The sequence below is a fragment of the Microtus pennsylvanicus genome, chromosome 8 (assembly GCF_037038515.1).
Source record: "Microtus pennsylvanicus isolate mMicPen1 chromosome 8, mMicPen1.hap1, whole genome shotgun sequence".
Lineage (NCBI taxonomy): Eukaryota > Metazoa > Chordata > Mammalia > Rodentia > Cricetidae > Microtus > Microtus pennsylvanicus.
In genome coordinates this window covers 102,807,175-102,951,353 of record NC_134586.1, presented here as the reverse complement: position 1 = coordinate 102,951,353, position 144,179 = coordinate 102,807,175, and the positions used below count along the sequence as shown (strand labels likewise).

Here is a 144,179-nt window from a genome sequence, read left to right as displayed (position 1 = left end):
GGCACAGCCATCATTGCCACAGAAGCACCACCGAGAAGGCTGGTGGATGAGAGATCTTTCTAGAAATTCAGCTGTGATGTTCAAACAAGCATATGCTAGAGCCATTTTTCCTTGAGGATGGAGAAAATACCACAGTATTTTCCAATAAGCTCAAGGAAATCCATTCCTTCCCATGTCTGGAAGTCATCCCAGGGCATGCCAGAGAGCGGTTAGGTTTTGCTCAGCAGCTCACTCTCTGGAGATACAATCTGGATCATCTCAAGATGTGGTTGTGGGTAGCCGCCATTTCAGAGGAAAAGGCTGGATGCCGCATCCAGGCTGGATAGCAGGGAAGGGCTGCCTCACATTGGGGAAGCTAGTCAGAGCCAATGGGCTACTCTGCTTCAAACCCAGCTGAGTCACAGAGAAATGAGGAACTCTCCAATCACTGGGGACAAGAGCCCTCCAAACTCCACCTGAGGCAGGCAAGGGGCTTTGGGAATCACTGTCCCTGCCTGTGAAGTCCTCCAGACCGGTTCCTTCTGAACTCCACAGGGGGCCACCTTCCTATCACAAGCCAGGAGCTCACAGGGGCTATATCATAAATCTACCTCCATGTTGTTCCTTCCTGCCTTCAGCCATCTTCTCCCACAGCAGCTTTTCCCTCTCTATGTTAGCCCATCTTGGGAGTGAGGTGGCACCTCCTTCCACAGGTGGTCTTGGCTAGGCAGCATGCTCAAGTCATCAGTAGATGAGTAGCCAATCATCAGGAAAATAACTGTGGAGGGAAAATGTCTCTTAAAGTCAGTTTCTAGTGCAGAAATCAAGAGGGAGAGCATGACTAAGTTGTACATGGACAGCCGAACTACAACAACAAACCGTTCGGGTAAACTCTAGGGGACAACATTGTTTATTGACAGTTCATGACTGTGACAGGCACAAGAAAAGCAACTGATGAAAAGGTTTCCTCATATGTTCCAGCCAGAATGCATTTTAACATCTTCCGAAATGACCTTTGTCTTGTTTTATACATGCATTAGGGTTGAGTGGGTCACTTCAATTTTTTCAGCTTTGTTACTGAATTTTATAAGAACAACTCTGAATTACGGAGTTCTAGAATACTTCCCTGGACACCACTGTTCAACAAACTCTCTTTAATTAGCTGGGGACCTGCACTGCCCCACAGACACAGCCACCTGGTGCCCGCAAGTGTCATTGGAGCACCTGGGGTGAGCTGTCCTGTTACATATGCTCTGTGGGTCTAGTTGGCAGTGATGCAAAAGGAAGGGACTCAGAGAACTCTAAGTCACTCAGGGTGATATATGACCCTGTGTAGCTCCAGGAGGGTGCTTCAAACCCACACTATGCCAGGAGAGGCCCTGTGATTCTGTTGTCTAAGTTTCCTGAGTCTGTGTGCTGGTGTCCTGCTCCTATTGTCTTGGATTCGATAATCCACAGGTTCTGTAAGAACACCTACAAACAGAGGTCCCCGTCTGTGACCCACAACTAGCCCCAGTTGGTTTCTCAAGAGCTTCCTCTAGTTCTCTTCCACAACCCCCCCTCCCTGATCCCTAGGTGCCACACCAAAGAAACCCACCATCTTCCACAGCCTTTTCCTCCGAGTGAAAACACAAGGGGGCAGGAGCAGGAAGAAGGAGGGGGAGGCAGCTACAGAGATCCTGAGAGAGGTAGCATCCTCAGTGCAGACATGGTTCTGTGGCTTCCTCCCTCCAACCTAAATGGATCTGTAAGACAATCCTTGAACTCTTCAGGGTGACAGCTGTAAGCCATGCTTTCCTTCTGACGCAATAATTGGTGTGTCCTCTGGTTGAGTGAGTATGTGGCGTTATAATAGGTGCATTCTCTGTTTAAACGAGGATGTGATTTCATGGTAGGTACCCCCTCTGTTAAAGTGAGTATGACATCATGATAGGTATCATAACATGTGGATGATACGATAGGCATATCTGCTCCCTAATGCGGTATGTGACATTATGATATGATGACAGACACACCCTCTGGTTAATGGAGTATGTGGCATTATGATAGATACACCCTCTGGTTAAGTGAGTATGCACAGTACAACACATTTTTCTCATCACTGTGGGATAAATGGGACCCCATTTCATGCCAAGGCCATATGATATAGGCTAGCAGCTCCCCAACTCATACAGGGGTCGCATAAGTCCACATGTTCTGGTTGGGCATAACATGTGCTAACACCAGAATCAGTTCCCTCCATGGGACCTGGAAGGGGTCACAGTTTCAGACATATTGCAATGGTAAAGAAAAAAATCTAAAATTTCAGGTAAAGGGATAGAAGTAAAAGAGATTATATTGAGTGGATTAACCCAGACCCAAAAAGACAAACCTAACTTTCTCATTCATGGTTCCTGCTTCACGTCTTTAGCTATGAATGCATAACCTGGAGTAACTGCAGAGACCAGGAAAGTAGAGGGGAATAGTAGTGGTGGAGAGGAGGAATTGAGAGTGGACTAGCAGGGTACAGTGATTTGAAGGAGGAAGTAGAAAATCGGGTGATTTTCTCTAATTAAGGAGGGAACAGATAAATGCAGAAAGAGGAAGGAAAATAAAATGACAGTAAAGATGTCAGAAAAGTCATAAGGAATCATATCATTATCTATAAAACTGTTTACAATACAATTATGAATTATTATTATTAGTAGTTATCATTATCATCCACATCTGGGTTGACAATTTTCCCCGCAAAGAGCCCCAGACTATGAAACACTAGGCATGAGGAGCCTGGACATGCATCTTTGGGACAATCCTTGTCTAATGCTCTGCAGGGTCACAGCTGTAAACCCTGCCTTCATTCTGGAACTGCTCAAGGTTTTTCCATAGTTAATTCATCCAACAAACAAGAACACTTTTATTGGCTAAAAAAAAAAAAAAGTGTATGGGGGAGTAAAACACAAAATTAAAACCAGCCCATGTGTCTTCAGAAAATCTAGTTTTGGCCCAGAGTGTGGCCAGCTGTTCACAGGGTCTGTGATGAGACTGTCTTGTTTCCATTCCACTGTTCCGTTCTGTTCTGACTTCTCAGTGGAAAACAGTGACTACAGCTGGAACCGCAGCAAAGAGTGTGTCTCCTGTGTGAAGAACAGGTTTGGAGGTGAAACTTTAAGAAGACAAGCTGTGGCTCTGAGGGCTGCCTTCCTGCCTCTGGGCTAGTCTGAGAGCTCTCGCCTCAGACAAATGGAAGATTTGGAAAGAGACTGGGCTTCTCAGCTTCACCGTCAGGAGCTACTCCATCAGCTTTCTTGAGACACCATCCAGGTATTGTCTCCATGCTGAGGCTCCTCCCTCCTTCAGATATAACACCCTTGTCCCAAAGCTGAGTGTCTCAGTTTGTGTGTAAGTTGACAGGGGTGTCAACTTGACATGAGCACGTAAGAGTATTCCCAACAAAAACACCCCTCTTCATACTGTCCTCCTCTGGGCCTCGATATAAAGAAGCAAATTCCAGCACAATGTCGGTGGTCCCTCATAAGGACCAGGTATGGCCAGGCAGGAAGTCTGACATTGTGGCATTAAGTCATTCAATAAAGAAGAGCCTCTGCCCAGCAGGAACAGTCAGATAGCTTCCTCGGTCCCTTGTGGCACAGCATAAGATGCTCTGCTTGCAAAGGGCTCCTTGCTTTCGACCAGCTATCTGCTCTATTCACTATTGTGTACCCATCTGGCAAAACAACAGGTACTCACTTAGGGTCTGCAAAAAGCCCAGGTCCTTTTCCCAGAATTTAGCGGCTCAGGTCCAAGGGACCAAATAGCCAACTGGAGGGAAAGGGGAACCCTGGCATCTACAATGGAACCTGTAGACATCTGGTGCTTAGTAGGGTACTGACCTGAGCCATGAACAACAATAGATAAGAAGACCTCCCATACATAACTATACACATATCCCATACATACCTATACACACATACATATACAATCTATACTTGCTTGGATTTTTTGCATGTATGTATGTCTGTGCACCATGCGCATGCCTGTTCAAAAGAGAGAGTCGGATTCCCTAGGACAGGAGTGACAGATGGTTGTGAGTCCTCATGTAAGTGCTGAGAATAGAACCTGGGACCTCAGCAAGAGCAGCCAGTGCTTTTAAGCACCAAGTCATCTAGCCAGCTCCCCAAAATGGATGCAACTGGAAACAATCATATTAAATGAATTAAGTCAGTCTCCAAAAGACAAATATTACACCTATTCTCTCATTTGTAGGCTTTAGGCTTTATAAATTCATAAAATCATATATACACAGATAATGTTAAAAAATATAGGGGATCAGAGAGAATGAGGTAGGCTGATAAAATGGGGATAGAAGAGGATCAGGTGGATTTGCTCAAAGTTCATTATATGTTTGTATGAAAATAGCCTTCTGTAACCCAGCAACATAATAAGGGAACTATTAGCAACTACGTAGGGTATGCTCGGCATCTAACATACCCTCTTCCTTGCAATGCCCTCCTACAAAGCCAAGAGCTCAGAGCCAATCACAGGGAGCCAGGCTCCTAGAAGATCACACTGGTACATCCAAGAGGAGCTCCCACGTCCCTGCTGCAGGCCACAAGCAGGCTCCAGAGGCCTTAATGCCGCGTTGAAGGCAAATTGTTTTATAAATTGGATTTGTCACAAGAAGATTCCCCTGACATGTGAGAGGGGCAGGGCTCCCCCTCTGCTTTACAGGAACTAATTTGGGGAGGCCATGCCCTCCAGGGATCCTGCCTGCAACACTAAACTAGCTTGAGATACTATGGAAACCTCAAAGGCTCACAAGAATCCAATTATATCAAAGACCACCTGTATCCAAGAGACCCTTATTTTCTTCTATCCGTAACCTTAAGAGAGGGGTACAATACTATACTAAACCCACACCAGGTGGCCTCACCCCGGTGATGTGAATGACACTCCTACCTGGCTTGTTCGTTTCTCATTTGTCTGCAAAGGAGAGACAACAGTCTGAGTCCTTGTAGGACATTGCCAGCTCCAGACTCTGACCACAGCCACCTAGTCCTACTGTGTGCTGAGCATGCCTGTGTTGGATTCTTCAGGAGTTTTGTCAAAGACACAGTGTGATCCCTGGAGGGGTTCTGAACCAATTGTGGACTTAGGTACATCAGACATACAAAAGCAAAGACATGGTTGTGTTTAACCTGGCCTCTCCAAATGCCCAGTTTATATACTTAGCTGCTTCTTAAGTCCCAGTTTCTTCAATCTGACCCTCTACTTCGTAACTCTCTTTAAAAACAAAAAACAAAACGCAAGTTCTCCCAAGTCAATCTGAGTTCCCAGTAAGTGGGATAGGATAGCCCTACCACTTCCCAAGGGACCACTCCCCGGCTTAGCCTTATTCAAACGCTATAAATCAAGAAGTCCATTTCTTTAGCCAAAATGTTTTGCAGCTCACTGGGACCCATTGAAAGACCAGTAGTCCTACAAACTCAGCTCTTCTGTTAAATGGGCCCTGGCCTGCTGCCCCAGGATCCAGATTTTTCTAAAGAGTCGTATATTCTTCTATTCCTGTTTACAAGGCTAGGCAGAACAGAATGCCTTCCGTCACAGGATGCTCAGTTCTGGTAGACTTTCTCTCACTTTTAAGAGAATGTTGGCCTACACATCAGAAATTTCATGCAGAGGACGGCTTTTGTGAGTCTTCAACTCTCCAGACACAGGAAGCATCACATTCCGGCCCAGTTTTCAGTTCAGCTTCCCTCCCAGGCCTGACTGCTGAAACACAGCTGTAAAGGATCAGGGTTTCCTCCCACTGGTAGTGAGAACATGCCAGGATCTCCTTCATCAGGGGCCAGTCTTCTGAGTCCCTTCTGCAAAGACAAAGCGTGCTAAGACAGCAGGTAGGACCCTGGGCATACTCTGCCATCTTGTGGAAGACCAAAGGCAGAGCAGGCTCCATTCCCAGTATCCAAGAAGCAGGGCTACCCTGCAGTCTGTCTGGGATGGAAAGGATCTGCCTCCCATATGACCACAGTCAAGATTTTCTCCAGCCTGGAGTCACCATGTTGTTGGATACCCTAGATCTGTATCCTGTTCCTCTCCATCCTCATTATCCTAGATAATGTGTTTGGGGCTCCTGCCTCCTGTCAAGGGCTGTCTTACTGTTTGAGCAGCAAGGGCTGGTCAGGAAAGGTCGGAACTTCTTACATCCTGATGGGAACATCATCCAAGATGCTTCCTGCTACCCTATCCTTGCTGGCACCCTTCTCAGAACATCTACAGTTTCTTTAGCTCATGGAGCTTTACCCACACAACTTCCTTCAGAACCCAGGTAGCACAGGGGTGATCCTGAGCAAGGCCAGGCCGTGCTCAGCGGTGTCCCTGGCTCTACTCTGCTGCCCTTCCACCCCTGTGTCTGCCTCACAGAACAGCCACGAGAAGAAACCATTATCGTCTTTCTGTCTCTTTCCCTGTGCTCTCTGCTTCCCTTTCCTCAGGGGTCTCTATGTGTAACCTCTGGCGCAGGTGTGGAGAACAGACGAATGCTCAGAAAGCATGGACCCTCACACTTCCAGGCCTCTTCCCACACAAAGCCTTTCCTAGGCCTTCTTCACATCCAGCGAGAAAACACTTCAATAATCTCTTAGTGACAGTCTACTACTGTCTATACATCTCTGGCTGAGCTCTATTCTTTCCTTGTCAATGTCCAAAGATATCCACTTTGGATACCACATCCCGGGGGCTGCCCTAGCACCTGGGAGAGGCCCAAGTAGCAAAGACATTGAGGAAACTGAGGCCCAGGGCACTTGCTTCTGACAAATCGCAGCCCAGGCTGAAGAAAAAATATCCTCCAAATAGATTTCCATGTTATCCAGCCTCTGTCTTTATGAGAGTTACTATCATTGCGATGAAACACGGTGGCCAAGGTGATGTGGACTGGAAAGCATTTATTCAGTTTACACTTCCATATCACAGATCATCATCAAAGGAAGTCAGGACAGGGACTCAAGCAGGAAAGGAATCTGGAGCCCAGAGCTGATGCAGAGGCCATGGAGGGTTGCTGCTTACTGGCTTGCACACCATGACTTAGTCACTCTACTTCTTATAGAACCCAGGACCACCAGCTCAGAGATGGCACAGTCCACAATAGGCTGGGCCTCTCCACATCATTCACTTACTAAGAAAGGCTTTCCTACAGCCCCATCCAAAGGAGGTACTTTCTGAATTGAGGCTTCCTCCGCTTTGATGAACTTAGGTCAACTTGTGTCCCTCTGTGGATGTGCTAGCTTCACATTCCTTGTGATCCTGTGGATTTGGGTAAACAGTAGGAAATGTTTCTGTTCTGGACCCTGGCCCTTGCTCTGCAAAGCTCCTGGTACCCTTGGCTTCAGCAGGCCTCTGGTTGTCTAGCCATGGCCACCCTACTAGTAGGAGCCCAGTGTCAACAGAACGGTGCCAGTTGGTTCAGCTTTGCAATAGCAAGTCTAGTGGAGAGAACCATGAGTCTGCCAGCCTGAGGGTTTCCATGCTTGGTGGGTGTGCTATGCCCAGCCCAAAGCTATGACTAAGAAGCTATTTAGTGTTCACTTATGGCCAGGGGAGCTTTTTTTTATGAACATAGGTTCAATAAGACACCACTGGGAACCATGTCCCAAACCTTCAGGTAAATACACACCTCACACAAGAGGTACATATTTTGACTCAATCTAAAAATGAGTTTTCAAGCATCTTCGGCTAAGCACAGAGGGGCAGCATACCTCCCAAGACCAAATCAGGAGGACATTATATCTAAATGTGATGGAAAGACAGCTCATCATGACATCTCTCCTATCTCCCAGAATCTCAACCACAGTGAGGTCTGTCGAAGAGCTGTGCTTTGGGGGCCAGGCTGAGAGGTCTCTAGTCATCAAAACATTCAGGTAATGACCATAATGATAAGCACCACAGTGAGAAACCCGTTCCTCTCAGTAAAACCAGCACAGTCTTCAAGGGTTGAAGCAGTACTCAAGCCAAGGCTGTTTGCTTCTGGTGGACCTGCACTTTGGAGTTTCTGTGTCTCTTTTGAATCTTCAAGAGACTATTTCTTAGGAAGAACCCATGCCAGGCTCTGTTGATGCAGAGACATGAAACACAGCCATCCCTCCCTGGACATAGGCCCTGCTTAGTGGGCAGATAAAGTGCCAGGGGCTCCTGCTCGAGGAGCCCTAGCTCCACCAGCAAACCAAGTGTATGGAATCCCCTGGAAAGGGAAGGCAGACTATGACATGAGTGAGGGGCTTGTTCCTGCCTCACTGTCTTCAGTGGGGAGCTAAGTGCCCCACTTAACTACACCGGCAAGTTCTTGAAGGATGCTAGGTCCTCCCAAATTAGCTGGGAGTCTCACTAATGCTCACCTCCCCATTATTGTTCAGGTGAACCATCTGGATGCTTCTGTGGGACATCTGTGACCACAGTGACCCAGCCTTCTTTGGCTCCCCTCCCTGGAAAGTACCACAGCTGAGACTTTGCCCTCTAGCCCCACATGGCTCACAGGGGCTTGGTGAGGAAAACAAGAACCTTTTGTTGGAAGGACACTTTGGGAAAGCAGGGCCTCTCTGGCTCTATTTTCTGGCTGCCCTGCCAGGCCACCCTGAGCTGCCTGGCCACACACTTCCCACGCCCCATGGCCTCTGTGGACACTGCACTGGGAAGAAGGGTGTTGAGGTTACCCCAAATCACTGAGTCATTCTCTAAAGAGGCATTTTTTGTCCAAACAGTGCTGCCCTCATTGTGTATAGGCACAGAGAGACACTCACGTACACATGCATGCACACACATATACACACAGAGACAGACACATATCATACATATACACAAATTCAAACACAAGACATCCACAGCCTATACACAGAGATGCATACATATACTTGCACACCCACATACAAACACACCACATATACACATGCACATTACTCTGCCCTTAGGTCATAAAGGCTAGGTCGCTGTGCACATGGAGTTTCTCACAGGAATGTCCATTTCGACATAATAGGAGGTTCAACTCCAAGTCTGGGTCCGAGCAAAATTCCATCTACCCAGAGATAATCTGGTCTTTTTCTGAGCCTCAGAGGCTCTAGCTCATCCCAGGATGAATCAGGGAGCCATGTGTTCTTGGGACCCATGAGTCCCTGGGAAATACACTCTCTCACTAACCTGGCTGAAGTCCCTAGAGTGTGCTTTTGTACCCAGAGTCACTGGGATTCATTCATATGGCCATCTAGACCTCCTTGTTCATACTCTAAGATACAAGTGGGGAAACTGAGAACGGCAAAGTCTAAGAGTCTGGTTTAATCCCTTCTGTGAAGACTATAAAGCCAGCTGGAGCCGGGTGTCAGCATGGAAGCCAGCTGGGTAAGAATGAAGCGAAGCCAGCAAGAGTAGTCAAGGGCATAGCTAAGTCGGGGAAGCATGGCTGAGCCATAGTGGGTGGCTGGGATGGGGAGGGTAGCTGGGACCAGAGGAAGGTTGGGCTGGTGAGCAGCTAGGCAAAGAGGTAGCTGGGCAAAACTGTCAGAACTCAGTTTAGTAAAGAACACTCCTCTCTTGTTCCAGGTGTAGGCAGCAAACTCAGCTCATGGCTGGCAGCCTCAACTCCAGCCTTGTCCATCGTTAAGGTGTGTACTGTGTCCCTAAATGTCTAAGTTGGGATCTCAGACCCAGGACCCAAGAGTGTAACTGTCCTTGTATGAGTTTTTAGATCTGGTTATGTTGAAGTGAGATCACTATGGCATCCAGGCCCCAGGAAACTGGGGTTCTAAGAGATCAGAACACAGACACGCAGAGAGGGACAACCATGTGAGAACACAGGTACAGGATGCCCTGCTCAGGACAGTGAGGGAGCCTAAGGAGACCAGAAATTTCCAACATCTTCAAAGCATCTCGGTGTCCCTTGTCTGCCCTGTACACAGAAGATAATGAGACCAGATCTGGATCTTGAATGAGGAAAAGCACAGAGGTGGACCAGAAATGAGACCCTAACAAAGGTTTACAGAGACTCAGGACACAGGGCGCTCGGGGTAAAAGGTTCAGAAGAGAACAAACTCAGACTTTCTTGTGAAAGCATCCATTCAGACGAAAATACAGACAGATCCATGGCAGCTTTCCCTTTTCTTCCTGACACAGAGTCTTCCGTCTCACAGGCAGCCTCTGCAGACTTGTGTTTCTCAGAAACAGCATAGATCTCTGCCTCAGCTCATGACAGAGGTGAGGAGCAGTGTAGGGTGGGATGATGGATGGAGATGGGTCCATTGAAATAACTCCATCTTGCAGCAAGCCACCACCTAACTGTTTTAGCTTCTGGACCGCAGAAAAGAACACACCGTCCTTCTGTGATAGCTAATCTTATCAACCTGACTACACCCAGAATCATCTAAAACCCAAGCAGTTGGACACACTTGTGAGGGGGCTTTTCTTGATTGGATCACTTGAGGTATGAAGGCCTGTCCTAAGTCTGGGCAACATGTTCTAATGGCAGGCTGTATGAAAGGGCATAGAAGGAAGCTTTTTTCCTGCTTGCCCTCACTCTTGCTGACGAGAGCATCTATCCTGCTGCTGAGGCATGCCTTCAATGGTATTAGAACCTACTTCTTTGGGACTCCAATACATACTGAAGACCAGCTGAGACATCCAGCCTCATAGACTGAACAAATATTGGATTCTTGAACTTTCTGTAGAACTTGAATTACAATCAGTTGTGAGCTGCCATGTGGGTGCTGGGAATTAAACCCAGATAATCTGGAAGAGCAACCAGTGCTCTTAACCTCTGAGCCATCTCTGCAGTCGCTTGGACTCTTGATCCTTCTATTAGGAGACAGCCAATGTTTAACTAGCCAGACCACAGCATATAAGCCATTCTAATAAATTCCCGCTTAATATATATATATATATATATATATATATATATATATATATATATATATATATAAATTAATGTTACTCTAACTATTACTAAGGAAGAGCCAGTGAGTGGCACTATGGTGGTCCAGGTGAGAGGCAGGGCCAGCTATATTCAAGCAGTAAATACCATAACTGGACCCATGTTATATATTCTGAATAATAACCTCCCAGAACTGAATGGCCTACGAATTGTAGAGGGTGGAGAGGAGCAAGGAAACAGAAGCTGGGGTTATTGGTTCTACACTCCCTGTACTCATAGACCACATTTGTGAAAGTTACTTCTGTGCACTAAGGAATATGGAAGTGATGCCATGGAGGGGACCCAGGACTCCTAGCACAGAGTGGGAGAAAGTTTCTGTGAGAACTGCTGATTGACTCAAGGAGAGAGCAGGATGACAACCCTGGAAACCACAGAGCTGATGGCAGCAGCAAGGCTTGCTGTATAACAGGGAGCGTAGCTCACTATCCTGCTGAAGATCTGATAACTGAAGAACCAACAGAGGGCTGAGATATGGGGAGGTGAGGAAGGGGCAAGGTGAGGAGGATCCAGACGGTCGTCCTGGATATAGTGAGCCTGGCATTCGAGTGGAGGTAGCATCTGGACCACAGTGGACTGGATGCTCACAGGAGGCTGAAACTGGGCTGGGAAACACTTGAAAAGGTCTCTATGCTGCTGCTGCCAGGCACAGTGATACATACTTCCTAGCTCTCTTGAGTTAGGTAAGCACAACCTGGCAGCATAGGGGCAAGAGCTCCCATCAAAGACGTCCATGTTTCCTGAGCTGCACACCACCCAGAATGGGCATGTAATGTACTGGTACATGTAATGTGTGACGTCTTGCTCATGGGTAGTGCATAGGTGGGTCTCAGTTTTCAGAGGTAGAAGTTCCTAGTGCCTTGTGGGAGAGCCATATCAACCACAACCTTACCAGGGAATGGGGGAATCCCTCTGGGTGAGAAGCAGAAGCATTTGGAGGAAATAGGCCCAAGTAGTTCCCAGGGGTTTAACTTAATTTAGGTACAAATTGCTTCCACTGCTAAGAACTCAGACTCCAGGGCATGGTAGGCCCTTTGAGAGAATAGTGGGGTGTCTCTTTTTCTCCTATGTTAATTGTACTCTTGATTGAACCCAGAACTTCACCCATGCTAAGTAAAAACACTACCACTGTGCTCCACACACTTCTAACCCTTTTTCCTACTTTTTGATTCAAGACCTGCCTAAGTTGCTCAGGATGGCCTTAAACTTGTGGTCTGTCTGCCTTATCCTCTTTTCAGTACCTGGGATGACAAGTCGAAAGCACTAGGCCCAGCTTTTATTCTTATTTGAAGGGAATTATCACCTGTCGATGCATTTAGTGCCCCTCAAACCCCATTAACCACTAGAGTCACACACACACACACCCATAGCCCATACCCAGGGTTTCTTTCTAGAGGTCAGAGTGACCTGGACCCTACAGCTCAGACAAATGCCCAGGAGGCACTACTAGTCTTGGAACCAGCCTGGGAATCCCTAGCCTAAACAGAGGCCTGTCCCAGTTACAAGTAACCATTTCTAATGGGGACAATTAGCAAAGTTTGTTGGTCAAACAATTGGGGGAAGAAAGGTCTTTTGAGGGGATGGGATTATGCCCAGATGTGCAGGGTTACCAGATGTGCAGGGTGATCTCAGAGCATTCATGTCCCAGAGCCAGGCAACATTAATCACATCAAGCCTCAAACCGTAGCTGATTCAATATGCTCCTTCCTTTCCACTTTTGGGGAGGCATTGTGAACACACACAAGAGCCAGTGGTACAAGAAACAGGCTCAGACGTTTGTTTACCAGGATCTAAACACAGCACGAGAGAAACCAGTCAGGAATACAAGCACACTGTCCTCCCACCCATCACCCTTCTGTTGACAGAGGTTTCTGTTCCACCTGGCCGCACAGCTGTTCAGTCCCAAAGAAAACACATAGAGGTCTGCACTAATCATAAACTGGTTAGCCTATTAGCTCGGGCTTCTTATTAACTCTTTCTTACATCTTAAATTAGCCCATAATTCTTGTCTGTGTCAGCCATGTGTATTGGTACCATTATCAGTGAGGCATTCTCATCTTGCTTCCTCTGTGTCTGGGTGACGGCTGCAATCTGACCTTTTGTCTTCCCAGAATTCTCCTGTTCTTGTTGCCCTGCCTCTACTTCCTGCCTGGTCATCCCTTCCTGCTTGGCTACTGGCCAATCAGCATTTTATTAAAATACATGTGACAAATCTTTACAGGGTACAAGACCATTGTCTCACAGCATCCTTTCTTCCTGATTAACCATGCATTCAAATGTTGCTCAAGAATCCTTAGCCACTGCACATAGCACAGTTCCCACTCAGGAACCTTCCATTACCAGTGGTGTATGTCCACCCATCTCTTATTTACTTCTGCCTTACTGCAGTTTGGCCATGAGACATGGACAAAAAACACAAAATCTTTCAGCAGAGATGACTATGGCACCTGAATCAGCACCTAAAGACATACTATATACCATTAGGGTTTATTGCACCACTGACCGTTCCTGTGTTAGAACCTCAGTCTCGACAACCATGTTCACCACTAATGAATGGATCAAGGTCTTTTTTAAAAGATCTATTTATTTATTATGTATACAGTGCTCTGCCTATATGCCAGAAGAGGGCACAGGATCTTATTATAGATGGTTGTGAGCCACCACGTGGTTGCTGGGAATTGAACACAAGACCTCTGGAAGAACAGCCAGTGCTCTTAACCTCTGAGCCATCTCCCCAGCCTGGATCAAGGCTTTATGGAGGAATACGTCTGCTGTTTCAAGGGATTTGTCAGACAAAGGAACTGGACTCCCTCTTGCTTTCTCATGCTCTGTCTCTTCTACCATCTGCTGAGATGGTGTAGTGAGAAGGCCCTTCCTAGCTGAAACTCTGGACTTCCTACTCTCCAGAACTATCAGAAACAAATCTCTACAAATAAAAATAGATCTTTGTAGATTTACCCAATCTCAGTCCCTCTGTTATACCTGCACTAAACAAACAGAGATTCTATGTAAACACATGGTTAAGATGATTACCTATGTTGTGTTTATGTATCTAGCCGAAGTTTCAAAATGAGTATCCTCCATGGTGCATAAGCACATCTCCTTCCAACCGTCCAATGATGGGTCTGCGTTGACCTCACAGCGCATGTCTCTACCAGACTGGGAGCAAGGGGCATCCTCAAGTACTTGACCTTGAAACTGGGCTCTGCATGAAGACTAAGACTACATTTTTGTAATAAGCTCCCCCCACCCTCCAGCATTTTTCCTCTTATATGACAGAACAGTCTGGCTACTTGATTAGCAACTACCAGGCTTCCTGGGTATCTGTTTCTCCATTGCAGCTCCCATGGAGTGAAACTCAACAGTCTCCTGGGGTGTGAAGTCTGGTCAGGAGCAATTGCCATCCTCCCAAAGTTGCCAAGGCGTGGGGCTGTGGAGGAAAATTGCAGGGTTGGAGGTAGCGAAAGCAGCTTCACCTCCACCATTTCCAGAGGCCTGGGGAGCTGTTAATCACAGCGCCACTCCAAGTAGTCGAGTAGAGGAGGAGGAAGAGTGTGCCAGGCAGAGATGGACAAGTTAATCAGAGGGCTGAGTATGGCACCCTGTTTTTGTTACCATCACAGCCCCCTCTGATGATAATGAAAGACCACAGGCAGGCAATAGAACTACTCATTGGAACATGGGCCTGAGCGTAGGAGCAGTGCAAGGGAGGGAGGTCTCAGACTGCTGCCCAGAGAGGAAGTGGTGCAATGCATACAGTTCGGTATGTGTACCGTCATAGTGGGGGAGGGACTTCTCCCAAAGCAGACTGAGGAATGCTAGGATGAAGTCCAGAGCAGCTGTGCATGGAGTTTTGTGGAAGTAGCTGCAAGTGGGGTCACCTAAGGGTCTTTTGGTCTGTCCCAGAAAGGACGAAGCTTCTCAAGGCAAAGCCATGCAGGGACAGTGGCCATGAATCCTGCCCCTAACTTCAATGAATTTCCTTAGAGGTGTCTGTGGCTAGCCTGAAGTCTCCTCCAGGTCTATGTAGCTGGATCAGTTACTTCCTTGGAAGCTAGAAGTGTTGAAAGCAGCCAACAGACAGTTTGAAGAACTACGGAGGAGTGGCCAAATGGTTGACAGCTGCCCAAGCTTCCGGAAGAGCTGTCGCTAAAGCTACTTTTGCTACCTCCAACTCAGGTAGTCCTGCAATTCCATTCACAGCCTGGCTGACTTGGGAACTTTGGGAGGACCGGCAATTGCTCCTGACCAGCATTCACATCTGAGAGTTGAGTTTCACTCCCTGGGAGCTACACTGGGGGAAGGATACACGGGCATCTGACAGCTGCTGACAGAGGAGCCAAACCACTCTGTCATAGAAGAGGAAAAACACTGAGGGGTGTTTATCGGAACTTCTTACTGTTTTCAGTGGCTTCTAAGAACTCCTGACCTCTAACTGGGTGGGTGTGTGGAGAAGCCCCCCTGACCTGCCTGGGGGTCTTGAGGTGGTTGGCTTTGTGCTGTCACCTGCTCCCACCGCTGTGGGCTGCCTTTTACTACAGGTCCAAAGCTACAGGGCAACCAAACAAACCAGAACCTCAAAAACCGGGAGCCAAAATAAACCTTGTGTCTTTGTAAGCTGAGCACCTCGAGCATTTGCTGTCGGAACAGAAAGCTGGCTCACACTCCAGTTTCCTTGTGCTTCTGTCTTCTGGTATTTGTCGCCTCCTAAGCTGCTTTTAATATTTATGCAATTCTTGGGAGAGTTTTTATGAAATCCCAGAACAAACCAACTAGCACCAACAAAGCCACAATCCTGTGGCTTATTTGGTAAAACATTTGCTGTGAGGCCCTGAGTTAGATCCTCAGATTCCACATAGAAAAGGTTGAGCCAAGTGGTATATGTCTGTGATACAAGTACTGAGGGGTAGACAGAGGCAGGAGAATTCCTGGGACATACTGGATTACCTGCCTACCCGATTTGGCAAGTTTTGGTAAAAAAATGAGAGACCCTGTCTCAAAAAAGGTAGTGGGGTGCCGAAGAAAATGACTCCCAACATGCCAACACACACCGCTCTTACATGCGCACCCATGTACACATGAACACATACACACACACACCGCTCCACACGCGCACCCATGTACACATGAACACACACGCACACACAAAATATAAGGTTATTAGGTAGTCAGTCACCTACTACACGAATGAACAAGACAGAAATGGAAAAATATGTGCCTGATAAAATAATAACATGGAAGCAAGGATTTACAAGGCCCGAGCTAAACGTCTTTTCATTAAGTCCTGAAAATGATCCTCGGCCTAGAGCTGGTTTTCATTATTCTACAGATGCACCCAGATTCACAGATATCACACAACGGCTAAGAGGCAAGTATGGTGCCCACGACTGGCTTTCCTGCCATTGGGAACCATGTGGCTGTGCAGCCTCAAGTGCCCTCCTCTTCTTGCCACCCCCAGTGTCCCTGGTGGGTTTGTCTTTCCAAATTTCCTCACAATGAGCTCACTTCCATTCCAAGGTTCTTCCCGAGGGTAATAATATTGTTGCTACTAAGAATATAAACAAAAGATTGTTTTCAAAATTAGAACCAGAACATAAGGAAGAGAGTGTACCTCTCACACCAAACTCTTGTAGACTCTAACTACATTTCAACGCCTCTGTTCTCTCCAGCCGCTGTGCTGGGGGAACCAGGATTCTCTGAAGAGGTTCTGACCTGGGCTATTGCGCCAGGTGCCCTTGATTTGATGCAAAGACTTCTTCCATCTGGTGCACATTGGGAAACTTTCATGTGCCTGGCTACACGTGCCTGGGGTCCACTAAATAATCAACCAAATCCAAAGTGCAGAACTTGGCCAAAGATGGCACTGTGACAACCTGTGGCTCCTGTACCTGCTGGCCATGCACCCATTCATCCGTTCATTTATCCATCTGTCCATCCATCCATCCATCCACTCTTCAGGCAGGGGAGCTTAACTCAAGTGAGCACTTAATTAAGATCAAGCCCAGCCTGGGCAACATAATAGTTCCAAGCCACCCTAGAATTCAAGCATGAAACATTATCTCAAAAATCAAACCATAAAAAATATGATTCCATTAATGAAGTTGCTGGCCTGTTTTCTTTTCAGCTTCCACATAGACCCGCCTCACAAAGGTCCTATCAACTCTCAGTATAACTGTGACTGAGCTACCAAAACACAGAAGTTCAAGGGAAAAAAACACATGTATCATTTACCTGCCATAGATTTTGAATCAACTTGGAATAGGGAGGCAATTGGACACCCCAAGTTCCCCTAGAACTGCACAGAGTGAAGCAATGTTCAAAACTGTTTAACAACCAGCTCTCTGGGGAAAGCTCTGGTTTCACCGTGTACCAGTGTCAAGTTCAATTATTGCAACCACAAGGAATCCATGCCATCATGATGTCCCTTATCAGAGCCCTAAAAATGTACAGGGCACCCTCTTGAGGAAAATACCAATTTAGAACCAAAACCATTAGCAGTCAAATATGATTAGAATCCAGCCGGCTTGGTAGACAAGGAATGAAGGGTCCCAGGGTGAGAAGCAGAGATCTGAGACCTCACTAAGCCAAATGAACCTGGCACAGGCTCTGAGAGCTCTATGGGCAGATTCCTTGTTGGGAAGCTGTTTCAGTTGTATAAAAATACTGAGACAATAGATTGGAAACGCTAAGCAAGGTGTCTAGCAGGTGCTAAGAGCCCAGCAGCTCTTACCACTCACCGATTTCCCCTCTTCTCGGTGTCCAGGTGGATTCCTGAGTAAAGCGTGGCTTTTCGGCTCCACAGATGGTATCTACGCACAGTGAAGCTTAATAAGCTCTGATTTCAAATGCCCACCTGAGTCTGCTAGAAGCACAATGACCAGGAGCTGATCTGAATGTTGTTCCTCTGCAAAACTACAGCTCCCAGTGTTCCGCTGGACTCCAGCGCACGCGAGCGCGGGACACATTTCCCAGAAGCCTTTCCATTCCCCGTTAAAAAGCAAAGGCGGCCACGTGTTCCCCCTTCTCTCTTCTTCCACGCCTCCCCCTTGTGTCCGCACACCTTTTACCTGCCTGTTACCCCTCCCCCATTAAAGTGCACCCACGTGGGACCGCCGCGTGTCTGTGTCTTCTTCCTTGCATAACGTCTTTACCCTCTAACCCGCAGACAAGAAAGCCAGCCAGAAATTAAGAACAACACTGAAGCCATCTCCAGGAGCAATAGGAGAGCTTTCATCCCAAGGGTGCAGGCTGAGTTCTCCCATGTCCTCGCAGTCCACTCAGGGACTTAATTATAAAAGCTAGGCCATTAGCTTAGGCTTATCTGTAGCCAGCTCTTACAACTTAAAATAACCCATGTTTATTAATCTATGACCTGCCCGTGGCTTGTTTACCTCATCTATGAACTTCCCATGTTGTTTCTTTCGAGTGTGACTCCCAACTCTTTAGACTCCGCCGTTCCATTTCATGGTACTCTTCAGCTGTGGGGTGCCATGACAGAGTTTTACCTCCTTCACACTTCACGAGGAGAGGAAATAGTGCGCGCGTGTGTGTGCACGCACGCACGCACACACACACACACACACACACACAGAGAGAGAGAGAGAGAGAGAAGAGAGAGAGAGAGAGAGAGAGAGAGAGAGAGAGAGAGAGAGAGAGAGAGAGAGAGAGAGAGAGAGAGAGATCCTACCTGACCACTCTCAGAGAGGAACAAAGCAACTCTCTCTGCCTAAAGACTCAGCTCAATCTCAGCTGAATCCCTTTCCAGGTGAAGAGAGTTCATCACATCCCCGCCCCGCCCTCAGGAGGAATTACAATTGTATCTGCTGGGCTCCCTTTCTCACATCCCCCTCACCCTCACCCTCAGGAGGAATTACAAATGCACTTGCTCAGCTCTCATCCTCACATCCCCCTCACCCCTGCCCTCAGGAGGAATTACAATTGTACCCGCTCAGCTCCCATCCTCAGCCTGTCTGTTCTTTCTCCTCCACTGAATGAAACACCAACCCTTGCCAAATGCCCGTGTGCCCTTGAAGGCAAAGCAGACTGAATAGCTGTTGGGTGTGCAATTAGACCATGGGAATTGCTAGTGTTTGGCAGTCGCTATTTTCTTCCTTCCTTTCTTCCTTCCTTCCTTCCTTCCTTCCTTCCTTCCTTCCTTCCTTCCTTCCTTCCTTTCTTTTTTTTGTTAACTATTCTATTAGTGACAAGAGGTGGGGAGCAGTAAAATCCCGTTTTGTGAAAAGCTTTACTTTCATATTTAACACTCTCCGTTTCCATGCTGCCCGGTGTAAATGTACACTGTTAACTGTAACGATTTCCTGACAAACCTCATTATTATTGAATGTCTCTCTTTAGACCCTGGAAGTAATCATTGTTGTTCAATCTATTTTATCTGGTACTAAAACAGACACTCCCACTATCTATATTCAATGTTTATCATCTTTGTTCATACATTGACATTTTTTCCAGTGTGGACCTTTAAGATGTAGGTCTGTGAAGTGGCATACAGCTGAAGGCTCTTCCTTGCCTATTCACCCAATCTTCTTTTACTTGGTGAATTTAGACCATTAATATATAATATCATCATCGCCAACTTAGTTGGGGTTTAAAAGCCATTTTATTAATTTTTTGTTCCTCTTTTCCTTAGCTTTTAAAACTGTTATTAGCATTACATTTCAAGTCATGTGTTAGCATTTTCTGTACCGGGTGGGGGTCATTTTTCAACAGTTACTCTAATGCTTACAATAGACTATGCGATATTTCGTGGTCTGCTTTGAAACAATAGGGTTCTATTCTATTCATTCTCTGTACAATGGCTCCTTGTCCCTCAATACCGTGGGTATGGATATGACTCCTACGCTCAACACAAATACAGTTCCCCAGGAGGAGAAAAGCAGTGTTTGGTGCTTGCCCAATTATTTATCCCCTATACTATGCTTTCTACAATCCTGAAGATCAGAGTCTCCACCAGCACGCTCTTCTGTCCTCAAGAATGACCTTCAATGTTGTAGCTGGGCCACCCTGCTGGTGACGGAGTCACCGCCCTTTCCTTTTCGCTTTGCTGTCGACCCAGGTGGATGTTTTTGCTGAGTTCTTGGTTGGATTCTTTTCTCTTACCACTTTAAACTGTGCTATATTCGGGGAGTGTTCTAGGGAAACGTCTAATCACTTAGGTATCCAATATGTTTTTTTCCAGCCTGTTTTCAGAGCTCCACATTGAAGGGCGACTTAAGTGCAGAACATTTCGATACTCACAAGACTCTCACGTTTCCTATTTTCAAGTTGCCCCTCCCTATCCTGCGAGAGGCAAGGCCTCCAGCTTCCGCAGCGTCCTCACCTCACAGCTGAGGACAAGGAAACCCACGGAGACTGGAACTGTTTAGAGCTCTGGCTTAGAAACTGCCTGGAGTAAATAAAAATCATATGTTCTGCTGCGAGAACGGAGCGCAGTGAGGAGTGGCAGTGACTCACCCTAATAGCTGCACGGGCCGAGCACGACCTACACAAGGGAGCAGTGGGGAGTGAACCCCTAAGACATCCCTGGAAGCAATAACACAAAGACTAAAGGAGGCTGTGTTTAAAAAGCAACTGTGGCTACAAATACCTCAACAATGCTGGCCCATGCATAGTAGTCTCGGCTCTGTAACCAAGGGAACCTTCTGCAAATGCCCAAACTTGGGACTGAGACCCTCATACCCAGGCAACTTGAACACTCGCCACCCAACAGCTCATTCCAAATAAAAACTGTCCAAAGACACTTTGGCTGTGCACGTCAAGCGACTATGTTTTGAAAGAAGTGCTTGTCCTCCGTATATTTTTTCTTTAATTTTTGAGATTTTCATATAATCACATGACTTCTCCCTTCCTTTTCCTCCCTCCAGCCCCCTCCATATAGCCCTCCTTACTGTTCTCCTTCAAATTCAAGGCCTCCTTCTCATTATTGATCCATGTATACATGAATATACGTGCATGCATATACATCCCTAACTACAACCTGTCGGACTGTATGATGTTATGTTTATGTTTGTTCTCAGGGCGAACCATTTGGATATTGGCTAACCAGTTCATGTGCTGTTCCCTAGGGAAGACAATTTCTCAACTCTAAGCATTTCTTCGTTGCTTGTAGTTCTTTTAAAAGCTGAAGACTCATGTCCTTTCATCCATTGAGTATATTTTTACATGTCAAATTTATGCCCATCTTATAACATAGGTCTTTGATAATAAGATTATTAACCTCAGGCAATTTTAATAAAATATATTTTCTGAAATATGAAAAATATTTAAGAAATATAAAAAGTATTTTTTGATTAGAGGGAATGGTAAACAAAATAAAGCAAAAGCCTTGTATGTCCCAATTATGGGTGACATCAGTTGAATGGAATTTGAACTTTGGCACAATGTGCCCAGGATTTCAGCCAAGGATTTTACCATGCCTCTCAGCTGCAATTAGTGTTGCCCTGCTGAGGACTGAGAAAAAGAAACAGGGAGGGAAAGAGAGAAACAAGGAAAGGAGGAGGAAGTAGAAGAGAGACAGATCAATTTTAGGGATTAACTCAGCATGGACAATACTATAGGTTCCCCTTGTTCTCCTGAGAGGAGGGCATGGCTGCTCGGAAAAGCACACATTTCATTTCCCAAGAAACTGCACTGCCTTCCGTAAAGGATGCTCACTCTGCAATCCCACCAGCATGAATGAGGTTCTCTTTCCTCTACAAGAGCTTTGGCATCTATGGTGTCAATAGCTTCCCTTCTGGCCACCAACTCAATTTCCCTTCCCACTGATTAGTGGAATTAACAATCTGTTGATATGCTTATTGCCTTCCTTCCAGATAACCCACCAAATGGGCCATAGGTCTGAACAAAAGATGGCTAATAAACACTTCAGAATGTAAATGACTACTTGGAGACTCCCTCTCACCCTGTTGAAGATAGCTGCCATCAAGGAATCAACGAATGTGGGCGGGGATGTAGGGAAAGAATATTTACTGAGGGTGGGAGCGCAAACTAGGGCTGCAGCTATGGAATTCAATGTGGAGATTAAAACGAGGAACTAACCAAACACCACCAAACTAGACACGGAACTACTTACAACCTACCTTTCTTAAACCCTCCTCGAGAAAGTGTCTGTTAAAACAGCCTGCCTGCTTTAAACTGGGTTGTTTCCTCCTGTTGAGTTTTAAGAGATCTCATTCTAGTTGAAGTCTCCCATTAAATGTGATTTGTAGACAGTTTCCATCCATTCTGTAGCTTGTCATTTCACTTTTTATGTAGTTTAAAAAGTAATTTTACTATTTTTTTTTTTGAGGCAGGTTCTCTTTATATAGCTCTGGCTGTCCTGGAATTCACTATGCAAACCAGGCTGGTCTTGAATTCACAGAGACGCACCTTTCTCTTGCACCCAAGTACCCCAAGTGCTGGGATTAAAGGTGTGCACTATTGTGCTTGACCCAGAAGTTTCTTAAACTCTGTTTTCTTCTAAAGTGTCTCAGTTACGTGTTCTACCTATAGATCTGTGGAGATCCATCTATGAACCTCCTGGGAGTTTATATGAACCTCCTATGTACCTGAGAATCTGGCAGCACGTCTGGTCATTGCTCTCCCCAGGTCCTGTGAGAAGACTGTGGTGTGATTCTTCCTTCTCTTGGGTCCGGACACATAATCCCTGCCCTTTCCGTTTGTTTCTTACTGTCAGACGGATGGCAAGGCTGCTGACTCAGTTCAAGCATCTAATGTACTCCCAGGAAGCTGCCCTTCTATTGCGCAAAGACTAACTGGGTTCCAAATCTTCCTCTCACTGTGCTCAACTCAGAAACAAAGACAACGCCACATCACAGGGGAAGAATAAGTCTCTGGGTAATGGGTTCCATAAGGGCTTCCCTTGGGATGTTCTAGTCAAGGTCTCCAAGATCAGGGGCAAAGGCCCTGGCCAGCTGGCTGTTTCTCCTTCCCTTTTTTCCACAGACAGAAGCTATAGCATTGACCACTCCAGAGGGACATCTTGCACAGGACCAGAAGTCAATCTGCAGGTCAAGGTAAGCCAGGAAGCATCTCCATGGATGGCCAGTTCCAAAAACTGTATGAGCCTTACCCCAAACACCCTGCCTTTCACCAGCTTGGGTATCTGCTTCCTCGCCTGATTTTGGTGCCTTCTCAGGACTCCCTGATGGTCTGTGCTCCATCTAAACACACAGACACCTGCCCCCGCTGAGGCACTCTCTGCCCCATGCCAGAGCACATTGTTAACAGTTCTGCTCCTTGCCAGAATGGTTCAGAGCGATAGCTACCGCACATCTTGTGTATATGTACATTCTCCCACAGTTTCTCTTGCTGCCGGTGTCAGCTTGCCGTCGGTGTGGCCGTAACAACCCTAAACTGAAGACTGTCAATGAGAAGCAATAGGGTGAACGATGGACACTGTCTGCTACAGACCTTTATGAGGACACGTACACCAAAAAGAACCCTAGATGCGTACATTTTATAGTAACAATGGGGAGAAGTGTTCTTGAAAAGGTCAGGTAATTAACAGGAAGAATTGGGAGCCACACAAAGAGGAGTTTCCGAGGTATCCTGGGTGATTCCACTTTGGCACTGATAGCACTGAAGGGAGGCACAGCCCTAGCAGCAACACCCCGCTTCCAAACACACTTGAAGCCTGAAGGGCACACGGCTGTAGAGTGCGTGCACCTGCCCGGCACTGTGCGCCGTGCTGCTGGGATCTTTCCAGCAAACAAACACGAGGCACCTGGAGGACTTGCAATGGCTGGCTCATCACACGGTCCTGGCAGCAGCTGGGGGGCTGCTTCCCTACTCCAGCGGTGTAGCTGTCCAGCTCAGTTATGTGTCCTTTCCCACTTCCGCTCCTCTGGTTCACACGGGTCTTCTCTCCATCCTCCCTGGGTTCCACCAGACAGCGTCATGTCATCCTGACTGCTTAGTCTTCTTGCCCTCCTGACCTACTCCCCCATCTATGGCCAGGGAGGTAGGGGAAATAAAGCACTCCAGCTGTGCATTGTAGAGGATCTAACTCCTACTTTGACATGAGGCTGCCACTGTGGGCAACACCACACTACTTTCCTAGTACCAGCTTTCTGAGGTGTCCACCAGGGAACTAGAGAATCCTCACCTAAGGATCCAACTCTAAAAAAGCCTCACCTTGCCAACCTGCGGCTTCCCTGCCTTGGTGCTCCCTTGCTTGGAATGGAGATGCCTCCTATATAGATGTATTGCTACCACAGCCCTTCCCTCTGCTCTTCACTAATGGGAAGTTCCTTGACTTCTAAGGTAAACTCCTGGGAGAGCCTGTCCCTTCCTCACCATCTTCATCCCATGGCGCCGAGAGGACAAACCAGTCCAGTCTGCAGCTAGTTCATCTGTTCTATATTCAGTCTACACATAGGCTGTTTATAGGGAACCCAGACTGGTAATCCATCTATATCCGACTGTGTGTTCCACCTCTACACACTCTATGTCCAGTGTGTCTCTATAGAGAGAAGTTAATAGCTAGTCCATAGCCTGCCTCTGTCTTTGCTGGGACATCTATTTATTCTACGTCTATTTTAGGTATACCTGCTCACATCTAGCATCTAGCATGGACCCTTGGCTATGAGTGGTTACTGTTTACTTAGTAAGCAACTAAAGAAGGGCTACCTAGGTGGCCAGTCATTCCTAACTTTGAACACCCTTTTCAGCCCATCCCCAAATGTAGGGAACTCTGCTTCCTGTTCATTTTGACAGTCCAGATCCATGAGGAGCAGTGCACTGGTCCAGGCTTTGGTTTTCTCTACACCAGAACAAGGACACCTTCATCTAGAGTTCACAAGATGTAGAATTTTTTTATCTGAAGTGCTAGATTTCTAATTAACATTACAGAGAACACCACTTGACTCTCAGAACCCCAAAAGCACAGAGGCTGAGTTCCGTCTCTTGTGAGCACTACAAGACTGTTCAACACTGGCTCTGGTAGTAAACATACCCACACTCCTTTCTTTCTCATCAGATTTACCTTGCTTAATTCAAAAGAAATCTTACAAGTTAGATAATTATAGATGGAGAAATTGAGGTTCTGATGGATTTTATAGTCTGAGCTCCAATAGCAATTAACAGAGGTGGAACTTATCCAAACCTCAAGTCTGTAGACATGACAGAAAGAGGAAAAAAAAGTCTCTGCTAAGATCAGCCCTCAAGTGAAGGCATTGAGCTTTGAAGTCCAGCGGCTGCAGTCGGTGGAGAGTCTTTTCCCTTTTTAATTCTCTCATACAATACATTCCAACTGCAGCCTCTGCTCCCTCCCCTCTTCCCCACCCTTCTCCCTGCTGCTCCTCCACTTCCCTTCAGGAAAGAGCAGGCTTCCCAGTTATATCAACTGAACATGGCATAACAAGGCGCATAACTAGGACTAGAGTTTGGGGAGACTCTAGGAGGTGTCACACAAGATGGAGGCGGTACTGGCGAAGGAGGCCAGGGCAAGTGAAAATGGCTTGGATTCAGGGTGTAGCCTCATAAGAACAGCACTGGTCTCTGTTGGACTCGGGCAATGATAAGCTGCTCTGAGTGAGACAGGGGAGAGTTTTGTTTTGTTTCATTTGGCTGACTTCAACGCCCGTTAAGTCCTCAAAGAGAACAGGGATAATCAACATTGCTCAAGATCACAGATTTGTCCTTTTCCACCTGACACATGCCCAGGAAACTCTGTAAGTCTATCCGGACTCACAGTTTGAATAGGGTGCACAATGAACCTGCCTTTCTCAAATATGGATGTGCTGTTTCTCTCAATCTGGTGGAAAGAAGAGAGGATTGGTTTCAGGCCCGCGAGGGAGGCCTGAGGCTCAGTCTGGGTACTCCTGGCTTACAGGAGAGCTCTGCCCCATAAGGCAGAAGTAGAGGAGGCAGAGTCCTATGACAGCAGCCCTGGGACTTCTGTGGAAATCTAAAGGCCAGGCTGCACAGTGCCCTTGGAGGCCACGGGCACCACATCCTATGCCCTCCTCCCCTGCTGAGCTCTGAGGCATCATTACAAGCAATGATGACTAGCAGCTTCATCTGAGATGACTCCTGATGTGGTCATTTTTAAGGAACACAAACATGATGTTTCCCAGGGATCTCTTCTGAAACAGCTGCAGGCATCTCCTCTTCAATGTGTGTATCCTGCCTGGTTTGGTTAAGCACAGACAAAACAATAGAACACTAAGAAGCAGATGGTTTAGAAGACATGGAACAATGATGTCAGAGGTTATATTTCTCGGCTGGCGAGTGGGGGGGTCTTGTAACTGTGGGTTAATAAGAATAAATAAAATTGGCTTTATGTAAAATACATTGAAAAATAAAGTTTGCTATGGTACTTGTGCTCAACATTAGAAAGAGTAATAAAATACGATTTTTGTCACTTACCCTCTCCTGACATCTACAAATAAATTTATTGTTAGTTTGAAACAGCCATAACGGGATGAAGATGCTCAAAACCCACATCTCTCCTCAGCAACACAGCCCAGTTACATAGCTGTACCTACCACTTGGCTTTCTGCAGTCAAGGGGATCACAGGGTACATTCAGAACAAAGAGGAGAAACAGCTTCATGGTCTTTATCAACTTGAAGAGACTTTTAGGACATGATGGGGAAAGACTAAAGAGAAGGTTTTGGGGTTTTAACCTCAGCTTCCTTCCTCTGCAGTCCCACTTGTCTGAATAAAGAAAGCCAGACATTACAGTAACAGAGTTGCTTTTAACAAATTCCCCAAACAGAAAACCAGCCACGACAGTACTTCTGCAAACTTCTGAATTCACTTCTGCTGCCCACCCCTGAAGTCTCTGGTCTGGGTTTAGGATGTTAAAATTTTTTAGACATATAAGATTTGGTGTCTGTGTTGAGGGGTGGCAGTGTAGGACAGAGGACTTGGGAGTCCATTCTCTCCTTCCACCACGTAGCTCCCAAGGATCAGGAATTGGGCTGTCAGGCTCGGAGGCAGATGCTTTTGTCCCTTGAGACACCGCACTAGGAGAATAACTGTGATGTGAATATAGATGATGGGATGGTTCTAGTCAAAAAGCAAAACACACTCCACACTGAAGAAGGAAAAACATAATGTTTGCTCGGGGTCCCTGTCAGTCAGCCGGGTGTTAAAGGAAAACCTGAGACTGACTGGCCGGTCACAACAGACTCTGCCGACGCTGGGTCTGGGTGGCCTTCTGAGATCTGTCTGCGTCACTTGTAGCTCATCAGTTTTGGCAGAAAGCTTAAGCAGAGGGGAGGTCTAGTTATGCTACATCTATCATTCTTTGGGGGGGGAGAAAGAGCAGCTGGGATTTTCATGGGATTCGCTGTGGCTGCAAAAGTCAGTTTTGAGCTCATGACCTCATGTGAAGAGTCTGTCAGACTGTGGTTTAGGTGCGGGAAAGCTGTCCCCCGAGGACACTGCAGCAAAGAATCCCACGCATCCTCTCCCACAGCGAGTCACATTCGTGAAGCACTCAAATTTCTCATCCAATTTCTGAAATGATCTGCCCACTTAAAAGGCTTCATGCTCAGTGTTGGGAGGTAGCTCAGAGTGCTTGCCGCGTAAGCATGAGAACTCGAGTTCGGATCCTCAGCAACTGTGAAACGCTAGGAGCAGGAGGGTCTCTGGGGCTTGCTGGCCAGTGAGTTCAGCCTAACTGGTGAGCTCCACGCTCCATGACAGAGACCCTGTCTCAAAAACTAAGGTGGGCAGTGATCAAAGAACACAGCTTTCTCTGACCTCTGAACATGCACACACATAAACATACACAAATTTTGCCTCCTTAACATCGCATCTTCGTTTGCATGAAAGTCACATGAACAGTAACGATCTTCTCCAGGCTCTGTAAAACCAGGGTCCATTTTCTGCTTCTTTCAGAGCTGAATCCTTCCCAAACCTGTCATCTAGGTCACAGTGGCCAGACTGAAGGCCACACATGAGCACAAGTCCATGGAAAAACGTTCAACATTGGTGGTACCGTGGGACTAGCATGATCTTTGTTCCCGTTCTGTGAAGAACAGAGGTTAGCTACCCACTCTGTACCCTCAGAGGGCCCAAAAGCATTTTCTGAAAAAGGAACCTACTGGTCCACATGGAAATTCAGGTGGCTTGCCCAGGGGCAGAACCCACATGACATCAGCCTGGCTGATGCGCCTTCCTTATCTCAGAAGGAAGTCTTAACCACACGCCCCTCATCCTTTTCTTTTTATGGCTCACAGCATAGCTCTGGTTTTCCGTGTAGGACAGGATCCCTTCCTCATACTTCCACACCATTCAGCAGGCACGTTCTTGTTTGCCTCCAAGTAAAAAGAACAGATTCTCCACTTGACAACGCGGCCCTTTTATTTGAACTGAAAGGGTGCCATTACAAAGTGCGAACACCTCTTTGGTAATGTATTGAATACAAGGAACATAAAATGGCATTTGGCTGTTGGCAACAGTCAGAAAAGGAAATAAATATGTACACTGCTTTGTATCTCAGAAGCCCAGTGCAGCAGCTCCTAGGGAAGGGTGTCTGGGCACTGCCCACTGCCTGGCCAGGGATGCTGTAACATCAACATGGAGATCTGGAGACATCTTGGTTTGGATGACGAAATTACTATAAATCACACCCAGTTTTCTTTACAGGATCAGAGAACAAAGACTCTTGACACATGTCTAAGCACCCCGTGCACTTGTATGCCTTGGTACAAGACACCCCAGGGCTCACGTGAAATCCCAGCTACCCAGGGTAGGCTCTCCTGCCACTTTTATCTATGCCTAAACAACTACACGGCTGTCAGATCTCACATGGCACGGTTCTGTCTCCTACTTCACGGAAGTCTATTCTGAGATCTCATCACTAAGCTCAACTTAATATTACACAAATGCCCATGCATGCTGGACCACTGGCTTCTGAATATCATTAGCAACAGGAGGGAAAGGCAACGTGGTGAATCCACGGTGAACGTGCCCATGCTGGGATGCTGTCTTTGCTCAACAGCCTTACACATGTGGTTCTGTCTATCTCTAGGAAGCTAATCATATCAGCATAAGGATCACACGTAGATTGTACCAAAACGGCCTTACTGCTCAACACAAGCCAGAGGATGTGAGGAGCTGACCATCACCCGATCCAGCCATGGTCTCCCTATAATGACACCCATTTTGTCCTTCTCAAACGGGCACTGACTAGTCTATGTCCTTGAGGTCTTCCTGCCTAGACCTTGGGCAGGTGACCCTCTTGATGTACGCGCATGGTTGGCACACAGTGCTGGGCACATCAGTGTTTGTTCAGGGGAGAGACCTCAGAACCTTGTGAGAATAGGATGGATCATTCTGTTCAATTAAAAACAAGAGACTATGAGGTATAATAGTTGCTTTCCACTGAATTAAAAAAACATCTTTTGCATAGTGGAGATAATTTTTCTAACATCTAAAATGGGAAAATTTTATAAAACATCATGCAATAAAAAAAATGAGGTATAGGGATTTTTTTTTTCCTTTAAAGCATTCATACAACGTGATCTCAGGCATTCAAGCTCTGCCTGCTTGTCACCCATGGAAAGGGGGAGAAGTGAATCAACTCTCCCTCCACTACGGTCAAGAACCATGGCAGGCGGTGGCTGTAGATCATCCCGCCGATGCAAGGGGCTGTTGGGGTCACTGGATGTGGCACGGGACCAGCGGATTTCACATTCGGTTTCCAGCAAGGCAGTATTTACACACGTTCCAAGTGGACACAAGATCATTTTTAAATGTGGCATAATAGTGTGATGCCAGTCCTGGGTCGAAGGGCTGGCACGGTCTCAAGATGCAGGATTGTATTGGTATTGTGGTCAGACGTTGAAGAGCCCTGGAGGAGGGGGTGAAGACAGCAGACAAGAGGGAGTGGCCGGAGGAAGCCCTAGAGTTCCTGTGTTCCTATTTATTAAACTACAATTGAAATGCCACTACATTTCCCCTTTTTTGCCTTAAAAAAAAGTTTCTGCTTAAATGAAGCCCGTCAAAATGTCAAAGGCCTCCTGCCTCATTTAAACAGAAGTGGCATCCTCAGACAGAAGCAATTTAGGAACCTACATGTCTTAACTGTGCGATTTAATAGTAGCACCAATTTTTTTTCATTTAAAAATATTTAAATAAAAACCTGAGAAGTCTAACATGAAGTGAGGACTGGAACCACTCCTGCACCGAACTCCTGCCTACTCAATTTCCTTCTGCAAACACAGCGGGGGCTGCTTCAGGGGTGACACAGTGGGGGTCCTGAAAGATCTGGGGTTCCAACTCGTCCTGTGGTCCACAGCTCCCCACGTTGCCATAAGCTCACAAGGACTCTGTGGACTAGCATGGAGGCACTCAGCTCACGACCACTACGGTTTCTCGTCTGCAGTGTTTCCTAGGCAGATGGGACAGCAAGCACCTTCCAGTTTCACAGGCTCTGGGCAGGCTGCAGGAGGGCAAGCTTCCACAAAGCAGGTGACCTGACCATTCTGAAGGAGAGAGAAATAGCCTTGTCACTCTTGGCTCTTCTCCTGGGCATAAACCACATGACCCCAGCCCAAGTAGGGTGCCCCATGCTTCTCGCCCTCACCCCCTACCAAGAGTCTCTGTGCTTGGCTCCCCTCTCCTGCAATTGGGACTGAAGACAACACTTGAGTTTTTCAGCTACAAATGCATCCCTGGGGTGGGGGGATCCCATTGCAAACCTTCTCCTTTTCCCATTGCCTTCTAACGCTACACTGTAAGGCTTAGGATCAAAGGACTGAGCTGTCCCACCCCCAGTCTCCCACTTCATCCAGCCAGGAGAAATGCTCATCTCTGCAAAGAGTCCTCCCTCCCCTGCTGATAGAGGTGGGTCTTGTATCTATTGGTTGCTTTCATTGGTTAATTAATAAAGAAACTGCTTGGCCCTCTGATAGGGTTGAATTTAGATAGGCGGAGTAAACAGAACAGAATGCTGGGAGAAAGAAGCTGAGTCAAGCAGTCGCCATGATTCTCCCACTCCAGACAGACGCAGGTTAAGATCTTTCCTGGTAAGCCACCTCGTGGGCTACACAGATTACTAGAAATGGGTTAGATCAATATGTAAGAGCTAGCCAATAAGAGGCTGGAACTAATGGGCCAAGCAGTGTTTAAAAGAATACAGTTTCCGTGTAATTATTTCGGGTAAAGCTAGCCGAGTGGCGGGAAGTGGCCCGCTGCTCACATACAACACCCTGCTTAGTCTTCACTAGCCAGGCAACCCAGGGGTGCTTGGAGGACCCTGCACTGTTCTGGCAAAAGGATGAACCCTGTCCCTTGCTCAATAAGAGGGGATCTAGATTGGCCCTCATTCCTGCTGTCCTGTCTTCTCACTCCATCCTAAGTCTCCTCCTGCCAGGGCCACAGGGGAGCCCTGGCCTACATGTCACCTCTTCCCCCCTCAGCATTCTCTGTAACTAATATCCCAGGCCAGGCCAGGACAGAGACAGTGAGGGTAAGGGGTGAATAGAACAGCCAGCTCTGGGAAGAAGGGTCATGAGTGGTGGCGTTTTCAGGTTCCCAAGTGCGTGTATGTTTCCCGTACACCATTAGAAGCTGGGTTGGTTCACCCAAATGCTCTCAGGTGCTCTCGCCAGTTTCTGAGAGGAAAGCAGGGCTAGGGATCAGGGCCAGCAGGACCTCACTCTGATACCTGGACCACCCTCTTTCCAGGTGTCATGGGCACAAACACAGAACCAATCCCATACTCACTTTGCACTCACAAACTGTGCACGTGTCTTTTTTCCACTTCGAGTTGTTGCTGTGGGATTCGCCACCATCATCCACACATTCTGTGGTGCTGAGCCGAGACTCCAGGCTGGTTATCTGCAGCAAGGCACAGAGCAGGATATCAGAGTGAGCCTCAACAGCCATGCTGAGCTGAGGAGAGGCTTCCCGCTTTATAACAAGGGATAGGAGCCACAGCATTTTAAATCAGTCTACTCCCCACGTGCATTTCAACCCCAGCCTCTCCTGCTTCCCCATCCTACCTACTAAGCACGTGGTCCCCAGTTCACACAGAAGCAGAACACAGAACCTTGTGAAACTCTGTGCTCTTGGTACTAAGATCACCCTGCTGTCTTGGTATTAGGATGACTCTACTTTCAACGGTCTAAATGCCAATAGAATTTAGTTAGCCAAAGAGCTGTCCACAATAAGATGTGCTTCAGCATTTCTAAACAAAACAAAGCAAACTTTTCTGCAGGAATAATGCACTAACATAACTTATATTTTAGTTAACCCTCAACATTCCTACTTGAGGCTATGAAGAAAACTAAAGGATGGACCAGCATTCTTAGGAAGTGGAGAGTAACCTGGGCATCGATGGCTGACTCTTAGTTAACTCAAAGCCCAGATAAGCTGAGGACAAAGGTGACTATGATCTGGATGGCTATCAGCATTGATCAGCTACAGGCAGCAGCACAGGTCGTGCAGAGACAACAGGCAAGGACCAAATTTCCCCAGTTGTCTGTACAAAGGACATTCTGTATTATCAGGTCTGCTGGCTCCTTGAGCCAAGAGATCCTGTCCTCATGACTTTAGGGAGAATGATTACACCATGGACACTAAGTCTCTGTGGTCTACCCAGACCAACCATGGGTCTGAAGGACACCTGTTCCTATCAGTATTCTGAGGGTTCCTTGGGTTGGTCTCGACTTCTCAACCAGAGCCCGGAGTCCCCAGCAACACTCACTCTGGTGCTTTAGAACAACAACAACAACAACAAAAGGCTGGGTGCTGGAATGCACAGAGATGGAGCCCTATGCCTGCAGGGCCAGGATCAAGAAGAGGCAGCTATCACTGAAATGGCTTCTGTATCCAGAAAGGAATTTGAGTTAGATGAGTCTCCCCCTAAGCCTATCAACCTGAACAGCCTTGGGATAGGAACAGAGCCAGACCCAGGAATCCCACAAACCAGGCACCAATGTCAGACTTCCTCCTGGTCACACTCCACACCACCAGGACACTCCTCTGGCCCATAATCTGGGTACGCGCACTTACTTCCGCTCTTTACTGTCAAGTGAACAGACCTCCTTTGTCTAGCCTGAGGTCCCAGACACCACTCTCTTTAAAACAAGGCCTTCGGTAATTGAACACAGAGCCGTGGAGAACAAAGATTCTTACACACAGGAGAGGAATTTACCAGGGCTGTAGTGTGTAGCCCTGGCACCCTGCCATTCAGCCTTGGTGAGTTTGCCATCACTGGCCAGGATCCCAGCACCATCTCTTCCAAACTCTCCCTGAAGAAGTGGCTTACCAGCAGAATTCAAGTCTGTCTTCTCCTACCCCTCTCCATCTGGCTATGCCTGAGTTTGCTGGAACTTTGTATCCATTCCTGTTGTATCCTCTCAGCCATATTCCCTGGGAGGCTGCCCCAAATTTAGAGACATTGACTGTCCACTACCAAGGCCCCAGGTGTGGTGGCCAGGCTTAGGAGGTATGGTTGGAAGAAGGACATAACTGGGGATGGAGTGGAGGTGTCAAAGCCCTGCCCCATTGCTACTTTCCCTCTCTCTGATTCATGGTTTGTTTAAGATATGAGTCCTCAGCTTCCTACCTCTGTTGCCTTCACCCACAACCACAGTCTCTAACAAGAAACTCTTCTATAAGCTTTCTTGGTCATGGTGTTTAATCACAGCAATTAAAAAAAAAAAAAGGACCTAACACACTAATCCACAGAGAAACATGAGGACATTAATCCTATGCAGCCCAGTAAGGAGCAAGCCAGAGGAAAGCAAGCCACACAAACAACCAGTCCCCAGCAGGTGAGAGCAAAGTCAGCATTTGCATGATCACCCAGAAATGCAAGGCCTCTGGGAAGCCCTGGGCCAGAGGAGAGCCAGTGAAAGGTTCAAGATGGTGAAGATGGCAGTGGCTCAGGCCAGCCTTACCTGCTTTCTGAGGTCTGTGATGACCGTCTGCATTTCCAGAATAAGCGTCTTTAAATCATTGGTTGCCGGTCCTTCCAAGGGGTCATGGGTGGCTGACGTGGCATTACTAAGATGTTTGCCGTATTTCACACTAAGGGGTAAGGAGAAGATTCAGAGTGTCAGTGTGCAGGCCTAAGCTAACATTCATAATGCATCCATCCCTCTGCAGGGTGCCTGGCCTAGCGCACTGCAGCTCAACACTGTTAGGCAGGACACAGGACTTGTCTTCCCGTACTCAGGGGACACTTCTGCCTCAGCCAACCCAGGCTAGACTGAGCTCAGAAACAACAGCCTAAGCCTGTTGCGGAGACCCACAACGGCCAGGACACCTCCCAGATACCACCAAAACTCACTTTAGTGCCTTCTGGCGCCTTGCTCTCTTGGTGGGCTTATCCTCCTCATAGCTAAATTCTAGGGATCGTCTGCCACGGAAATGGTAGGAGAAGGCATTAAACTGCCCCCTGGTCCTGCAGTCTGGTTAAAAAGCAGAAAGGATCAATTAGTTACAGATGATTCTAATCAGGATAAATTTACATCTTGTCAAGTAGTAGCTATTTTAATCACACATTAACTCCCTCCCCCTTCAGTTAGGACATATGTTATTCCAGGCAGTGCCTAAAAGCACTCATGGGGCTAATAGTGGGTCTGTTGGGCCTCTGTGGCATCAGGTCCAGCACTTCAACCTGCTAAGAGCTGCAGCAAGTCTCCCTGAGGGCAAACCACCCTACACCCCAGTGACCACTGTATCCTCCCTACAGGGAGATTTTGGGCACTGTCTGATCATGGTCTGTCTGCTCCAGCTAAGTCCTCCCGCCCTTGCCAAATGGTACCCCGCCCCTGAGATCTCATGATCAGCCCAAATCAACCTGCCACAACTCCAGGTAATTTCCAAGTCCTTCCCTGCCCTGTTGGAGGCCTCATCCCAAGCTGCAGAGGTGGGGAGGAACCCTCTTCTCTCTCACCTAAGCCCCGCCTTCATTATTCATTAAAGTTACCCATCTTTACACTTATCTTATGTCTCCTTTCTCCCTTAAGAATAGCCTGGTCCAGAAGAAAACAAAGCCCAAAGGCAGTCTTTTCCTGAAGCGGACATCCTACATCACTAAGGCAAAGGAGTATTGATTAAGCAGAGGTCACGTGACTGCCTGCCTCTGGATGAGAGTATCTAGATCCTGATGTCCACGGCTGGAAATTGAAGGAAGTGTTTCAGCTGAATCAAGCCATCGCTTCTGACCACAGAACAGTTCCTAAGTGACCTGGAACTTCATATCACACGTCATTATCTGACCCGAGTTAAGCTGGGAGGGTTAAATTTGCCCTGTCCATCAATCGGAGTGGAAAATGCAGCTTCTCAAATGGCACCAGGGACGTGAACCAGATCCACAGCAGCTTAGCACGGCCATGTCTACTCCCTGTACTCCCCCGTCTTTGCAGGAACCTCTTTCTCCAAGCTTTCCTGAAAACCGAAGCCAGGTCAGACAAGGCTTAATATTCCGGAAGAGGGCAAGGATGAATCTCCATCACAAAGCCTTACCCTAGAGCATCTGAGAACAGCAACAAAGCAGGGTGGGCCTCGTGGGAATGTGCTAAACCCAGGGGCTCTGACCTGAAAAGAACACATGCATTCTGGGAATGCAGGGCCACCGCATTAGCCAGATGTTCCACCTCTCCATCAGGCACAGAGCAGAGCGAGGCTGCACTTCTCTGCCTGCCCTGCGTCAGTTGCACGCACCTTGGCACTAATGTAACCCCACACCCACTGCTGCTGCTATGAAAGTAGCCACGTTCACAAGGCAAATGTACCAAACCACAGCAATGCCTGGAAAGTTCTGTGTATACAGGAGACCTGTGCTCCAAACCCAAACCTTCTCTGGAACCCCCATTCTGCCTAGGAATGGTTCTCCACCCAGGGCCTTCTTGCACAATAGGAGGAAGAGTTTGGTGCAAAGGAGGAGAATATTTAGATTCTAACTAAAACCACATGTTTGTAACCCTGCCCACATTATCTAGGCAAACCACAGAATCTAGGCAAACATAAGTAACTTGAATCACTGTTACTGGCCACGGGACAAACTTATGACCTCTGATCCCTGCTATGGTGCACCAAGAGGAACACAGTCATTCGTGACTCTACTTACGTTCCAATGGTGCGCTTAGCCTTCAGGAAAAGGTCAGCCAAACCCACATGGAGGGAAACCTACCAAAAGGACCAGAGACAGACAGACTCTTATTGGATACAGGAGTCTGGGAACATTCAGGTAAAATTAAGTAAGGTGGAACCTGTCATGAACTAACATCATTGGGAACATAGTAGAATTCAAACAGGATCCAAAAATTAGGTAAGGATTTTATTTATGCTAATTTCCCAATTTCCAATTATATTTAAGTAAATAATTTAGGAGCATGGTAACAAAAAAACTGCAACTTCCTGGGCTCATTTAGAAAAGGTTTTGTGTCTAGGGAGATGGCTCAGTAAATAAAGCACTTGCTGAGCAAGCACAAAGAGTGGAGTTGGGCTCCCTAGAGAAAGCTGGCCAGCTAGACAAGCTGAATTGCCAAGCTCTGGGCTCAGCAAAACACCCAAGACACTAGATGTCAATCTCTAGCCTCCCCATGCCAACTGCACGCATACACATGTGCGCCTGCACACATGCAAACATCTACAGACTATGCAAGCACACACACATCCAAAAAGAATGTTAACAGAACCATTTTTTTTTTCTCTGTGGGATTTAGAAATGGATTTGAGCTCAAACAGAAACCAATAAATTTAGGATCTTGAAGCTCTTCTGAGGTTAGATCAAGTCTGCTATTGTAAGAGGTCCAGTATTGGGAAGAACCCATGTCAGCAAGAACTTGGGGCACTGAGCACCTGGGACAATGGAATAGAATGGGGGCAGAGGCCAAGACAAGGCCTGCTTCGGAGACAGCTTTTCAGGGACTGTGACTATATATGCATATGCAAAGGAATGAGGGCTGGCTCCACTCTGCAGCAGGAGGGGGCCTGGTCATGGTATCTGAAAAATAAAAATTGGCCCTCCCCAGCATTTTCAAGGCAACAGGTTCCTACAGAAAGAACGAAATCCTCTGTCATCCTTGCAGGAAAGTATTTAAACTGGAAAAAACTGCGAGAGTTTAAAAGAAAAAGAAGCAAAAGTGATTCAAGTTCCCACTCTATGATCATAAGAAGAGACATCATTGAGGACTAGGTACGCAGCAGTAAGCACAATGTCCTTTATGGGAATTCTTAATAACTCTCTCTCTCTCTCTCTCTCTCTCTCTCTCTCTCTCTCTCTCTCTCTCAATTGAGAGAGAATATGATAGATAGATAGATAGATAGATAGATAGATAGATACATACATACATACATACATACATACATACATACATACATATATACATACATACATACATACATATATACATACATACAGGGGTGGGGGAGAGGCAGATTGGACAAACCATACAATCACACACATTCAATACAGATACAGTCCCACCCTCACCCACCCTCACAATACATGCTCTTAGGATGTTAAAGGCAGCTTCAAAAGTCAACCTAATTTCAGTACTGATCTTGGGTGACTACATTAGGAAAAAAATAAGAGAGTGACACCCATAGTTCTGAGCTCTGTGTGCTCTTTCCAAGCCCACCTTCTTCGGGGCCTTCATGGCAGAGGGCAGAGCTGAGAACCCAGTGAGCTGCTCCATGTGTGGCTGGAGCATCCATCCTCCTGAGTCCTCTTCTCACCACAAACACCCATACGTCACCAAGCTTAGCTTGTAAATAATCCCCAGCTTTATTATTTACGGGTTCTGATCATAGTTTGAATAAAGCCAAAATTGCACTCAAATTAGAAACTGGAAACTGAGGTTAACCAAGAGAGGAACTCAAGAATGCAGAGTGGGAAAGAGACGGCGGAACCGTCACCACAGGGAGCCAGTGGCTGCAAGAGCTGCGGTGACAGTGGCCCAGTGCACAAGGAGAACGGACACGGCAGGGAAGTCGGCCTCCCCAGGCTGACAGGAACGCACTGGTGCAGACCTCGTTCATCAAGACCCTCACACTTCCTGAGGAGCTATTTCTCATCGTTGGGCTGTGAGTCACGTGACTAAAACCCAAGCACTCGGATGTCGCTATACAGTCAGTTAAATGTTAGATATGCAATCGGGACACGCTGTCAAGTTTTGTGTCCTTTTACATAGTATTTTTAGCTATCAGAATACAGTGCAGCCTAGGATAAAAATGAAGCTGCGAAGTTCAAGTGACATCTTAACACAGGTATCTGTGGTGACAATGCCTTCAATAAATGGCACTTGCAGTAGGATAACATGTGACATTAAGGGCATGGTATTTAGGATGACACAGGGCTCAGTGGCTGGTGTGTGCATCTACCATGTTGATCCTTTATCAGCAATTTAGTGTACGGCTATTTAAGGTAGGAAAGCCAAGACTTTAGCCTTGGGTGCCTCTGTATCTCCTAAGTTCATCCAGAGTCAGTGTGGGTGGAGCTACTGACCTGTACATCCTAGGCTCAACACCACATGGTGCCTTCATGCTAAGACTCCTTGGCATTTATCTCTCATCCGTGAAACCACTCACTAAGCAAAGTCACCATAAATCATTACCATACTAGGAGCCAGAGGCTGATTCCCATTCCTGTTCCGAGTGGCAGTCAAGGGAGATGGTGAGGGCCTGGGGCAGGCAGCACCTACCTTCACAGCAATCCTGCCACACGCGAAGGTCCACCTTGGGGATGTCCTCACAGCTGCTATAGCCATGGGGGAACTCTGCCACCCTGAACACATCCTGCTGCACCCGGGTGATGTTGTCTGAGTTATCACAAAGGATCCTAGCCAAGGACGTCTGCTTGAGCTGCGTCAGCTGGGCGGGGGAGAACACGCCTGGGTTCTCATACCACAACCTGTTCTCCAGAGATGACAACAGAGTCAGGAGGGTCAGCGGCGGGCAGGGAGGCTGCTGGCCGTGGGATCCAAGGTAAGAATGTTATGCCAACATGGAAATCACTGATTCGATGAACATTGAGTGAATTCTCACGCAATCAATGTGAGAAAAGCCAAAAGCCCCAGCATTTAAGTAAGAGTACAGTAGTCCATTTGAATAATAATAAGATGGGCTACTTTTAAAAACTGAAGGATGGCTAAACTTCTAACTAAACCCTTGTCATGAGCGAGGCCAGCCTGAGATATACACTGAGATTATCTCAAAATCCAAACTAAAACAAACAACAACATTCTAGTCCTTCCAAGTACTGCCATGAATAGTCAAAAGGCTCCTGCAAACATTTATGTTCTCATTGACTTTGGAGACCAAGAGCATCTGGGACTCAGGTATGTTAGCCTGAGCAGTCTACAGGAGGTACAGAGCTGTTGGAAGGGCAGCCAGCAGGGAGGGGTCCTCACTGTCATCTGTCATGAGTCCAGAAAACCATGTAAGGCAAGGTTCTCCAGCACCTACCTGTCTCCATCCCGCAGGCGTCGGAACTGTGTGCTGAGCAGGCACATGAGTGTAGGTCCCAAGCGGCTGCCAGGGACCAGGTCTTCTACCATGAGGGCCGGGAACAGATCAATGTTGAGAGTGGAGCCATACAGCCTGCAATAGGCAAGGAGCATGTCAGGTCTGTCCAGCATAGCTGCCTGGGATATGAAGCACAGCAATTCTCCAGACTTTTACTGAACAAAGAGAACTCACCAGCATTTCTTTAATATATATCTAATCATATTTTTTAAAAAGTTCCTCTTTTTTAGCACACACACACACACACACACACACACACACACACTTACTTACTTACAAGTGATTTGAAAAGCCAAAAATAGATAAGAAAATCAAAACATTCTTTCCTATGCTCCAGAGAGAATCATTTAACTCCACAGGACACACCCACCTACCTTCAACACCTATCTTCTTCTTTAAATATATGAACAATGATAATCATATTCAAAAACAATAGGATTAGACCCTCCCGTATATTGAAATGTATTTGCCAGTGGAAATGCTGGTTAATTGGCTAGGATAGATATCTAACACGAGGCTTAAAGATTTGAAAATGTTTAACAAAGCATGTTTCATCAAGTCCTCCATGCTCCTGGAATATAGGCTCATACAGAAAGAGACAGCAATGCTTACAGATCTTTCTTTTCTAACCTTGTTCAGTTTCCCAACCAGGCAGTAGGTGGACTTGGCTCCACCTACTGCTAGAGACTGGGCTAGACCATGAAATAGCATCTTCCAGTCCCTGGCTCCCTCCCCGCCAGGCTTGGAATGACAGCGGACCACCTTACCATCTAGCGGTGACAGGCTATTGAAAAGATCGTCATCATCTTAGGAGTGGAATAACGGTGCCTCACTTAAGCTGGCATCCTCCCTTTCCAAGCCAACCTGTGCTCATTGTCTGATGTTCAGGGACAAGCACGCTGAACCAAAACGGTCACCTGACGTGGGAGCCTGGAGGGCTGCTGGTCTTGTTACACAGGCACCAAATGCCAGTGCCTCCTCAGGATCCCTTCTCCTTGTCTTCCAACCTGCCACTTATAAAGGGATGGGGGGAGTGGCTGAAGGATATCTGCTTCAGGCCTGCTGGGGATGGTCTCCATGACACTATAAAGTTCCCTCGCTCAGGGGCCTGGGGACCCTGACTGTGTAGCTCACAGAGCACAGACTAGGGAGAGAAAGAAGCCCGAATTCATCCCCAGGCTGCCCTGAAATGCAAAAATGTCAACAGGCTGCCAGGACAGTAGACAGCAGCTGCATTCCCCACGGCCTCCTGAAAACCATGACAGCTTAGATGTCACTGCCATTCAGCTCTCCTCCTGTTTATGTCTCATTTTTTCCTCTCGGTAATGGGCTCACAGGAAGAAATAAATGGATAATTCTGTGTGGTGGGGAGGTAAGCATGGTCTTTGCCAGGGGTCTCTCCCTTGCATCAGAGCCAGGCTCACCATCTCCAGCAGCAGTGGCAGGATCACCAGAAACTAGGCAGTTCTGAAATATTTTGGCAATCAAAAACTGACCGGGAAAGTCATCTGTGGCCATCTGAACGGGAACACAGGGGACACTGAAGCTCATGAAGCACAGTCAGTGAGCATACATCCCAATAAAGCATGACGGTGACAAGAACAGAACACACTGTTCCTGCAGGGGACTCATATGCTTCCCCTGCCAGTGATCGGAACACTAGTATGTAAATGAACCGGAGCCCAGGGGCCAGAGCAGCAGGCAATCAGAAACTGCAGTATCTCACAAGAGAGAGCCCTCCAGTGGACTGTCAGGTCTGCACAGCTCCCAGAAGGCAGGTCTAAGAAGAAGCCTGGCCCTAGGTGAGATGGCCCAATCCTGAGCAGACCTGGGCCTATCCTCTGAGTCATGGAGTATTCACCTCATCATGAAGCTTGCCCACTTGTCCAGTTCTCCTCTTCTATGTTCAATGGCTACTGATGTGTGACCCCACTATAGGTGGGGATCACAGACTTGAGTGAGCATAGGGAGCTATAGACCTAGACCTGCCCAGGAGGCTGGCCAGTCTGATGCCCATTTCCCATTGACTCTTATCTGTCCTAGCCAGTAAGACACAACTCCTATCTCAACAGAAAACTCCTTTCAGCTTACAAAGTCCACCACCTGAGCATAGAGAAGCTGGCAGACATGACTCTATACAACACTTGGTTCACTGCGGCATCCCAGTCAGCTGGCTGCCCCCATCTAATCTCAGCCTCCACCTTGAGCCACCACAGAAATAGTAACACCACAGTTTACAGCCAAGTTTACTACTCACCTCTGCAGCTTCTCCCGGATCACGGGGCTCTTGATCTCATTCTTCAGGTCCTCAAAGGTGTAAGCGGCCGACAAGTTGCAGTAGACCCTGTAGTCATGGTAAGGTGGGATGCCATGGTCCCTGCCTCGTTGGATGTTGATGGCAGCCAGGTCAAGGGCCACTGTGTGTGCCATGGAGAACAGCCTCTCCGTGAGCTCCGTGTTCAACAACTGGGAGGGGATGCGCATCTTGCCCGCCACCCCAAATAGCCCTCGGAGCAGCGGGTCGATGCCCCCCTCATTGACAATCCGGAACGGTGAGAAGAAGGCCTTGTGGAGGGGCACGTGGCCCTGTGGGATGGGCTCGAAGTTCTCATCCAGCCGGTAGAGCAGAGGGTTGATCAGCGTGTGGCCGAACCTGAAGGCCGCCGTGGCAAAGGCATTAAAGATGCCAGCGTTGACACTGGGGTCGTATCCCTGGTACTCACCAAGCATCTTCATGCCCACCTCTCCCAGGATCTTGGGTAGCCAGTGCCGGTAGGTAATGTGCTGTATCTCTGCCCCCACTATCTTGCGTGTCTCGTGGTAGACAGTATCCCCATCCCAGTGTGGGTTCAGCTTCAGCAGTTCTGCTGCAATGCGGTTGTGCTCCCGGAACCACAGGGTGTGCATGCTGGTCAGGCCCAGCTGCTCATTAGCACGGTGGTCACCAGCCAGAAAGCAGGGTATGGGGCTCTCATTCTCATCACGCGTGCACTCGGTGGGGGGGCCCGTGGCAAAGGGAAGCAGAGGCTTGCCAGACCTCTGCACGATGCCCTGGCGCAGCAGGCCACGGTGGCTAGCCAGGTCCCGGATGCTGCGGGCTTCGTGGTCTGTGCTGCCGTACACATTGGACGCGTCGATATAGGAAGTGAGCTGGTTGATCTGCTCTCGAGGGTACACGGAGTTCATGAGCAGGGACGTCATGCCACTGCCACACACGGGGCTCGATCGCACAAAGAACATGCAGCGGGCCCCGCTCCGCACACGGGGGTCATTGGGGGGAATCATGACAGAGAAGCAGGGAGGGTCATTGCTGCACACGTTGCTGCAATGCTGTCCGTCGGAGAACCGAGCCTGGCTCAGGGCCACCACTGTAGAGTCCAGGTCGTGGTCAAGGAACTGACCCCACTGCATCAACATGTGCGTAAACTGCTCATCAGGGGTGATCACCTCTGTCCCAATCAGTGTGGTGGACACGAGGCGGGGCATGGGAAGCACATGCCCATTGTACTGACGCTGGGGGTTGATGCCACGAGGCGTGTTGAAGCCGTTCTCGTACACAGCCTTCAGCAGGCGCTCGAAGGCGGTCAGTGAGGCCCCCCACATCGGGTGTTGCAGGTTGTTGCACGTGCCATCATGCGTCCTGTACTTCTGGTGGAAGCACATATCTGAGCAGTTGTTCACACGCCGGTGGGCGGTGCAGCCCGACAGGTTGGCAATAAGGCTCAGGTACTGTGGGGACACCAGATCGTTGTAGTGGTAACCTGTAACACAGCAGGGTGGCACTGACTTCCACCAGCAATGGTGCAGACCACTGCCTCAGCCGGTGCCTGGAGGTGCTCTGGCATCTGATCTGGTAGAATGGGCCCCCCTGCTTGGTTCACTGTTGGCTGATAACTCCAGTGGCATCAGGCTTACGGTTTATACCACTGGCTCTAATAACGGGACTGGCTCTGTAAGAAGCCTGTCACGTGCAAAAGGCCAAAACAGAGACCCTTCAGCTACACCTCATATTGTTTCACAGAACAGGCAAAGAATGCATCTCTACATGGGCCACAGGAGGCCCTGTGGAGCAGCTTCCCTATGCCCATCATTGAACATTGTACTGGCTACCGCACTGAAGCACCTTTCCCTCAGAGTCCCATCCTACTGCCACCTGCATGTATGAGGCCTCCTGCAGGCTTCTCAGAGTCCTGCCACCCTCTGCACACCTCTACTATCACCCCAGGACACCATTCATGGCACTGGCCTTGAATTTCACAGAATCCATCACACAATATACCCTCCAACTGTCTAGCCAGGAGCAGGCTCCTACTAGGTTGGATTCCTGATTAAGAACCTTGGACTGTCTACCAGCTAAAGGAGGAGGTCAGGCCTTGTTGGGCAGCAGTATGTCTACCAGGTGTCTATGACTTTGCATAGCCACATGACCCCAGGATCCCCTGCTCACTGCTCAGGTTGATCGAATGCTGCCTGCAGACATTAGCACAGTCAAGGTGTTGTGGATTATGTTCACTGCTCATTAAAATACTGATTGGCTGACAGCCAGGCAGAAACTACAGGCAGGGCAATCAGACTGAGGATGCTGGGGGAAAGAAGGACAGAGAGAGAGAGAGAGAGAGAGAGAGAGAGAGAGAGAGAGAGAGAGAGAGAGAGAGAGAGAGACCTGATGACAAAGGAAGGCACACTAGAGGATAGGTAAAGCCATGAGCCACATAGTTCATGGATTAATAGAAATGGGTTCATTTAAATGTAAGAACTAGTTAGGAAAAAGCCTGAGCTATCGACCGAACATTTACAATTAATATAATCCTCTGTGTGGTAATTTGGAAGCGGCTTCCAGGATGGGAAAACCCCACCTACACCAAGGCTGTCCCTCACCTTTCTCACTATCCCTCCCCTACAGAATATTCCAGAGTCTTCAGAAAAACCATCTGGGTATGTGCACACCTGTACACACACCTGAGAGATGCTCACATCCTGACACTCATGTGTGCACTCACACATGAACTCTCATAACCACACACATACCTGTGCACACTCACAATGCTGTCTGCACAAGCATACGGCATGCCCCTGTGCAAGATATGCTCATAGAGATACTTGCTTACTATTGGCACATGTGCACATATTCAGGCATATACAATGTATATACATACATGTACATTCTCTCTCTGTCTCTCTCTCTCTGTCTCTCTCTCCGTTTCTCTCTGTCTCTCTCTGTCTCTCTCTGTCTCTCTCTCTCTCTCTCTCCGTCTCTGTCTCTCTCTCCGTCTCTCTCTCTCTCTGTCTCTCTCTCCGTTTCTCTCTCTGTCTCTCTCACTCTCACTCTGCTGGTCAAGGTCAGCACTGATCTTTTCATTAAATTATTTCTAGCCCATCTCTGGCCCTAGAGACTCAGTCTGCATGCATTAAAGGTTACATGAGAGCCTCTTCTTACAAAGGATGGTCATCAAAATATCCATACAATAATCCAAGCAAGCAAGTGGGCATGAGGAATTCCAGGCTGGGAGAAGAAACCAGAAACAACAGCTTCCTCTTCATACAACGACTAGGCCTAGAGGAAGAAGAACAAACAGCAAGCCCAGCAAGACACAAATAAATCATCCACAGCCTAGGCAACCAGGTCCTACAATTGGTCGACGTCTCCAGTTGACCCAAAGAGATGCTAGGACCTACGCAAGTTCAGGAAGAAGTGGGCTCTGATACTAATGTAAGATTGGCCAGAGCGCAATGCACATGCAGCAGTGTGTTTTCTACCTCATGTTTACACGAGAAGGTGGGAGAACATGGTACTGACTTGTTCCGTTCAAGTCCACCATCAAGCCATGCTGAACGTGCTCCTGGATCAGCTGCAGTGTCCGCTCGAATATCTCTCCTGCCCTGGCTTGTCCCACTGTGTATGGGTCCCGTGGGTACCGGAACAGGGCCAGCAGGTCGTTTGGAGAATGAGGACGGCTGGCAGGAGGGAGGGAGGGAGAGACTCAATGAGATAAGTCACTGGGGGACAAAATCCAGAAACTAAAAGTGTACTGATATCTCTAAATGTCTATCGCTACTTTCGACAACGTGGTGCACTGTACCTTACTCATCCCAGGTGGAAGGCGACAGAGCAACAAACAGACAAACAAGAACCAAAGACACTGAAAACAAACCATTAATAAAGTCAAGAGAGAGAGTCACGGGCATCGCATTTCAGTGAAGGTGCAGAGAGTACGTAGCCGTTGCCAACATGGAGGGATCCACGGGCCACCTCAGTAACATTTTGTTTTTGCCAAAATTGTTTCTAACAAGCCAAAAGAATGAGGCGGGTCTTCTACAAATGCTTTGATTGTGAATCACAGCCCAGAGCCTGTGAAGAAGGTACACCTCCTGCTAGCACTCCAACCCCAGAGGAGCCAGGGTCAGCTGATGTCCTTATGGCTCTCACAGGCCAATTCTCAGGACTTTTACAGTCAGGTTTGGGGAATGAAACAGGTAAAAGACCCAGGCACTAGGAAACATGCATTCCACCCCACACCACTCGCTTCCCTACCCAAGGCCAGCATCACAGCCTTGCCCATCATACCTGTCAAATAAATGTGTCCGTGTAGAGTTGATGGCTCTGTCAACGGTTGCAATGGCTTCAACAATAGAGGTAGCGACATACGGATCTCCATTTCGACTGACATCAGGAACTAGGAAAACATGAACTCATATTAGCAGGAAAAAAATAAACATGGCAATCTTACTCATACATCCATGTCTAGACACGACATCATCTAGACATAAGTCATACTTTCATCCAAAAGATATTTCTGTTTGCTGAACCAGGGCTCAAATTATTCATCATCAATTCTGCTAGAAGCTGTTTTTTTTAAACAGTATGGAAATAATATATTCTTTAATTTTGGAAAATGACATGACACCCTGTAAAAGGGGCAAAACATTCATAACACAAGGCATACAAGAGCTTATATCCAGCATGGTGTTTGTAGGGGACTGAGGCCCCTCAGGTTCATCTGAAGGACAGGACAGTGTCATCAGTGGAGGTGCCTTCATTCTAGAAGTCTCTGTTCTTCTCAAAGGAGAGCCATCCCCAATGCTGGACTCCACTGTTTACTGCCCCTCCATTGCCAGTCCTAACTCTTGCATGGTCATCAGCACAACATCTTTATTAGGACCCACAGACAGAAGGACAGGCAGACACACACACACACACACACACACACACACACACACACACTCAGAGAGAGAGAGAAGGAGACAGCAAAAAGAAGTCAGCATCTAGATACCCAGATGGCCTGCACATACCACATACACATAATACACATCCCACAGCATACAGAATAAACATAGGCCACATATCACACTATATTACACCATCATAGCACACAGAATAAGCCTACACCATAATACACATCAATGTAACACAATACAACCTGTCTCCATCAAAGCTTCACACTTTGATTCTTCTTTATTTTTTTGAAACAAGGTCTTAATATCTATCTACCTACATCTATACATCTACATCTATCTGTCTATATTTCTATGTCTACATAGATAAATATGTCATACTCTGGCTGGATTAGAACTCCCTATGTAGACCAAACAGGCCTTGAACTCACAGAGCTCTACCTGTCTCTCCCATCTGCTGGCAATAAAGACGTGCACCACAAAGTCCAGGGGGATTCTCAGTTCTTGCTCCTTTCTCACCCCATAAGAACTAGTCAGTAGTCGTTCTCTGCCAAGCACAATTATTCCCCACCATAACTAATCTTTCACCCTCAGGCACTGAAGCAGCTCTCAGCTCTTGCCACAGCACTTTCATCTTAGCCCAGTGGTTAGTGTTCCTTTCTATCCTCATAGTCCTGGACACAGCCAGAGAGACCTCACTGAAATGGTCCTTCACGTTGTTGCTATGGGAGACCTCCTTCCCCTGGGGCAGGTGATGGATGACTGGGATGAACTCCCCTGCTGGGATGGACCTCCTTCCCCTGGGGCAGGTGATGGATGGATGGCTGGGAGGAACTCCCCAGCTAGGATAGACATCCTTCCCCTGGGGCAGAGGATGTAGGGTATGGCTAGGATGAACTCCCCAGGTGAAATGGATCTCCTTCCCCTGGGGCAGAGAAGCATGGCTGGGATGGACTCCCTTGCTCAGGCAGACCTCCACTGCCTGGAATCCCTGGGGAACTAGCCGCTCCCATCAGTCTCTGGTGCGTTTGTCCTTATTGCCTTTTTGTCCACACTCACTTCCTTTCTTTCTTCCTCTTCTCCTCCACTCAGACTCTTTCTCTCCACATTGATTGCCAGGGGCAGAGTCCATTTCATACAGTCCTTGCTCTGTGACCCCATCTCCTCACTGGCCATTTGGAGAATATCTTTTTGTCGACTTTTTTTTTAGCCAGTTTGATGACTGGACACCCCAGGGCAGAAGGGTCTTTCTTGTTCTTAGTCAGATTCACCTGGGTGACCTCATCTGGTCCCAGGGTGTTAGTATACTCAGCCCTGACTTATCCCTTGAGCTCCAGACCCCAGACCTCCCTTATCAGTTTCTTTCCTTTGCTGTGTCTGAGCAGGGTTCTTGGTTCTCCTCTTCCCTAAAGCTAAGCAAGGCAGGCAGAGAGAAGAATGACAGTGGGGGAGGATGCAGAGGTGAAATCTTGACACTCTGGCGAATTACTACCCTGGGGAAGGACAATCCAAATGCACAAGAAACACCCCAGGCTGCACGTAGCCATAACCAACTGGGAGGCATGGAATTCCTGCAGGGATCATTGTAAATGGCATTTTGGGGCATGAAAAGAGCTGCTGAAGATTGTGGAAAAAAAAAATACAGGCAGAGGAAGATACTCCAAGGGAAGATCAGCCATTGGCCAAGTCAGGGCCAAATGTTCTGTCTTCTGAATCATTCTAACACCATGGCCTCATTTGATTTCTGGTGCTGGAACAAACATCCTGGCAAAAAGCTACTTAGGAAGAAAAGATGTATTTGGCTTATAGTTCCAGGTTACAGTTCAATATTGAGGAAGTCAGGCAAGAACTTAAAAGTATCAAATCCAGTCAAAAACAGAGAAAAAAACAAATATATCCTTTCCCGTCTCTTACACTGTTCAAGACCACTTGTCCAGGGAATGGTGCCTTGCACAGTGGGCTTGGTCTTTTACATTAATTAACAACCAAGACAATCGCCACAGACAGTCAACACACCAACCCTATCTAGATAATCCCTGAACAAATTTTCCCTAGCTGATTCTAGATTGTGTCACATTGACCCAAAATGAACCAGCATATACCCTCAGTGGATGCTCATGGAATGAAGATACAGCCCTGATATTTTATCTCCCAAGCCCTCTGAGACTGTGCATTGTGCTTGGCATTGCACATCTTACCGTTCACACTGAGTACCATGCTGACGGAGGCATATCCAATCGTGTTCCGAGCGACACACTCATAGCGACCTGCGTCCGCAGTGCCAACATCATGGATGGTTAAAAATCCTTCAGGGCTGATGTGAAATTTCCCACTTTCTGTTACCTGAACACCATCCTGGAGCAAAAGAATTACTGCGGTAAGACTGGGAAACAGAAGCTGCTTCTCTGGGAGAAAGAAACGCCCATCCACTGTGAAGACTCAAATGGAAACATCTCTGAGGCTATGTTTACATCTGCCCCAATCTTCCCAGGGAAGGAGACTTATTACTGCTCTCCCAAGTCCAACTCAACGAGATACGCTCTTCCATACACCCATCCTTTGCTAAGAACATAGCTAGGTGCAAAAGATGAAAACCGCTATATTGGGAGCACTTGTGGTCATTCCTAGAGGCCATGAGAATGGTGGAAAGGGCTCAGAGAAACAAGGCCTCTAGGAGAGCGGGCAATCCAGAGACGGAACTGGCAAGCCATGCACAGACCACAGCTGGGTCACTCTGGAGAAGGTTGGTGGGCAGCGAAGGAGCCAGAGAACTGGCACTCTGTGGACCCTCATGAGGTCGCTACACCATCTCCGCAAGCTCCTTTGTGTACAGTCTGTGGATGCTACCTAACAGTTGGCTAAATACGAAGAACAAAGAAAAATGAAGCAACAAAACCCAACTTCATTCCTTGAAGCTATAGGCCTATAGGATTTTCTGTTTCTGATGCTGGGATGTGTGTTTTGTTTCCAGTATCTTTATTATTAAGGCTGCCTTCGGGGTACTTTAAATACACACATCCTGCACTAGAGAGAGCCTGGGTGAGGAGTCAGCTCTTACCTTGTTCCAGGTGATGGCTGGCTCCGGTTCGCCCTGGGAGCTACAGGGCAGCTGCACATTGGTGCCCACCTCCACCGTCATGTCGCTTGGAATGCTGGCAAACACTGGGGTGACTAGAAGGCAAGTGTGGAGAATGAGGTGGCCCCTGATTCCTACCACAGAGCTTCAGAAGAGCAGAGCCCACAGAGGCCAGCCCAGGAGCCCTGCAAGTGAGCTGGATCGAGGTTTTGTTAGCTAAGGTAGGAAACTGTGGCTTAGCTGGCAAGCTAGGCTGCCCACGCTCCTTATCCCACACACACTACAGGAGGCTGCAGTATGCAATGTGGTACGGTCCACTGACAAAACACTGCTCCTGGTGTGAAAGACTCACCAGGCCAGAGCGGGAGCTTGACCGGCACCATTGTGGGATCCCACCATGGGGAACCCGCCAGAGCCCACTGAGTCTCCTGAGCAAGTACAGGAGGGGCAGTCCACAACATGCACAGTGGATATTATGGGTCTAGGAGCAAAACTAGGTTCATGGTATCCCCAAGGGCCTCACAGAAATCAAGAGTCTCAGGCTGCATCTAGCCGTCTGCCCAAATGTGCTTGCTAACAAAGCCAGCCTCTTTGAGACCAGCATGAGATGAACCAATGTCTTTAGAACAAGGGAAATGAAGATGCAAGTGCCTGTGAATCCCTCACGAACACAAGGACCACGGCTCTCAACAGAACACAGTGAGCAGAAGAGCTAGGGCTAGAATACTGATGCTGATGTCAGCTACAGGAAGTGTGTCACTGATGACGGACACGCACAGATCCACCAGGTCAACAGCACCTACCTCTGGGCTGTACAGTCAGGTGGGCCACGACCTTCTGTGAGCCGATGATGTTGACAGCCTGGCACTCATACTGGCCCTGGTCATGCAGGGCAACCCCAGAGATCCTGAGTGTGCCTGAGGATAGCACCAGGTGCCGCCTGTCCACTGAGAGCTGGCTCCCTACAAAGTGGGGCAAGACATCAGTTACCATGGATACAGAGGCTTTCAGGGTCAGGATCAGAGACAGGTGACTTAGAGAGAATGTTATCTGTGAAGATGACAGTGTCACTGGGCTGAATTTCTTGGATCAGGTACCAAATGCCCACTCCTGATCCAGTAAGCAGGCACTTATTCAATGTCCACATGTGGACTCCTACGGCTGCTGTTCATCCGTAAGTAAAGAGCCAAGGAATATCATATCCAAGGAATATCATAGACAAAAAAATATTATAGAAAGGGACAGAGAACAGAACCAAAAGCCAAAATTAGGAATGGGGACAAGACAAGGACTTAGGGTGCCTGTAGGGCTGACCCAAAGCTATGCCCCGAGAAACATACAAAAAGGTGACCTAGGCCCAGACTGTGCAGAAGTCAAGCCCCCTTGGAGGAGGAGGATGCTGGCATATGCTTTTGTGGATAAGCCTTTCCATCAGGCATCTTCCCTAGTCAGTCAAAAGGAAGTGTACAGCTGGCCTCTACCTCTGTCTGTTTCTCGGGATCCATGAGCAGGGCTCCTCAGAGGGAGGATTCAGTGGCCTTTTGGTTGAAGCCAAGGTAGCAGGTCATCTCCAGGGTCCCTGCCTAGGCTGCAGGGCAGGAACACCAGAGACCTACAGAGGTGTCCTTAATGGTCTTTCTCACCTGCCACTGCCACCATCTCATCCAACAGGATGAGCCTTCATCAGACCACAGGAGCCATGAACTGACCAAGTGCTAACAGATCACACACCAAGTGCAGGAAATCTGGGACGGCTCTGGCAGTCAGGGGATAAGCCCTGTTTTTGTGAGTTCTATGGGAACCTGGAAAAGTCTAGCCCCTACATGCTGAACCACTGCCCAGAAGACCCTGAGTCAATCCATGATGCCCACAGTGACCGTCCACGCTTCACTGCAAGGCAGGTTTTATGGAGGCCTCATCCTCTTCCAAAGCCGCAGCTCACTCACTTAGGAAAGAAACTGGTTTTGCCTGACCTAGAGGCAATAGCATGTGTCCTAGATAAACGAGAAGGTGGATGGTCCAGGGTGACATCTTACCTCCCTTGGTCCAGGCGATGACGGGCTGAGGGTAGCCCTTAGCTTCACACTGGAAGTCCACAGTCTGTCCTTCGATGACCACTCTGCTCTGAGGGGTCACGGTGAACTGAGGGAGGGCTGCAGGCAAACAGCATTGGAATGTGACACTAGAGACAACACCCTGTAAAGTCACCGTGTCTATTAGCAGCACAGCAAAAGGACTTGACCAAGGGTACCAAGTGTATCTTCGCAGTTCCTCCAAGATTAAAACCTTCCATCTTGGAAGGAAACTTAAGTCATAAGAGGCGTCTAAGGAGAAGGAGACTACTACAGGGAAGTTTGTGAAGGCCAGAAGTAAATAACTCAAAAGAGCTTCAGGAAGTCCCCCAAACTGACCAGACTCACTAGGCTTCTTCCTCAAGACTATATAAACAATAACACTTGAAAAAGACACTCAGACAGTCCCAGCTACCTGGAAGAAGCAGATACCAGCCAAACAGCCTCAAAGCAGCAGAGATCAGTCGAGCCAGGTAGAAAAATCAAAAACCAATGAGCTGCTTGGATGAGGCTCAGACAACTGAGCCAGCTGAATAGGATGCTCTGCACCCTGTTGAGCTGTCTGCAGGCTGTGCAGCATGCTTCAGTTCCCTGCTTTAGTGAGCTGTTACCCATGCTTGGGTGGGCATTGGGATGCAGTTGACTTTGATTTATTTCTCTTCACCCATATTCCTGTAAATAACCCCAATAAAAAACACTGGCCTACAAGTTGGACTTTGGTAATATCCGTACTTTGGTCTGCATTTACAGCTATATGCAAGGTACATATGGCTTTGTAATCTAAGAAAAGACACAGCTATACGCAGAGCGCTCATATTGGCTCATAATCACTGTGATCTTGGCAGTGTATACTGCATACATATACAACTGTGATGTCAGTACATTCAAAACTGTATACAAGGCTCACACACTGACCTACTAGCACCACAACCTCGGAGCGCACTCAGAGCTGTGTGCATGACACGCCCTGATTCACTTTTAGTGCCAGGTATTCATGTCCACATTTGCAGAGGCCAGTACCTGGGAGCTCTGGACACTGCAACCTCAAAGTCCTATTCTCCTAAAAAAAGCAGTCTAACCACCAAATCATGTGTGCTAGGCCAAATGAGATGGATATTATACATCTTAAAAAGGAAGGCGGAGCTGGAAAAATGGCTCAATTCCTAGAAGCCACATAAAGCAAAATTGGGCATGGTGCTAGGGAGGTGGGTCCATGAAGCTTCCTGGCCAGCCAGCCTAGCCTACTGGGTGATTTCCAGGGCAGTGAGAAACTGAGTCTTAAACAAAACAACCCAAAATTCCAAACCAGAACGATGCCAGACATGGTTCTCTGGTTTATAGATGTACAGCTACCCATATACAAATATACATAGGCATGTTCACACAAGCATGCACATATATACAGATCCAAATAGCTAGGCACGGTGGTGCACACCTTCATCCCAGCGCTGGAGAGTGGGACTAAAGTTCAAGGGCAGGCTAGGCCAGAAAGACCTAGTCTCTAAAAGCAAAGATAAGCGAAAGAGGAAATTAAGAAGCACAGAGAGGCTCAAAGCCCCGGGGCTGACGGCACAAAAGGATGCTCACCTTGTACAATGATGAAGGCCGTGGCATGGATGCTGTCCACACTGTTGGACGCGAAGCACGTGTACTCCCCACTGTCGCTCTGGGCCACATTCTGTATATACAGCCCTCCAGAGGGAGTGATATTCACTCGAGGGTCAACCGGCAAGGGTGTCCGGTCACCTCTGGTCCAGGTGATCTGCGGCAGAGGGTGGCCGGTGGCGCTGCACTCCAAAGTGACGCTCTCGCCCACCAGCACCTCTGTGTTCTGCGGCTGGATTACAAAAGTGGGTCGGGCTGTCACAAACAGAAATTGTCAATTAATTTCTTAGAGCTTCACAAGGTTTCTACTTGGCATTTTTGATGTCCAGGCTGTCCATTCGCCCTACCGGCTTCCAAAATAAGCACAACCAACATTTAATTACATAATTTTTTGTTGTCTTGCAAACATAAATATGCAGACGGGGCCGAGGAAATGGCTCCGTAGGCAATGAGACACTTGCCATATGAACACAGGGGCCCCGGTTTAAATGCCCAGCACACACAAGCTCAGATGTGCTAGGATCTATCATTGTAGCGCATATAAGGCAAGATGGGAAGCAGAAGTGGGATCCTCAGAAGCTAGAGGACAAGCTAGTTTGTCATATATAGTGGTGACCAACAAGAGACCCTGCTTCAAACATGGTACAAGGCATGCGTGGATCAACAGCCAAGGTTGCCCACTCACCCCCACAATGGGCCACACATGGGTCCACAGGGGAAAAAAGTGCAGAAAACAAAATGGTTCCCACACTCGGGTCAACCAAAGGCAGGCAACCTGTAGACAGTGGTCGCTATGGAAGAGCTGTATTTTTTTCTTCCAGACAGACCCTAAAGTCTCTGAAGAACCTTTACTTCTGTTTATTATAAATACCCTGGCAGCCTGATTAAACCTTTGTGGTTGTCATTATTGGCACAAAAAATTGCAGGATAAATTTAAACCATACAAAAATGTCCCTTTCATCACAAAAAGAAAAACGCAAATTGTGTCAACTCTAAATCTAGTGGAGGAATCCACGCCTTCGCTAGTATGTCTGCTAGGAAGACTTTCGCACACAGTGGGAACACAGCAGACATTGACAGTCTGCCTGGAGAGAGGTAGGTAGTCATGGATATAAGAGAGGAAGCTACCCTTCTTGAAACTCAACCTACACAAGATTTCTTAAGTTTGTATTAAGACATATGTACAGGTATCTTTTATTTTTTATAACTCCTGTGCTATTTCTTTTGGGTCCACAACCCTTATCCATAAACATGGAATCCAAAAAAAAAAAAACCCTCTAAAAACTGTTTTGCAAATTTTTTTTTAGTTTTTCTCCTTTAATATTTTATTTTTTTTCCTTTTTTTAATGAGAAAAGGAGAAAAAAAACAAGTTTCCACCTCCTTCCAGCCTTCCATTTCCCTCCCCCTCCTCCCACCCTTCTCCCCCTCCCCCTCCCTCTCCAGTCCAAAGAGCAGTCAGGGTTCCCTGCCCTGTGGTAAGTCCTAGGTCCTCCCCCCTCCGTCCATATCTAGGAAGGTGAACATCCAAACTGGCTAGGCTCCCACAAAGCCAGCACATTACGTAGGATCAAAACCCCGTGCCATTGTCCTTGGCGTCTCATCAGCCCTCACTGTTCGCCATGTTCAGAGAGTCCAGTTTTATCCCATGCTTTTTCAGTCACAGTCCAGCTGGCCTTGGTGAGCTCCCAGTAGATCACATAAGTAGCAGGAGGCACTTCTAGTTTCTATTGAGACTCTATATACAGCTTTCCTTGTGGGCATTAGATCATCCTAGGCTATAAGTTAGTAAATAGATTATGTTCTATGCTGCTTTTCTTTAAAATAAAACAAAACAAAAAATGAAAACAAACAAAAACAATCCCAAAGAGATTGTGACCCATAGGTTAAGAACTGCTGGGTTATGGGTCTGGCTCCACAGTGATCAGAGGCCAAGGACAGAGCACACAGACCAGAACAGTGCCTGTGCCTGTATAGCAGTGGTATAAAGGCCACAGCTGTGTTTCCTCTGGTTTGGACAGACGTTTTACACTTTAAATACTATATGCAAGCACCTTCAGCATAGGTATGCTAAATAAAAATCAGTATTTTAAAGTTTACTTTGAATAATTAAAGCCCTTGGCAAACAGAGGACTCAGTGCCCCAAAGCATGTGTTTGATGTGGCTGTGCAGGGACCTGCAGTGACACACGGCAGCCTCTCCTGGTTCCATGGCCATGTCTTACCTGTGGTAGTAACTCAGAGCTTCTGGGGATGCCCCTGCAGCAGGGGCTGCCATGGGTCTGAGGCAGGTTAGAATGACCTATATGACCTTACGTTTCAGGAATCCTGTGAGTCACTTGGGATGGGAACTTTACCATTGCAGACTTCACTGAGTGGGAGTGCAAAGAAAGGAGCCAGAAGTGGGTGGTTAGGGTGACCCTCACAAGCGACATACTCACTTACCTGGAGACCCCAAGTACCTGAGGGTCACTTCATGGGTTTTTGCCTCGCCAGCCACATTTTTTGCCATGCACTGGTAGACGCCCTCATCTGCCTCTTGTGTGTTCTGGATCATCAGCGTGCCATCGTCCAGTAAGTTTAAGCGTGAATCTGTCTTCATGCTCAGCTCATTACTATGGAGACAGAAACCAGTATGCTCACTGCTCAAGCAGATACTGTACCCCTCCCAGGGGTCAGTCCTACAGTGGGCTCTAAAGCTCTGGAAAGCAGGTGACACATGCCAGGCCCAGAGAACAAGAGTGACAACCTTCCAAGTATGTCCCCATCAGCAACTGTGACTTAGCAGTCACGTCTAGGAAAGTACACGTATGTGTTCATGATTACATGCCCAATCTAAATGCTTGAATGTGGTCCTAATTCCAAACAAGAAAAACATTTCCCTTATTTTTGTAATTTTTTTTAAATGTAGAAACACAGTTTTATATAATTAAAAGCAAGAAGCTAGGTATTACTCCCATACCTATAATCTTAGTATTGAGAGGTAGAGGCAGAAGAATCAGAACTTCAAGGTCCTCCTCCACTACATAGCAAGTTAGAACCCAACCTGAAATGCATGAAATTCTGTCTCCAACAAACAAAACCACTTCCAGGGCTCCTCTCTTAGCTCCTTCATCTGGGTATGCTTCTGACTTGGTCTCTTGGGAGGCAGCAACTCCTGGGTGCTTGTGGGTCAGCAGCAGGAATGCCAGGGAACCTCAGTCAGTGAGCAGCAAGCAGAGCTGGCACCAGAGGGCAGGCCTTGGGACTCTGACTCAAGGTCTTGCCATGTTTAGTTTTGTATTTTTAACTTAAGCATCATGTCTTCCATTTACAAACTAAAGGTATGAAGGGCTTGAGCCATACTGATGCTCCTCCCCGGTCTAACACAATCTTCTAATGGTGAGGCACAATTGTCTATATTCTGTCAATTATATTTTAAATAAATGCTGATTGGCCAGTAGCCAGGCAAAAAGTATATAGGAGGGACAACCAGACAGGAAGTAGAGGCGGGTCAATGAGAACAAGAGAATTTTGGGAAGAGGGAAGCTACCTCTGGAGTCCTGTCCAGACACAGAAGAAGCAAGATGTGACCTGCCCCACTGAAAAAGGTACTGAGCCATATGGCTAACACAGATAAGAATAATGGGCTAATGTAAGTTCTAAGAGTTAATAAGAAGCTTGAGCTAATGGGCCAATAGTTTATAACTAATGTAGACCTCTGTGTGATTTTCTTTGGGACATAATGACTGTGGGAACCGGGAAGAGAAAACTCTGTCAACATTCTAACACTTTAGAAACCCTCCTGGAGTTGCCCCTGATTTTCACTCCCATCAGCCCCAGAGCCACCCACAACATGGAGGTTTTTAAAGGATGAACATCTCTCACATTTCCCCCCTGCACAGCTTGGATCCAAGATCAATGTGACCAACTCAAAACCTGGCACAATCTTGTGGTCCTCACAACTCTGTTGTATCTTTCCACTGTGCCCCTGAACACTCTCAAACGTTGAGGGGTACACTCTCCTATTTGCTTTGTCTGTCAACAGAACTTTACCTAAGAGAGGTTCCTGTTGGCTGTGGAATCTGGGTCTCTGCTGGAACAAGGATAACTTGACAGTCAGTGTCTGAACCTTCTGTTCCTGAACTCGGCTAGTGATGTTCTCAAGGAGGCCTATCTGCTTCCCAAAGGCTGGACATAGTCAGTGAGTTTGGCATGAACACACTGCAAACCAGACCATGAGTGCAATTCTCACTCTTGGCACAAATGGATATAAGAGGCAATTACATGAGGCTTTTGTACTCAGAATTTCCCTCTAAGGATTTCACCTTCAAAATTTAAGTTTAAAGATGCTTTATGTCACCACATAGTGTCCTATCACTAGGCATCTTGACCATATTCTAGACTGGGTCTGGCCTATATCATAATCATTAGTGCCTGCTCCAACCCCTCTCCCCTACTTTCTGTGCCTGCTCCCCTCCCACACTGAACCCAACACCCAGCTCTCAGATCCAGCTGCAGGGATGCTCCCACAGCTGGGCCCAAGTGCCAGCATGCAGACAACCTCTTCTGCCTTTCATGAACAACTGCTACAAGGTGAGAGGCAGTCACAGCCATGTTTGCAGAATGAAGAGAAGCTCATTTACTCAGGGCAAGACTCCAGAAGCCCAAGAGGGACTATGTAGACTCATCATAGCCTGCAAACTCAGGTCTCAAAGAAGACATGGACCAATGACATCAGCTGCCTCCAACCCCAGGAAGTCCATCATCACGGCTCAGGTCCAAAACCTTACTATATCTTGAAACACTAGAGGCCTTGGCTAGAGAACAGGTAGGCATGAATAAACATACAGCATTTCCCCAGCTCCCACTTGATGGGGTAAGAAAGTTCCAGAATGCTGCCAGGTCAGTGATAGACCAGGGGAAAGAGACCTGTGGCCTACTAGGAATGAGTCTCAGTGGTGAGAAAGGCCTTTTCCCAGTAACTCAGGCTCCAGTCAGCTGCTGTGTGGAAGAGGGAAGGTATGGAATCTTTTCTTCCTTTCCATCTCCCTACATAGAAGGGGAAGGTGTCTGTCAAGGATGGGGAGCCCTATGGGAATACATGGGCTCCTCCTGAAAAGACCCCCAGGGCTTCAGGGACATTTCTGCTCTACACACAACTCACTTGTTTCGAAGCCAGATGATCTCAGGTTTGGGGTTGCCCTCAGCCCTGCAGGTAAAGTACACTGTGTTCCCTGATGTGACATCTGCGTCCTGTGGCTCTGACGTGATCCGGGGTCGTTCTACATGCAAGAAATGAACACCATGGAGAAACATGAGGCTCACACAGATGGGAACCCAAATCAGAATCCTCATGACCAGGTGATACTGCAAGGCCAAATACACATCTCAACACAGACACCCCTGCAAAAATGATACGCTGTCTTCCCCAAATTTTAGCCTTCTATGACAGAAGACAAGTCAGTTCATTGGCAATATCTGAAGTAAGACTGGACTCTTGGGGTCATACTGGTCCTTCAGCAGGGATTCCAGGACCCACTCACCACAGTTCAGCTCTTCTGGAGTGATGGTCGCCACAGAGCGTCCTTGGATGCGTCTTGGATACTCGCAGGTGGCTGCTGCCTGCGCGTTCCCAGACTGGGCGTAGGTCTTCAGCAGATCTGCCAACCACAGTATTTCACAGTCGCAGTGAAGCGCATTTGAGTCCAATCGCCTAGGGAAAGAAGTCATGAAGATATCCAGGAGTTTAGGAGACTCCATCCTGGGTAGATCAACGTTCAGGTTCTGGAGCCTCAAGGGATGTCAAAGATGATGAGCATCTGGGCGTTGATCATGAAAGGAATTAGTTTTCATAGGAAAGAATCTGAAGGGCTGAGAGGGGTGGTAATGGTCAAGTATCTACAGAAAAGCCTGAGAGTCTAAAGCCCTGAGAAGAAGTGAAGAAGTGAAGTCAACCAGTGACCAAACAGTTAGCTTCAAACCCAGGAATGGGCTGCGAATTTAACCCAGTAGGAGAACATTTGCCCGCCATGCTGGAGGCCCTAGGTTCAATCTGAACACACCAAAAGCAAAACAAACAAACAAAAAAACATGGCAGGTATGAGTCAGATAAGTCGCAGACTTTCCTGAGAGTCAGTGACAGGTCACAACAATACTCCAGAGCAGTTTATATCTATGGGAGCATCAAACAGCAGAGTTCTATCTCATGGCTGAGGCAGCTCCAGGGTAACAGCACTGTGAGGACAAGCTCTGCCTCCCTAGCTGGAGCCGGCAGGATCCCTCACTGTGAAAATTGCTCCACCCAAAGGCAAGGCCTTTGGGATTCAGGTGGGGACCTGATAGGCTATGAGGCACATGTCTGAATATTATCAGATGTAAAGAGGCAAGCCGTTTCCACCTTAAGAGTGACTTAAATGGAAACAGGAACTTAGCTGGGGAGCATAATCAATCAAGGGATTGAATTATGGATAAAACCACTATAAGGTACACACTCCACAACCCAAGACAAGACAAATGCTTACTTCACATTTGTCCAGGGCATTAGCTCAGAGGAGACAGGGACCCAGAACTGGTACCACTCCACAAATCAATATCCCCTGGCAGAAATACAACAAACAAGATGCATCACCCCAAGCTCAGGTAAGAAACGGATACTGGGTTGGACAAGAGCCGTCGCTTACTGGGGTACCCAGTCTGCAATCCACTTCTGAACAGCAAGACCCTACAAGTCCAAAGAGGACCAAGGGGGCAGCGGGGAGTCTGGATGGGCAATTCAGCACGGCACACGTGCCCAGTCCACCCCAGCCATCTTCTGAGTGAGCTAGAAGGAGGCCACATACCATCTTGACTGCTCTTTGAAAGTGAGCCTTTCAGTGAGGGCAAAGGGCAACTCTTATAAGCTTAGCCTTGATCTCCAAATCTAGGACGTTAATGTTTGAGCAATGCAGAGCCAGCCAGATAAGGAATGTGTTGGGCTAGAAGGGCTGGTATTCCTCTAAAAGAGCAGCTGTACACGGGGAAATCCATATGCAAGCTAGTCCATGGGTCACCCCATCCTTTGCCTTGGGTCCCCCTGAAATATATGTGCCAACGTCTTCCTCTCTACTTATCCACCAGAGATAGGAGGTTTTCATCCTATCTTCCTACCCCGAATGTGGATTCACTTTGCCTGGTAATTTTTTTCTGAAGAAAGAGGTTTTGACTCGTGGACGATAACCCAACAGCTTACTTAGAGATGAAGTCATGAGCACTGGAGCCCATTAGAGACACTGCACAGTTCAGTGACACCTTAACTGGGCAAGTGCTCTATAGAGACCACAGGTCAACAATCAAGATTGTTAAAAAACTCCATGAGCACTAAAATACCTTGATTGTATTATAATAGTAAGTATGCAAAGCTGATTTCAGGAGGCCTTAAAAGAAAACCGAGTAGGTACCAGTCTGTTAACTCAGGGAAACGAATTTCAAGAAAAAGAACTGGAGGCCTAAACATGAAGATGTTTCCACTCTGCCATCCTCACCAATAAAATATGTACCTTGCATATTTAAACGTCATTTTAAACACTGTCTCAAGATCCTTATTAGCGGACCAGCCTGCTGGTACACGTGAGTCATCTGCCCGCCTCTTCACACCCACATAGACTCAACAGGCCCGCCTTCCCGACATTTGGATGTCTCTGAAGACTTTTCTGAAGCTGGAGATTCTCTGGCCAGACCAGAGAACGGTCCAGATGAATGAACTAGGAGAGAGGGCATCATCCCACAGACACAGAGGCAGCAGACACCCAAAAGCACACTTACAGCCTTTTCATGGACTCCAAGTGGCTGAATGTCCCAGGAACCAAGTGTGTAATACGGTTGTTGTGTAAAAATCTGTGGAAAGAGTAAATAGAACAAAGCTACATGAGAAACAATCAAACACACGAAACTTCCTAAGCATGCCAAAAGGAGCCAAGAGGTCACATGTCTCATCGATTGTGTTTACTTAGTATGAGTGAATTGATAGCTATGTGCTCCAGGTCAAAAAATAACTGGATCTCTTTCCTATTTTATTACCAGGCCCAGACGCCTACTTCCGATTATTAGCCAAAAGATTAATTTTAGACCAAGGAGTGTCAAGCAAACGTTGACCGTTCCGGCAGCATGAGCTGGGCCCTGACTACAAATTAAAGAGAGAAGCTGAACTCACAATCTCTCCAGCTTCGGCAGGTGCTGGAAGGATTCCGGGTCCAGAGTTTCTATCTGATTGAAGTGCAGGTACCTAGGGGATTGAAAAAGCAGAACAATGTGAACGACCTACCGAACTTTGCAACCCAGAATTATGGCTCCGACATTTTTTCCACTCATCCACATGTCACTAGGTACTGCCCCGTGCTCTGTACAGGTGTGCAGACAGGAAGACACAGGTGAGAGCGGCAGGCTGTCTTATAGTCGCTTGACCCACAGGTGACACCTCAGGACTTAGCAAGCCCTGGGTCTCCATGAACCCAAGTGGTTGGGATAGTGGCCCAGCCACTTCATATCAATCTATAAAATACCCAGCGACAGGTAACAAGGAAGAACCAAAAGCAGCCTAGCAGACAGGACCCCTATCCATGGGCGTGCACAGGACTCCTGCACTCTAAGCTGTCAATGCTTCCACATGACACTGAGAACACAGTAGTTATAGAACCAGGCACCGAAGCAGGAGATGAGATGAGGTGGTGAACTCCCCCCGGGTCCTTGGTCATACAGAATACCCAGAGTCCATACTCCTTTCTATTTAAGATGTCTCCTTAGTTCAAACAATTTACAATTCCATTCTCCAGAAAGCTAGTTCGCTCATTTTGAAAGTTGGTGGGACTTTTTTCGCTCAATAAAACATTGGTCATCTTTCCTACCAAGACTTCATTGGCCTAGAGAAAAGCCTTCACGCAGGTAGCCATGGTAACAGATACTTCCGTTCAAACAAGGGCCAGAGACAGAAACAAGCAGCGGAGCCAACACGCAGCCTAGTTCACCACAACTCCACATAAAGCCTTGTTCTCCGAACTCATTTTTATTAGCTCCGAGATTAGCATGACTTCTGGGTTCCCAGATGAGTTTCTTTCCCTGGCCACTCCCCAGGCATAACTAACCCAGAGTCTCCTAAACTCTGGAGGCCACAGTCTACAGTCTGTCTCTCCTTCCTTGGGCACACAGCACCATGGCCCCCTGACCCTCCTCGAGTGCAGGAGGGTACCCCTCACTCCCATGTGACAATATGTTTGCAAGACAAGAAAGAGAAAGGACATTGAGGTCAGTGATTGTTCCAGCACTGAATCTGATGCAAGAATACCAAAGGAGGCAGGACCAAAGAGAAATCCTCAGTCCCCATCATGTGTGCCTGGTGTGTGCTAGGAAGCTGTGGCCAATTCCTTATAGACCCCACATCCTGGGGGCTCACATGAACTGCCAACACTGGGGAGCTGCTGGGGAGTCTCTGGTTGAACCTGTGAGTCCTCAGCTAAGCTGGAAGAAGAAGTGGGAACAAAAGCGGGATATTCGAGACTCCCAGGCAGGTAGCATGGTTTGTGTTCAAAACCCTTTATCCTGCGTGAAGTGTGGACAGGTGGGCCTCAGACATCCTGCCCTAAGAAGCACCAGGGACAGTGGTTTTCAGAGTTTGTAAACCTCTGGACTGCTGGGGCTCCAGGTAGACTCTGGGCACCATCACCCTTCACTGTACGGCTGAGAAAATGGAGGACAGGGAGTGACTCCTCGTGGAAATGGAGCACCATTGCTGACTCAGTGTGTGGCAATGAAAGGATGACGAGGGTCCCCTGAGGACCCATCTGAAAATGCACCGTCCCAGGGCTCTCCACCCAGGCTTCCCCTGCCTCACGGTTCCCACTGTCCCTGCTGAGTGGCTAGGACCTGCAACTTCTGCAGGCGAGGGAAGAGAGTCTGAGGTAGAGCCAGCAGGCACTCTTCCCAGTCTCAGACTCCACACAGACCTCAGACAGAGCCTGAGGCCTGAAGCCTTTTTGACATACTGACCTGCTCCTCTGGCCATGCCTGCAAGGGGTCCTTTGTCCCCAAGTCCACTATGGTACTCAGTTCTCAGAAAGAAAGCCGAGCCCCAGCAACAGCAACCTGCCTCCCCTAGTATGGGGTTTTCTAAAACCCCTGCTGACTCAGAATGCTGCTCCCTGTCACCAGAAAGCCTCACTGGCTACTTCACAGAAGTCACTCAAACCCGCTTGCTCTTTATTCCCCCTGGCTGGGCTCTGTCACTGGACTCGCTGCCAGCTAAGTACCAGGATGACTTCGAGAAAACAGAATGTGCCCCTTTGTAAATGCCCACAGCAGCAAGTCTCCAGATTTCCAGGAGTTTTTGCAATAAACCTGGATTCCTTATTTCATCTGTCTGAAGAAATTTATGCAAGGCCTTACAAATAGTCTCTTCTGAACACGCGTGTGCCCCTCCCTAGGCTCCCAGACCTGCCTAATGACTAAGCCACATAATGACCTATGTGGATAGAGGTATATCACGCGGGCTGCTGCAGCGCATAGCCCTGCCTGCTGCTGCCCTGATCCAGGATAACACGGGAACAGGCACAGGACTAGAGTACAAGGCTACTCATTCAGTACATCTAACAGCTGTTTTCCATCCATGAAATTGTAAAGCCAAGATAGCCTAAAATCCCACAAGGATTGCCTCAGCTTACTGAGTGGAAGGTCGCTAGCCAGACACATAAACCAGAAAATCCTTCGCAACTTTACTGGCACTTCATGCAGATAAAAACAAAACAAAACAAAAAGCACAATGACTTATTTTATAACAAAGTGCAAGTTCATATGTGTCTAAGGAAAGAGAGGGCACTTTGGCACACTCAGCACCTACAAGGGGGTAAGGCATGTGGTCTCCAAAAGAATGGCACCCCATGGCCGAAACCGCACATGGCTCTGAACACAGATCCTGTCCCCTACTGGACACTCCTACCACAACAGAATCTAGCTTGGGCTTGTTTGCATGTCTGTGTTTCCACCACCACGTGAACACCAAATTTCTTACTGTTGGACAGGAAAGCAAGTTACGTTCCTGTTACTGCAAATGGTGAACCCAGGGCCAGGCTCTGGTGCCGAGATGAAACACAGTAATGTCTGCTCTCGGGTGGGCGCAGGGTTGCAAGGTGGGTGAAAAACGCCCACTGCTGCTTCTCCTCGTCATGCACATCCTCCCTGCACCCCGGGAAGTACAGACATGCATCATGCAATCAGTCATCTGTCCCTAAGGGAGGCAGGAAGGCAGATGGCAGGGAGGGGACACTTACAGTTGCTCTAGAGAGGCAAGTCCCTTAAATGCTTGCCTGTCAATTGACTGGATCTCATTCTTGTACAAATAGCTGAAACAAGAAACATGGAGGAGTATTAGCATACACATGAGCGCTCACCTCCAGGGGGGAAGAACTGAGCAGGCACAAGGAGAACAGTTTAAAATCAATGACTGCAGGAGGGCACAAACAAGACATTACGCTGCGGGTACCAGGCCACTCTCAATAGTCAACTTCTCTTAACTTCAAGGATCAAGAGCAAGGGGGTCCACAGATTCTCCTATGTATCTACTGAGGTCCTGACATCTGCTTCCAAGCCTGGGAAGATAAAATGATTTCTCTCCACATATACAAGGCATTGTCTGTAAGATCACAGCCAGCACTTCAATGAAAAAGAAACACCAGCACAGCTCTGGGAAAACAGGGTGTCTTGAATTTCTCTCCCACCCAGAGCCCATTCTTCTATAGCAGATGACTCCTTCCCAAGAGTCATGTGTGCTACAGAGTCTGTTTGGATTGGCCTATAATCCAAGAAGGGACTTCACATTTCTAGATGGTTGAAATTAAAAGAAATAATTATATTTCATGCTAACAGGAGCACTGCGTGACGTTCCTAAGTCAGGGTCCTTCAACAGTCCATGGGAGCAGGATACAATGATCCTTCCATAGGTTCCTTCGCCTTCGTTCTGCATGAAGGGTGACCAAATACAAACCCCTGATCATCTGCAGAGAAATCCCAACCTGACTCAGCATAGGCAAGGATTGCCACTGTGATGTGCCATAGTTCCAGAAGGAGCTACCTCGGTGTGACATCTCAACATGTGGACAAGCCAGGCCTGCACTGTCCCTCAGCGCCTACACCTTGGTAGCGATCCGGGTGGCTATGGAGGGCACTATGACTTAGAGATGATTCCCCTGGCCTCGGGGATTGGCGGGTCTGCCACGTCCTTTATTATAAATGGTTTGTCATCATTTGTGACTCAGGCAGAGGTCAAGTCAAAGGCAAACTCCCTGCTAGGAGAAACTAACACTTCAAGCTGATGGCTTGAACTATTAGATGAACTACTGTGTTCATCTAGTTTCCATGAACATACATCAAGGGTGTGTGTGTTGTATGATGAAATTAAAAAGGATATCATGGAAACAGAGAATGGGACATTAAGGGAAGTGGGAAGCAGAGGGGATAATGAATTTCGGTAAGGACGGAGCAGAAGTTGGGGTTGATGGAAGGGGGAAGCCAGTGGGAGAGAAGGCACACTGAGGGCAATGGAGTCTAGAAACCAATGAGAAAGCGTCATGACACCTGTGTATGAAGACGCCATAATAAAACGCAGTATTTTGTGAGCTAACATTAATAAACATAGAAAATTAAAACTGAAAAATATGAATAGCAACAAACAAAAAGATATGTGAGAAAAAGGGAAATAAAATTAAAAACAGACAACATTCTTTGTCTTAATTCTTGGTGTACGACATGTCCAGGATCCCACTTCATGGGACTGGACCTTCTCAAAGGGTCTCACCCCTTCCTTCTGTGAGAATCACTAAAGTGGCCCCCCAAAGAACCATAAACTTTAGCATCCAGGACCCAACAACAAAACCCTGTCAGGAACTGGTCCTCCAGGCTCTTTGAAACCATGCACCTATAGTAAAAACTCAACCTTTCTGCACCCCAGTTTCTTAAATGGACAGAATCGCTGAGCTAAGTAACTATGCACAAGGGTTTTAGGAACTTCCTGGTACATGTCCACTTCTTACGCCTGAGTTACCATAGCCTCCTGTGTCCACTTCTTAAAGCAAAACACAAAAGAATGTGGCAGGGAGACAGTCATTGTGAGGGGTGTGTAAATAATTCAGTCCAACTAATTTATATGAATGTGTGTGTTTATAAAGACACTTGTGGTACTGGGGGTACAGCTAAAAGGTGGAGGGGCAAATCTCTGGATTCCATGCCCAGTACCACAAAACAAGACATTTAAAAACAAAGACACCAGAGCACAATGCATTTCCTTAAGAATAAAAAAAAAAGTTGATATTCTAACAATTCATTGTAATTTCTTATTTTACGTTTGATCCTTGTACCATGCACTATCTCAAGCACCCATCTCATCATTGGGAAATAAAGAAATGAAGCAGGTGGCCAGTGCCTGAATAGAAGTAATGGCGGTCCAGAAAATAAGAACTATGCAAAGTTAAAAAAAGAAAATTAACCAAATATCCACAAGGCTGAAATAATAAACTTTAGACATAATCTTTTTCCTTTTTAAAAATATTTATTTATTTATTTATTTATTTAATGTGTGTTGGTGTTTTGCCTGCATGTACGCCTTGTGTGAGGGTGTCAGAATCCCTCGAACTGGAGTTACAGACATTTGAGAGCTGCCCTGTGGGTTCTGGGACTGGAACCCGAGTCCTCTAGATGAACGGCTAGTGTTCTCAACTGCTGAGCCATCTCTTCAGTCCCTAGGCATATTCTTAAACATGTAAAAATACTATTATTATAGTGATGTTCAACGCGCTCTCCCAATGTGATCTCCCAGGGAGCTGGAGGACGAAGCCAGCAGGGACCTGCACGATGAAGCCAGCAGGGACCTGCACTAAGCACACTGCGGGAGGCATTGGGCTCCAGTTTGGGCAGCCTGTCTCCCCGTGTGACCTGGTGTAACTGTCTCTATGGAGACCTACTGTCCTGACCCCACTCTAAGCTAGGGGAGGGAGAGAAGCAAGAGTATGGCTGTTTGGAAGGGAAGCAGCCAAAGGTAAGGCCAGCACGTATGGTTTAAAAGACGTTGTGGAAGACAGCACCCCAAACTTGAGACTGAGTGTATTCTCAGAAGGAAAAAAGTGAAACATAAAAAGGTTAAAAATGCAGGTGTATGCACAGCGATGCTGGCATCAGCTGACTCCACTTTCCAGGAAATCAATCCTCCCTGGTAGAACTTGCACGGCAACAGCAAGGAGGTCAACAGCAAAGGTTGGGAGCAGAAGCCTGCCATCCTGGCTGCAAGCATTAGCCCCGAGAGTGTCTATGCCAGAGGAGCTGGGGGCAGGGTTTGCAAACAACACTGGCACCGAGGAAAATGTATTCCAGTAAACAGAGCTGTAGGGAGGTCCACTGGCATCTCAGGTCAAAACCGATTTCCAGTACACATCAACACTGAAAAAAAAAAACTACTCGGTTTGTAAAAAATAAAATCAGCTCAAAACCAAGGTGTTTCCATGCATTATGGTGTGGATTTCCCTGACAAAAATAACTGACAAAATGGCTTACTTTGGGAAGTCAGCTAAGGTTCTAAAAGAATCATTCTTATTCTGGGCACAACCAGAGGACACCATGTTTGCTTCATCCCTTCCCATTCACACTAAGCACCGAGGCAGGGTACTAAGCTGGTACAAGACAGGATATTCCTCTGTGACCCCAGGCTAACCTTAAACTTGAGGGGGGTCCTCAAGTGTTAGACTCATAAACAACACTCCTGACGATTAAACATGTTTTTAAAGAGTAACAATTTTCTAAACTTCAGAGCTGACTTCAACAAGTAAGAGATGATCAGAACCATAAAAGCAAATATTCAAATAAATAACACTTCACTAGATAAAAATCAAAAGAGGCAAAATTCAGGAAGATGAAAACATTACCGGAAATTAGTGACACTCCAGAGAAATTAGCACTTCACAGTCAGAACCCACCTACAGCTGGAAAAGCAGCTGAGACCTCATTAGCTACAGCATACGTTTCTCTGTGCATATACCCTAGGGGGCTGTGTGTGTGCACTGCCCCGCCCACCCTGGAAAGTCATAGCGCCCAGCCCACAGCTGCCAAAGGCAGTACATATGTGTGTGTCACTCAGCCCACGTCACCTATCACTTATACAGACGACAACACGCTGTAGAATCTCACTCACCTAAAACTGAAACCATGTGGGATGGTGTCTTTACAGTAACCCACAAACAGGACAAGCCTTGCTTCTACGTTTAAATACTCTAAAGACAGACAGCACGTTTGTAGGGCTGAAAGCCACCCCACAACTTACAGGTATTTTAAGTTCTCCAGGTCCTCAAAGGCACCACTGGGAATCCTCTTGATCTGGTTATTGTTGAGAAGCCTGTGGAAGAAAGTGCCAAGAGATGTTTGTAAAACAATCAAAAATGTTTCCAAATTATACTAGGGAAAACGATTTCTGTCGCCTTGAAAGGGTCAGAAAATGATGAAATATAGATCTTACTGCCAGTGGTCATTAAATCCCAGCTCAGGAAACAGCTTGAGTTACTATGGTTACCAGATTACCTCTCTCTGCCATGGTCATATACATTGAAGAGGTAAACTCTCTCCCTCCGCTAAACACAGGAGGATGCATCTTTCCAAAACCACCTTTCCGTGTCTCTGATCTGACAGGACTAAGGGCCAGTTTACCACACTGAATAGGATGTTTGTCTCTGAGGTTTGCCATTCTTCCACAGGATGAGGAGCTGTGCAGAGCCACCTCCCTCTCACTCTGCCCTTCCGGACTTGGTTCCTTATTTCCACACCACTAGGATCAAAGGTCAGTGGCTCCAAAGCCTTGTCTATGGCCAGGCTGAGCTCAGGAGATGACTGTCCTCCTCAGTCACATAGGGGAGAGATGAATGCAAGCACCTGCCTGCGAGGTCAACCCAGGCAGCCAAGGGAGGTGTGAATTGGGAGTGCGTTCCACTGAGGTCAACCCAGGCAGCCAAGGGAGGTGTGAATTGGGAGTGCATTCCACTGAGGTCAACCCAGGCAGCAGAGAAAGGTCTGAAGAAATGGGAGTGAGTCCCACTGAGGCCAACCCAGGCAGCCAAGGGAGGTGTGAAGAAGTTGAGTGAGTCCCAATGTGGCCAATCCAGGCAGCTGAGGCAGGTGTGAAGTAGGAGTAAGTCCCACTGAGAAAACCTAGGCACCTGAGGGAGGTGTGAAGTGGGAGTGAGTCCTACAGGAAGTCTAGGTGTGCTGGTCTACATGCAAAACGCAGCTAGGTCTCCACTATCCTGGCTTCTACCATTCATCCCCTCCAGCTGTGGCAATCAGAGGACAGCCATAGCACTGACATTTGCCTACAGGTACATAGTACAACCATCTTTCTTTTTTATCTCTCTAGCTACCAACTAGATCTTCTCACTTACAGTGTGTTCAAGTTCTTCAGCCTCTTGAATGCTCCAGGTTGGATCTCTCTGATTCTGTTGAACCGAAGATCCCTGCGAAGAGATAGGAAATGTATTTTAATCAATTAATTTATTTTAATTAATTAATGCACAGCTTCTCTCCCTAAACAAATTACTTCAAGATAAAAAGACGTTTTAAAAATCACATAGGCCACCATCTCTGGGTAAATTCTCTCATTGTCGGAATATTTTTCTTTCCGAGTGAAGGAACAACATTACACACAAGAAATCTGTTTAACTGGTAAGTGTGGGTAGATTAAAACAAACAAACAAAAAATGACAGGAATGAATGCCTTGGCCAAGCCCACTGAACATTCTACTTCCAGAAAGCCTCGGGACAACACACAGGTAGATCTATGTAGATCCAAGGTGTCAAGCCTACTGTGAGCACAGAAACCTTCAGCATTTGCCAGCAAGAGCAGGCGCTGAAACACCTGAGGGGCAGTGTTATCTCCATGATTTAACTGGCTATCTCAAGTGCTAAGTCATCTCAACAGGGGAAATTGGGAAAGAGCCAGCCTGCACACAAACTGCAGGTTAGTGTTCCCAAACAGGTAGTTAAGCAGAATTCGGCTTATATTGAAGTATTAAAAGGGGTCCTCATTTTCCCTGGGGAAGGGCGCATACATAGGCAGCAGCATACGGGGACTGGAGAGCACAAAAGAACTGACTTCAGATTGATCAAGCAAAACAAGGGCTCTAAACCCGATGGAGCTGATCTCAGAGCGAGTATTGAAAGATTTGGAGCACTCACACACCACGGTGCAAGCCCATAGACAGGACAGCCAGATCAAAGGCCTTCGGGCAGCTAGGCAGTGACAATGTGTAGACACCCCTCTCAAAAAGCTCATCACTAGCTTGAGCTGAAAAATCAGTTTATAGGCTAGTGAGGTAACACAAGGGGAAAGGCACGTGCCACCTACCCTGAAAACCAAAGTCTGTTTGCTGGGAACCACATGGTGGAGGGGGGAAAATGACTCCCACAAGTTACCTCTAACTTTCACAAATGCATAGTGGTACACACACACACACACACACACACACACACACACACACACACACAAATACCTGCAAAAAAAAAAAAACCACCTAAATTTACACATGTGAATGTCATTGAGTAATAAACAGAAGCCCACATCTTTAACAGGTCATTTCAATAGGGATTTTGTTGTAGGTTAAACTGTGTTTTCCCAGAATTCATGCATGTAAATTCTAACCCCGGTACCTGGGGTATGGCCGTGTATGAAGATGCAGTCTTCCATAGAAGATCAAGTTTAAACATAGGTCCTAGTCCGACATAACTGGTGTCCTTATAAGAAGGAAAACAGGAAGACAGATAAACAAGGATGGGGGACAGCTAGTGAAGGTCATGAGGTAAGGGAGGGGGTTCCCTGATGAGCATTTCAGTCACCACTTACAGCTGTGCACACCTGGCTAAGCCACGCTGTGAGACCTGGGACAGAACAGGAATCACGGGACGACTCACAGTCAGAGAAATGAGAAGTCATTTCTCCTAGGCTATCCTCCGACCTGAAATGTTCACTGTCTCTTAAGGATCTAATTATTTTGAGCAGATTCAACAGATGCCAGTGACCTATAGAATCAGTTCCACTTCCACTTCATAGTTCAAAAGGAGACTTCACAAAATGCACCTGGGTCACCAAAGTGAACTGTTTGGCTGAGGAGCCAGCAAAGGGATGTGATTGGTCCTTCTTGCTATGGTCAAGTTCTCCAGGTGAAAGGTAAGTCAAGGTCGCTTGCCTTTCTGCTCCCAGAGTAACCTAGCTTCATTCCAGTCTCCAAACCATGCCCTCTTACTCACGTTCTCCTTTAGGATTTTACCGTGGGTCCTTCTCTTGCCCTCATCAGTCCGTGGTATTGACATAGATGTTTTTATTTAAGTGAGATTTTACCTCACAGTACATCCAGCAGGACATGGGGAGAGTCAAGAGAGGGGGTGGGCCACAGGTGAAAGATCTGTGGAAGGGTTGAAGCCAAACGGATCAACTGTTGCTAAGATGTGAAATCTGGTTAGCCAGGCTTTAGGGTGATCTCAGACATGGGGCAGAGGCTCTGACCAGACCCAAGTGTCAGACACGTGATATATTCCGGGGTGTACCATACATCAATACTTAGAGACAGAAAACACAGTCAGCGTGGGAACCAGTCGCACTACAGCAAGCTCATCAAATTCCATCCCAAAGGACAATGCACATGAATCTCTTGGAAGCTAAACAGCAGCTAAAGAGGGCCAAAAGGTTGAAAGGCACCGCCCCCAGTCTAGAGTTGGGGCCACCAACCCTCTGGTCCTAGGGACAGAGCGCTGACTATGAGCACTCAGCCCATAGTCAGGGCTTAGAGGGCTGTGGTGCAACTTCACACCAGTGAGCACAGACTGGAATCTGAGGGCTTGACAAGCTGAGGAGGACAAATGCCTGCTGAGTTGCTTCTTGCATTTTAATGCGACTGCACCTTAGTCACTATGCATTTCTGCTAGATAGAGCTGGGACAATTTCAGAAGGCAATTTCACAAGTTGTACCTAAGCAGCCAAGGACTGCCCATCTCAGGCTGAGGCTAAGAGGGTAGAGTGTCCCCTCTGAAACCAAAGGTGGCGTGGGGGGGGGGGGCTCTTAAATAACCAACTGAAACCTCAATGAACCAAAGCGAAACTTCAGAACTGGGAAAAAGTAGCTGAGATGAAAAGCTCACTCCGCATACCTTGCAACATACTTAATATTGCAGATGCGGGACCGTGAAAGCCTAGCTGAACGCTGGAGGTTACCCGACTGGAAAGACAGATGTTTATCCTTATACACATGTATGCTTTTCTGTGTGACGACCGCAGCACAGGAAAAGAGCTGAAATGGGCATGGTTAAGGGGAGGGGGGCAGGATGGCAGTCCAGTCTACATGTCCACACCTCGCAAAGACACTGCAACAGCTTCAGACACTCTCATCTTGCAGGGGAAGGAGAAGGACAAATGGCAGAGTTCTATGCTTCAATTCAGAGATGTGCTGTGGCCTTGGGATATCACAAGAGGAACCAAATGCCCATTCAAGGATAAGTAGCAAGTTCAAGGCCCTGCAGGCGCACGATAGGGCTTCATTTCTCCTGAATGAACGCTTTTTTAGGGAGTCACAGGGAAGGCTGTCCCTTTACAAGGTTCCTGCGGGGCCCTCAGTCAGCAGCAGCCGCAGCTAAGCCGGCATTTGGTAACTTTTAGATGGGAATTCTGGTTCACACCTGAGAGGATAAAACAGGAACTTTGGGACAGAGCAGAAGCGTGTGTCTTAGCAAACTCTCCAGGGGAAGCAAGATGAGGCTCAAAAACAGTACCCTTTGGTCTGCTAGGGAGGTCACAGCACACATATGAATTTGTACATGTGTGTATGTGTACAACACACAAATGGTATTTATACATGTATACTGACTGGTGTGTGCATACCTCTTTTCCAGCCCCTAGTCTATTTATCACTACTGAGATGTTAAAGAGTGAATAGACCAACACCTTGACATCTGCACATGTCTTAGGAAACAGACCCTAAAGAACTGGAGCATGTGGTCCTCTGCCTTCTTCATCATAGATTTAGGACAATTCGGTTGGCCCTGTAGTTCTTTTTAAAATCATAATAGTCCTATGAAAAACTCTAACCGGGGAAAAAAAGACCACTGCCCTAAACTTTACAAACTAAAAAGCACTTCAAAGTCTCTTCTTGGCTCTGAGCTCTCTCTCCTTCACTGGGCCAGGAGTGGGGAAAGTACACCCGTGGTCAGGGAGTCATGGCACCCCACCCACTTGCTAATGACTAGGCCATCTGGCGCCCACCCTCATGGTTCAGAAAAAACACTTCCCCAGCAAATAATGAATGTCTCAAACTTCCTCCATGGAGTTGGCATGAAGTAAGAGTGGAGGTGGATTCTAGAAAGTTCTGGAAAGGTCATAAACAGAATGATTACTTAAAAACACCTGAGTGTGAACCTCAGAGAGAGTAAATACGTTTGTTCCATTGCCACCAGGTCCCCAACCCCAAAAAACTCCCTACAGCAGCTCTCCATGGTGAAGAGCACCGGTTTGTTTTGTTTTCTAAACCCTGGACACTGGGTCATAAATACCAATAGAGGTGAGACCAAGGACATGTCGTGAAGGACACAGACCCCAAGTGAGCATCCTTTTCAGACCGTAAGCCTCAAGAACACTCATTCTGAATATCACCTGTCCCCCACAGAGCTCAGAGATTCGCCCAGTGACAGCACAGCCTGGGTGTCAATCTTTCTGTTAGGCAGGTTTGACACTTGAGTATCCCCAGAATGCACAGGCGAATACCCAAAGGCTCCCCAGATGGTGACTGGGGAGCAAGATCAAGACTTGCCTCACAGTCCCTATTTGACTAGAGTGGTAACCAAGGTTTCCTTCTGGAGAAGTGGCCTTGGGAGATTAGGCTAAGGAATTAAAGGGTGGGCTAGGGGGAAGTAGCTGGGGGGTGGGGTAAGGGGTATAAAAGTCAGGCCAGAGGAAACTCCCTCCACGGCAAGTAAGAGCTCTGAAACTCAAAACCGCCTAGAGTCTGCCATTTTTTGTACACAGCAGAAGAAACGCACTGGGCGGGAATCAGACTTAACTGTGAGCACAGACTCATGCTGGGGAAGGTTCTGGCAGTTCATTTCCAGACCCTTCTAGACCCTCCTGTCCCGACAGCACCTTTTCTCCTCTCCCCCAGGTTACAGCACTGCCATTCTGACCCAGCACAGCCCTCTCAGGTGCAGAGCGTCTTCAGTAAGGGCAAAAAAATGAAACACAACATTTCCCACTCCAGCTCCGCATCTGAACACAGGGAAAGAGAGTCATGTTCTGTTTAAAGGGCTAGCAAGGAGTTTCACGGTTTGTCTCACTTTTAATGTTTGCTTATTTTCTTCCATCATTCCAAAATCTTAATAGAAACGCAAAACCTACCAGAAAAGCAAAATCAAATGCTTGGGAAGAAATAATCTAGCTTAGGTTTGTATTATATATGAAAGCTGTAACTCATGAGTCTAGTGAGGTGATTCGGCATGGAAAGGAGCTTGCTGCCATGCTTACCACCAACCCAAGTTTCCCCAGCCCCACATGGTAGAAAGGGAGAACCAACCCACAAGTTACCCTCAGCCTCCCATAAGCATACTAGGGCATTCAAGCACACACAGACAAGTACACACGTGCCTAAGCAAAATCAATCAATGTTAATACAAATGTTTAAGAGTCATAACTCATCAAAGAAACACAGAATAATAAAAACAAGGTGCAAGATTTTTCCCTTGGTTTGTTGTTGTTGTTATTGTTGTTGTGTTGGGATTTGAGGTTGTATGTGAGTGTGTGCAAGTGAGCATGTGTGGAGGCTGGGGTGACAGGGAAGTACACGGCCACACCACCTCAAGTGAGCATGTGTGGAGGCTGGGGTGACAGGGAAGTACACGGCCACACCACCTCAAGTGCGCATGTGTGGAGGCTGGGGTGACAGGGAAGTACACGGCCACACCACCTCAAGTGCGCATGTGTGGAGGCTGGGGTGACAGGGAAGTACACGGCCACACCAGCTCAAGTGCGCATGTGTGGAGGCTGGGGTGACAGGGAAGTACACGGCCACACCACCTCAAGTACGCATGTGTGGAGGCTGGGGTGACAGGGAAGTACACGGCCACACCAGCTCAAGTGCGCATGTGTGGAGGCTGGGGTGACAGGGAAGTACATGACCACACCAGCTCAGATGCCAAGGATCTAAGCTCAGGTCCTCAAGCTTACACGGCAACTACCTTTACCCACTAAGCCATTTTCAGAGTCCAAAATCCAAGTTTAAATCTTTCTCTGGGAAATTTGCCTTAGAATCCCCCTCCACAATAACTGAAGAGGCACATTCCACTCCGTGGTGCTTACCTTAAGCAGAAGGAATTAACTATAAACAAAGAAGTAGCACTTAAGGATTGCATACAAAATTTACTTACTGCAGTCCTCCATAACACTACTTCTACAAAAATACTGGATCTTTTCCCATTAAAGGTGCCATGTGTTTTCATTTACTTTGAAATTTAAATATTAAGAATGATTTGGTCAACAAATTAAAAATAGTGTCTTCTGTTCGGTCTGAGAGCCAAAACTACTCTTTTGCTCACAGATGAAGAAGGTTGTCAGTGTGTCAAACCACACACAGTTACTTCTCAGGTATGATGGCCACACAGCCTGCATCTCACTGGCGGTTTTGTTATTTAGTACTTGGTGCTTATGTCTACTAGTAAGAACCTGCCAACACCCCACGGATAAGGCCTTCTCCGAGCTGAGCTGAATGCATGCATACTTGCTGAGATTTTTATTGCTACTTCTTCTTTACCCTCTGGGGTTTTCAAAAGTTCATTTACAGATTACAAAAGATGTCTGAGATCTCTGGTATCGCAGCATCAAAAATCACGGAGTACCAGGGCAGTTAACCTTGCATCTTTGCTCTCCAGGCACAGAACTTGAGTGTGGGTGTGCTCCAGACTGGTGAATGTTAAGTTGATAAACACTCCTCCCAGGAATGTAGACTCACGGGCACTCACCTGAAGGAGTGACGGCTCCTCTCCTTTGTACATCAAGTATTTTAATGTGTTCTAGTTTTTAAAGTCAGAATCATGGCAGGACAGGTTCAAGCCCTCTCTCCTAGCAGAACCCTGAGTAGACTTGTACCAGCCCCCCACACACTATCACCTCACAGTGAAATGCTGAACGACTACTTAACGGCGGCTGAAGGAGAGGTGAAAAAGAATCCTAAAGCTAGATTTTGTGTCTTTCAGCAATATTTGGCTGCACTAAAAGAATTTCTACCCTATGCTTATGAGTGTATACTTATTAGTGAAAAAGAAAAGAAAAAAGGCTAAAACCTGGTACTTTGATAGTTAAAGACAGCATCATTCCCCATAGGAACAGAAATCAGTTCATTTTGCATCTGTTAGGATGTCTTTTGGCTCAGCCTTACACAACACACTTACTTTTTGAATGACTGCAACTGAATCCCTTTGTCCCATACACCGCACTGCTCACAGATAAGAGCAGTATTTACAAAACAGTATTTACAAGTAGATCACTGCAGGACAGCAGGAGCCAGAGTGTACAGAAAGCAGAGGCCTGGGAAGAAGGTTACTTCAGTCTACTGATGGGAGGAGGAATAACCATAGGGATGAAGGATGCTGATGTGGAGGAAAGCACATAAGAGCTGTGTGCTAAGAGGACTGTGGAGCACCCCTTTCTTTTCTCAGCTACTGGGAACCGCTGATCCCTGCTGAGGATGGAGGTGCACAGCTTGAGGTGCTGGTAGTGAAAGGGGCTTGAAGGAATCAAAGCATCATTTTCTACAAAAACCACTGACCCACTGCAGCTGATAGGGAATTCCTGGGGTGTAAATTAGCCAAGTGTTTGCCCAGGGTTGGAATGACACTTGTGGTAACAGAGAAGAGGGGAGGGGAGGGGAGGGGAAGGGAGAGGGAGAGGCAGGGCAGGGCTGATGTGTGCTTAAAAAAAAAATGCAGTTCAGAAGGAGAGTCCAGAGTCTGAGGGAAAGCATGGTCCTGATCTGCATGAATGAAGGCGGAGGAGGTGGCCTGGAGCTCTGCAGGCTGACCCAGCAGCTCTTGGAAGCCTTGCTACCGCCCCCTGCCCACCTGCCCACCTGCCCTGAAGCTTAATGGCCACTCCCAACCTTTCCATTATGGAACTGTGCGCGTGCGCACGTGTGCGCGCGCGTATGTGTGCGTGTGTGTGTGCGCGCGCGCGCGCGTGTGTATCAGCGTGTACACGTGGAAAGGTCTGGGGACAACTTTGTAAATCAAATTTGGGTCTCCTAGACATCTCCTAGCAGTTTTGAACACATAGCTACCTTTCCATTATAGAACTCTGTGTGTGTGTGAATCAGGGTGTACATGTGGAAAGGTCTGGGGACAACTTTGTAAATCAAATTTGGGTCTCCTAGACATCTCCTAGCAGTTTTGAACACATAGCTGTCAGTGTCCTTTCTGAGCTCACTAACTTGTGTTTGAGGGGGATATGGGGCATTTTCTGATGGGAATGATTTATTTATCGTCAATGACCTGTGGAGGTCTCGCACAGGGAGAACACAGTAGAGGTGGCAGGCAGGTACACTCTGCCTGCAGGGCCCCCATCAGCGAAGCACAACAAGGAAAACCGGTATCAAGGGCAGGAAGATGAATGGCCTCTGCCAGAAAGCCGAACTGCCTGGCTTCAGGAGTGTGAGTTGAAATCATGCATTTTGCTGGGAACTGTACCATCCAAATCAAGCTTGCTTAAGCACATCCCTTCTTCTACTCAAACATTACAAGCTCTTTGAGATAGGGTATTTAGAATAAAATCTTTTCAAATGATTTAAGGAGAAGAATGTTGGGCATTGTGATTGACAGTCCCCCCAACCCTCCCACCCCCAAGGTGTACCCTTTCCTATTAGCTCAGCTTGGGAATCTCAGAGGGGCATTTCAAAAGCCCTGGCCTTCCCATGGCCAGGTACAGGAAGGTGTAACTAGACTTCACATCTGTTTCACCCCTTCCAACTCTATCCACCACCCCCTAGCCTGACCTCACTCCCCGGCCTGCTGATGTCAGTTCACTGGTGCAATCAACCCATTCGATAATTGCCATGACTGTTGCTACAAAGGCAAACCACGACCTCCCCCCCCTCCCCCCGCGCTTACCTCCCTCTTTTCTCAGGCTCCACACCCAGCCTTAGCCCTTTCCACGCTGTACATAGGTCTCCTCCATCCAGCAATGAGATACAACCCCTGGTTCCAGGGCCAGACGCATGATGTCCTCTCAACCCAGAATCATTTCTCACTATGCATCCTGTGAGCTCCTTGGAACCACATTAGCTCAGGAAAGTTGGATCCAGTCTTGAAGGCTATGACAAAAGCTATGTTAGGTAGTGGTGCATGAATTTTGTCTCTGCACCATCGAGGCAGAGGCAGGCTAACCTCTGCAAACTCGCAGCTGTGGTGGTTTGAAAGAAAATGGCCCCCAAAAAGAGTAGCACTATTAGGAGGTATAGCTTTGTTGGAGGAAGTGTGCCATTGTGGAGACTGGCTTTGAGGTCTCTTTTGCTCAAGCTTCCCTTACTGTGACACTGAGTCCACTTCCTATTGCCTAGTGATCAAGATGTTGCCAGCACCATGTCTACCTGCATGCTGCCATGCTCCCTGCCATGACGATCATGGATGCACCCTCTGAAACTGTAAGAAAGCCACCACAATTAAATGTTTTCCTTATAAGAGTTGCCCTGGTCATGGTGTCTCTTCACAGCAATAGAATCTCTAACTAAGACAGCAGCCATGTTGGTCTTATATAGCAAGTTCCAGGCCAGCTACATGGTAAAACTCTATCTCAAACAGAAAGAAAAAGGAAAGTCCTCTTAGGGTCTGTCTGGATGGATCCCACTGTGACTTTGCATACACTCCTGGGGTCCTGGGCTTATGGAACAGAGTGAACCTGAGTTAGCAAACTCCCCACAAGCCTAACAAAGCTTCCACGTGAGCAAGCACTGTGAAGAGGCCCTGCTGATATGTTCAGGCATGTTAGGAATTTAAAGCCACAGGCTCAGCTCTAAGAGAGGAGCTCTATGCTGTCCCTTCATGAATGAGCTTCTTAAAAATCACAAAACCAGGCTAGAAGGGGACTCAGCTGGTAAGAGAGACAACCTGACTTATATCCCCCCTTACCACACAGTGACACACAGATATATACACATGTACACATATAGTACATAATAAACCAACAATAGAATAAATTTATATTCTTAAAAACAAAACAGAAAACCCAGCAAAGCTTTTAAAGGCTTAAAATTTGGACAAGCATGAAAGTGGCTTGTGGCTCAAACCCTGCTTGTCTATTTGTTTCAGGGTTTGAGTCCCAGTGATGATTTTTAACAACCAACCTTTTTTAAATCACATTTCCCACTTTGAGCTCTTTAGAAAATAACTTTAAACTATGAACTACTCACTTTTAAAAAGCAATTAGCCCCAGCACCATCTGTCCCCAGGCAGGGGTTTGCACGGTCAAGCCCTCAACCCCAGGTTTTCAGAAGCCCCTGATTCCAGCGAGGCTACCGCCCCAGCCTTCCATCAGGTCCCAGTGAGTCCTCCAGCAAATATGTTAAAGGGAATTTTGCAAGCCACAGCCCCTCAGGCACTCCCAAGTCTCTCCTAACGTTTCTGATCCATTGAACAGTAAAACTGAATTAAGGTATCCTTTTTTATTTTTCTGATAGTAAACCATAGGGAAACTTATTTTAAAAATTATTTGACATACATGCACTTTTCCCATTTATTAAAGACAAAAGTAAAACTGCATGTAAATGAGACAAATGCGTCTATTTCGTTATTTATTACAAAGTTACGTAAGGCATTTATACACATGTGAATAACGGAGTTTGAACATATTCCTGCTACGTTCCTGTACACGCCCCCTTTCCCCTCTCCTTGTCCCATCAGTTCCTTCTGTCAACCTGAACAGTTCACATCCATCTTCCCGTCACCTATACATATTATTAGATGCATCTATAAAGTCTAGGGCCCACAACTGAGAAAACCATGCCACAGTTTCTCTGGGGCCGACTTAATTCACTCAACGACCAACTCCAGTTGTATCCGTTTTCCTGCAAAGGACAGAACTTCATTCTTTAGGGCTGAAATTTTTTGCACAGATTCACTTTTAAGCAACCCCACCTGCATTAGCCAAGTCTTGCAAAAGTTAAGTTGCCAAATGCAAGCAACCAAAATGCAATTCTACTGTAATAGCGGGCTTTTCTGCCTTCTGTTTAGACAGCATATCACACACCCAGCTCTTTCCAGACTGTCTACTGACAGGGATGCCAGCCTTCCACGGTAGAACAAGAGTGAGCCCCACGCCCATGGCGGGGTACCTCTGCATCAGACCAGGATACCTGGTATGGCAATGGAAGACTGTGTCATCCACAACAGAGAAGCCAAAGGCTTTGTGCCCTTGTCAAAATTTCCAGGGAAGAGAATTGTGTCTGTGTGCCCAAATCAGCCATCTGCCAGTGCATGCCCAAGAAGATTACTCGATAGAAGGAACATGAAGCCTTCGGTGCTTAAGAATAACCAGTCCCCTTGCCCAAGTGCCTGAGACAATTCCTAGAACTGCGGAGGAGTCCAAAAAGCCTGCGGTGGAAATGACCCAGGAACCCTCATCAGAATCCTGCCCCAGCCAGAACAATGAGCCTTGTCCCGGGATGCAGGGATCCGCCCAGTCCTGCAGGCTGGGAAGAATGGCCCTTCTTAAATTATCTTCCCATCTCTCCCGGTTTGTAAACCCCAGTAGCTAATATTTGCTTTGGATTCCCTGTCCTGCTGAAAAAGTCCAAGGCCTGGACTGTTTCACAAAAAGCTCATCCTTTGTCTCTGCATGGTTCCAATCAGAGCTCAGTGGGGGGAAAATGTGTCTTGCTTTCTGCCAGAGCAGAAGGCTCACACAGCTAGGGTGATGGGAGAGTTCTTCTCCATCCTCTCAGCTGCTTGACCTGCCAGCCCACTAGAGGCCTTCATCTCCAAGCTCTGACTACCTCTTACCAAACCTCCCATCTATCTCTGGCCTCCCATGAAGCCTTCTCCGGATTGAAGAGATAAAGTCCTTGTGATCCCCAAAGGATATTCAATCTACCATTGCACGGGCAGCGTGGACTTTACAAGGTCTCATTTCTCACCCGGGACAGAGCAGGACACATATATAGAGGAGATCAAACTGGGCCCTGATCTAAAAAGACTCCACATGGTAAGACGATGGCTTCAGGATGTGGCCTGCCTTGGGAGACTACTTCACAAAGTAGTGGTAGACTCCATTCTGAATGAAAATGCACAGGCAAGATAAAGCACTTGTGTGTATAGACACTCAGGAAGCAAAGACTCAAGTAAAAAGTTGCCTACCACCTGTAAACTTTGATAAAAGTAGACTAAGAACACATAGACACATGGGCAGTGTCTACAGTAGGCCCCCCAAACCTATTACACACACCAGCTACAACCTCTTCACCATAAGGCTACTAGGGTAACACACCAAGACTGAAGAGCTAGTAGGATTCCCCAGCACCTGGTCAGATGCCTCAAGGCTTATTCTGAGAAACTGTTAAAGCTCAGGACATCTGCCTCTGTTTTTCTGGTTAGTGATACCTAATCCACTTCTAGCTAACCTTGAACAAGCTGTCACCACGATCTGCCTTTTATAATGGTGAGCTTGCAGGGCTAGAAGCCCTGTGGTTCATTCATAAAAGCCTCAAATCTGGTCCCTGACAGATTCTTCCTTGAGGCTGTGTGAGCTCTCGGTCTCTGCCTTCAGTGCAGATTCTTTAACTTGTTCATAGCCGTCATATAACCTAAATATAACTGTGCGAAGTGTAACATGTGTTCAGAGAGTTGACGTTATTATAGTAATTAAGACTGGAATAAAAGAATCTGGACTCTGTGATTGACAGTGGCTCGATCACCAAGTGAAATCAAAATTACTCGGTGAATTACAGCACAGACAATGCACACACATTCTCAGCTTCCTACGCAACATGGGCCCCACATGGGACTAGGGAGGAAGAACCCCAGGGTGCTTTCTCCCTTGCTTCTGCGTTCTACACCCCAGAGAAGACACAATGATAAGGTGACCGTCAGCAAGCAGGAAGACCTGGAGGACAGTGGCATCTTAAGTTCACACTCCCAGTCTCAGAACCACTGTTCAAGTCCCACCCCCACTCCATGATGGTTTGCTACAGTAGCTTGAGCTGGCTGATACAGTGCTGTATAGATAGGGTTCTAGGTCCTCCATCCTCTGCACAAACGCTACCCAGTACCTCCTTCCTTCAGTTGTAGATATTAGGAACACTGCAATGGGGCTTTCTGTGCAGACCACTTTCGGTTTGGGAATGGGTGTGTATGTCCCTCAGAGTTACTGCTGGGTCAGGACAAACAATAGGTCAGCTACATTTGGAGGTGATGTCAATCATGTCCATGAACATACTTATTTATCCTCATTTTCGGGAAGCTGACGCATCCAGTAACCAGCTCTAATACTAGGTGTGATACTGCTCACCAGGGGGTGGAACCCATGCTCCTTCCGAAAAGGACATGGGCCATGAGCTCAGGAGCACAGTCAGGAGCAAGGGCCAGTCATGAAAAGAGGGCTGAGAAGAAGCACAGCCCGCAGGACAGAATTGCCTATTTAAGGGTGAACATCGACAGAACCAGCCTGAGGAGAGGAACAGTGCAGTCAGTGTGAGCAACGGAGGATAGGCAGGATCTCTGCTTTCCTGTCCCGGAGCCCAGGAATAAAGTGACAATCAGGTCTCCAGCCCTCAGGACAGAGAGCATGGCTCTAGAGACATCTTTCCACATTTTGACAGCAGCGCTAGAGCCCACCCCTAGTCTGACTGTATCCTCCCAACCTTAGGACGTGGCGGGTTAGCACAGCTCTCTTGCATGCACAGTGAGAAAGCCGTGGGTCGTGACTGTGCCTCGGGGAGAGGCTGTCAGTGCCCCTATGCACAAGCCTAGTTGCATGTTCCTGACATTCGCCGGCCCCATTTGTCTGAGCTGCATTTCTAGGGTGTAGCATTGAAGGATGAGGCAGTATCGCCTCCCTGCACAAGAACAGATGGTCGACACTTCTCCATGGAAGTAGTGATGTCCTACTCAGAGGCTCAGCGTTCCCCTCCCATAACGAGCTATATCTGCCAGCATCACAAGAGGATCCACGCTATGCGAGGCTAAGTGATATCCCATGAGAAAGCTGTGTCTCTAGCCCAGGGCTCTCACATCTCAGCCAGCATCCATGAGGGAAGAAAGCAGACCTGTATTCACCTTGACCGAAAATGGTCCTTCCCTAAATAATGGACAACAACCAGGTAAAGCTTTGTGGTGGCCACAGCCGGCCATGCTAGGTTTGAAGTAACAATACTCTTGACTTAACCATAGGAGTGGCTGTGAATTAACCCCCACAGACTGAACACAAAACATCCCTAAAGGCTCACATTTTGGACATTTGTTCCTGGGATGGTGGTATTGTTTGAGGATCTCTGGGACCTCTAGGAGTTGGAAGCAGTAGGTTACAAGAGGCAGGAGCTTAGAGCTCATCCCTGGTTTCAAAGACTTTGCTGTTTCCTGGTCCACAGGATGTGAGGAACCTCTACAACATGGCCCTGCTGCCATGCCCTCCCTGCAATGATGGACTGAACCACTCTGAGACTGTGAGCCAGGTCCACCCTGCCAGGATCGTCTGCACCCTCTGAGACCATGATGTATGTATGCCCTTCATGGGGTGATGGACAACATCCTCTGACTCCCTGCCATGATGGACTGTTCTTTCTGACACCGTGAGCCAGGGCTCTCTGCTGTAATGGACTGTATCTTCTCAGACTGTGAGTCCAAACAAACCTTTCCTCTTCTAGGGTTGTTTATCACACAAGTTTGCCAAAACAACACAAAAGCAACTAATAAGACCCTAGAGAGATGTGCAGCTCGTGCTAAAAACTTGCAAAGCTGGGGCAATGGGCCTGTTAATAAAGCAAGAGTGAAGACCCAAGTTCAATCCCCAGAATCATGCAAAAAGCCAAGTACAGTGAGGTACTTGTAATCCTAATATACTTGGAAAGGTTCTAGATCAAGGAGAGACCCTGCCTTAAATAAAAAGTACAAAGCACCCGAGGACCAATGCCTGAGGTTATCCTCTGGCCAGCACTGAATTATAACATGTGGACATAAACATACATACATACAGGCTTACAAATAAAACGATAGTGATTTTATATATCACGTGAAAACAAAACTCATTGTGATCTATGCCAGCTAAAGCAATGAAAAAAGCAGAAACTAGAAGCTGCCCAGGACCCCAGCATCTGTGGGGCAGTCCCAGGGAGCAGCCAGACTGATAACACACAATGGCTAGCACAGCCACGTGATTTCACAGCAGGGCGCACACTGATTAACATCCTTGCCTTTGTGATTCTCTTGTTCCTTTCACAGATAATTAGGGCAGTGCACAGGCCAAGCTGGTGCAGAGGGTAGAGGGTAGAGTCTGGGCGTTCAGTGTCGCTGCCCCAGCAGGCAACGCAGAAAGGAAACCTGCTCAGGTACAAACATCGGTGAATCCAGGACAACACTGAACCAACTGTGAAGGGGTAGTAAAGATACTGCTGGGACTATGGTAATTGCAAAACGTTCCACATGAATCATAGCGAACACAGCGGCTGAGCAGGGCAAGAATCGGCTTTGCTTGCTTCTCTGGCCTCCCTGTAGCCCAGGGCACAGCTTTAACGCACAATGCAACAAGAGCCGTTAATAAATTTCACCCCACTTCTCTCGGCTCACACTTTCAGCCCACAGAGGCCTTTGTGGAACCTGCTCGGCACAAATCCTCTCGGGCACACTTCCCTACCATACACAGACACACTTTCCTCTATCAGAGTTGCTAAAATTAAAACTGGCACAGATCCGCAAAGGACAAACTCAGTAGAAGCCTGAAGCTGGGGTCCTGGCCTGTGTCTACACTAGTTCCCTGTTGACAAGCTATCTCTCTACCCAGGGGCAACTTGGAAACCCCACGTTTACCATCAGATAGGTTCTCAAACCTTGTTCACCAGCTCCATGGGGCTCCAAACAGTATTGTACTTGCAGAGGACACTGGAGAGGGAAAACTGAACTAAGCCAAGAGCTAGAGCCCCAGGTTCCTCTGAGGGCAAGACAGCTGTACATCCTGGGGGCCCCAGAACAATTTCTGACTCTACCCTTCTAGACCACAAAACTCCTAAGAAGCCAGTTCAACCTCTAGTGATGTTAATGGTTACCCCAAATGCCCAACAAGAATCTGCAGACATCCTGTCTCCGTAAACAACTCTGTGAGACCTCACCAAATGTCATGAATGAACACTAGGCTCAGAGAGGTGGGGCTAAAGGTTCTGGTTGTGACCATAAGGAAACAGTCATGCCTACACTGGGCCTCGGGAGGACTGAGCAGAGGCTGAGCCTTAAAGGAGCGGATATAGTGAAATGCCATCCAGGGCCTGCTTTATCAGTCACAGAGGGTTTTCCAATATAAACTCTGATGCAGGGTATTTGTTTAGACTACACGATGTAGGTCCTTTGAGACTTTGAAGAATGTAGTTTTACTTTTCATCACAGAATAGAAAGACCTCCCTCAAGTTTTCTGACCACTTCATTCTCAAAGCTCAGGTGGATGAGTCACCTCCACATAGAAGTAGAGGAGAGTGGATTCAGGAAGGACCTTAAAAGGAACCTAAGAAGGAAAGCCCAAGAGAGTTATTTCCCCCACCCCCATCTGCCTGTCTGTCTGTCTCCTCCATCACTTCCTTCTCACTTAAAAAACAAAGAAAGTGATAGACACAAGGGCAACTTGACTTACAAAGATGGGGGTGGGAGATGGCTGAAGAAATATAACAACTGTTTCAAAGTCAGGACTGTTTCCTGGGATGGTAACAAGCTTTTAACAAGGCAAGAGCGCCTTCCTAAAGCATCCAACAGGAGGGGGTGCCAGACATCCCCACGTCCCATCCAGTCTGCCCTTCCTGGGCAGCCATGTGTGAGCGAGTGCACTGAGTCAGCAGCTGAGCATCTCTCATTATGGCAAAGTCAACATGCTTGGTTTGCTCAGCCCTAATCTACCAGAGTCGGCCACTTCTGCCTGCATAAAACACAGCACTGCCTGAATAATACACAAGTCAAGCTGCCTCGGGCACGCTCGTGTGTTTACTTCCAGTTCCTTTACCTCTTCAAATGATACCCATGCAAGCCCACAGGCAGAGACTGCTTCTGGGAAAAGGTGACCAGGACACAAGATGAAGAGGCTCCCAGTAGGACCTGCGCACAGCTGTACTGCTCTGATCACTGAGGAGGAAGAGAACATCCAAGCTGCAAAACAACCCTGTGGTGGGCCTCTCACATGACAGATTAATGGAGCAGCTCCCCCAAGAGATGGGTAACCAGATGAGCAAGGCTGAAGTCGCAGTGGAAACCAGGCGTGTGAAAGCCAAGGCTGTGAGGAGAGAGCTCCAGGAGCAGGCATGCTTCACCGAGACGGCTCCAGGCCCACATGTGCTCCATGAGTAGAGAGGCCTCTGGTTTGGGATGTTTAGATTAATTGTCTGTTTGATACAACCTAAAATCACCTGCACAGACAGAGAACAGCCGAGATCAGGCTGTTGTGCAGGCATCTCTGTGGGGAACTGCGATTCCATGAACTGTTATGGGAGATCCTAGAAGAGAAGCGGGTGGCATTTTCCCCTGGGTTGAGACTGAATAAAAGAGAAAATGAGCTGAACACTGGCAAGCTTGCAGGTGTTCCTTCTCTTTCTGCTCTTGGCGGTCCTATTGCCTTGATTTCTCTGCAGTTATGAAAGAGCTTTGGGCTGCTGGGTGTCTCGTGGTCAGTGACTCCACACTGTGTCCTCTACCGGCTCTACAATTCGCTAACCAATGGACTTAACACCCACCACACCGGATGCCACTTCATGAAACTCTCGCCAAAGTTTCATTCAGTTGAAAGTGTAAAATGCTTAGTTGGACAAAAGCAGACTGAAACGGTCCCTAGGCCCCAGAGAGTAAGGAAGGACAGAATGCAGAGCTTGCATGCTACAGGCCTGGCCAACTGCTGGGCCCCAGAAGGGCAACCCCGTCTCTAGCTTTTGTTTACTAGAGCACTGTTCTTCAGGCCCCTTGCAAACACAAGCAATCCCAGTATGGCCCCTGCTGTGCCTCGTGAATAAACAATACAGATGCCCTAGTCCATGCATATCATTTCCCTGGGAACAAACCCAAAATATTTCCCATGGATGCTGAAAAAAAATGAAGTCAGTATTCTCCCTGCTTCCTAAATAACTGGCCAGAACCCTGTAGTGGGAGACTTCTGTGAAGGCCATTTTATTCTGTCCTAGAAAGCTCCCCAGTTTGGGGTCAAGAGCGAGAACAGCAACCTAAGAGAGAGGGAGATGATCTCAAGCTCTTACTCTAAGCAAACAAGGAGGTCGGGGGGAGGGAAAAAACAACAGCACAATGGAGCGTGACACTCATTATTTCCCAGCAAGTGTGTCGGTGAACACATAACCGGACAGACATTTTCCTGATCAGAGCCAGCCAAGAAAACAGCGGTAAGTACCCCTTCCCAGCAGAGTGACGCAGACACGGTCCCAGCACTGGGAGAGGGGATCCTGAGCTGAGGCTGGAGGACCGCACAAGCCTTCCTGTTAGGAAAACAGGACACAGGTGCCAAGTGGCTGCCTCTTCTAATTCAAAGAACAGGCCTTGGTTTAGGGCTGGTGTCTTCCCTTCCCCGGACACAGGAGTGACTCGCTGCCCACTGTTTGGGGTGTGAGGTTTCAGAGGCCCCTGGATGTCTGGTATTCCGTGGCAAGACAGCATGGTGGCCAGCTCAGCTCTGCTCCTCACACCCCTCAGTGTTCAGAACCCTCTCCCAGTTTGCTTCTGGACCTGGAAGATTAGTCTAAGATCAATGTTTTCCGTGGGCTGTGATGGGGGTCCTATCAGAGCGTACAGCCCAAGGCTCAGCAAAATAATGGACATTCTCAGTGGAGTGAGAAAGAGGTGTGGGACCTATTACAGCCTCAAAGGGGCTCTTCAGCTGACAACTAGAACTTAGCATTCACACAGAGTCACGTGGAGTGAAACATGCAGAAACACAGACACAAAGGGGCATGCACACAGGCATACACAGTGTACACAGAGACAGACAGAAACCAGACAGCAAAACCCACACACTCAGAGAGTAGGCAGGTAAAAAAGAAAGAAAGAAAGAAAGAAAGAAAGAAAGAAAGAAAGAAAGAAAGAAAGAAAGAAAGAAAGACAGACAGACAGACACAAGGGCCTGGAAGCATGGGTTCTCCTTTACAAAATACTTGAAAAAATTACAGATGTACAAGGGGAAAGAATCTGCATGCCCTATGGATTACAGTCCTCACGGTTATCAAGGACTTACTTAATGAAGGTACTTTTTGAACCTTACAGCAATGGCCTTACTTGTGTAATAAGAAAGAACTCTCCTTCCCTTCTTCTGTCCCTCCTTCCCATCAAGCCATAGCCAGGAATTCACCTCTTTCCACAACTCCTGGTGCTGAACAGGAACAGAGGTGGCTGCCCACTGGCTCCTCTCAGGAAGCTCCCCAGCTGACTGCACTTCTGGGGTCCCACCTTCCACTCCCAGGAGCACTTGTTCTCTTACAGCCCCCTCTGGACTCTACTGACACCGCTTGGCCTTCAGCTCTGGCCACAGGCTGTCACTTCCTTTTCCAAAAATTTCTTTAGTTTTCTTTTTTAAATTAGCACACAAAGTACTCGATTTTGTTACAGCATTTTTATAATCTGTTCTTATTGATCCTTTCCCCATCCCCTGTCTCCTTCCTGTCCCAACCCCTCCTCCTGCTTTAATGACACATGTATTCTATGATCCTCCCCCTTCATTCCCTCTATGCTTCCTGGTTTAAGTTCTGAGGAGACAGCATAGTTTATGGTATGCTTGACAGTTAGGGATAGTGCACTAGCTTAGATCAGGACTCAACTAGATCCAGTCACCATGATCTAGAAGAATCTGCATCAGGCAGCAGATCACAGGGACCTTGCTGTCAGGGATCTCAAGAGGATGCTGTGGACACAGAGGGGAAAGTCTGAAGGTAGGCAAGCAGGCCAGGCCCGAAGAGAAGCTCTGGGAACATGAACTAAGTTCATAGGCTGTCATCAGAATCCCTTCCTGCTCAGGGAGACCTATTCCTGCTCTATTAAGTCACTGATTGCACAAAGCCCAGTAAGGATTTGGGGGCAACTCTGCCTTACTCACAGGATACTCATTTAATCTCAGCCTCATCTAAACACCATAACAGAAGCATTCAGAATATATAATTACATGTTTGGAAGCTGTGCCTAGCTTCACTGGCACATGAAACTCCCCATCATGGACAGCTAGTCTGGCCATGAGGTGAAGGGTCACCCTTTGTCTGTAAGACCTGGTAGATTACCAAAAACATTTTTATCTAAACAACTAAGCGGGTTAACCAAGGTTTTTTGCAGAGACCAGAATACTCTGGGTGTAGCCGAGGAGATGGATAAATCATGTTATCCTACTGGGCAGCCATCCAGGAGTCAGTCAGCCGCCTGGCCAGCAGAAGGCCACAGGCTAGCATGGGCTCTATCCAAGGAAGAGCTGATCCCAGCCTTCCCGGCCCCAGCTAATCTTTGCTGCTTTCCTAAGGCTCAATCAGGCTGACTCTGGAGGAAGCAATAGTAAATCAAAATCTACAAACATGTATATCAAGTAGTAGAAATGCTTAAGAGATTCTATGTATCAGAGGGGCTACCTGCATCCTCAGCACTCTGGGAGCACCAACTGGAATAGATGGACCATTATAAAGAGAACAAAAGTAACTCTTAGCCAAGGAAGTCCCTCTGAAGGATATGAGGACTTCATCATATCCCTTCCTGGGGTTCCTTTGTCACCATCCTAACTAATCCCCCACCACCCTGCCCCAGTGCCAATCAATGTTTAGGTTCAGAATTGCTCTTCCCTGGGCACCTGAGAAGCACAACAGTCCACCTTGGTATGGGAAGGGCTCTCTTTCCTCCAGATACTGGCCAGGGATAAACCTGGAAAGCTAGGCAAATAATCATGGTCTGTAGGGAAACTGATGAACTTGAACACAGGACTCTGGGAAGCCTCACAGCAAACAAGTGTTCTCTAAGGTTGAGTACAGGAGGGAAGAAGCCTTCTGCTAGGCTCCTTCTATAGCTAGCTCTTCTGTAATAAGGTGGGTGGGTATCAGCCCTGTACTTAAACCAGGGGATGGGTAGTAACTAGGTAGCACTGCTGCAACTTCCAATACTACTGGATATGCCTCATGGCTTGAGTGCTTCTACAAGTACCTGACCACAGGGCATGTACACACCAGCACAAAGACTCCCTTTGTGAGTTACTAAGGATGGTGAGCTGATGACCGTGCCAGCAGATAAACTGGTTGTCAGGAGGGTGGGTGGATGGATAGAGAAAAGTGTAGATGGGTAGATAAATGGGTGAGTGGATGGATGGACCAGTGAGTAGGTAGCCAGATGGATATGTGGGTAGATAAGGCTGGATCAGTGGGTGGCTGAGTGGTTGGATAGGTAGGTGGATGGAGAGATGGGAAGGTAGATGGACAGATGGGTAGGTGGATGGACAGATGGGTAGGTGGATAGACAGATGAGTAGGTGGATGAACAGATGGATAGGAAGAAGGATAGATGGGTAAGTGGGCCAGTGGATGGGTAGGTGAGACGTAGGTAGGTAGGTGGGATGGTGAGTGGGTAGGTGGATGGTGGATAAAGGGGTGTCATGGGCACTGATTTTAGAAGAATGTATGATGAAAACAACACATACAAGAAAACAAATATTCAACGTTAATTCTCATCAACCTGTTGCCATGCCAATACAAACACCCCACACATTTGAAAAAATAACAATGGTGACCATTAATCCATTTAATTGCTATTTTTAAAAGTTAAAGTGCAGCTACTCTGGTTATAGATTGTTAGAAACATTTGTTTCCCTCCAGGAAGCAACGAGCCTAATCTTACTCCCTAAAGGAAGGCCAGCGATGACTAGGAAGGGGAGGGCCATGACTTTAACGACAAGGACTTCCAACATGCTGCAGCTCTTGTTTTCCACTGAAGAAACACAATACTGTCTCTCACATTATATCCAAAAGGCACGTTTCTTTCCTATAACATGCTTTGTTTTGTTTGAGATAGGGTCTATGGCAGCTCAGGCTGGTCTTGAACTTTCGACACAGCGATGAATAAACTTGACTGTCAGATCCTACTGGGTTCTGGGATTACATTCACATAGCAACATGCCAGCATGGCTGGGGATTGAACTCAGGACGCTGTGCATTTAAGGTAGGTACTTTTCCAACTGTGCTACATCCTCAACCCTCCTAGATTTCTATGTGGAAAAAAATTATCTTCCTGAGTGTTGGTGATCTTATTTTTCTTCCTTAAGAAAGAAACAATATTAGCCTGAGCTTGAATCATTGCTAAATCAAAATTTCCCATCTCTATTGACAACCTTCTTCATAGGAAGTCTAAATGTCCATTTTTGTTGTCTTCTATTCTTAGTGAGTGACATTAGGTCTGTCACGCCTTAGAAAAATAAGTTGTTTCTGAAATTAAGGATGTGGCTTTGAGGACAGCACTCACAATCTCGGGGTATTTCCATGTCCCATCCTCAAAAGGAAAGTCTTAGATGTTTCTTAAACATCTTTTTTGGCCCATTAGAAAAACCCATGGAAGCATGCATGGAAAACTACACTCACGAAATTTCCTATTTGCATTTAAATCTCTGCATTCACTGAAGTCAATGCATGAAATACAGAGGACTGACCCCGGCATGCTCACAGCCTGCTTGCCAGCAGAAATGGCAGCACTCCCTGGCTGGCACACTCTGATGGGGCCTTCCTGAGCCTATTACCTTGTGAGCTTGGCTCCAGAGTACAGGTCTTCACCTCTCTCAAGATCCGGCCCTACCAAATAACATGAGGGTTCCAAGGAAGGGGTCTCCTATTCCCTACCCGACCACTTCATCTTTATCATCAAGTCGCCTAACCCACCCAAGCACCCCCTATGTCCTACACTGCACCTCCACCCTGCGTGTTCTCTGCAAGAGTAGGGAAACCGAACAACTTAAGAGGTGGTTGTATCCTCAAAGACTTGGAACCCATTAAACAACCTACTACTTTGCATAGAGTTTCCTTGCCCTCAACTGATACAGACGGAGGTACAGATTCCCAGGCCAGGAGTCCTTGAGGTCCAGCAGCACCCCACTTTAGGTTAAGAATCCCTTGACCTTGAACCAGTGTCTCTCTTTAGGCAGGAGCCCCTGAGTTTGGGACGGTGTCCCTTCCGGGAATTCAAGGAGAGTGCTATTTGCAGATTACATCTATGTGAAACATTACCCCAAAGCCAATATTTGGAGTTCAGCCATCAGCTACAGACAGAGGCAGAGTGGTGGAAAATCTGAGGCATCTGCCACATTTGTTTCCGCCGAAGATCATGGACAGGTGGCCTTCTTGCTCTGCTCCTTCTGTTGGCAACAGGCTCCAGTCCCTTCCGAGGCCTGGTTAGTACCACAGCTTTGGTGGTTTCGTATTCTGTACTGTTGCTATTGCTATTAAAACATCTCCCAGCTGGGCATGATGCTGATACGTGCCCTGGTCTCTAAACAGGAAGCTGGGATGGGTCTTACAGACAAACAGTGCATCAGATTGAGTCAGGTGGGTTCCATTTTAGGAATAGGCTGCAGGGCTGTTAGCCACTAGTTCACTGTTAATGAATGGATTGTGTGCTCACACTAGGCATTTTCAAGCTGAAACACACAGAAACCAATCAGTGGATCTGTTGGTGTGACCACACTGCAACCAGTGACTGCAGAAACTCCACTGTCCTTTACAGGATTACAGAACCAAACCCTAAAAATAACCCAGACAGAGACACCCAGAAAATAAGCACTGTGCATTGTAGAAGTGTGATTTGGGTTTGTTAAAAAGTGGAAACAAAGCAATAGTCTGTAATAAGAACTTGGTTAAGTAAACTTGACAATTTTGTAGAAATGAAAACTGTGTTAGTTAACAATGAGAAGGCAGGACAGAGGGTATGGTCTGCTGTTATAGCTTGAGATCCTGGATTCAATCCCCAACATATGTACACAAATGTGCATGTATGTATGCATGTGTGTGTATTAGTTATTTTCCTATGGCTGTTATCAAATGCTGTGTCCAAAACAACCCATGAAGGAGTTTAATTGAGTTTATGGTTCCATAGGTTTACAGTCTGTGATGGAGGAGAGGACATGGTGATGGGCAGTGGGAGCAGCAGCCGAGAGCTCACATCCTGATCCACACATAGGAGCCAGAGAGCATCCTAGGAATGGCAGGAGGCCTTTAAAGCCTTGAAACTTGCCCCTAATGGCACACTTCCAAAAAGCTATACCTCCTAATCCTTCCCAAGCTACTGTGGACCAAGTATGCAAAGTATGAGCCAATGGGGGCCATTCTTATTTTAACCACAGCTACCTTATCTATCCATCTACCTATCTATATGTCTATGTATCTATCTGTCATCTATCTATCTATCTATCTATCTATCTATCTATCTATCTATCTATCTATCACTAGCTGACCAGTGAGCTATAGAGATCCATCTTTCTCTATCTCCCAATGCTAGCAAAGTTAATGATGTCCAATGCTATGCCTACTGCTGCAAACTCAGGTCCTCATGCTTGCACACAGCATCTATCTATGTATTCATCATCTTTCTATGTGGCTATCAATCATCTATCTATCTATGTAGCTATCAATCATCTATCTATGTATCTATCAATCATCTATGTATGTATGTATGTATGTATCTATCTATCTATCTATCTATCTATCTATCTATCATCACCTATCAACCTACCTGGGGAGACAGCTCCCAGGGTGCAGTGCTGAGCCAAGGATGAAGGATTCCCCACGTTACTTTCTCTCTTCTAGTCCTTCACCACATCGCCCATCATTTTAATAATCACCTGAAGCATTATTATGCAAATGACTGGGCAGTCATCCTATTGGAAGGGCACAGGTGAGGACCGGCACAAAGTCCACTGTCCCCTTAGCACAGATCACCCTGTGACATCTGGTGACCCTCTCCTAAGTCACAGCACACGGAGACAGAGAGACACACAACATCATAACATCCAGTGACCCTCTCCTAAGTCACAGCACACGGAGACAGAGGGACACACACACCAAGACATCTGGTGACTTCTCCCCTAAGTCACAGCACATAGAAACATAGGGACACACACACCATGACATTCAGTGACCCTCTCCAAGAAAAGGCCAGTGTTCAGTACTCTTCCACTTAGCTTCCCATCAAGATGTACACAGAACAGAAAATCAGTCAGTGAAAGGAAACCTAAAGCTGCCACAGCTGGGGAAGATAAGCCATTCGAAGACACTTCTGTCTGGGTACATGCTTGATCCACACACTTGGACTCCTGAAGCGGGGTGAAGCGTGTAATCAGAATTTACAAAGGCAGTGTGAATGGCAGTGCAGCGGCGTTACTTCCGGAGGCTTGGCGCCCCCTCCTCTCAGTCTCAAGGCCATGGAAGAGAGACAAGTTCAGGATAGACAGAAGACACATCCTTGGGTCTGCACCCAACGTGATGCAGCCGAAGGAACCAGGTGGTAAACACCATTTGGTTTACATAAACACCCTGTCTGTACAAATATCTACTCCAGTCTGTCTCCAGTCTGTCTGTCTGTACAAATACCCATACCATGCTGCCTTTTGTGGTTAGTAGGCAGCCACAGACAAAATGGGAGCCCCCGTCCTGGCTTGTCCCAACACCTCAAGCTTTAACAGGCAGGCTACCCACAGCTGTGGTTGGTAACCCCTGGCTTTAAGCAGAACTCCCAGCAGAAAAGCCGTGCAGCCAAGAACGTCTGTGTGGGAATTCGCATGGTGGAATGCACCAGGACCCTGCCACTGCATGTCGGAATAGTTCCTGCTAAACGGCCCAAAGACAAATGGGAAGCACCACGGTTGTTTCGAATTCTTTTCAAACTTGTGAATGTTAACTCAGCATTTTATTCTGAGCATGAATTCTTTTTACCACACCTTTCTGAAAAAGATTTTTAAAAAGGCAAAAAAAAAATGAAAGTCAAAGATGGCTGTTCATTCTTAAATGAGATTAAGTAACAGGTGAAAATCTCCCATCATTAACAACCCCAAAATGGATAATGCATGGGCAGCTATTTTCATGGTATTGAACCTCAGTCAAAACTGGAGATGAACCCGGAGAGATGGGAAGCAAATGAGGTGAGCATGCAGCTAGTCTAGCAGACTGCCCGAGAGAGAATGGAACACAAGGAGTGCGGAGAGACTAAGGCAGCCAAAACTCTGAGGACCGATGCCAGAAACACCAGAACACCCCAGGAGGCGGGGAAGAAGACTGTAGGAAGCTGCAGAGTGTAGAGCAGGGCCTGGGACAAAAGCATCCATGTGGCCCAAAGGCCACACTCACACTGGACCAAGGTGAACAGTGCCCATCGGCATCAGTCACACAGCAAAGGAGTCGTGAGGCATTCATTGGCTGTGCTGTCTAAGAGTCTCGCCCTGAAAGACTGGTCCAAGAGGGAGCCCTGCCTCCATTCCGGCTTTACCAATCTTAGTAGTAAGACTCAGGGTTGTGGGGAAGAGGTCACTTGACTTCCTGTAGCTTCTCTTAATCAGCAGAATAAAGCTGGGGTTGACAACAGTCCTCAGAAAGGTGAAGTTCATGATGTCTGGGATCTATTCAACAAAACATACCATGGTGCTGGAGGGTTCAGCTGATAAACAGTTGGCCAAACATGCATAAGGATCTGAGTTCAGATCCCCAGCAACCAGAGAAAAATTCGGGCATGGCAGCTCATGTCTGTAATCCCAGTCTCTAGAGGGACAGACAGGACTATCCCCTGGGACCTTCTCCCTAGTCAATCTAGCTAAATCTCACTGACTCTAGGGTCAGTGAGAGAGTTGGCCTCAAAAACTGAGATAAAGATTGAGGAAGACATTCAGCACAGCATCAGAGTCCATAGGCATAGACAAACACACATACACACAAACAAATAGGCAGACAAGAGCTTTCTAGACATTGGGAAAAGCATCATCACTGGGTCTATTCGACAAGGACTGTAATAGGAAATATCTCATAGCAGAAAGAAATGTTGATACACAGAATTGCAGGGCCCGGGAATGAATGGAGATGGTTTTCTGCTTATTTAAACCTTGAAGTGTGTTCATTTCTTTTAAAGGTGTGGTGGCATGTATAATTAAGAAAATTTAAAATACTAGAAAATTCTACCACAGAAGTCGGGCTAGGGAGAAAGGGGAGCAAACTGCTGTGACGTTCTCCTGTTATATGCTTAGCAGCACAATTTAAATATAAGCAGTACTAAAATAATATACAATGTAGCGACTGAAAGAGCAGATTCTCATCAAATAACCTGCAACACACAAAATGGAAAAATAATTTAAACGCATTAATTCAGAAGATAGGTTTTTAGAGTAACAAAGAACATATGGGACAAATAACAAGATGATGTAATTTCACTCATTATCAATTATCACATTAGATAAAATGGTCTAAATATCACAACAAAAAGGCAGAAATTTATCAAGATGCATGAAATGCAAGGTCCACCTGTATACTGCCTACAAGAAATGCACTTTGAACATAAACACACACAAAATTTTAAAGTACTATAGAAACACATATAACCCTAAGTGTCATAGTTAGGATTTCTATTACTGTGCTAATAGAAACACCATGACCAAAAGCAACTTGGGATAAACGGTATATTGCCCCTTTTAACTCTCTGGTCACACTCCATCACTAAGGAAAGTCAGGGCAGCAACCTAGAGGCAGGAACCTAGAGACAGGAATGGAAACAGAAGCCATGGAGGAATCCTGCTAACTGGCTTGTTTCTCATGGCTTGCTTAGCCTGTCTTTTTATACCAGTCAGGATCACCACCCAGGGATGGTGCTGCCCACATGGAGTGGACACTCCCACACCAATCATGGATTAAGAAAAATGCCCAACAGGCCAATCTAGTAGGAACATTCTCTCAAATGAGGTTCCCAAATGGTGGTACTCTGTGTCAAGTTAACATAAAACCAGTAGGGATAGAAAGCTAGCTAAGAAGAAGCCTGTCTACCAACCAGTAATCAACATCTTCTCTGGTTCCTGGTACGCCTCTCTGTCCTTGAAGCCAGTTTCCTGGTCTGAGATCATGGTTTGTTTGTGGAATAGCAGAGAGGTCTATCTTCCAATCCTGTCTAGAGTTTCTGCCTAAACTTGCCTGTGACCAGTAATTTTAAGTCGAATAAACCACTTCTTCCTCAAAGTTGCTTTTGATCAGTGTATTTGTCACAGGACCAGAAATGCAACTAGAAGATCGAGTGATAAGCAACCGGGTGGGAGATGGTGCGGGCTTCTGTTTTTCCATTCGATCACCAAGTCAAAGAAAGCACAAAGTACTGGAATCACCAACTTTGAAAGATGTTAAAGCCATCACCAGCGTCACTTCAAGCAACAAGAAAGCATCCTCTGCACTGCTGGAGTGCTGGGGTGTCAGGTGCACATGGTAGGTACACGGCATTCAGAGTTCCCTAAAGAAAACAGTCCCATCCTGAACCCAAGGATTCCTGGCTCACAGAGACTGAAGAGAATCCTAACAGAGTCAGCAGGGGTTTGAATAAGAATATACCCCTGTAGGCTCCAGCATTTGAATTCTTGGTCTCCAAGTGGCAGAACTGTTTGGGAAGGTTTAGAAGATGGGCCTTGCAGGAAGTATGTCACTGAGTGCAGGCTTTAAGAGTTAAATCCTAGCCAGGTGGTGGTGGCACACACCTTTAATCCCAGCACTAGGGAGGCAGAGGTCAGCCTGGTCTACAGACCTAGTTCCAGGACAGCTAGGGCTGTGACACAGAGAAACCCTGTTTTGAAAAACAAAACAAAACCAAAAAGAATTAAAACCCTTGCCTACTTCCAGTTTGCTCCCCCAGTTTCCTGCCTCCACTGCCATGCTCACCCCCCCCCATGAATTCTCATTCCTCAGGAACCATAGCCTGAATAAGCTCTTCCCCAAACTGCGCTGTCATGGGTTTACTACAGCAGCAGAGAGGTAACTGACACGGAGCCCCAGCTACTTAAGCACCCAGTCAAGTTAAACTGCTCTTAACCTGAGTTCACTAAAACAACGATATTCTAAAGGTATCATTTTCTTTTGCACCTCAAAGCCCACAAAGCTGTCACTGTGAAAACAAGTGGCTGTCCTGGATATTGTGAAACTCAAGAGCCCCCCCCCCCCCCATCACCCAGGAGGCACTAGAGGCCAGCGACCTGCAGACGCCTCTTCATTTCCTTAATTTCCTGATTTCTAAACAGTCTCTAGCTCCAGGCCTGGAGTCCTGACCTCCTAACACTATAATAGCCTTAGCTTATTTCATCCTTTTGAATCTGTTTTACTTTTCTCTTTATTTCCATGTACAGAGGAAAAGGCCAGTTTCTCCAACAGGTCAGGCAAGAGCTCCTACTCTGTCCATGGGACTATGCACAGTGTATGACGACTCTCCAGCTCTCTCAGTTTTATAGTCATAAAGAGATACGCTTTGGGCCTATGTGGCAATGTTATGCCTCTGACCTGTGCAGAGAGCACCTCTTATCCAGCCCGCCCAGCACCGCATACTTCAGATAAAACTGCTGGACTTGTCCTCAGTTTCTGGTCCACATCACAGGGAACACAGACTGCAGACAGGGAGTGAGCGAACGTGAGCTGAGCACAAACAAGCCGGCCCACAGACCCTGCACCACACTCAAGCTCTGGCCTCCCAAACTCCACAGCGAGGAAACCAGCCAGTCTCAGCTACCACCAACTGAGTCCATTAGCATAGGAGAGAACTGCAGGAAGTTCATTAGGATGGAGCCAAGTTTCCAGTCCAGGGTCCCAGGTGAAGGGATTATTTTCACACTATTTCCTTGATGTTAAAACACATTGAAGAGTGGGATAGAAAGGCTAAAGAAAAATGGAACCATCATGGTTTCCTCACAGGAAAGTCTTCCACGCAGAAACATGCAAGAAAAAATATTCAGAGGTCAAGGAAGTGATGTCACAGCAGAATAGACCCTCAAAGGGCATCCCAATGGTCTCAATGAATGCCACCCAGACCCAAGTCCCACCGAGCCCTGGGTGGACACTGAAGGTTCTCCTCTTTGGCCAACACCCAGGAATCCAGAATGAATACAGCAGCCTCCCAGATCTTGGCTGAGCTGTGAGCAGTGGTGGGAAAACACAGGGATTTCACGAACCTGAGCCTCCCTCAGCCCCGAGGCCAGGGACATCAGCTCTCATGTTATGGCCACTGAACATAACACAGAGAGCACATCCCAGCAAACGAGAGCCAAAGGTGTCCCCAGAGGACATGGTCAGGAGTCAGGGAATTTCCTGTAAACTTAGCGCACTACTGACAACGCCTTCTCCTCCAGTCTTCAGGCCTGGATGACTGTGTTTCCTGCAGGAAGGCGGCTGATTCTACAAGGGCAGCTGCAGCGAGCAGCTTTCTCCTAGTGCCTCATTTGGATATGGTGCTGGTCAATGACAAGCTGTGACACATACGTAAACAGCTATGACGAATGGGACAGGCATGCTGAACGGCAGAGTCCATCTCCATTCCTATGGGTCCAAGAAATGTCAGCATTTGGGAGTTTTACCCATGTGGATGAGCCAAGTGTGTATCCACTCCACCAGAGAGCTCTTCAACCTCCTCTGTCCCACAGGGGCCTGACACATTATCCCGTGTTCCACCGGGAAAGCTGATATCCCACAAGGCTGACTACAGGGATCGGGTCTTTATTAGAATCTATCTCAAGTCCAAACACAAAACAGGCCATCAAAAAATAAAGACTGGGTACCAGGCAGACGGACAGAGGCCCAGGAGGCCAGGTGGTGACTGCCCTGGGACCTCTGCATGGCACTTGGAGAAGTTGTCCCAAACTCCCAGCCTCAGTCATTCCTGCACTGGGGCTTCCTCCACACCACCAGTTTGTAACAACTCCCTGGCGCTGGAGAGGCCTGGAATGCCGAGTGGATGTTAAGTGTTCAGGCTCAGTTCCCATGACCTCAGCAATGGAGACTTCAGGGGACAGAAGAGGCTGTGAAGGGAACAGGGGTGAGGTGAGAAGCCCAGAAGAACAGGATCCCATGCTGTTTCTTTAGGGCCACTTCCCCAAGAAGGCCAGGGTGACGAGGTACAGAGGAAGGAAGAGCGTTAGGAGTGCTTCAGTGCTTCATTCAGGACGCTATGGGAAAATCAGGCAGCTTTCCAAGCCACACTTCCTAAGGAGGCTCAAGGCACTGAGCACGGAGAGGCACAGGGTACCACTGATGCCTTCCACCTTGACCTTACAGGCGCCAGAAAGCAAAGCCAGTACCAACCTGTACCATAAGGTGGCCTGAGAACACTCGGAAGCCCCAAACAATTTGCATTCTCCCTGGCCAAAACATAACCTCTGTGACGTTAGGAACAGAGAACCCGATTCAGTCTTTGGAGAAGATGAGAGAGACAGCCAGCAGCACACGCTGTGACAACGAGATGGTCCCGCTGACTTTGGAGGTGGGCTTCCGTAAGTTTACATCTGCTATGTCGGTGTCTACGAAACCATTGTTCTTTTGTCTCGTCTCTCAGCACTAGGACTCTTAACTCTGGGCCTCACAAGCTCTCCACCACAGAGCTACACCTTTGCCTCCAATGCAGAAAAATACAGAAAGTGCCAGCATGCACGTGAGAGCAGGGAGTGGTCAGAGAAGCAGAAAGCAAGCGGTGCTTTTGTGTGCTACTATCCCACTGGGCCACCCCACCCGTCCCAGCCGGGACCCAGACACAGAATGGGACTGACTTAGCATGTGCTCTGTCGTGTGCTCGCCTGAGAGAATCAGAGGTACCTTGTTACAAAATCTTACAGGAAACTTAAGACATCCGTGAAAGAGCAAGGTTTGAATTTCTGCAAAGATACCTTCTGGGGGAATCTTCCAAACACTGTCTCTGCTGTTTCTCTGAATACCTTACACATCCTCCCATTACCTGTAAACTGTTTTAAATTCTTAAGTTTATTTCTGTAGTGGGGGGTAGGCATGGGGAAGTCAGAGGACAACTTGCAAGAGTCAATTAATTCTCTCTTCCCACCATGTTGGGTCCTGAGAATTGAACTCAGGTTATCAAGTTTGGCTGCAAAGATCTTTAACCACTGAACTCAGGCCCCACATACATTTCTGGCAGCAAGCCAAGGAGAATGGAGGTCTCCAGTTCTGTTCAATAGCACTCCTTTTAAAACACTGCTGCAAAAAGCAATTAAGATTTGGGAACACATAGTCTGAGTATCTGACTTCGCCTAGATGTGAAAAATGGCTTCAGGGTCCAAGTTTTGGCCATTGACTCACTACAGAAATCCCCCGCATTTGGAGACGGTCCATCCTGGCCCGCTTTAAAAGTTTATTGCTTTAGGGCTCGATGTTGGTCCTCTCAGATACAGCCTTGGCTGACCATCCACCCCCTCTGGAATGGAAGCCTTATTTAGCTCTCCGGAGAATTCTGCTAGGCATTCCCACCCTAGCCTGGCCCTGCTGCCGCCGCTGGCACAATCTCTACCAGAGGAAGTAGGACACCCATGCACTTTCAGAAGTGAGAACGCTGCCCGCCCACTCCGTGAATCGGTCCCTCGGATTTTTATAACTTTCACAGGCTCCTTGGGGATGCCAAAGTCCTCCAGCCCAGCCACAAAAAAAGTGAAAACTCTTTTTGGAAAGCAGAAGCGCAGCTGCAGGGCCCTGAATTACAGTTGGCCCCTGAAATGCACGCCTGCCTCCGCAGAACCAAACCTCAGAGCACACTGAGGCCTGCAGCCAACTCTGGCCCCTCTCCCTCAGGACTGGGATTACTTCCGATCTGGGTCTTGCAGAGAGGCAGAAGTGCAAGATTCCAGGTGAAAGTCAAGTGTCCAGGAAGTGGGGGGCCTTTGCTCTATGAAACAGACCAGCTGGGAGTAGAAACAGCTAGAGGGGCCCCACGGGCTGCCCAGAACATGGTCACCTGCACAGTGGTGGGTCCTCCATGGCACCCTGGATATCAGGCTCCCTCCAGGCAAAGAAAAAAAAAAAACCTACAAAGTGGTGCACCCGACAGGGTCCTCAGGACACCCAGCTAACTTGAAGGCTCTAGCGCAGAAGTTGACGGGAGTATACACTTGGGGCTAGTGGCACCGCGGGACGCAGAATCTGCGGGAGAGGTTTCCTTGGCACAGGGTTGTGTGGGGTGGGCCTCACTCCAGAAGGCGGGAGGAGGGGGCAGGTAGACTGAGGGAGAAAGAGGTCCGAGGAGGGGCGACTCACCCTTAAGGCCTGAGATTCAGGAGGGAGAAGGAGGCAGAGAAAGAGAGAAAGAGAGAAAGAGAGAGGGGGAGAAGGAAAAGAGGGGGAGGTGAGGAGGGAGAGCGGGTTGAGTGAAAGTTGAGAAAACACCAGAGGGGAGGCCAGTCGGGGAGGGCGCACGGGACTCACGGGGCTTTCCCTGGCGACTCCCAACCACTTCCCGGGCCAGCGGGAGATTGAGTTTGAACAAAGGCGGCTCCCAAGGCCGCGCGCGCTGCGCTCAGGTCCGCCCCTGGCGTCCCAGCCAGGACGGACAAAGGCCCAGAACGCCCTGCAGCCCTGCACCGGACGCCGGGATTCCCCGCTTCGCCAAACCAAAACCCCCGTCCCCCCCCCCAGGCTACTCACGCCCCCCGATCACCCAGAATCACACGTCCCGAGGACCCCAGCGACCCCAGGCCGCACTCACAGGATGGAGGTCTGCGGCGCCACGGCGGGCACGGCCTCCAGCAACAGATGCATGCAGCGCACGGTGGTACGGAAGCACAGGCAGCGGCTTGGACAGCCTGCCCCCGGCTTCGAGGCGACCACCGCCATAGTCCCCCAGGCGAAGCATAGCACGAGCGCCTGAAGGCAGCGGCGGCGCATGGGGCGCACGGCCATGGTAGACGGCGCGGACAGAACAGATACGCTTGGACCGCAGCGGAGGCCTCGGCGGGCGCATCCACCGCCGGCTCCCAACTGAGCCCTCTGGTCCCGGGCCCACGTCCCAGCTGTGCGCGGGGGGCGGGGGGGGGGGCGCCAGCTGTGCACATGCGCGTGGCTCCTCCTCTCTCGGCCTCGCAGAAGGCGGGGGCTAGGCAAGCACCAGGGCCCTGGTGTAGGATCCCGGCGACCCTTCCTGGGGGTGCAGCCTGGCCTCCTTGGACAGCATGACCAGTGAACAAGAATTCCACTGTGGGGGCGCCTGGAAGTGCAGAGGCGAGGTTGAGACCGGTTTTGGATCTCTGATTCTGCTTTTAAACTGGCAGTGATGCAACCCCTTAACCATACTTTCTGCCTGTGTGCAAGGGTTTTGTTGCCGGGAATGCCTTGTTTTGAACACTTAAGTTGGGTGTTCTAAGAAGTGAGCTTTCACACCCTGCCTCTTTTTTTCTCAGTGCCAATACCCCTCCTTTGCTCCCACACAAAAGCATCCACCTCTGATTTAAGTTCTCCTTCCTTTTGGGGAAACTGAGGGCCAGCCCCGTGGTGCACAGTTTATAGGAAGACTGTGCTGCAGAATTAGAAGTTCCCTGAGGCCTCACCATTCGCTACCTGTGAAGAGCCCCTGCCCACCTGGTGCTTTCCCTTGTAGCAAAGATGGAGAACACCTGTGGCCATCTCAGGTTGACTTTACAGGGACAACAGGAAACAAGGGAAGCCCTGAGGATAGCATGCCTGTGTGCTATGACCGCTCGAATGTTGACACTTTATTCACTTCCCTGGTTCCCCCTGGGGTGCCCATTTCTCCATTCTTCAGACCAGGAGGCCCAGGTTAGGCAATGCAACCAAAGGAACAGAATTCAGTCATCAGATTTGAAAGAGGAGTCCAGGTGTGGCAGCTGCTCTTGATTCTCACCGTGACTGAATTGAGTACTCGGGAGACTGTAAAACCCTAGTTGTGTCTAAGAGAAATTGACAAAAAAGCTACCTGAAAAAAGGCGACTCACTAGAAACCAGAGTGACACCCTTCGGCTGGCAGTGTAATAGTCCAGATGGGAAGATAGACCTCCATCTGCCCAGGTGCACTCTGTGATTTATGTCTACTTGAAGGGAGCTGCCCAGCTCTGGCATGCTCTTCTGGACAGACAGATGGAAATCTCCGAAACTGAGACAACATAGACTTTTCTCCCTGAAGTTGCTTGGCCTCGGTGTTTAGTTACTTTGATGGAAAACCAACACACCAGATAGGCCTTTACCTGCAGACTGCTGTGCTCCCACTGATATCAGGCAGGGAAGGGTGTTGCTAGGCATCCAGCATCAGGGTACCACTGAGGGATGGAGTCACCCTCAGTCACTGTCACAAGGCTTCAGCTGCACTGCTGACAGGCTGTGTCAGGGAGGAACTGAAGGCCGTCGGAGGAGGCGCCAGTTCCTATGGGACGGCTCCATGGCTGGCACACTTCCAGCAATCTGCAGCTTGTATTCCATGGGGAGAACAGGATTGTGGCCTTCCCGCTAAGCTTGTAGCATACCATCGCTCTTCAGGACTCCTGCCACACTCCTCTGAGCAGCCCCCAGAGTGAGATTGATCACCACAAAGCCTCCAGTGAGGCTGCCCACCCCAGGAGCTCTCCACCCTGCCCCGAGTCTCTGCAGAACCAGAGCTAGGTTTCTATGAGGACAGAACTTCCAGGTATGTATGGTAGTAGAGATAAGCACAGGTCAAGACGGGCCAGGCTAGCCTGTGTACTGTGATGGAGACCAGACATCTCTGGCAGTTAGTGCCAGCCACGAGTCTGGTGGACCCCAGCACTGACAGCCTTGCCTTCAACAGCAGCCACAATCCAGGGTCCCTAGGCCACTCATATCTCACCTAGTTAAAAACTTAGTCAAGTATATGATACCAAAAACCAAAACTATTATTTTTCTCCCCCAAAGTTGCATTTTCCCACTTAACACTTATCCCCACCACCACACACACACTATGATTTTCTATAGGCAACAACCTGGAAATTGTCCTCAGGGCGGGCAGTCTCATGGCATATTTAAGTTCTTACCAGGCACAGCCGTCCATTTTTCCCCAGCATCCCTCAAACGCAGTGGGCCCACTCCTCACATCCCAACCACTCCCAACCTGTAGCACCCACAGCAGGAGCCGTATTTCCAGGTGACAGAGAGCACTTGCTCTTTCTTTTCAGCACAGTCGCTGCTGTGTCTTAAGCCATCTGAGATGTGAGGTCTTATGTACCCATTTGACCGGTAAAAGCATCCGATGACTGAGAATAGATCCTTCCCCTGGAGGTTCTCCGTAGGTGTGGTTAAAATTGATCCACCAACTTTGATCCATGGACTTTGATAAGGGTGATCTCAATAAGTGTTTGATCTTACTAAATCAACAGAAATCTTGGGAATAAAAACTGAGCTTTCCAAGAGAAGAAATTCTGCTGCAAGGGCCTAGGGAGAGAGTTTGGTCAACAAATTAGCTGTTGTATAAGCAGAGGGACCCAAGTTTGGCCCTCAAACATCCATGTGTAAAAGCCTGGTATAGTGACAAGGTGTGTGGACTTTGGTTGGGATGGAAGGAGACAGGTGGCCCTTTGGAAAATGCTGGCCAGCTAGTCTAGCCTGTTTCAAAAAATTAAGATGGAGAGTGATTGAGAAAGATCAGACGTCAACCTCCAGTCTTCATAAGCTTACACGGGTACAAGAAACACACTCAAACATATAGTGGACACAGAGACACAAGGAAAGGAAAAGGAATTCTGCTGAGCAATTATTGCCTCACTTTTCAGTTTCTTACTTTCCCATAGGGGCCACATTAGCTATTGTTTAAAAACAGCTCTGCCCATCCATCCATTGTCCATCCATCATCCATCTAGTGGCACCTACCCTCTTTTCTTTCCTCATCCCCCTTTTCTCCATTTATTCACCCACTCAGTTCACTCATCTGCTACCTACCCACCCACCCATCCTTCAACCCACTCACCCATTTTCCCCTCCATTCATCCCTGACTCATCCTCCTATCCACTTACCCAAACATTTATCTGTCTGTCCATCTACCCATCTATCCACCCACCCACCCATCCATCCATTTCATTCCCCTGTTGCTTCTGGGTCTCAGACGATGCCCGATAGGCTTAGCAGCCATCTGTCCGGCCCTAAACAATGAAGTACGATGGGGACGAGGAGCCAGAACCATGACTAAGGACCGAAAGAATGTGTCTTTTCCTCATGAATTTCTTACCCTGAGCCAAATGTCCTTCCCATGCTGTTTGTTCATCAGCACCTTCCTGCGCCCTCTAGAGGCTCTCAAGAGACTCAACTCCAGGCTGACCCTGGTGAATTCCCATTTCTAATAAGCAAGCACTTTCGGAATCTTTCCATCTGTTTATTGTTCCACAGCAAACACATCTTTCAGGTGTTAACTGTGCTCATGCAAAGAGAAATGCTCAGTGATAGCATGTTCTAATACTTCCACCCAGTGAGGGGACCAACTGAGATCATGTGAACAGTGGCTGTCCCATTGCCTGCTCCCCTCCCAGCTATCCTGACTCCTGACATCCATTTATCTTGTGACCCCCCCCCCCCCCGCCCCAACCATATACGCAGAGGTGTTTCTGTTTTGGAGCCTTGTGACAACCTCTGGGGCAAATGTTGTCATCAGAGAGCTTTGGTCAAAGCCTGGGCCCTGGCAGCCCCAACAGGATAGGCTCAGCCATGGGTCCTCAATATGCCAAGTAAATAGATGAGAATTTATTAAATGTGACCACACTGGGAAAGGGAAAAAAAGTAAATATGCCCAATTACCTCCCTGCCCTCCACACACAAATACACAAGTCCATCTTCAGGGTCCTGATGAGCAATTTAGGCTTTAAATAGAGCAAGAGGTAATGTATAACTAAGTGGTCCTGGTCAAGGTGTGATCCCACTCATAGTCAAGGTTTGTCCATCATTGTCTCAGCTCTGGTTTCTCTTGCAAATCAACAAGTTGTCACAACTGTGTGAGATCCCCACCACCACACAAACCCCACCCCCATCCCCTATCCCCTGACCCCCACCCCCACCCCGGGTCTTGCATTAGGGCTTCTGTCTTTTTTCCTCCCTCAGCATGAGATTCTTGGGAAATTCCTAATCCTGAGGGTCATTGTTTCAAAGGGCGGGGCACACAACCCCCTCTGGATTCCTGTGCTCCTCCTCTGTTCCCTTTTGTGGCTGAGAGAGCCAATGCTTAGAGCAGCACACCACACCTCAATTTGCAGCGTCAGTACAGGCGTCAGGATCCTTTCTTCTGCTCCACCGAGCTGAGCCTGGGCTTGTAGGCTCTTCCTCTTTCTTTTTTCTCAGCTTCAGTTTCTTGATCTGTACAGCAAGGTCAGCTGCTACCCATAGTCTGTGAGGAGTAGGTGGGCTCACGTGAGGTGCCCGTCTGGTTCCTCCTGGGTCAGTGTGGGCTGTGCAAGTGAGGTAATGAGCCATGAACACATTCTCCCTGGGAGCTTTCCGGTATAGGCTGGATGACCTTGGTGTGGGAATACTGGAGAACCCTCAGCAAGTCAGCCCCACCCCACCTGCTTCCCTGACCCCCCCCCCCAGCCTGACTCCCAGGCAAAGTTAATCACTATACACACACACACACACACACACACACACACACACACAGCCTACTGGGAAAGCTGGGGTCATCTTAGGTCCCATAGCTAAAAGCCTGGGAGCTTACTTCTCAGCCTCCAAGGAAGCACAGACAAAGTCAAGGATCAGTAATGTTCCTTTCCCTAGTCCTGAGCCAGAAGGCAGGCTTCTATCCCAGTCCTGACATCCTGTGTCTAAACATGGACACACATTCTCCTTGGTAAGGACAGTGAGGTGTTCGGGCTGCACTCCAGGCCTAGCAGGAAGTGATTATAGCATGGACTCTAGACAAGGAAAATTCCACAGTATCCCCATTGTCCGCAGAGGCAGGGAGTACTCAAGTCCTCCACTCCTTAACCCCATCCCATGGACTCTAGACAAGGAAAGTTCCACAGTATCCCCATTGTCCGCAGAGGCAGGGAGTACTCAAGTCCTCCACTCCTTAACCCCATCCCATGGACTCTAGACAAGGAAAGTTCCACAGTATCCCCATTGTCCGCAGAGGCAGGGAGTACTCAAGTCCTCCACTCCTTAACCCCATCCCATGGACTCTAGACAAGGAAAGTTCCACAGTATCCCCATTGTCCGCAGAGGCAGGGAGTACTCAAGTCCTCCACTCCTTAACCCCATCCCATGGACTCTAGACAAGGAAAGTTCCACAGTATCCCCATTGTCCGCAGAGGCAGGGAGTACTCAAGTCCTCCACTCCTTCTTAACCTGATCCCAGCAGTCATGTTTAGCCTGGTCTTGGCCAGACTTACCTATGGTGGAGCCCAGCTGGGGCGTTCCCATCCAAAGGATATTCTGCTACTGCCCAATCCTGGCTCCAGGAGACAGGGAAAGGGAGGGGACACTGGACGGCACTAAATGTCATCCAGTTGATCCTGAGCTTTGGTGATTTGCCCTGTCTGGTTCGTCCCAAATACAGGATGGGCAAGGCAGGGCAGAAATCGGAATGAGAACGGGAAAGACTGCAGTCAGCAAAGCATCCGTCTGTCCTTTCAGCTTCCTAGGAAGTGAGCTCTCAGCCAGCTCTGATGGCAAAGTCTCAGCCCCAAGAAATAACACCATCCCAAAGATAAGCAGACTCAGTTGGCTACTGGTCTTAGTGTGTGCCTGTCTTCCCAGATACCCGGGAGGCAACAGAAGAGAGGTGGATTGAGACCAGGAGTTGGAGGCTAGCCAGACAGGACAGTAGGGACTGGTTTTCAAAAGAAACAAAATACCACTTGAGTGTGAGGTGACCAGCAAGAGGGTGGGCCCAGCCCACATGCTGGCTCAGGCCCCTTTGTAGTCACAGTAATAACATGGATGAGCACCCGTGTTGCGGGCAACACATGTCTTGCTGGAGGCTATGGCTTTGAAAGGCTTCATCCTGGCACGCACCAGCACTGGGAAAAGCCCAGGGGCCTCAGGGGCCTCAGGGGCCTCAGGGGCCTCAGCACTGAGTCTGCAACTTTCTGTGAATTTATCATTATTTCAAAATAATGATAATAAGACTTATTAGAGTCTTAGAAATAGTAAATTATTAAGAAGCATTGTCTCAATCTTAACTTTAAACTGTTAAAAAGAACATTTTATGTATGTGAGAACCATACAGCACGGACAAAGTGGTCCCTGAGACAATGCAAATGGGCTAAAACAGGAGAAGGCTAGAAATAAGGAAAATTATGGGGACATAGGAAGAGAGAGGAGCCTCTCACCCTGGAGTCTAACTGAGACTCAAGAATTCCAACACAATTGGTAACATGTGCTGTGAAGGCTGCCTACATAGAGACACTATTCATTTCATACAGAGCTATTTAAAATAATAATGTTAAAACAGCTATCAACAGGGCTTAAGGGGTAAGTATGGAAGACTTTGTCCTTTTCTGGCTGTAAACCTGGAATTTCCTAGGAATCTCACCAGAAATCCCACTTGCAGTAAAAAGATATGCCCTAATCCCCTGGGCAGCCCACAGCTGATGATTTGATTTTATCAGATTGTAATTATATCCAAGGGACCTAGGGAGCCACCAGATAATCTCACTTATCCAAAAAAAAAAAATCTTAGCAACCCGCCAAGATGTAACTTGAGGCCAGGTGGTATGGGCACACACCTTTGAACCTAGCACTTAAGAGAAAGAGGCAGGCAAATTTCTGTGAGTTCAAGGCTAGCATGGTCTACAGAGTGAGTCCCAGGACAGCCAGGGCTGTTATACAGAGAAACTCTGTCTGTAACTTGAGAGCCCTCAAAATGGTGTTATAGGTCAGAGCTGAGTTTGGAGGTTCACCGTAAGTAAGTTCCAGGTTCTGTGGCTCTGAGCAATGATTTAGATAGGGACATGTGGATACTCACAAAATGGGGAATAGTTCATTTAAAAGGCAGAAACATTTCCAAGCTTGGAAAGGGGCCAGAACTGATACAGCTTTGTGCCAGAGCAGAGAGGTCTCGAGCAGGGAACTCAGACAACTAACACTGGAGGCTGTCTCCCGCTACACCACCACAGACAAGTTCACACAGTAAACTGAGGCCCCGAGAAACACTGAAAAGCTCACACCTCGAGATTATTTTCACAAAATGAAGGACCTTGAGCAGATTGCTGAGCCAGTAGAGAGTGCTGTCATAATGGTGAGGGACAAGCTAGAGAGCCCCATTTTCCGTTCTCAGACAGGGTGACTCTCCAGCCAAAGCCCCCAGGGTCTCACTAATGAGCCTGTGATCTGCTGGATGGCTAAGTGCTCTAGAAGAGGGGTAGCCAGCACTCTCTGCTGTAGCAAAACCCTCATCGAGTTGAATTGGGAGTTCCCTGTGATGCCTGGAAGCATGTTTCTAACTTATCACAAGCTTTGCCAAGCTACCTGACCTTTTACCTCCCAGCGCACACCAGACAGTCAAGGAATGCCAAGCACAGAGCCTAAAGGAGACTTCAGCTCAGCTGCTGGAGCACCTCCCAGCTGGAACATGAATGAGATTGTCTTCAGAGTGCTCTTGATGGTCCCACAGCACACAGCAATTTAGGATTTTGGAGTCCTGAGCTCCAAAGCTCTGCTGTGCTAGGGAAAAAACCCAAGCTTCCTGCCCTGTGGCTGCCAAGAGTCATCTTCGCATATAAAAATATGAGGTCTGTTCTCTTTCCACCTGAGTCTAGAACCAAAGGCAGCTCCACTGGCCAGCTTCCTAGCTTTCGACAGACTGCTATTCATTTCAGTTTTGAAAAAGGAAGACTATGCCTTAAGACTGTTAGGAAACGGAAAACCAACTGGCAGGTGTCCTTGTTTGGTATACAAGGAGAGTGATCCCCAAATCAGTCTACAGTTTTCTAAGACACCCAACTCTCTTCATCAGTAAAAATGCAAGTGGCATAGACCCTTTGGGTGAGATTTTAGTTCCCTTCCCTTCTCTTCCTTCCTTCTTCTCTCACTCCCTTCTTTTCCCTTTCTACCGTCTTTGACAGGTGTCTAGGCCATCTCGACCTCACACTGACATTGTAGGTAAAGGTGATCTTAACTTCTCATCTTCCTGCCTCTACCTCCCGAGTGTTTAGAATTACAGTTCTGCCCTACCACGCTCATTTGTGTAGCACTGAGAATCTAAGCCAAGGCTTCACGCGTGGCAGAAAAGCCAGCTGGGCTACTTTCCTACCTTTTACTTATATTCTATGCTGTCTTAGTTAGGATTCTCTGTAGCTATGAGGAGACCCCATGACCACATCGACTCTTATACTTAGAGTGGTTCCCTTATGGTTTCAGAGACTCGGTCCATTGTCATCATGATAGGAAGTATGACGGTGTGCAAGCAGACGTGGTACTGGCTACATCTTGATATGCAGGCCACAGAAACTTGACTAAAGAGTCACTCTGAGGGAAGCTTGAGCAAAATAGACCTCAAAGTCTGTCCCAGCAGTGACACACTTCCTCCAACAAGGCCACACCTCCTAGTAGTGCCACTCCCTTTGGGGGCCGTTTTCTTTTAGGCCACCACCGATATGTACAGAACAGAAGTTGAGCTGACATATTTCTAAAGTCCAGGCTTTTGAAATCACCTTGTTGACATGATCTCAACCAATAGAAGCACTCATTATGAGTCAGGTGGTGGTACCACACACCTTTAATTCCAGCACTCAGGAGGCAGAGGAAGGTGCATCTCTGTGAGTTCAAGGCCAGCCTGATCTACAAAGTGAGTTCCAGGACAGCCAGGGCTGTTTCATAGAGAAACCTTGCCTAGAAAAACAAACAAACAAACAAACAAACGAAGTGTTCTCTATGATTTTGAATGACTTATGTTTCCTTATTTCTAAACATTCTCCATATATTCTCAATATAGATTCTGCCTAAGACATGCTCCAAGACAATAATCATGCAGAGAGAAACTCATGCTGAGACCGACACTGAGCCTCTTCCTGCTGGAAATTTCCAAGCAGGCCATATGTTAATGGCTTAGGTCTTGGCTTCCTTTCCAGCAGGATCCTTGGTGAGTGAGACCAGAGCTAGAACCACATGGGGAATAGAGGATGTCTGGGCCAGGCTCTGACCCTCCCATTTTAGGAGAGAAATGGCACAGTCCTGCCAAGGTCTTGAGTGTAAAGGTCCCTGTGTGAACTGTTCGCCTTGTCATGGTCTCCATTTTGATCTTTTGAGTTTGGATCTCTGCAGTCAGGAGATTTTACTTTGACTGAATGTTGCCTCATCTGAAATAGTGCCTTGGGAAATAAAATCAACATAACTGTGTGAAGAGCTGGGAAAAAAGGAAGCATCGCAAAACACCATGTAGCCACCAGAGGGGAAAGACGCAAGCTGCCAGCTGGAACCTTGCCAGAAGGCCACAAGTCTCGTGGTAAAATATAAAATAACGGAAATGGGTTAATTCTAAATGTAAGAGCTAGTTAGAAAAATGCTTAAGTGGTTGGTCAAGCAGTGATTTAAATAATATAGTTTCTGTGTGATTATTTTGGGAGTCTAGGTGGCCAGAAAATGAACAAGTGGCCTCCTACAACATAGATGTGGTCTTGTGTTCTGTGAGGTGTAACCAACGACAAGAGTGGCACCTTGGAGAGTCCCATGCGCTTCAGGCAGAAATTTTAAATTATAGAAGTACCTCATTTTATATTAGAAACCGCAACAATGTTCATAGGGACAACAGAGTCTCCCCGGATTCTTCTGCATCCCATGTGGCTTTCCAGGCATTCTCTTAGCACACTGGACCCCAGCCCAAACTGTTTATAAAACAAAAGAAAAAACAAACAAAGATGTGCACCACAGACTGGGGATACAGCTCAGTTAGTAGAGGGCTTTCCTCCTGTCCTATTTTCATGGTTTGTAGCTTTAGATACAATGGTCTTGGCCCTTCCCTTCCTCTGATATCAGCCAGTGATGGAGGGAGGCTGGGGACCAACTGGGTCAAGCTGTTAGTTAGCAAGCAGAGGAGGAGCTTTACAGTCAAATGAACTGCACTTGCTTGTCCAAGGACCCTGATGCAGCATGTCTGTCCCTTTCAGAGTTGTCCCATCATGGGTAGGTGCTGCATAGCTCCTTATTTTCCTACAGATTGAAGGGTCAGAGACGTCATTTCCCACCATGGACTCAAGCTGGCAAGGTGAGCATTTCAGTGACTGCCTTCAGCCTTCTAGGGATACTGTGGAATGAAGAAAGCTTGACTCCTATAATCTAAAATACTCCAAGAAGATAAATACCACAATATATAATGTTGCAGGATATACAGAAGTAGAAGTGAAAGCTATGGAAGAGGCTTCTGAAGTTTTCTGGGGAGGTCAGAGAGATGTGTTGTGAGCACCCATTTGAATAGAGAATGCAGCAGTTCACATAGTGTGTTCAGAATCAACCGCGTTCACACTCCCCTCGATGCTGATGGAGACAATGTCTTACAGAAAAGAGAATAAATGACCATAAGCCAGTTGTCTCTGGTCAGTCTTGCTGGAAGTGAAAGAACCACACAGACTAAAGCAGAAGAGAACAGATGATGTGAAGCTGGTCACATTAATAAGTCACTCATGATGCCAAGACCAGGCAAGGGAGTCCTGAGAGAGCCAGATGTATGGAACTAAGATGGTTTCATATCAAGATTCGAAGCTAATTTACCTGTTCAAGAACAAGAGAAGGTGCAGGTGTGTGTGTGTGTGTGTGTGTGTGTGTGTGTGTGTGTGTGTGTGTGTGAAGCCAAAGGCTGAAGACGACGAAGAAAGATCTCTTTCACCTGCAACAAATCTGCTTGTTCACTGGTGGTGTTGCCTTCCATTCAATGCTGGCGATTGGGTCTCTGACCAGGCTACTCCCCTCTGAACTTTCCCCTGGCTGTGAGGCTGCATTTCTGGAGCACAGTCCTCTTCTCGCCTTCTGGCTTTTCTTGAAGTCCTGGTACGAGGTGACTGTGACTTTCTTGGGCTCGGAACCCTGAGCTCCTGCTCTGTGTTTGATGAATCACTAAGCAGTCTGTGCCTTCTCAAAATCAACCCTCTCTGAATTCCTGGGATTATTGCATGGATTCTAATTGGTGTTAGATACAGAGGTTAATGCTGGAGATCAGAGAAGCAGAACTGTCAGCCACAGAGAGTTCCTCCCTCTGCCAATGCTCAGACCAAAGGGGTGATCCTCACACTGCTTTTTCACACTGCTTCCTCCTCACTAAGCTTCTGCCCCCTCCTGCCTTATAGTCCCCTCTCTACCCAGCCTTAACGCTCCTGTCTCCACCTCCCTAGTGCTGGGATTAAAGGTGTGGGATCCCAAGTGCTGTGATCACCTTTGTGTGTTCTGTTTCTCTTTTAGACTGGATCAATTTCCTGTAGCCCAGGGTGTCCTTGAATTAACAGAGATTCCTCTGCCTCTGTCTCCTGAGGATTAAAGGTCTGTGCCACAATTGCCTGGAAGCTATGGCTAACTAGTGTGGCTAGCTCTTTGCTCTGATCCGCAGGTAAGCTTTATTTGTTAAATAATAAACAAGTATCACCACACTGGCATGCTAGGAATTGCAGACCCTTGGGTCTTATTTATCTTCCTCACTCGTGGGAACCATCATCTTCTATACCTCCTTGTCCATCCCTTCCCTCCCCTCCCCTCCCCTCCCTTCCCTTTCCCCTCCCCTTCCTATCTCTCCACCCCACCCCTAGCTCAAGGTAGCTTTGAACCCTAAAAGGACCTTTAACTTGTGAACATCCTACCTCTAGGTTCTGAGCTCTGCCTGCACCATCACATTTGGTTTATGCAGCCCAGGGCCATTTCTAGCTTCCCAAGGCTGGCAGCAGCCACCCAGTTTATCTGAAGCCTTCCCTTCCTGAAGACACACCCTCACAGCTCACCTGCTCAAGTCCTTCTGAAGCAGTGATAGTGGTCAGACCCAGGCTCCAGTGCTTCTGAACACACAGCCTTTGACCGTTTCTATTCTGGGTCTTCACTAATTTCCACTTGGGAAATTACCTTCCCAGTCTACTGAGGTTCAGAACCCTGAGTGTGGCATGGGCCCAGAGTAGGGTTGGGAGCCGTTAAAGTGAAGCATCTCCTTTGGGTGCTGCTGGGAAGCCCGAGTTTGAGCAGTTGTTTTGAATTTTTCCTTAATGAAGCCTGTGTTCTCCCAGACTACTGTTGGCCATTGTCTATGCTAAGGTGGACCCTGAGCAAGGCTGTCCTCACCCTTTGCTGAGCCTGTGTTGAAGACGCATTTACTTAGACTTCAGTATTTTGGGCCGAGTCTCTCTCAGGGGTCATTCCAGTAGAGGAAGGAGAGAGGCTGCCCTACTCTGCTGCCCCCACTGTGATGATCTGGGGCACCAGTAGAAATGCTCTGTTCTGAGAAGGGGTAGAGGGAAGGACACCGTCCCCTGCCCAGTGTTTTCTCCCAGGATATTTTCTAAGAAACAGGCTGCTCTCAAACGGGCCTCTGCAAACCTGACTTTTGTGGCAGTTGCTGCTCTGGGGTCCAGAGGACATTCTCTAAGGTGACTGGGAAGACCCAGCTCAGGTCAGTGACTGGGGAAGTTAGTAAGGTCCTTCTTTTCCAGCCCACGCCCTACGTGGTCTTAGATGTGCTTTTTGTAGTCCCAAATGTTAGGTGAAAAAAAATATTTTAGCTTCTACGGCCTCTATCTCACATACAACCTCAAGTGAAGAAACTTACTCTGACCCAAGACAGAACAAGCAGATGCTGAAGCTTCTGTCAGCCTCCTAGCTGTGGCCAGTGCCTGAAAGAACACCCTTGTTTCTGGTGATTTCTGCTCACCACCCCGGCAGGGTGCACTGCCTCTCAGGGAAGCAATGTTGGGGCTCCACATGACAGACTGCAGCGACATGATGTCAGAACAAACCCAGACCTCACGTTATTTATCTGTTGCTGTCATAAAACACCACGACAAAAGAGCACTTAAGAAAGAACTTATTTGGACTTACTGGCTCCAGAAGCAGAGTCCATCACTGCCAGGGAGGCATGGCAGCAGGCAGCCAAGACAAGAAGCCAAGAGACCACATCTTCAACTGAAAACGTGAAGCAGAGAACAAGCTGGAAGTGGGGTGAGGCTAGGATCCCCCAAAGTCCACCCCTAGTGACAAACTTCTTTTGCAAGGCTCCATTTGCCAAAGGTTTCACAGCCCTCCCCCCAGACCGCTCCACCACCTGGGATCACGTGTTCAAATACAGAAGCCTGTGGAAGACACATCTCTCCTAACCCATCACAGACCTCTAGCAGGACAGAAAATACTCACCTGAGACCACATTGCTTCTTATGCCTTGGGAGGTGGCAGATTTGTGAGTCCATGCCCCATCTCCTCCCTCCTGTTTTCCTTCCATTAATAAATCTCCTTCATCATTAAGCTTCTCCCTTGCAACATGCTGATTTTTTCGATACTCACTTATTCTTTGTTTTCTCATCCTGCCCTGCTGAAAAAAACGACTTGAGGCAACATACATGATAGGCACAATACATAAGTGGGAAGCGGATGTCTTATAGTTTGGAGAAGAGAAGGGAAAGGACCTTTGAAGTGAGGATGGGTGAGAATCCAATGGACCCAGAGGACAGTAGGTTTGACTTTTCTATGTCTATTGTACACTGGATGTACTTCGTCTTTGCCCTTTTCCCCCTTTGCTCAGAGTCGTCTTGATGAGTCTCTCCTCTCTCTCTCTCTCTCTCTCTCCCTCTCCCTCTCGTGTGTGTGTGTGTGTGTGTGTGTGTGTGTGTGTGTGTGTGATGTATGACAGCAAATGAAATAGAAAGACAAAGTGTACTGCTTGTTTTTTTCCTTGGCACGCAGTTATATTGCATGTTGGTTAAGACCCTGGCTCCTCTATTAAAGTACACAGTGTCTGTCTGTCTGGACACCAACTGGGAGGAGGCAGTGAGAGGTGTGTCCTGCTGCCTGAAACTCAGTCATTGTAAGTGGAAGAGAAGCCCAGTCTTGGTTGTACTGATGAAGACAGTCAAGGAGGCACTGAGCAGGAGCCCTGTGAATGGTTGGTCAATGCCTATGGACCATGGCCTAAGACTTTTTGCTGTCACCTGACCGCCCTGCTCCTGCACCTTATGTGCTCGCCATGCCGTTTTAAAGCCCATGGAGGAAGGGACAGGAAGGGACACCGCAGAGCAAGGGACATCACGGAGGAAGGGACACCGTGGAGGAAGGGACACCGTGGAGGAAGGGACACCGTGGAGGAAGGGACAGGAAGGGACAGGAAGGGACACCGCAGAGCAAGGGACATCACGGAGGAAGGGACACCGTGGAGGAAGGGACAGGAAGGGACACCGCAGAGCAAGGGACATCACGGAGGAAGGGATACCGTGGAGGAAGGGACAGGAAGGGACACCGCAGAGCAAGAGACATCACGGAGGAAGGGATACCGTGGAGGAAGGGACAGGAAGGGACACCGCAGAGCAAGGGACATCACGGAGGAAGGGACACCGTGGAGGAAGGGACACCGTGGAGGAAGGGACACTGTGGAGGAAGGGATACCGTGGAGGAAGGGACACCGTGGAGGAAGGGACAGGAAGGGACAGGAAGGGACACCGCAGAGCAAGGGACATCACGGAGGAAGGGACACCGTGGAGGAAGGGACAGGAAGGGACACCGCAGAGCAAGGGACATCACGGAGGAAGGGATACCGTGGAGGAAGGGACAGGAAGGGACACCGCAGAGCAAGAGACATCACGGAGGAAGGGATACCGTGGAGGAAGGGACAGGAAGGGACACCGCAGAGCAAGGGACATCACGGAGGAAGGGACACCGTGGAGGAAGGGACACCGTGGAGGAAGGGATACTGTGGAAGAAGGGACACCATGGAAGAAGGGACAGGAAGGGACACCGCAGAGCAAGGGACATCACGGAGGAAGGGATACCGTGGAGGAAGGGACAGGAAGGGACACCGCAGAGCAAGGGACATCACGGAGGAAGGGATACCGTGGAGGAAGAGACACCACGGAGGAAGGGACACTGCAGAGGAAGGGACACCACAGAGGAAGGAACACTGCGGAGGAAAGGACACCATGAAGCTGTTGTTTGGTACTCTAGGCATCTGCTGTGCTTCTCGACCATGGCTTCTTCCCTCATCACCCTGGCTCTTGTGCTTGGGTGCTGTGGGTATAAAGATCAGTTTCTCAAGCTGAATGGTGGCAGAGCACTCGGGAAGCAGAGGCAGGTGGATCTCCCTGAGTTCTAGGGCAGCCTGATGTACAGAATGAGTTCTAGGACAGTCAGGGTCACGTGTAGAAACCCTGCCTCAAAAAAAAAAAAACAAAATAAATAAATAAACGATAAAAAGAATAATCAAATTTTCTAGCCATGGTGAGAAATATATGACCAAGCCCTTCTCCTTGAGACTGGTAAGTCTGGGAAGACTGGAAAGTCTCAAAGGGCTCTCGGACAAAGTATGGGATGCTACTATATATATATATATATATATATATATATATATATATATATATATATATATACTGTTTGTCCTGCCTGTGTTGTCCTGCACAGAGGTGCTGTGCTAGGAGCCATGACCCTTCGAGGGTCCTGGTCCTCTGATTTTCTTGGGCAGTGACCTGGGAGTATTTTCCTGTCCAATTTCTCCTGCTCTGTGCTTGCTGCACCTAAACCCAGGCTGTGACTTGCCTGTGGGTTCCCTGTGAGCACTCAGCCCACCCCGACACTGACTCTGGGTTCCCTGTGAGCACTCAGCCCACCCCGACACTGACTCTGGGTTCCCTGTGAGCACTCGGCTCACCCCGACACTGACTCTGGGTTCCCTGTGAGCACTCGGCTCACCCCGACACTGACTCTGGGTTCCCTGTGAGCACTCGGCTCACCCCGACACTGACTCTGGGTTCCCTGTGAGCACTCGGCTCACCCCGACACTGACTCTGGGTTCCCTGTGAGCACTCGGCTCACCCCGACACTGACTCTGGGTTCCCTGTGAGCACTCGGCTCACCCCGACACTGTCTCTGGGTTCCCTGTGAGCACTCGGCTCACCCCGACACTGACTCTGGGTTCCCTGTGAGCACTCGGCTCACCCCGACACTGACTCTGGGTTACCTGTGAGCACTCGGCCCACCCTGACACTGACTCTGGGTTCCCTGTGAGCACTTGGCCCCCCCCCCCCCCGACACTGACTCTGGGTTCCCTGTGAGCACTCAGCCCACCCCGACACTGACTCTGGGTTCCCTGTGAGCACTCAGCCCACCCCGACACTGACTCTGGGTTCCCTGTGAGCACTGAGCCTGCCCCGATACTGACTCTGGGTTCCCTGTGAGCACTCAGCTCACCCCGACACTGACTCTGGGTTCCCTGTGAGCACTCAGCCCACCCCGACACTGTCTCTGGGTTCCCTGTGAGCACTCGGCTCACCCCGACACTGACTCTGGGTTCCCTGTGAGCACTCGGCTCACCCCGACACTGACTCTGGGTTCCCTGTGAGCACTCGGCTCACCCCGACACTGACTCTGGGTTCCCTGTGAGCACTCGGCCCACCCTGACACTGACTCTGGGTTCCCTGTGAGCACTTGCCCCCCCCCCCCCCGACACTGACTCTGGGTTCCCTGTGAGCACTCAGCCCACCCCGACACTGACTCTGGGTTCCCTGTGAGCACTCAGCCCACCCCGACACTGTCTCTGGGTTACCTGTGAGCAATCAGTCTACCCCGACACTGTCTCTGGGTTCCTTGTGAGCACTGAGCCTGCCCCGATACTGTCTCTGTCTCTGGGTTATCTGTGAGTACTCAGCGTATCCCGACACTGCACTCCGTCTCTGGGTTACCTGTGAGCACTCAACACTCTGTGTGTACCCAGCCCACCTTGACATTGGCCCCGGGTTTTGGCCACTTACCCTTGACCTAACGCCGTCACAGCTGGTAGCACTTGTGTGATGTTCTGCAAAGTGCATTTCTCAGATTTGCTCACCCACTCATCTATCATAAGATCTTAGCATTAGTTTTTGTCTATTCACAAGTGTTTTTATATTTTCAGACCAAACACAGTGAGCTTAACTTTTTAAAATTTTCTTAGATTCTGAACATTATTTAAACTGTTTGAAATAATGACCTTCCTTCTAGGGTTGCTCCGAGGCTGGCTGACCTCAGCCATGGATAGCTAGCTGCCCTTCACTAGCCTTTCTGTTTCAAATGGTGGGATCTGATAGAACCCACAGGCAGGTCTGAGGCAGAAATGAAAGACACAGGGTAAGAGTCACCGTGACTCACTGGCTTGCACTGGAAGAGATCAACAATGGCTCCGGTCATCTTCTTGCTGCTGCCAGCTCTCCAAGAAACTGTCTGCTAGAACAGGGTTTGAGGCGTTCACTTGACCCTGGGTGTGCAGCAGAAGGTCCCACAGGGAGTGGGGTTCCAGATTAACCAAGATTCCAGGGTCTACTTCCTTAGACTCTGTGTGTTAGGGGGCTGTGCACGCTAGAGGGGTTACTGCTGAATTTTAACAGTTTGTTAATAGAATGATGTGTGTGTGGTATTTGCAGAGCTGGTCGTGTTTTGTAGGTGTCTTTGTCGCTCAGCTCCTCACCAACAGCCTGCAAGCAGCACTGCATCCTTTGTGAGCCTGGGTTTAGCAACCAATGACAGCCCGTGATGCCATGTATGTGCTCTGCATGTGTAAGGACGAAGCACTCCTCGAAAATGAATCAGCCAGGAGGCTGCAGTCACAGAAGCAAGTGTGGGACATTTTTTGAAGTAATCAGGCTGGCCTCTTGACGCCTGAGTGTCCTGGGAGACTCACAGAACTGTCATGATGAGCAGGTACCTGAACCAGTGTGTTATCACAGACTGAGTTCTAGGTAGGGAAGATCTGGGAAAGCCACTGCGGTCCAGCAGGGCATTCTGGATCTGGCTATGGTCACTAACAGCAGTGTCGTTCCCAGTGAGAGGTGTAGAAGGGGACCAAGCTGCTGGGAGACATGGGCACCGAGGCAATTTCAGCATCAGGCTGGATCTCAGCTGGGGGGGGGGCAGGAACAACAGTAAAGGGGCAGCATTGCTTTCTGAGAAGCACAGCAAGCAGGATGCACAAGGACTCACATCCATCCACACAAGTCCCAGCCCAACCTCGTAGTACCAGGCCAAAGGCAAGAGAGCAGAGGCAAGGACTCCAGGGGCCCAGATGGCACTTCAGGCTCCAGTGAAGACTCAGACCCAACAGAGATCCTTCGTGCTACAAACGTGGCAACACATTTTTATTCAGAGTAAGATGTGTTCACATCAGCATGACAAAGTTTGTACAAAGTTCACAATTTAAAAATGAAGTATCACAGCAACTTGTGATTCCACACATTTATAGCAAAATTAAAGTGTCAACAAACCCATGCCGTGTAGTACAAAAATAAATCAAACTTCAGTTCCACAGAGAGCACAATAAATAGTTTATACAAAATTCTGTCTTAATAAATGATTACTTAAATTAACTTAGAAATGAATATGAACAATAAGTTATAATAAATATGCTCTGATGACTCACAATAACCCCATGTGGAAGGTCAGCATTCTAACATGTGACACTGTGTGATCCCTATATATAGTCACAGATAACTTTTGATTTGATATTATGTACCAACGTTACATGAGCAGCAGATTTGTGCTTAGAACCCCTCTCCATTGTACATAGGTGATAACAATAAGAATCCAAACTGATACTACCTATTACTCTACTAAAAGCATTACTACATTGGCCAAGAAGCTGCAGACAAGACGCGGTGGGGAAATGCATGTGCCGCTATGAACAGAGCCCCTCCCCGTCCCCCCCGGGTGAGGGCCTGGGACCATGTGTATGGCATCAGGTGACAGTAAGCACCTTGCTTCAGCTCTCAAAAAGGCAATTCTGAGCATGGCAGCTACAACTAATCGCACAACAGAAAGGGGGCGCTGGACAGAGAAGGTCCTGCAGAGCCCCAAGTAATTACATAATCTTTTCCCCAGCTAGTTATTAAAGTCCTTGTGGAAAACTGTAAGCTTTTGTACAGTGAACAGTATAAAGTGCAGCTGGGATATTCTTCTATTTATACATATACATATATATATATACCGAGGTTGAGTATTGTATCAGAATATTTGTCGTGAGATCCCTGTAGTCTCCCTTGGTAACCGTATTGGGTCAGCCTTGAGGGCTCCTCTACAGCCCATCCACTTCAGTGTCCCAAGGCGACGGACACAGGATTGCACACCTCCGTGTGGACATATAGGACAAGGCGAGTGCAAAGAGCCGGCTGGCACGTTGTGGGGACAATGACCCTGTAAGTCCTGTTCTGCTAAAAATATTTTTTTTTATTTTTACAAAACCCATCTTTTTATTTCATAACAAAATTTTAAAGTACTTTTGTACTTCCTGCATAACATCAAGACATGGAAGAGAGAGATGCTAATAAAAGGAAATCAAGTCGACATCGGGGAACACAACACATTGTCAAAGACTACTCAGAAGGGGGCACAGCAATCAAAAGTGGCCGTATGCATACATATAGTGCAGTCATTTGGAATGAAACCATCAAATTTCAAAGGTATCAACAAGACTAGGATGATCTAGTTTAAAGTAAAAAAGTGCCGAAGTATATTTAGTAACTTTAAAATCTGATTGCATTCCTTCTCAGGTTAGGTCACCATAAACCAAACAAGGCTGTGCAGATGCTAGAGTCAGCTGGACCCAGAGAGGGCAGAACGTGACCGTCCTTGGCCTTGGTGTCCAGAGTGTTCTGAATAGGACCAAGGCTTATTCAAAGTCAGAGTTGGGGCAGGGAGGGGGAGGGAAGGGTAGAGCTGCTTTCCCACCCACCCAGCAGAGAATCCCATCCAGTAACCGGGACAACCGATCACAGCCGTCAGCCTTCATCCTCAGATGTGAACCAAGAAGAGCGAGTGGAGATGATTAGTGAAGGTGAAAAGGGGAGAGAAATGCTTAAATTACCTTTTTTTCTCAAATTGAGAAACAATCAACTTCTGCTAGGTAAGCTATATTGTGGTGACAGTTCAGAGGGGCACGGGGCTCTAGGAGAAATAAGAGAAGGGTGCTCCAAAGGTTACTGAAAATGCAAAGGAAATCTTCATGTTGTCCACCTCTGACAAGCTCCTGTGTTAACGGAGTTTCCACAGTCCCACCATGTAATGTCTAGGAGTTAATTAAAAGTGCTGTTTAAGCTGCTTTGAATCTTCTGCCAAGTTTCCATGGCTTGATGTTGTCTTACAATAAATTACTTATTTCATTTCTTATAGTTAATCCATATGCCATTTCCTTGGAATGCAAAAAAACTCATTTATTGCCCCCACCATACACCATCCTCCTAAAACAAACAAACAAAAAAGTCACATAATATTTCCAAGCATTGTTCAAAAATAAAGCATTTTTTGCAACCAATTCTTGCTATGAAACAATATGCACACAAAATGTATTTCTTAAATTCCACAAAGTCCTCCAACCTGAGGCAAAATGATAACATCTAAAAGTGGCCAGAAGGCCACAAAGTGATCATTCAAACCTGCTTTTTTTCCTTTTTCTTTTTTTGTCCATTTCAGTTCAAAATACTAAAACATTTAATCACTAAAGCATTAAAAAGAATTTACACTCTATTTATTTTGATTAGCTTACCTCTTCAGAAATATAGAGACCCCCAAATGTGCAGACAGCAGCAGCTATAAACATTACATGGCAAATCACACTATGTCAGCTTATATGAAAACGTACAAAATGTGAATGTATCCAAAACTAGTCTGCAGGTTCTATCTCGAGAGCACACAAAACCATTATGAAGTCTTGGAGCATAACACTGTTCCGACAGAAATAAATATATAACACTTTCTGGTAGGTTACAGCAGCAAGAAACAAGAGGCATCCTCTTTAAGCATGAGTCACCACTAGAGCAGCTGTTCAGACCTGAATTCCTCTCACAGCCTGCTTTATATTTTCCAGTAGGGCTTTATTTTCTGGACTCTGATAACGATCTTGATTTGTATACATTTCCGTCAAAGTAGTCACGTAAGCATCAAAATTTTGTTCATTGATTGGATCCTACGAGATATTAAATAGTAGTTCATATACAACTTTTATTTTCTGAATAGTATATTCACAAAAGCATAAAACAGTATCATAGCATAGAGCCACTGTTTCCATAATATGTAACAGGCCTACTCAGAGCACACTCAATGTTATACGATCAGCCCCACCAATGTTCCTAGTGGTTAACGGTATGGTTTCAGGGTGGTGACCAAAAACAACCAAAAGCTGAAGGACCATGGACAATGAAACAGACATCTACTCAGTGAGGTGGACCGCGGAGGCTCCGAGGCGCTCACCTAGCTCAGTCACTTACCATGTGAGGCAGCTGGATGTTGGCGAGGCTGTGGATCAGGGACTGGCTCAGGTTGGCCAGCTCATGCAGGAGCGACTCGTTCTGCTGCTCAATGACTTTGTTCTCCTCCTCAATCGTCTTTAGGTTGCTCTCCATTGTGGTGATCTGAAATCACACATTTGGGTGACATGTAACATAAGGCAGGCTGCTGGGAGCATGCACACTGTCTGTGAGGGATGAGGTTGCAGGATAATGACAGAAGCAGAGGCTGCATCTTGGAGACCTGGATTTGTGTCTTTGTGTCTTTACATCTGAGCACTTGGTGTTGGCCACAGCAGCTATGGAGGTGTCCTGTCTGCTTGCTCTCCCCACAGAATGTTCTCCAGTCTGGGAACTCTTATCTGGCCATCTGTCCCTGCTGTCTTGTGGAAAACCCAGGAATCTCTAGAACTGATGTCAATTTCCTTCTGTGGTGCTACTGTCTGCTCTGATGGTGCTCTGTGTCCATGCAAGTGGTTATGAGTGTATGCATGTGGAGGCTTGACTGGTCGGTTGGTCTGCCTCCTCTTCTAAGACAGTGGTTCTCAACCTTCCTAATGCCTTTAGTATAGTTCTTCATGTTGTGATGACCCAACCGTAACATTTTCACTGCTACTTCGTAACTGTAATGTTGCTAGGTTATGAATCATAATGTAAATATCTATGGTTTCCAAGGGTCTTTAGGTGACCCCTGTGAAAGGACTGTTTAACCCCCAAAAGGGTTGCGACCCACAGATCTGGCAGAGATGGAGAATTGCCAAGGTCAAGGGCTTGAGTGCTAATAGCAGAGGAATCCTCCATTTCCCATGGACAGGAAGCAGAGATGCTCCATGCTCAGGACTTGTCATGTGTCCCCTACACTGAGTTCCTCTCTCATGAGCATCTCTATCCCTCTTTCCCGTATTTTCTCCTTTCCCCATTTTCTTGTCAACTTCTAACTGAACTTGGCTTGAGTTCTAAGCTCCCACCTCTCACCTCTCACCTCTCACCTCTCACCTCTAGCCAGGGCCTATGACACTCTGAGAGATACTCGGCATATCCGAGAGACAGAGCAGCAGTGTTAGTGCGACTTCTCCATGGAAGGAACATGTTCCCTTTGTCCTATGGGGGCAAGAGGGGGACCTCTTGAAACCATATATATATGCTTTCCTCCCTTGATACCCTGGTCAACTTTCTGGTTTTTTTGTTTTGTTTTGAGTCACATTAATGTTTCCATCTATGTTGGTTTGAATAAGAATGGCCCCTGTAGGCTCATATAGTTGAATGCTTAGTTACCAAGGACTTGACAGGGATTAGGAGGTGTGGTCTTGTTGAAGTAGGTATGGCCTTGTTGGAGGAAGTATGTCACTGGGAGTGGGCTTTGAGGTTTCAAAAACCCATGCCAGGCCCAGTCCCTCTCTCCCCACCCCCTCTGCTTGTGGATCAGGATGTAGCTCAGCTGCTTCTCTAGCAGGATGCCTGCCATGTCTGATGCCATGCTCTTCACCATGATGACAACGGGCTAAACCCTCACACTGGAAACAAGCCTCCAATTAAACGCTTTCCTTTAAAAGAGTTGCCGTAGTCATGGGGTCTCCTCATAGCAATAGAACAGTATTAAGCTACCATCCCTGTGATACCTTGCAGGCTCTGAAGTGGATGTGTGAGCAGTCACTGTGAAAGAAGGAGGCCCCAGGGGCAGCCATCCTTGGGCCATGACTAAAGACGTGCTCTTCTAGACAGTTCTATTCTTTAGAGCCAGCATATCAATCTGTGAAGGTGCCTCCTTCCTTCCTTCTTTCTCCCTTTCCCTGACAGGGTCTTATGTGGTGCAGACTAGACTCAAACTTATCATGTAGCTAAGGACAACCTTGAACTTCTGATCTTCCAAGTGCTGGTATTACAATCAGGTGTAACTATACCCAGTTAGTGTGGTGCTTCCTGTGTTCTAGGCAACTGATCCTAAAAGTGTGATTTCTGTGATTAAAATATAATTCAAAGAGGTAACAGGATAGCAAGAGATGTCAAACACTTCAGGCAGGAGGCAGAGCAGAGGGAGAGGGTGGAAGTAGGGACAGTGAGTGACCCTGGTAGCTCCTTGAACAGATATCATGGCTTCGCCGGGAAGTTACGCTTTAACTATTGGTCACATGGGTCCCCAGCATCCAACCCCTCACATTTGTGCCTAGGGCCCTATACCCTCCATGGTCCCCTACCTCAGGAAACCTCTCAGGGCTCTAGCTCCACCTCTCTATGCAGCTTTCTCTCTGCTATGCAATGGGTTTAGCCAGCCTGTCTTCAAAGGAGTGATCAGAGCAGCCTGAATGGGTCAGTCTCAGGTTATGCCTAGATATACTGACCAATGTTCCCTAGCTATTTCAGATCAATTTTCCCTTTACCCTGCATTTCCCACTCATGCGTCTAAGGGAGGCTACGCATCTTTCCAGTCAGATACAGCCCATCACTTCCAGGAGCACCACCCACGAGGAGATAGACTCAAGCTGCATTGTTCCCCAAATAAACCAATCTCATGTGTAGATGCCACTAAGACACACAGGGAGCTATGGAGACTGTGGTAAGGCCTGGCACAAGTTCTAATCAGAAAAGGGGCTCAAGCTGCAGCTGTGGCCTAGAAATTCCACCCTCCAGGTGTAGACTAACCCAGCCGGCCCCAGGTTGTTCAGACACACACCTGGCCCATGTGTAAGGTACCTGGACCATCCAGAAGAGTGGGTGGGGCATTCAGAGGGGTGTCTGGATACACAGAACTGTAATCACCTCTAAGTCTCACAGCCTGGCCTCCTTCCTCTCAGCTATCTGACTTTCCAACTTCCAAGTGGGCCTTGAACTCAGTTTCTCCTGCAGACTCAGATCTCCACGTCTGAGGCCTATGGTATGGTACCATGACCCTGGGAATCCACTCTGATAATTAGCCCTGGCTTCCTAGTTCTTTTTCTTATTTTTCTAGTTCCCTTGTTCTTCAGATTAGCAGGAGCCTTTTATACAAGGGCAGCAAGATACATGTTTTCCTGGGGTGCTTAATATGATTGGTGTCAAAGCTATGAAACACAGGGGCCATTCGCTGAGTCAGAGTGCTACTCTATATGGTGAGGGGGCATCTCTTTCCCTGACCCCAGGCTTTCCCCAAAGTACTGGTCCCCAACAGTGGTATGTGAAGAGCCTTTGCCACCTTCAGAGACAGGCTGTAGGCTGAGGCTGGGTCAGAATGTACCTGTTTTGGACCTCAGGGAAGAACACTGGCTCTTTACTCAGATAGCATTGATCTGATCTCTGGGGACCCTCAGATCCTCTGTCTTCATGACAGGAGGTCATGAGGTTTGGGACATGTTTAAGCCAAGATGGAGGTCTTCAAAGGGCAATTACACACCACAGATTTATTCCTCTGGAGTAAGTCTCATGTCTACCTGCCTGGCCCAAGTGTTTTCCAGGATGGCCTCTGTCAAAAGGAGCTATTAGAGATCAAAGACAGTTCAAGGCCCATTTTTTGAAACACATGTGAGCCTCTTTTGCTACTTTCAGTGGCTACTGTAAACCCAACAGAATGACATCATTTTGTGATGTGTTATGCTTGTTTAACTCACACACCGTGCCGGACAGAGCAGCAGCCAAGAGCCTGGAACAGAACTATTATGACAAAGGCTGTGGGCTCCAGAAGCCAACACATTTGCTCTATGATTCCTGGCTGCTGAGAACCAAGACCAGTGTGCCGAACATGCACAGACAGGGAATACACCCATTGTGAGGCCACTGGGGGAGAGACCTCAGGAAGGCTCCGCAGCAAAGTGGTCCTCTTGCTGTCGGCCACAGGAGACTGAAGTGGGATCAAGGGAGGTGTGCAGAGCTTAGACCAAGACTTTTACATAGAGAATTTTAGATCACAGAGAAAACAAATCACAGTCTGATGAGTAGTTCAGAAATGCAGCAGCTGCGCTGCAGGCCTAACACCAGTCAACGGAGCAGAGGCAGAGCTGGGAAGTACCGAGCCGGATGCCAGGTTATTTCTCATTAGCAATCTTGTCTGAGATAGAATTTCTCTCTTGTGTCCTAGCATCCCTTTCTCTTCTCCCTCCCTAATAAAACTGATGAGCCCAACTGCCATTCCCAACAGGGGACAGGATCTTTACAGACAGGTTTCCAATGTGAACCCTCCTCCTGCTGCCTCTGCATTTTCTGTGCTAGAATGTTCCCTTCTTATCACCATGGCATCCTCTCTTCCTCCAGAACCATCTCCCAGCCACTCAAGGACAGGTTACATCCATCTCACTCTTCCTGCCCCTGCCCCAGGGCCTTGTTCCCTAAGTCGTAGTCTCTTCATTGTTCTTTACCAGACATATATTCAATTTCTCTGTTTTCCCTGGTTCAGAGTGTGCTAAGCTCACTTTGGTAGCTCTCTGCTTGAATCTCTGTATAAGTTGCTAAAAATTGATACACAGTGGATGAGAACTGAGTTGGACTGGATGAGATGTGTTGTATTTAACTTGCTAAATTGACACTCAGGTCTGGGAGGGCTCGGCTGGGTGCCCAACACACCCTGAGCCCCATCCCCTTTGCTGCATTGAATACAACTGAACTGGAATAAAGTGCATTTTGTCCTTGGTCATTCTGCTTGCCCAGAGAGGTGTCTGGGCACTTAGGACTCTTGACCCAACTTTATATAGGGCCAAAGACCTAGTTTTTTGCCAGAGGTAAGCCGTGGCTCTTCCTGAGCAGGGCTCCAGTCACCTGAGTGAAAGCACAACCACTGTGACTTTGTCTAGATCTGGTTCTAGTGTGACCCTGACAGAAGTTATTTCAGCCTCAGTCCGTTTCCGCTTTACCTCTACGTTAACGTGCAGCCTAAGAGGAGAAAAGTGCCTCACTCAGGATCTGAGTGGGCATGTGTGACATGTGTGTCCATGGTGACACAGTGATTGTCACGCAGGGCTGGGAAGGCTCCTCTGTTAGTAGACACTCATGCAAATGCCCTAAGAACTTCTCTTGCCCTTCCAGTCGGCCATGAAACCCTGGGAATTCAATATAATGCATGACCAGCTTCCCACCAGCCCACATGCTAAGAGACACAGGCAATAGGCAATGTTTCTTAGAAATCTTTCATAGAACAGTGGTACTCTGGGAATGGCTACCCACAAATGGGCCTTGTCGGACACAGAAACATACATAGGTAGGTGGACAACACACGGGAAAACAAAGAAACTGCACCTTCCCCAGGAGGTGCTTCCAGTCCTTCTCCAAGCAACAGCACAAATTCCTACTAGGACAGAGACTTCTTGTTAAGACAAGAACTGAGGCTGAATTGCTAATACTAGAACTGAGGCATCACAGGCCTAGAACTCGGGTTTGTCATTGGGACAGGGTTGTAGCTCTGTGAGAAGTAGATTTGAAAGTTTCACACTGGATCTAGCACTGGAGCTAGGGATATGTATGTAAATCCAATGCTCTGAAAGTCGATACTGGAGCATCACAGGAGCTCTAGGCCACCTTAAGTACATAGGAACACACTTTCTCCGGAACAGCAGAGACAGCAACCACAGAGAACAAGAAGCAGGGTCCACGCTGGAGTTAGGATTGCGGCTTCACAAACTGTTACCTGAGTTCTGAGTTTGATCATGTCGGCCTCCATTTGGGAATTGGACTCATTAAGCTCCTTTATCTCTTCATCTAACTGCTTAATTTCTTCATCATTTTCTATACCTGGAATGGCAAAAATCATCATGTTAGAGCTAACGTGCCTGAAAACATTGCAGCAGAAAGACATTGTTTTCTCTGTTCTTTTCCACATGAAATTGAATTTTCTTGGGAAATGTATCATTGAATTTATAAAGAATCACTGTGTGCATGTCTTTTTTTCCCTTATCCCAATTTGCTGTATGACCAAGGAACTTAGAGAACGTGAAGCCCTTTTAGAAAGAACCTTGGTAAGACAGCTTTTGTACTGATTGGTAAGAGCTCCAGCTGAATGCCAAAGCCTTAGGATCTGGCCTTTTGATGCTGGGCAGAAGTTGCTTTGTAGACTCTTGCTAAGCCTAGTTATACCCCTCGCCACTTTTTGTGCTTAGCATCCTACCATGCTCAGTTTTGATTCTATCATCCTGGGCACACCAGGCTTCCACATGGAGCCCTAAGAGACTCTGATCCCAGAGTTCACAAGTTGGGAAGGGTGTGAACCTGACTACCTCAGGCTGAGCAGTCCAGGCCAGCGACTGCCAATGTGTAAGGTCCTATGTGTCTTCTTAGGCCAGCCCTGGAGAACCCAGGCACATGACTAATACTGTGTTAACAAAAGGCATTTCCAACATCGGGTCTGCTGTGATCTACTGCTGGCACCTTTGTATAGTCAATGCCAATGTGACAGGGATCCTCTTGTTTAGGACTATGTGCTTTTACACGGTTGAGGACACACAAAGTACAGAAGAATTACAGGTGCCATCATCCTCAAACACGACAGTCCTGGGCTTGTGGCTATTACTGGTCACTTGCCCCTCCTGCTGACCAATGGATAATAATGTGGTAGGCCAGGCCTTACAGAATCTGTTTTTAAACTTTGCAGACAGAAGGGCCCACATGGAGGCCAGTGACACTTCAGAACACTGAAGCCTGGCAGAAGAGAGGTAGAATTTGGCCAAGAGTCCAGGAAGAGAAGAAAAAGAGACAGGTCTGTGGTGGTTGAGCCTTTGGGGCTGCTCTTGATGGGTAGAAAACAAAAATGTTTTACTGTAAGATAGAGGGTTAAAACAAACAGAGCTGCCAACAGAGGGTAGAAGTCTGAAGCTCATGCTGTCTGGATAGTGCTGTCCAGTGTGAGCTGTCCCTTCTCTAGGACATGCACGTTTGTCCCCGAGCTTCTTCATTCTCATCTCCCTTGAACTGGCCCTTGTCTAATGGCCACTTCCTTCACTAGTGAGTATCCTGTGGGTACAGTTTTCGAGTGAGCTACTAAGAGATGTCTGCCTTAATGCCAGGCCTAGTCTGTAAGACGCAGTGCTCAAAGTCTAGCCAGTGCCTGCTGCCTCACTGGAGTTCAGCGCCTATCTTCTCTCTGGCAAGGAACTTGGCTTCTTAGTGAGCAAGAGAGTGGTGGACATTGCCTGCAGGTGTCTCAATGCAAGTTCTTCGTGCTGACTATTTGGGGCTTCAAGAAGAGAGCATGCAGATGGGTCCCAGGCCTTCTGGAAAGCAGAAACTCTAGTTGACCTCCATTTCCCTGGCCTTTGTATTGGGTTGAAGGGACACGGGCTCACAGCACCTCAAGTCCCTAAGCTTGTACCACATCTATGGGTATGTCTCTGGAGAATGATGAGCCACAGGCTAGTATTTATCCCTCTCACTGGCAGAGAAAAGGTTCTATCAAATAATATGAAATGATAAGCCTACATATCTGCACACCGTAACTGTCCTTCTGCTGGGGTTAGAGGAGACAGCCATTGACCAGAGGTGTAACTCAGGGTTCAGGGTCTGAATTGGGATGCCATCGTGAATCCACCAGTCTGGTGTGAGGATCTCTCAGCCCTGGCTACTATATTTGTAGTGCATCCAGAGCTCTGAGTTAAGATGTGTCATACGAAAGGGGCCTCAGAGTCTACCTTCCCTGCTTCAGGGTGACAGCTTCTGAGTAAGGACACTTTCTGCTCCTTGGTGGGGACACCCCACCAATTTGCAAATCTTCCTCACAGGTTCTGCTTAGTGGTTACTGGAGCCAGCTTAGGTGAGTACTAAGCACTGGGTCTCTTACTGGAGCCAGCTTGGGTGAGTACTGAGCCCTGGATCTCTTACTGGAGCCAGCTTGGGTGAGTACTGAGCCCTGGATCTCTTACTGGAGCCAGCTTGGGTGAGTACTGCCAGCTTGGGTGAGTACTGAGCCCTGGGTCTCTTACTAGAACCAGCTCAGTTGAGTGCTGAGCCGCAGGTTTTAGGGAGACTTAGGAGGTGCTGCCAGACACAGACATCCTGGTTCTGGTCAGCTCCTCAATAACTGACATGTCCTATGTGTTTCTTCTATGTGCTTTTATTTTATTTTATTTATTTATCGCTTATGTGTGGTGTTATGTGTAAAAGAGGTGTGTGTGTGTGTGTGTGTGTGTGTGTGTGTGTGTAGTCTCAAGTTCTTTTGTAGATGTCTTTATTTGGTTGTTTTCTCTTTCTCCTTTTTTAAAAGAATCAATGACTGAACTAGAAGCTCACTGACTGGGCTATCCGGGCTAGCCAATGAGCTTCGGGGATCTGCTTGTCTTCTTTCCTCATAGCTCTAGGGTTACAGGAACATGCTCTCACCACTGGCTTTTCTCATGGGTTCTAGGAAGCCAAATATATGTCTTCATGTTTGAAGAGCAGAGACTACCTACCGAGCTTTCTTCCCCAACCCTGTCCTGTGTGTTTTTAAGAAAGACTCTTTAGTCCATGGGTCAAAATTAAACTCACATCCTGAAGCACATTAATGTTTCCCACAGGAGGCATCCCTTCTGCAAGGGACATCATGGCTTCATACTCTCAGAGACACTAGTCAGTGTCTTATCTCTGTGCCTGAGGACCTGTCCCCACAAGAAAACTCACCAACAGATACACAAAGAAAACACGTAGCTATACCATAAGAAGAAACTCATTTACAGTTTGAGACCCCAGACAACAAGGCAGAACAATCCTCCATCTTGGCTTGGATGACAGGTTGGAGCATTCCTCCATCTTGGCTTGGACTGCACTTGGCTGCTGCCTCTCTTCGTGCTTATCTATAGATAACTCTAAACATGCCACAGCATTGACTCTGAGCTTACAAATTAGTTTTAGCTAGTGGCTGAACTGTTTATGGGATCCAAAAGTCAAGAGGATAAGATTATGGGGTGTGTCCAGGATCTATTGACTAATGTGGCTTAGATGGTACAAAATCCTCCCCAAGTCTCTGATCTTCCTTGGTAAACTTTGTATACACATAAAACTAGTTAGCAGCAGTGGGCTTCTTGAAGTGGGTGGACTTTGAAGATGAATTCAAGACAATCAGTTATTGAACATGCTGAGAGAGGGGAGAGGGCCGGAAGGAGGCGGCTACCCTTGTTTTGTGTCCTTAGAGCTCTAATGCTGGCTCCTTGGTTACAGGTTTAAGAACGGAGCCCAAGGAAAGAGGAAGGAAAGGTGTGCCATGGTTTTGGTGAGAAAGCTGACCCAGTGCTGGAGATCCTGGGATATGGGATAGAGGCTAGTCTATCTATCTCTGCTTCTGTGGTCTCAGAACAGTGGGCTAAGTCACTGATGCAGAGATGGCAGGCAGTGACATCCCACCTCTCTAAACAGCAGGAATGCTGGGGACCCCAGGGTGTGGTTACCATTGCTGGCTCGCTGCTTAATAGTCAGCATCTGTTCTCCAGACAGCTTTGCTTTCTTCATTGCTGAGGTGGCTCTTGGACATCCTGACAAGCTGTTAATAAGACAAGAGATGGCTGTTAGCCATGGGCTTCAGCAGAGCCCAAGCTCTGCAGTGACAGGTGGTGTGTCAGTGTTTCTTTATCACAGGGCTGCTGAGAAACACAGATGAATGGCGCCGTGTGCCAGCACATACACACAAGGGTAGCGTGGTCTATACATATATGAGCATACTCATGGGCTGACTGATCGTGGGTGCATGGTTAGCGTCGCCTCAGGACTGGGATCTCCAGAATGGGCATATGAGATGAAGGGACACACGCTCCTTCTGGTATAACTCATAGTTTTTGCAGCTTCTATGAGGTGATTATATTTCTTAAAAACTTGTTTATTGTGAGCAGCATCAAATTTATGTAATAATAAGGTCCAACCCAATCTCAAACGCATAAAAACAAAGTAGTGTAAGAATGTTCGAGCCAGCTTTGGTTATCATGACCCCATAGCAAGCTCCCCTTCACCCCATCCCTCCACAAACTGCTTGGGATGGAAGCAGGTATAAAGTCAATTACAATACTGTCAGCATGGTTTCTGAAACTTGTTACTCAGCCAGCAGTGCAGCCTGGTTTTAAGGTGGCCCCGCCGTAATGGTTCTTCTGCATTATCGCTATTACTAGATTTGGAATTGCCTAGGAGTCACACCTCCGGTTGTGAAATACCTTCAAAGGAAGGCATTTCCAGAGTCCTAACTGAGGAGGAAAGAGTCATCTCAAATGTCGGTAATACCATTCCACATACCAGAATTCTAGACTAAACAGGAAAGGTTTTAGAAGAAGGAGACAGCTGAGTGCATTCCCTTTTCTCTGCACCCTGATGTGCCCAGATGTGAGCAAGTTCTCACCCCCACAGCCTTGAACAGCTGCTGCCACCATGCCTTCCCTTCCATAATAGACTGCTTCCTCTGGACCATGAGCCAAAGTGAGTTCTCCCCCCCACACACACACCAGTTCCTCTTGGTCACAGTAATAAATACATGGCTCTCTGGTGATTCTTTAATTACCATGCCTAATCTAGTTCCACCCTCGCTCTCCACTGCACCTCTGATGGACATGTCTGATGGGGCCTTTGCAGAGCGGCTCCCTGGCTGAGTGTCTGCTGGAGCCAGAAAGGCATGCCCTTTATACAGAGCTCTTCTCCATGAATGGAATATGTGGGCCTCCTCATGCCCATCAAAACACAGGCTCTTCCGCTGGCAGTGCAACAGGGAAAGGAGGACCCCGCAGGGAAAGGAGGACCCCGCTGGGAAAGGAGGACCCCGCAGGGAAAGGAGGACCCCGGCGGGAAAGGAGGACCCCACAGGGAAAGGAGGACCCCGCCGGGAAAGGAGGACCCCGGCGGGAAAGGAGGACCCCGCCGGGAAAGGAGGACCCCGCCGGGAAAGGAGGACCCCGGCGGGAAAGGAGGACCCCGGCGGGAAAGGAGGACCCCGCCGGGAAAGGAGGACCCCGCCGGGAAAGGAGGACCCCGCTGGGAAAGGAGGACCCCACAGGGAAAGGAGGACCCCGCCAGGAAAGGAGGACCCCACAGGGAAAGGAGGACCCTGCCGGGAAAGGAGGACCCCACAGGGAAAGGAGGACCCCGCCGGGAAAGGAGGACCCCGCCGGGAAAGGAGGACCCCGCTGGGAAAGGAGGACCCCCATCAGGCAGTCACAGACCATCACCTACTCATGATTCCTTCAAGGCCCGCAGCCATGTATAGATCCCAATACGGTTCTGAAATCCGACAGCAGTGGGGTGCTGAAACTAAAGTTTCCCATTGTCTTGATAAAGTCACCTCTGACTGTGCACTTCAGACTCATATTATAAATGAAGAGCAGTGGAGGACTTGTGAAGACCCTCCCCCAAAAGTAAAACCTTGCCATGTTGGCCTGGGTATGGTGGCACATTCCTATGATCCTAGCACTTGGATGGCAGATGTAGAAAGATTAGGAATTCAAGAACAGTTCCAGTCACAAGAAGAGGTCAAGGCCAGTTGAGGCTAGACTAAGTCCACTGCTTAGATTTCTACCGCTGGGGAGCGGGCCTGCGGGCTCCAGGAGACTGCTCTTGGCATGTTTGCTTACTGAAAAGCCAGTCTCACACCACCTTTGCTGCTGCTGCTGCTTCTCACACAAAACAGTCCCAGTCCCATTCCCTTGGCCCCTTCGTGTGCTTGGAAAAATGCAATGCCAGGTGATCTGTACAAGTGAGTGTATCACTGTGTGCTTGTACAAACATGAGGTGTTGGATGAGGCCATTGTCATGGGACCAAGCAACTGCTTTACAGTTAGATTTCTCTGGACAATTAGAAGGACCTCACTCTGAAATAACAGAAGTCTCCTACAGCCAGACTCTGCAGCAGCTGCTTGCTCACAGATATATTATCAGCACCATTTCTGTGTATAATCATAAGCACTGAGCTCAGATATGACCAGCTTTGCTGGGGTGGGGTATTGTTTACAGCTTTGCTTGTAACATACATGTAATGCCTGGGGTATGCCACTGTATGGCTCATATTATAAATGAATAATAATTAATATAAATGATAGCTATGGCAGCCCAGGGACAAGGGGCCCCAGCCACAGTGTGATCTGTGGGATCTCTGTCAGCTGTTGGCGAGGATGTAGCAGGGGCATGTGTTGTAGAGAGCTGTGTTGGTTCACTTGTGAAAGGAGAGTAAAGTCATACTAGAACTGGGCGTATGTTTAATGACTGCAGTAACTTCTGCACATTGCTGAGTTAGTCTTGCTAGTCAGTTCCTGAAATGAGAGCTTCTAGTCTGGTGTCTGATGAAGCTACCCATCCCCAGTGCCAGGGTAGGTCTGACATGGGCATGAGGAGCTAGTAAAGCTTCCTGCAGATATTCCCAGGACTGTGGTTATGGACAAGGACAGCACCTTGCTCCAGCCTCAGGCCTGGCTCAGCCCCACAGAGCATGAATCTACCAAATTATGGCAGTTACCATCTTCTCCGAGGAAAGCCTCTGGCCATTCTTGCATCTGATTTTCAGGAAGCTGGACAGAGAGTTTCAGAGTGTGGAGTGCTGGGTTCCAGAGCCCTGCCTCTTTTCCTTACTGTGTACCCAGGCTGCTGCCTCAGGATGCATCCTAAGCCACCTGTCATTTTTCATGGTCACCTTCCATGGGGCCCATGTATGTCTCCTAATGGAACTGCAGGGCTTAATCTAACACACCACACACCCTGTGAAATGGTCCTGAGACCTCAGCTTGTTCCTTCAGATCCTCAAGACCAGTGTTTCCTAAGTGCCCACACTGTCAGCGGAAGGTTCTGCATCCGAGTGGCTCCTCTCTGCATCTCTGCATAGGCCCATGGGCCCTCTGGTCTTATTTTCCTGCCCCAACACTGTGTACTGACAATGCAACTTTCTTTCTTTTCATCCAAATTATCTATGAAATAGGACCATGTTCTTCAGGAAGCCTCTGACACAGTATCCACCCAGGTCAGGTTTCCTCTCCCAATTCAGGACACCTGCAGCCCTCAGGGAACATACTCCCAGACATCATACCTGTGCATCTCAGGCTGTTCCCAGACCAAGAGCGTATCACACCAGGAATTTCAGAGTGCCTTTGTAGACTTCAGTAAAATTGCATGTAGTCAATGATGGGGTCAAAAATGGCAGATGATACGACCCACCCCCCTCAGATTCAGCTTTCATGGGACATGATCTGGGTTCCCACCTACGAGAATGTCTCTAGTTTCTTCTGTTTTCTCTACAATGAGGATTCCAGAATCCATTTCCGGTGAGTTTCCAAGTGCTACCCAGTGGATCTGCTGTATCAGGAGCTAGTCAAGGTCTCCTGAAGTAGAGCTTTGGACTTAAGGCAGTGTTCCTTTCTTTGGAGTCCTTAGGAGAAAGCCAGATGGATTCTGGGCCACTCTACTTCAGTATAGCTCTTGGGTATTTTCTGCCCAGAATCCCCAAATCTTCCTTTTTACATTTGTAAGAAGAAATAAAAGACAAACAAACAAAAATGGCACCTCACATTGAACTGAACATAAAGCCTAGAAATGGTAATTTTATGTGGCTTTTCTGTCTTCAGTGAATAGCTCCACCTGGTGGGAATGGTGAGTAACTGTTCCACAGGAGGATGAGGCCTGGTGGGAGTTTGAGAAACCGAATCAGGAAACAGAAGCAGACCCAAAGAACGCGGCATCCTGCTCCAATATCTCATTCAGTTCCTGCCACTCCAACCCGTAAATCTATTTCCCAAGGGGTCAAATTTGAAAGTGAGCCCTGAGCTTCTTGGCTCAGACCCCGGGTAGTGTCGAATCCATGCAGACATACTGCCATCTGCTGGTCACTCACGTAGTCTCCTCTTCGCATGGCAGTATTCAGGTTGACCCTAGGAGAGTGGAGGGCACTCCACACACACCTGCTCCAGGCAAGAAGCACATAGCCAGGCTCCCTGCCACAGAAAGCAAGATTTGAGTGAAGGGGCCTAGTGTGCTTTCAATGAAGACAGGAGGCTTCTGAGCTTAGATTTGCAGTTTCAATGCTTAGAAATTCTGGGCAACTCATAGTTAATGCCCATTTCCTCATTCTTCCTTACCTGGGGTACTAGTCTGGCACCAGGTATCACTGTAGGACCCAGCAAGAGTTTTAGTGGTGGCACAAGGAGGAGAAAAAGCTCCCAGTATGCATCAGTACATTAGTCTCCTGGAGAATCTTCACCTGCACCCAGGTATACGCGTGGCCATGCTGAGCTGCTCCACACCACAGCTGCATTTCTACTGATGACCAGCTGAGAGAAGCACCATGAGGAAGGGGCAAGAAGATGGTGAGCCCCATAGATTTCCTGCCTCTCTTTGTCTCAATTGGAGGGGAGCCCTGTGATCCCTCTTAATCCATAATTTGAAAGATTTTAGCTTCAAATCTGTGCCAAACAGGAAGCTCCAGAGTATTTCGAGAGAGAATTTCACGTACTTCTATGCCAGGCAGACAGCCAGGATACATGGGGAAACAGGGTGTCTGGATGCCTGGATGCGGCACCAACCACGTGATCAGCTCAGAGACCCAGAGAGCCTGGCTAGTATTGCTTGTTTCCCCCAGGTCTTGCACTGTGACCACACTGGCGGAGGCCTGGGTTTCTTGCTCTATGATTTCCTTCTCTATGCCATGTTAGGGGACTATGGGGCTTCCCTCAGGTACTTTAGAGTTATACTGTGTCTGAGGAACCCCTTGGGATGGCCACTTCCACATACAGCTCTAGACAGGGCCATAGCAAACACAGAAAACCTACAGCTCACTTGTGCTTCTGAGGACAGCTGCCCAGCACAGCCTTGAAAGGTAGCAGGGGCTGGAGGAGATGCAGATACATGACTCATTTTCATCCACTGGCTTTAGAGTCCACCCTGGGTGGAAGTAGCTATAAATCAATGAGAGAATGATGAGTTCAGAGGTATAGAATGGACACTTTAAGACCCCACGTGAAATTCAATGACGGACTGTGCCTTAGAAGACCACAAAATAACATACATGCTGGAGAATGGTTCCCCGGGGTAGTATGGAATCAGAGAGTTCACTGGGGATCAGCAAAACCAGGTTCAGCTTCTAGAGCCTTTAGAGATAGGAGAGGAGCAGCATCCACTGTCTCTGTGTAGGTCACTTCTCTTCCAACAGCCTTCACCAACCAATTAGTATGTACTTGGAACTTGTTGTGTGACCAACCACCCAGATCCAAGTTCTTGCTACCCAAGTGATTTAGCTTTTTCAGTTGGTGGAACCAGAGCCTGCCTCCTCAGTCGCATAGACAAATATCTCCCCAAAGCTTGGGGACATCAAAGAGGCTGGCGTTCTCCTACAATGTCAGTGTTGGAGTTACCGAGCAGTAGTGACCATTGGAACACTACAAGAGTGCCAAGAACCGTGCCAGGGGCTGAGCATAGTCACACACGAGGTAGGCAGATCTCCATCCAATTCAAGATCAGCCTGGGCTACACAAAGAGGCCCACATACGGTCGTTGAATTTCCCATTTTCAGCCATTCATTCAATGTTTGTATGGTGGTCCCATGTGCGGCAGCACTCACTGGACAAAAGGAGGCACTAATAATAGCAACGAGATGCTGTGCTACAGCAGTTCCCAACAGCAGCTTGAGTCCTGTCTTCTTGTGGTTTTTCTGCACTTTCCCTGAGGGACAGGTGATATTGGCAGGGTTCCTAGGAGATCTGGAGTTGCTGGGCTAATGCCTGTGAACCACTGGCTCCCTAACTCGGGATATCACAGTTTTGTCCAAACAGAGATGGGAAGGAAGTCTGGCAGATATTTCCCTTTGAGTATTTAGCTGCTGGGTAAAGAGCAGCCATGGATGGGGTGGAGCTGGGCAGCCTGAAGCTTAGGAACGGCCAGCATTAGAATGACAGAGGGAGCTGCAGAGGCTGGTGACCGGAGAGCTGACCTCTAGCTGAGGGCACTGGATTTAAGGACAGTACCCTGAAGCTTGTGCTGCTGATGGTTATCATGGAGAGCACCTACAAAGGGCTATGAAGAAGGCCAGAGAGCAGTGGGAGCTGGTGTGGGGAAGCAAGCTGAGTTCTGACGTGGTTCAGTGGTACAGGAGAGAACACCGGCCAGAGGCACGAGGGGCAGAGGAGACTCCACTGCTTTCTATTTCCCCATGTTCTCGCTGAGTCCCCTGTTCCCCTGATCTCCCCTCTTCTCTCCTCCCTTCTCCTGTCCTCTTCTTCCGTCTTCCCTCATCCCGGATTTTGTTTGTGATAGTCAGTTCTGTGTGTCAGTGTGGAAAAGCTGCTGTTTCCAGCTGTTTATCATTTCATCCAGCACTGTGTGTTGTCGTGAGGATATCTGTGGTGAGCAAAACCGACCTGAGTTATTTCAAGAAAGTGAAGAGGGAAAACTTAGCTGGCAGACTTTGAGAAGAGACAGGCTTCCCATGGAAAAAACTTAGCCAGAAGTGTCAGTGGAGCCCTGATGGATGTACCAAGCTTCCTCGCCCTAGTGGAGAAACCCCTTTCTTGCCACATCCATATCTCCTATGGGAGCCATTTCTCTGGGAACGCTTGACAGGGAACTTCCCTCATTTCCTGGTTTCTCAACAAGGTCTTTCCTGAGTGCTCAGAATCTGTACCCGGGAACTTTCCTTGCCTTATTTCTTTGGTAATTTTCTCAGCTCTGTTTTTTGTATGTTTGCTTGTTTTTCTCCAGCACTCTTTAGTAGCTGGATACTAGTCCTCCTGAACTATTCATGCATTCTTCTGAAATGTATTTTATGGCATTCTGTTATCCCTTTACAATTCATGAAAGACATCATCAATTTTGCACCTGAACATTCCCAGTAATCCTTCCTTTGTACTTAGGATTTTAAAAAATATGTATCCCCGTGGGCTATAAATATAATATACTTTAATACTCTTCCATCTTTTATTCCTGACGACAAATGATAAGCTTGAAAAATATTTCTTTTGTTTCCCTGGTATTTCTGGTTTTTGTTTGCTTTGTTGTTGTTGCTTTCTGCTTCACCTCTCCTTTTTGGGTTGGTTTGCTTCAGGTTCTGTTAAGAAGAGCAACACTCCCCTTAACTGGCTGAGGTTCTTGGCTCTGGTTCCCTCTCATAGGTGCCAGTGATCATCAGCATTTCTTGCTTGGCTGCTGGCTCTAGTGGAGATTCAGGCCCCTTTTCTAGAGGGCTGGACTTGGCAGGGATTGCAGGTTTGCAGGAGTGGTCAGTGTCTCAGCTGGAATTTGAGGCCAAGAAGGAGGTAGGGCCTCCTCATTGCACCTCTGGCTCCTGTTTTCTGTCGCGATTTGGCTGTTTCCAGTCTGCAGAGCAGAGCACTTGTTACCAAGGTTCTTCACCTCCTTTTACTGGGGTGCATGTGGCTCAGGGAAGCCTAGGGATTCTGGATATAGGAAAGGCTGACATTTCAAGCTGTGAGAGTTATTTCAGTATAGCATTATTTAGAAAGAGTCTTTAAGGATAAGATAAAGTTAGTGTGGCCCTAATGTAACTCTACCCATATCAGACAACAGGAAAAGGAGAGAAAGGCTTGTGACGACAGAGGAAAGCAGAGCTTGGGGTGACCAAGTCCTTGGGCCTGAAAAGGGCTGCCTTCAAGGTTTCTGCTAGTTCCACACTAGTAACGAAGGGAAATTTCTATGACTTAAACTTCCCAGTGCTCACTGGTTTGATGGGTGCCTTGGAATGATTTCCAGTCCCATCTGTTGACACATCAGCTTTCTTGCAAAACCTTCTCATGTTCCCATCTTCTTCCTGTCTAGACATATAGGCTGCTTTTGCTCCAGGAGCAATGAGACATGGGAAGAAGAGCTAAATGAGAATAGCTCTGATGCAGAGACTGCTCAGGTATGCGCATGAATGGATAACTATCAGGCTCTATGGCTGAGGTGGTTGTGGGGATGGTGAAGGCTGTTGCAATGGTGGCAACAGCAATAGTCATAGTGACTAATACCAACAACAACAAATTGCTACTGCGATAACTATTACAGCCACCAGCACTACAAACAACCATTCACACAGTCCTCACAAGCACAAACACCACAACCAGCATCACCACAGCCTCCACAACCACAGCTCCCTCAATCACAACCACACTTCCACAGCCACAATCACCACAACATCTGCCACCACAGGCCCTGTAAATAACAACCTCAATAAGGCAAGACTCATCCCAATCACAGCTTCTACAGCTAGCACAACCATAGCCAGAACACGCACCATAATGTAACAGTTACCACAGCCAGGACCATCACCATCATCAGCACCACAACCACCATTACAAGCACAACACTACAAATACCACACAACTAAAACCACTGGCACCACAAACAGTACAACACCAACCACTGCCACCACCAACCTCTACAGCCCTTGGGAAGTGTTGAAGACACCTGAAATCCACTCTCCTGTCCTCTGCTGGTCTGCCATTTATAGAGAGAAATAAATGTCTCATTGGAAGTCTGCTTTGCCAAGGTTCTGGGAAGCCAAACAAACACTCGAGAAAAACTGTGGGGGCTTCATGGCCCAGTTCAAGGTCAGGGAGGTCTATGTAATGCCTCTAAAGAAAACATGTCTTACTTACAAAACTACCCGCTTTACAGGGACTCTTTCTGGTTTCCTTGTGTAATTAGAACTGAGGGGACAGTAAATGAGGGTGCTCACTTAGTACACACTTATTCTTCAGTATTTGAGATTGTTTTCAAAGCCCCAATCAGATATCAACACTCACAAATGCATTCATTTCATGGACTGGCGCAGTATTCGCCATCCTCCTTTCCACTTCTTTTTCTGTGGTCCTGAGAAGTGAACCTCGGGCCTTGAGCATAGGGCAAGCCATCTACCACAGAGCTATGCCTTTCTCCTTAAATCTCCTTCACATTGTTTATACTACTCATATGAAGTAACTGTTTCAGAGAGGGCATGAGGGGCTGGAAAGATGGCTCAGGAGTTACATGTTCGCACTATTGCGGACGACCTGAGTGTGTTCCCGAGCACCAGTACTGAGATGCTCACAACCACCTGCTGTTCCCGACAATCTAATGCCCTCTTTTGGACTCCATGGACACCTGCATCCACATATGCATAGAACTGCCCCCACAACACACATAGACATACACATAATAAGAAATAAAAACAAATCTTAACAACAATACAACTGCTGGGGAAACCAATACTATGGGCTGCTTTGGGAAGAGTGACAGGGAAAAGTGTACATGCATTCAGAACACAAGTAACTTGAGGTGGGTTGGCTCCTGGGATGGAGAAGCTGCCTGCACTCACACATGGATAGTGGGTTCTAGATGTTGTGAAGCTGCTGTGTGCAGGTCCCTTGCTAATGCTGCCCAGATCTACTGAAGCTTTCCCAGAAGATGGAGGCTCAAGCCAGTTGGGACCTGGCAGAGGTATTTCCCACATTTGTCTTCC

The 144,179-nt window shown here is 47.8% G+C and overlaps 2 protein-coding genes across 38 annotated transcripts in view; both read right to left on the bottom strand.

Moving 5' to 3' along the window:
• Nucleotides 1-28,236: 28,236 nt before the first annotated feature.
• Pxdn (peroxidasin) lies at nucleotides 28,237-103,529 on the bottom strand. 2 transcript variants are annotated; one of them, XM_075984172.1, is made up of 23 exons: nucleotides 103,230-103,529; nucleotides 69,723-69,794; nucleotides 68,615-68,686; nucleotides 64,581-64,652; nucleotides 61,475-61,546; nucleotides 61,087-61,158; nucleotides 58,830-58,999; nucleotides 58,451-58,568; nucleotides 55,750-55,919; nucleotides 53,290-53,562; nucleotides 51,667-51,783; nucleotides 50,434-50,592; nucleotides 49,613-49,725; nucleotides 48,753-48,909; nucleotides 45,947-46,055; nucleotides 45,179-45,336; nucleotides 41,639-43,142; nucleotides 39,322-39,456; nucleotides 38,559-38,767; nucleotides 34,196-34,316; nucleotides 33,804-33,933; nucleotides 31,624-31,737; nucleotides 28,237-30,380 (listed from the first exon to the last, which is right to left on the bottom strand). In XM_075984172.1, the coding sequence occupies exons 1-23, from the start codon at nucleotides 103,421-103,423 to the stop codon at nucleotides 30,261-30,263; spliced, it is 4,431 nt and encodes a 1,476-aa protein (XP_075840287.1). In that variant the 5' UTR covers nucleotides 103,424-103,529; the 3' UTR covers nucleotides 28,237-30,260. The 2 variants fall into 2 exon arrangements, with proteins under 2 accessions (XP_075840287.1, XP_075840286.1); XM_075984171.1 differs by lacking the exon at nucleotides 64,581-64,652 and having other exon boundaries at nucleotides 103,230-103,527.
• An 18,175-nt stretch (nucleotides 103,530-121,704) lies between these two features.
• Nucleotides 121,705-144,179, bottom strand: part of Myt1l (myelin transcription factor 1 like) — a 407,676-nt gene continuing 385,201 nt past the window's right edge. For 27 of the 36 annotated variants that reach the window (XM_075984142.1, XM_075984147.1, XM_075984163.1 and 24 more), the window contains 4 exons: nucleotides 134,185-134,276; nucleotides 130,461-130,564; nucleotides 124,856-124,999; nucleotides 121,705-124,554 (listed from right to left, as the gene is read on the bottom strand). In XM_075984142.1, the coding sequence (XP_075840257.1) occupies nucleotides 124,414-124,554; nucleotides 124,856-124,999; nucleotides 130,461-130,564; nucleotides 134,185-134,276 (481 nt within the window). In that variant the 3' untranslated portion in view covers nucleotides 121,705-124,413. The remainder of the gene's footprint in view (nucleotides 124,555-124,855; nucleotides 125,000-130,460; nucleotides 130,565-134,184; nucleotides 134,277-144,179) is intronic. The other 9 variants (XM_075984156.1, XM_075984159.1, XM_075984151.1 and 6 more) reach the window with 1 other exon arrangement.

Coding starts and splice junctions, on each gene's coding strand:
- Pxdn (XM_075984172.1), bottom strand. CDS start 103,423: ATGGCCGTGCGCCCCATGCGCCGCCGCTGCCTTCAGGCGCTCGTGCTA. Junction 68,687..69,722: donor CTGAAGAACTTGAACACACT/GTAAGTGAGAAG, acceptor TTTCTTCCACAG/GCTTCTCAACAATAACCAGA. Junction 51,784..53,289: donor GGCCTTCATCATTGTACAAG/GTGAGCATCCTT, acceptor GTTTGCCTGCAG/CCCTCCCTCAGTTCACCGTG.